General features: G+C 34.2%; 1 protein-coding gene and 2 long non-coding RNA genes across 3 annotated transcripts; 2 read left to right on the top strand and 1 right to left on the bottom strand.

Moving 5' to 3' along the window:
* The first annotated feature begins 13,504 nt into the window (after window positions 1-13,504).
* On the top strand, window positions 13,505-14,972 carry LOC127547140 (uncharacterized). Its single transcript, XR_007950079.1, has 2 exons — window positions 13,505-13,907; window positions 14,431-14,972. It is a non-coding gene; the product is annotated as an uncharacterized LOC127547140 (long non-coding RNA).
* Window positions 14,973-57,712: 42,740 nt separating this feature from the next.
* SMC3 (structural maintenance of chromosomes 3) lies at window positions 57,713-108,474 on the bottom strand. The gene is made up of 29 exons (XM_051981388.1): window positions 108,274-108,474; window positions 103,006-103,081; window positions 101,904-101,942; window positions 100,586-100,653; window positions 99,962-100,033; window positions 99,291-99,370; window positions 98,896-98,974; window positions 97,689-97,806; window positions 96,068-96,243; window positions 91,207-91,287; window positions 88,183-88,347; window positions 87,775-87,896; window positions 86,025-86,238; window positions 83,596-83,699; window positions 83,334-83,433; window positions 82,839-82,999; window positions 81,443-81,584; window positions 79,068-79,218; window positions 78,305-78,457; window positions 68,150-68,301; window positions 67,770-67,928; window positions 64,527-64,634; window positions 63,890-63,998; window positions 63,114-63,361; window positions 62,804-63,016; window positions 62,244-62,435; window positions 61,857-62,034; window positions 60,852-60,958; window positions 57,713-59,732 (listed from the first exon to the last, which is right to left on the bottom strand). The coding sequence occupies exons 1-29, from the start codon at window positions 108,286-108,288 to the stop codon at window positions 59,661-59,663; spliced, it is 3,654 nt and encodes a 1,217-aa protein (XP_051837348.1). The 5' UTR covers window positions 108,289-108,474; the 3' UTR covers window positions 57,713-59,660.
* Window positions 105,794-110,091, top strand: LOC127551574 (uncharacterized). The gene is made up of 2 exons (XR_007951125.1): window positions 105,794-108,354; window positions 108,648-110,091. It is a non-coding gene; the product is annotated as an uncharacterized LOC127551574 (long non-coding RNA).
* The last annotated feature ends 34,088 nt before the right edge of the window (window positions 110,092-144,179 follow it).

The following is a 144,179-nucleotide window of genomic DNA, read 5'->3' as shown; positions in this document are numbered from 1 at the left end:
TTATTTGTACACAGACAGCACTGCAAAGAAAAATAACTTTGAAGGACTTAAAAACTAAAGAAAGGACCAAACATGTCTTCAGAGGACTTATGAGGAAGCATGTTAAATCCACTTCCTGACAAAGAGAGAGATACAAGGTATAGAAATACATTTTTGGACCTGGGCCCTAAGTGGACTCATTTTGCTTGAAAATATTTAGTTGATATAAGAATTATTTTTTCCCCTTTTAGGTGACTGCAAAAGGTCATTCAAGAAGAAAGAGTGTTTAGCAATATTGAGGTCCCTTTTTCCCAAAAAGAAGGCTATTGTGACTTTTTAAAAACTGGATAGAAGAGAACATAAGGAAACACCAATAAGCAGGACAATTTTGAAAGTAACGTAAAATTTGTCAGTTATTTTTTTGGGAAAAGAGATATGAAATAGAGATTCATTATTTCATATAGAATTCTTTTTGGTATTGTTCAATATGTATGAAAATGCTTTGGTTTTGGCGTTTACGATCAGAACAAAGGCAATTTTTTAAAGAAATTAACAATAAGATTTGGTTCCTGGAGGTAGGGGACTGTCTTTGTTTTTTGTATTTGTATTTCTATACCCAATGCTTAGCGAAATATCTAGTACATAATAAATAATGAATGCTCTCTCTTCTCTCTGTGTCCTGTTCTGTTCTGTTCTTCTCTCTCTCCCTCCCTCTTCTCTCTTTTCCTCTGTTCATCTCTCTCCCCTCCCGTCTCTGTCTCTCTTTCTGACTCTCTCTCTCTCTATCTCTCTCTCTCTCTCTCTTTCACAATCTATCTAATCTATCAGCCTATATGTTTCTTGTTTTAGTGGGAATTTGAAATGGGCAAATTATAAAAAGAGGCAGGTGAACAGCTTTTTAAGGTGACCTAATTCATCTCATACCCCCAGAATGCTTTACAAAACTAAATCAATCTTCCTATTTTTATAAGTCATTTAAAATCTTTCAAAATTTTAAATGATTTTGTTCCTTCATTCCCCTAAGGAATGGGCAGGTAGAGAGTCCTCTCCACTTGCAGCAATGAAAAAGACTGTGAATGTCAGTCTGGCTTTTATAGACCCGAAGGATGAGCCACATAGTTAATTAGAGGAGTGAGAAAAATATTGGGTGACTCATCGGGAGTTGATAGAACTGAGGGCATGGCTGGGAGATGAATGACTGGTAAACATTGCTCTTTTTAGCCACTACATAGAAAGAAGCATGTCCTTCTTGACCCATATGAAAAATGTGGGCAGGTACAGCAGCTGCAAAGCTCGGGATCTCAAGACAGAGAAGTCAACAACCAAAACATCTGTTTTGGTCTGAACATCAGTATCTGACACATGTTCCAAGATTTTCCAGTGAATGAACTACACCATTTTATATTATATATTGTTTCTGGCTCCACTAAAATCCTCTTCCATTATCTGTGTCATCATGACGTGTGCCCAACTCTGGAGTCTCAAACACTATGCTGAAGTAGTGCAAATTCTGGCAAACTCTACTAAGTTGGAAAGGCCTTGAGTACAGGTCCTAGGGATGGACTTCATATCTGTTGTCTAAAGACCAGACTAAATTTGGAGAGCTTATTGTCCATGAATACCATTGAGTGATAAATATTTCTAACCAATAAAACTCCTAGAGTTTGTCTACTAATCAATCAACAAATCACTCAACAAGCACTTTTTTAAAAATATTTTGTCTTCCCAAAAAAGAATTTCACGTAAAAACAATTTTTAATATTTGTTTTTTTTAATTTTGAGTTCTAAATGTTCTTCCTCTCTCCTTCCCTCCCTTTTACCCCTCTCTGAGACAGTAGACAGTACGCAATTTGATACAGATGAACAAGCACTTTTTAAATCACCTGAAAATGTGCCAGTTATTGTGTTAAATGCTAAAGTTCAAAGGTAAAAATAAGACTGTTTTTTTGCATAAGGAATTTCCCTTCTGCCAAGGAGGATGTACCATAAATACCAGTGTCTCCCTGCCACCTCCAGGATTGAATATGAAATCCTCTGTTTGACAATGCCCAAAGGGCTATCAAACTGTGCATTCCCTTTGATCCAGCAGTGTCTATACTGGATCTGTATCCCAAAGAGATCATAAAAAAAGGAAAAGAACACATATGTGCAAACATGTTTGTAGTGGCCCTTTTTTATTGTGGCAAAGAACTGAAAATTGAGTGGATATTCATCAGTTGGGCAACGGCTGAATAAGTTATGGTATATGAATGTGATGGAATATTATTCTATAAGAAACAATCAGCAGAATGATTTCAGAAAGGCCTGGAGAGATTTACATGAATTGCTGCTGAGTGAAGTGAGTAGAACCAAGAGAATAATATGCACAGAAACAACTAGATTATGTGATGATCAAGTCTGATGGATGTAGCTCTTTTCAACGAGGTGACTCGGGCAAGTTCCAATAGACTTGTGATAGAGAGAGCCAGAAGGAAGTCTATGGGGACTAAATATGTATCACAACATAGTACTTTCACATTTGTTGTGGTTGTTTGGGTTTTTTTCTTTCTCATTTTTTTCCTTTTTGATATGATTTTGTTATGCAGCTTGATAAATGTGGACATATGTATAGAAGAATTGCACATGTTTAACCTATATTGGATTCTTTGCTGTCTAGGGGAGGAAGTGAGAGAAAAGAGGGGGAAAAATGGGACACAATATTTTTCAAGAGTGAATATTGAAAGCTATCTTTGCATGTATTTTAAAAATAAAAAGCTATTATGAAAAAATAAAATCTTCATTTGGTGTTCAAAGCTCTTCATAACCCAGGCCCTCACCCTCTTCCCATCCAACCCACCCACACCTTTCCAGCATTCTTACTTTACTTTCCTCCATATACTCTTTGTTCCATTGACACTGGCCTCTTTGCCATTCCTTGAATAAGACACAATGTCTTTCAACTCCATGCATTTTCTCTGGTTGTGATTCCCCCATGCCTGAAATGCTTTTCCCCTTCATCTTTACCTCCTGGTTTCCCAAGCTTCCCATTATTTTTTCCCTCTTTGTTCTATATAGAGCTTGTTTGTACATAGGTGTTTTTATGTTATCTTCCCCATTAAATCATGAATTCCTCAAAAGCAAAAAATCTTTTGCCTTTATATTTTTAGCACCTCAGCCTAGTGCCTTGCACATAGCAGGTGCTTCAATAAATGCTTATTGATTCACTCACTGCTGACTGAGAGCCAGTGAATGAAGGGATAGGATTTATATCGAGCAAGGAACTACCCATATCAATAAATTCAGAAATCTGTGATATGAAAATAAAAATTGTGGCTGAAGTTCATAGTGTCCATGAAGGTCAGTAAATTAATAGACTATGCCTCTGTGGGCATAATTCTTCATATCTCAAATAGCATTTTTTTAATCTCCCTATTATGGCCTATTTTTGGTAATATTTATGTGGCTTGTCTTAAGTTCACTGAGAGAGGAAATATATAGATATAAATAAATAAATACGTATATATGTTTGTATATACCTCTCCCAATCCTAAATAAGATATAATCTATATATAGTAGATGCTTAATAAATATTTGTTGAATTTAGTTGAACCTAATAATTCATTTTTGTATATAGACAACTAAAAGGTATTGTAGTGTGTCTTGGATATGGAGTCAGGAAAACCTGAATTCAAATCTGAAGTCAGACCCCAGTTAATGTGACTCTGGGCAAGTCACTAACCTATTTGCTTCAGGTTTCTCATCTATAAAATCAGGATAACAATAGCACCTACTTTCTAAGCACTTTTCAAACCTCAAAATGTTACATAAATGCTAGCTATTGTTATTAATAATTTTAATTAATAATTTAATAATAACAATAATTTGGGACACATCTAAAGAATGTTAAAATAAAAGTGACAATTTATCTTGGGGACTAAATAGTATTAAATAGCTACAGTTTATCATACAAGTATAGCTTATTTTTGCCAGACTCAAAATGTACTATTGTGATAGCCTAAAAAATTCTTATTAACGTAGCAGTCATCATTTGAATAAATCATTAGTCTGAGAATGGAAATCTTGCCACAGGTACAATCTACCAGTTCTCTAGATTTGAATAGACACAGTCTAATTGTTGATATTAGCCATGATATATGAATGCTTCCTTGATATTTGTGATAGAATTAATATCTATTAGAGCTCTCCTAAAGTTAATGTTGACTACCCTGTATCATTTTTTTCTTTCTAAAATACATACCTTGGTTTGGCACATAAAGTCCTTCAAAATTGGACTCCATTCTATCTTTCTAGATTTATTGTACATTCAAATTGGTCTTCTTGCTGTTTTCCATTCACAGCATTCCATCTTCCACCTTCATCCCTTTACACAAGTTATGCCCCTCATGCCTGAAATGTATTCATTCTATACCTTCCTTCAGGTCTCAATACATGTTACCTCTTAAAGGAAGTTTTTTTTTTGATCCTCCCCACCCAAGTTATCTATGCCCTTCCTGTCCCAAATTGTCATGTTTTACACACACACACACTATATATATATATATATATATATATATATATACACATACACACACACACACATATATATATATATTGTATTTACTTGTGCACCAAGAATAATCAGGGAAACCTGTAATTTATTACCCTGAGGTACCTCCCACAGAAAAGGGCACATACTCTGGCTATTTATTGAGTTGTTGCTTATTATTTTACATGACTGGAATGACATAGGATATTCCTGATTGATCTTCAGACTAGGGATGTGCACCAAAGACAATTGGCAGTTGACAGAAGATTATAATAACAATTATTATAATAGCTAGCATTTATATAGCATTTGCTATGTGCTAGGAACTGTGCTAAATGCTTTACAGATATTTCATTTGATCTTTACAACAACCTTAGGAAGTAGGTGCTATTATTATCCTCATTTTATCCATAAGAAAACGGAAACAAACACAAGGAAAGGGACTTGTTCACTCAGCTACTAAGTAGATAAGGTCAGATTTGAAGTCAAATCTTCCTGACTCCAGACCCTGTGCTCTTTCCATTGTGCCTCTTAGCTGTGTCTTTTTAGAAGGAATTAGAGGAGTGAAAAGAAATGTCTACAAGCTCTTCTTTTTTTCTCCCACTCTGTGAAATACTTTCCCTCTCTTGGATCTCAAGCAAGAGGCCTCACCCCCTCGTCTCTGAACTAGATTCATGAAAATCTCCCTTTGGGACCCCCTGAATTTAGGGATACACTTATTTGTATACATATTATTTCTCCAGAACAAATATAAGTCCAAAGATGGGTTTCATTTTTGTCTTCGTATCCTTGATACTTTATATTATACATGGCCCATTGTAGATGCTCAATAAATGTGTGTGAATTTAATCGATTTGAAAAATCTTTGCCCATGGTTGAAGTATTTTTCTTGGGGATCCACTGTATTTCTTCAAGTACTTAAAATACGAAATTAAATCCTTATGCTGCCTTAATTTGGTTTCCATATCTTGGTCTCTCCCTTTCTCTCTCTCTTCCTCTCTCCTTTTCCCCCACTCTCCTTCCCTCTCGCTCTCCCCCTTCTCCTCCTTCTCTCACTCTCTTCCTCTCCTTCCTTCCCTCTCTCCCTCCCTCCATTCCTCCTTCCTTCCCTTCCCTCTCTCTCTCTCCCCTGCTCCCTCTTCCCACTCTCTTTTCTCTCTGTTTTTGTCTGTCTGTCTCCCCTTCCCTCTGTATATGTGTTTCTCTCTCTCCCTCTTTCTCCCTCTCTTTCCTTCCTCCATCCCTCCTTCCCTCCCTCTCTACCCCCCCCTTCCCTCTCTCTCTCCTTGCTTCTCTCCCTCCCTTCTTCTCTCTTTTCCTCCCTCCCTCTCTCTCTCCTCCCCAGGGGTTAGGGGATGTTATTTAAAAATAATGTACTCATTGAATTTGGATGCTAGTTTGAAGTTCAAACAAGTCAGAGAACCTTAGTGAAACAAAACTGAGGACATGAGTCAGAAGTTTTTCTCTAGTTAAACACATCCTGTGAGCTTCACTTAAGAGGCCTCAGGGAACAAGGCTTATCATTATTTTATTGATTCTATAAGATCTGTACTCTTTGAAAGTCACAGGAGATCATGGGATAGAAAGCAAAGACTACTGTCCTGGGAGCCAGGACACCTGAATTCTAGTCCTGGATCTAACGTCTTTTGAGTTTCATATACTTCTTAAATCACCACTAAGTCTGCTCCTCAATTAAGAGCTACTAAGATCAAAGAACTTTCTGAGAGAAATGGACTAAACAAAGTAGGTTAAAGTATTTCAGGCAGCCCAATCAGTCAGTCAGGTTAATGCTGAAGAAAGAGAGAGAACATTAACTCCAGGAGATATGGCTTTCTACCACCTTCATCTTGTTCATTCAGTCATGTCCCACTCTTTGTGATCCCATAGACCATAGCACAGAGGGTCCTTCAATCCTTTACTATATCTTGAAGTCTGTCCAAACTCATGTTCATGGTTTCTATGATACTGCCTATCCATCTCATTCTCTGTCAAACCCTTCTCTTTTTTGCCTTCAATCTTTTCAAAGAGTCCTGTCTTCTTATTATGTGGCCAAAGCATTTCAATTTCAACTTCAGTATTTGTCCTTCTAATGAGTGGGTTGAATTAATTTAAGTATTGACTGATTTGATCTTCTTGCTATCCAAGGGACTTTCAAAAGTCTTCTCCAGAACCACAATTCAAAAGCATAAATTATGTGGCACTCAGCGATTTTTTTGGTAGCCTAGTTCTCACAACTGTACGTTATTATTGGAAAAACCATAGCTTTGACTATATAGACCTTTATCAACAAGATGATGTCTACTATTTATCACACTCTCTAAATTTGCCAAAGCTTTCTTTTGTTTTTCTTTTTTTTTAATTAAAGCTTTTTATTTACAAAACATATGCATGGATAATTTTTCAACATTGACCCTTGAAAAACCTTCTGTTCCAAATTTTCCTCTCCTTTCCCCCATCCCCTCCTCTAGATGGCAGGTAGTCTAATACATGTTCAATATGTTGAAATATATGTTAAATTCAATATATGTATACACATTTATAGTTATCTTGCTGCACAAGAAAAATCAGATCAAGAAGGAAAAAACTGAGAAAGAAAACAAAATGCAAGCAAACAACAACAGAAAGAGTGAAAATGCTATGTTGTGATCCACATTCAGTTCCCACAGTCCTCTCTCTGGGTGTAGATGGCTCTCTTCATCACTGAACAATTGGAACTGGTTTGAATCATCTCATTGTTGAAGAGAGCCATGTCCATCAGAATTGATCACCATATAGTCTTCTTGTTGCCGTGTATAATGATCTCCTGGTTCTGCTCATTTCACTTAACATCAATTCATGTAAATCTCTCCAAACCTCTCTGAAATCATCCTGCTGGTCATTTCTTACAGAACAATAATATTCCATAACATTCATATACCACAATTTATTCAGCTATTCTCCAATTGATGGGCATCCACCCAGTTTCCAATTTCTTGCCACTACAAAAAGGGCTGCCACAAACATTTTTGCACGTGTGAGTCCCTTTCCCTCCTTCAGGATCTCTTTGAGATATAATCCCAGTAGAAACACTACTGGGTCAAAGGGTATGCACAGTTTGATAACTTTTTGACCATAGTTTCAAATTGCTCTCCAGAATGGTTGGATCCGTTCACAACTCCACCAACAATGTATCAGTGTCCCAGTTTTCCTGCATCCCCTCCAACATTTGTCATTATCTTTTCCTGTCATCTTAACCACTCTGAGAAGTGTGTAGTTTACCATAACTTTCCTTCCAAGGAGCAAGCATCTTTTCATTCCATGACTGCAGTCACCATTTGCAGTAATTTTTGAGCCCAAGAATTTTAAATCTGACACTACTTCCATTTCTTTTCCCTCTATTTGTCAGGAAGTGATAAGACCAGATATCATGGTCTTAGTGTTGTTGTTGTTGTTGTTATTTTTTTTAAATTTTAAGCTTCAAAACAGGTTTTACACCCTCCTCTCTTTTGCCCTCATCAATAGCTTTCTCAATTCTTCTTCACTTTCTGTCACCAGAGTGGTGTCATCTGCATATCTGAGACTGCTGATATTTCTCTCAGCAACCTTAATTGCAATTTTTGATTCATTCAGCTTGGGATTTCCCATTATTTACTTTGCATATAAGTTAAATAAGGTGATAATATACAGCTTTCTTGTACTCCTTTCTGATCTTAAACCAGTTCTATATATGGTTCTGTTGTGTCTTGACCCTCACACAGCTCCCTCTGTAAACAAGTGAAATGATCTGGTACTCCATCTCTTTAAAGAATTGACATATTTTGTTGTGATCCATTACAATGAAAGCTTTTAGTAAAGTCAATAAAGTAGAAGTAGATATTTTTCTGGAACTTCCTTGCTTTCTTCATAATCCAATAAATATTCCTATTTGGTCTCTTTGAAATCAGCTTGCACTTCCGGTCATTGTCCATTTACATATTGCTGAAATCTGATTCGCAGAACCTTAAAGTATGCTGAGTGCTGGCATGTGAAATGAGTATAGTTGCTTGATAATTTGAGCATTGCCTTTTTTCAGGATTGGGACATAAATTGTTACAGGCTGGCTATTGTCTAATACTTTTGTAATGGGGAGACTGATCAATGAGATCCCAATTCTCAAAGCAAGTACAAGATATTTCTCTAATACTAACCCGTATGAAGACTTGGTGAACTTGGTTCCAGGCATTCATATGGGAGAGGATTTTTTGCTTCCCCATTCAGAGTAGCTGTAGATATTCTGTTTTCTATAGACTTACTATGTGATGATGGGAAGCAATTTAACTGGCTGCTAAACTGAAATGACTGTGCACAGAAAAGTTAGGAAGAGATGAAATCACACTCTTTTCCCCAGTGGGGGAAAGCTATAATAACTGGGGAAGCTATAATATGTAAGGGGGAAGAAACAATATTCTGCTTCTGCAAGAGGAGGGAGGAAGTAACAGTTATTAAGCTACTTTATCTCCCTACCTGACTATCATCACAAGACTATGAATTTTTGGTTCCTCTGTTTCTATCTCTTCTCTTTGCATTGTCAGAAGGATAACCAGCGGTCCAGTAGCTGGAAATCATGGCAGATTCTGCTAGCGGCCATGCAAGTGGAAACTGATGAGGATCCAGGCCTGGGGAATGACCTGTTTGGGTCAAGATAATACTCCTAACTACAAGAAGAGCAGTTCATGCATTGGCTATTCTCTACTCATTCTAAATGTGATGGCAAGGAATTTTTTAAATTATCACTTGGTAGTTTTGTAACTGCTTGAGCCAACTTACTTCTGAAAGTGAGATGGTAGAGACACATGTGTTTCTATTTGGGGAGGGTTTAACTGGTTAATTAACTAATTTCTTAGTTATGGTACCTTGTTAGTCATGGTACCATTCTTCAGTTTGTGTGGAGAAACTTTAGAGTAAGGAAGATCCAGGTTGAAGTTCTGCCACAAATACATAATGACTGTATAGCAATGGTCAAGTCATTTAACTCTTTACTGCTGCCACTAGTCCCAGCAGAGATTATCAGTTGCCAAACAGGTATTTATTTCCATTGCTAAGGACAGTTTCCCCAGTCAAACTTGTATCCACAATTGAAATCACAGGTCTGGTCCAAAAAAAAGGAGAAAAATAAATAAAATAATTTTATCAAAGATTTTAGGGATCACTTTGCCTTTTAACTAATTATTTATAATATGCTTATATCTTGGCCAATAATTCTACCTCGTTGGGCTATAATATTAATCCTTCACTTCACCAACATTAAGAATTCTTAATGCTTTTGTGTAGAGGTCTCATCTGGGCATTAGTCTTGTAATTTTGTTTTTAAATGCATAAAAGAAAATACATGAGAAACCAATTATATCAAAATAATACTTTCGTATGTATGTGTATATATACATATATGTATGTTGTTAATGTATATATGTGTATGCATTAGTATATATTTGTGTTTGTATGTATATATGTGTGTTAGTACATATCTGTGTATATATATATATTTATAAATATATATGTATTTTTAATTCACATATTCACAATTAGCACTATCATCATCGCAGTGATTATTGATTAGGCACCCAAATTTAGCTCTCTGCTTTCATTAGAAATCTATCTTTAAATGTTTAGTTAGTTTATTCCCATGTCTAAAAGTGGACATGAGATATTGTTAATGAATAAAAGAGTGTAGACTCAGTTGTGGAGGATATACTGAATTGAAGAGAGTTGGAGTCCAGCAGGGTTATCCAAGGAAAGCTTACTGGAAGGGGTGAGTTTTGATCAGAGATCTGAAGGATCTTGAGAATGAGTCTAATGTTTCCTGTGGACAGTGACATCACTCACTGTCTCTAGAATGGCAGTGTATGGCATAGGGTGATGGAAATGGTTGAGATAATCCCACTGGTGTATTTTCTTTGGGCAAGTGGGGATGGGTAAAGAAGGAAGTTCATATTGGAAAAATGCTGCGTGCTTGGTTAATGACATAATTTTAGTCCCATGCAGCCCATCACCCCCTGTGGGGAGATAGCTTCCAAATGATGCACTTAATCCCTGTAGAATGCCACTGTCATTTAGAGGAATTACTACCTTTGAGACAGCAATGTGCCAGCCAAGCATAACAGCATTTCTCAGAGGCAAATGGGTTCCTTTATTCAATCTCTCCCAACTCTACCTCGACCTTCTCTTCCCTCCTCCTCTTATCACCCAGGCTGTCTGTCAGGCCAGTCAGGGAAATATAATCTCAGGCTAAGTTTGCCCACCGACTCAAGGATCAGGTGACTATTATGGAAGGCAATACCAGAGCCTGTCCTGTCTGTGCCAACATGACACTGGGAACAGTCACAGCCTGTGCTGACCTCATGGGGTGGGCACAAAGCTAGCTATGAACTGGCATTTGTAACATTGGTCATCCTGAGCACGTCACACCCTGGTGCCCTCCTTGACCCCCATCCCTGCAGAAATGGAGTCTTTCCAGGAGTGGGAGGGACACTCTGAGCTCTGATGTCAGTCTCCTGCCACCAAAACCCCATACCTAAAATGGGTTAGATAAGGATTGAACAGCTAAATTGGTGTAATAACTATCCAATAGAAAAATAGAAAATGGGGAGGAAATGACAGCTATCTTCAACCATCTATGATTTTGTTTTTATAGAACAATAAATATTCCCTAACCTCCTCCCCTTTTATTAAGAGTGGCTAATTAGGGAATGTGTCCAGAACAAAAGATTTGGGAATCTTCCCTTTTCATGTGCGAATGTTTGCATAAGGAATTTTAGTTATAATATCTTAAATTAGTTTGGGCACTATCAGATCCTCAGAGAAAAGTCTCCAGTAGGAGTACCATAAACAATATTTCAACACATCTCTGCTTGCTCTCCCTCTGTGAAATTCTGTGTGAAAACCCTTCAGGAGGCCATAAGAAACAGTCAGTGACTCTGTTCTTAAATTTCTTACAGAGCAAAAAGGTTGAGGGGAAAGGAGGAGATGGAGGATTTGGTTTCCTTGATCTGAGAGGGACTGGAGCCAGCCAGACAAAGGAATTTGAGTGAGTGAAGGAAAGCTGGAAGAATCCAAATGCTAAGCCCTGGCCACCTATCAGAAGTAGAGCTATGTTGTTTTAATAGTCCTAGATATGAATGCCTCCTTCTAGACAACACTTTTCCAAGGAATCATTCAATCAACAAATATTGGTAAGCAGAAGCAGATTAAATACCTGGCACAGTTTTAGATGCCAAGGATACAATGGTAAAAATAAAACTGATCTTCTCTGCCCTCAAGGAGTTTACATTATATCAGAGGAAGCAAAATTACATATAAAAGCATAAGTAAAATGAATATAGGGTGATTTTGAGGAGGAAGCACCAACAGTCAGGGAATTAAGAGACCTCATGAAGTTTTGAAGTACACTGAGAATTTTAGGAGGCAGAGGTGAAAAGAAAATACATTCCAAGAAGATGGGATTTTTGAAGCAAAGGAACTAAATGGAACTGGAGAAGAATCACAAGAAGATCAGTTTGGTCAAATTATAGAGTTCATAAGGTTCAATATTCCTGGAAAAGTTGCTTCCAGTCAACTCAGTGAAGGGCTTTAAATGCCAAAAAGAGAAATGTGTATTTAATCCTAAAAGTAAATAAGAAGTCACAGTACTCTATGAAGCAAAGAAGTGATAGGAGCAAAATGTGATTCAGAAAAATCACTTTGAGAGTTGTGCAGGATAGATTGGAAAGGGAAAGGGCTTTAGGCAGGAGAACTGATTAGGAGGCTATAGAAAAGGTTTAGGCAAGAGGGGATGATGGCTTTATAAAGAATAGTAGTCTTGAGAACAAAATGGAGGGAATAGAGCTGAGAGATAATGCAGAAGGAAATTTAATTAGACTTATCAACTGGCTGGATAGAGAGACTGAGAAGTTGAAGGTGAGTCACAGACTTCAATGCTACACTAGGTAGACAACAGTGCCTACATCAGAAATAGAGCACACTCAGTTATTTTGTTTAAGAAGTATTATATAGGGGCAGCTAAGTAGCCCGTCAATACAGTACAGCCCTAAAGGCTTTTATCTATCCTTTTCATCTAGCCCAGTCTTTTCCATCCCATCCTAGAAAGCCCAGTTGAAACCCTACCTCCTAAGCTTCTTGTTACCATTTTAATTTGCAAGTGATCACTACTTCTCATGTTTACCTCTCTGTTCATATCTCATTTTATCACCCTCCTCACAGTAGCACCATTGGGAATCAATAAAATGAAAAAAGGAAGTATTGTTCATTATTGATTATCCTTTTGATCCTATAAAAACTGGATTGAAAAGACAGTTCCACCACAACATAGCATTTCTACTCCTTATGTTATTGTCTGTATTTTTGTTTTCCTTCTTAGGTTATTTTTACCTTATTTCTAAATCTGATTTTTCTTGTGCAGCAAGATAACTGTATAAGTATATATACATATATTGTATTTAATATATATTTTAACATATTTAACATGTATTGGACTACTTGCCATCTAGGGGAGGAGGTGGGGGAAGGAGGGGAAAAGTTGGGACAGAAGGTTTGGCAAGAGTAAATGTTGAAAAATTACCCATGCATATGTTTTGTAAATAAAAAGCTATAATAATTTAAAAAAAAAAAAGAAAGAAAGAAAGAAAAAAAAAAAAAAGACAGTCCCAGAAGGGGAAAAAAAGATAAGAGAAAAATTCCACAGTAGCTCCTTAGATGATTCACTTCAAATGCCACATTTTTCAAAAATTCTTTCCTGAGTTTCCCCACTGTTAACACCCCCATCAAATTGCTTTGTGTTTTTCTTGTATAGATCCTATATTTACTTCTCTCTGGATATTTTATATCTCTGTCCTCTCCCCTCCCTCAGTGTAAGCTCTCTAAAAACAGAGACTGCCTCTCTTTTGTATTTTAATTCCTTATATGTTACTTGGCCCAGAATAGTGTCAATAAATGCTTATGCATTGATTCTCTGAATACTTATTCATGAAAGAAATACAGACAGTAAGTCAGTCATTGAATGAGGTTGGGGATTAAATAAAGCAAGTAACATCTTGTCAACATGATGTACAGGCCATGGTGAGACGGTTATGCCTCTGGTGACATGTCCTGTGCTACAGAGGGGGTTGGAAAAACAGCTGGAGAGCAGCTCCAGGTAAGAAGAGACTCACAAAATAAGGCAGCTTGGAAGGAAGGGGAAGCAGGAGCTAATCCTGGATCAGTCGCCCAAAGTGGCTGAGGAAAATGACATCAAGACCAAGGAATGTAAAAAGATAGGGCAAGGGAGGACTGTCTCAAGCCTTCAGGCCCAGTCTAAGACTTTTCATTCCCACAGAGCTGTCACCAGCAGGGGCTGGGACTTCACAGACTCAAATGCCACAGACAGCCCAGGACCTTGAAAGCAGAATATCATGTAAGTGCTTTGTCCTAAAACATTAGACAAATGAATCCAAAGACTGTATCTTGGGAAATGATAATACTAACCCCAGGAAGGAGCTTTTGTGATTCTTGAGGAATTTGAGTTTAGAAATGTTGCTTCAAGTATGGCAGCAAATCATAGCTATAATGGTTAATCATGCTTTTGGATTCCAAAATATTTTCTTGTTATTTATTTTTTAATTATTTTTTTCAATTAACAAGCATTTATTTTCTTTCCCTCCTACTTCCATCCCCACAGAGGTAAAATACGCTCTCTTAAAATAAATGTATTAATTTATTAATGTCTTTTTTTTTTTTTTTTTTTTTTGCTGAGGCAATTGGGATTAAATGACTTGCCCAAGGTCATATAGCTAGGAATTGTTAAATGTTAGAGTTGTTAAATGTTAAGTGTTAGAGGTCAGATTTGAACTCAGGTCCTCCTGACTTCAGAACTAGTGTTCTATCCACTGTACCACCTAGCTGGCCCCATGTATTAATATCTTTTTAAAAAATTGTAGTCACCAACAGGATGATTTCAGAAAGGCCTGGAGAGACTTACATGAACTGATGCTGAGTGAAATGAGCAAAACCAGGAGATCATTATGTACTTCAACAACAATACCATATGATCACTTCTGATGGACATGACCATCTTCACAATGAGATGAACCAAATCAGTTTCAATAAAGCAGTAATGAATAGAACCAGCTACACCCAGCGAAAGAACTCTGGGAGATGACTATGAACCATTACCTAGAATTCCCAATCCCTCTATTTTTGTCCGCCTGCATTTTTGATTTCCCTTACAGGCTAATTGTACACTATTTCAAAGTCTGATTCTTTTTGTACAGCAAAATAACTGTTTGGACATGTATGCATATATTGTATTTAACATATACTTTAACATATTTAACATATATTGGTCAACCTGCCATTGGTGGGGAGGTTGGGGGGAAGGAGGGGAAAAATCGGAACAAAAGGTTTGGTAATTGTCAATACTGTAAAATTACCCATGCATATAACTTGTAAATAAAAAGCTATAATAAGAAAAAGAAAAAAACTTGTAGTCACTTCTGGATTTCTGTACTCACTTTATACATACACAAACACACACACACACACACACACACACACCCCAAATGAGTCCTTCCTTGTAACAAATAAAAATAGTGATTGGCTATTTTTAATGATAACTTTGCTCTCTTTGAACTCTGGAACTGGTGAATGTTCGCTCTTTTGGGCATGCTTCCTCTCCAACTAGGTGGTACAATGGATAAAGTCCTAGACTTGGAATAAGAAATACCTTAATTGAAATCCTGCCTCAGACGCTTTCTAAAAAATCCTGGACAAGTCACTTAACCTGTATTTGCCATAGGTTCCTCATCTGTAAAATGGAAATAATAATAATAACATATAATAAGGATAATAATAATCCCAGAATATTGTAAAGGTCAAATAAAATAATATTTGTGAAATACATGTAAAATCTAAAGTGCTATTTAAATGATAGCTTTTATTATGAAATCACAGATGGTAGCATTACTGAGATTGAATGTTAATAGTAACATAAATCACAGAAACTAGAATGAGAAGAGATTCAAAAGTCATTGAGTTAATACAACAAATGGTGGTCTAACCCCTTCCCCTAAGACTTCTAGGAATGAGGACCCTTCTGCCTTCTAAGCATCCCATTTTGATTTAGGTCAGTTCTGATGATCACCAAGTTTATCCAAACACCAAACCTTCTCTGCAACTTTCCCCTAAGACTTATAAATCTGCCCACTGGGACTAAATCGGATGAGTGGTTCTTTGTTTTTACAATTCAGTGGCCTCTTTTGCACCTGTTTATTCAGTTTCATTCATGCTGTTCAGCAGAAACAATTTGATGGGTTTCATTTTTCTGTTTATAAGCCTGTGCCATCAGCTCATTTCCACAGAAGAAGCTATGGCCTGCATATTGCTAAATAATATATTTAAAACCCCAAATCATAAACAGTGTGATGAAAAAGACTTGAAGTCAGAAGATCTAGACTATATTCCTGTCTCTCTTTCGGACTCATTGTATGAACTGGAGGATGTCAGAGATTATAGTGTCACAAAGCTGGAGAGATTTTTAAGATATTTATCCCAAACCACCTTACTTTATACATGATCATAGAATATTAGACAACATCTAAGATGATAGGATCATAGGGAGCTAGAAGGGACCTTAGAAGCTATCTCATTTTAGAGATAAGGAAATTGAGGTCCAAGTTCCCAAAGTTATTCAAGTAGCAAGTACAGAGTTGGGATTCCAACCTATCTATTCATCTTCAAATAAGACATTTTTTCCATTGAATGACCCCTCTCCCACTTGGTAATTTTATTTCTTTATTTAAAATAAGCTCATTCAGCCATGAGCAAGGAGGGATTGTGTCTTTCATTTCAAGTCTAGTTGTAATATTGTGTATCTAGTACTAGCATCTATGTTACTCTTTCACCTTAGTCTCTTTCCTTCTTTCTAAAGCAATAGGGCTTTGTCTGCCTGATAGTGACTGAAAGATCACTGGGCAAAAGGAAGTGGTGAGACAGAAGTCTAGTAAGAAAGTCAGGGATTTAGAGGGATTTCACAACTTCTAAGCAGCAGAAACTTGAACTGCAGACTCACACAAGAGAAATATCAGGGCAAAAATGACTTATAGATATTTCTCTTGACTGGGGCCTGCTATTGAGTTCTCTCTCTTTACTCCACAAGCTGAGGTTGGCAAGAAATAAGAGTAATAATCAGAGCTCTCTGTCAGTGACAGGGCACCAAATTTGGAATTCCTCTGTCTGTACTCTGAAGACTATAATCAACAAACATCTTTTAAGTATCTACTATGTATCATGCTGAGGACATAAGAATTCATATAGCTCCTACCATGTACCATGTATCTCATTTGTTTCCCGCAACAACCCTAGAGGCTAAAAGTTATTATCATTCTAATATTGCAACTGAAAAACATAAGGCAGACAGAAAGAAATTTATTCAAGGTCACACATGTAAGTATCTGCAACTGAATTTGAAAATCTTCCTCATTCCAGGCCCTGCTGTCCACTGCTTTGTCCATGAACCCTCTAGCTGCTAGACAAAAATGAAAGTCTTGTTGACTTTTGTACATATGTCAGACAAGTATTATTTAAAGGAACTGAAGATGTTTCATTTAGGAAAAATCTAGCAAATGTGTAACAACTGTCTTTTAGGATTGTTTTATTTTAAAAAATACAAAAGGGTCCTTGGAGGTCATTCAATCCAACCTTTTCATTTTGCCCACAAAGGAACTGTGGCTCAGAAAGGTTAAGGATCTCACCCAGTGTCTCAGAGGCACAATTTGCTCTTTCTGATGATACTACCTGGGTAATTCCAATCCACACTATTGTTTATTTCCACTTCTTTGATTGCAAAATGGGGATAATAATAGCACCGTCCTCCCAGGAGTGATGTGAGGATCAAATGAGATAATATGTGTGAAATGCTTAGTACAGTGTCTGACACGCAGTAGACACTTAATAAATGCTTATTTCCTGTCCCTTTTCTCTTCCACTTTTCTCTCCACAATCACCACCCTGGGCTGTTTGGACAATTTCATTGCCGCCAGTCTTTACTCAGTCAAAACTCTGACTCAACCTCTGATATTTACTATCTGTGTCACCTTGGACAAGTTATTTAAATTTTCTGGATCGTAATTTTATCATTTGTAAAATGAGAGGGTCAAGCTGGGTGACTTCTAAGGTCTCTTTTGGTTCTATAATTATGTCCCCAAATTATAAGATCAGATTCTGTACTGATCTGGTATATCTGAATGGTGGGTAGTCTTCTAAACTCCTTCCCAGGTTTTATTTTGCATGGGGGTGGGATGGGGGTGGAGGACATTGGATGGTGGCAGGATGACCTAGAGCATTGGGCAACTCCACAATTCATTTCTAGTTCAAGCTCAAATTCCATTAGGGTTTTAAGCTCAGGTAACTGCCATTCAACAGTGTCTTGGAAATATTTGGAGAAATTACTATAGCATGGGGAGACTGACAGCCTGAAACACTGCCCTGCAGTGTTACAAGCACAGAGACTTCTAGGAGAGCTAGTCAGGAATAAGAAAAAAATTAACACTTTACAACCAATTAGGGCTTCAAGGACCATGGTTTTGAGAGAGGGCTGTTCAAGGTCACCTGCCTCACTTTTTCCTCTAGAGCCATCAAGGTCTAGTGGCCAGATATATATCAAGATGACTGGTACTGCAACGAGGTGCCATGTTTGATTGACTATATTTGTTGGAATGCCCTAAAGCAAACTTTTAATCTGGGATCTGTGAACTTGAATACAGATATAGATGTAGATTTAGATATTTATTAGACATAGATAGCTCCTTCCATAGAATTGTTTTCTTTTGTAATCCTTTGTATTTAAAAACATTATTCTGAGAAGTTCCTAGCTTTCATTGGACTATCAAAGGGAGTCTGTAATACAAAAAATACTTAAGAACCTCAACCTAGAGGCTGCTATTTAATGAGATAAATTGTCCCAAAGGACATTCATGAAGAAAGGATGCCAAAGAAAATGCTACAAGCATTATCTATTGTCTTTTTAAAATTTATTATATTTATTTTATATTTATTTAGCATGTATTATTTTATGTATATTATTATATACATATTATTTATTATATTTTTCTTCCTGCTTTCTCTTATACAGGAACCACAAAAGGCATCTAGGTGTCACAGTAGTCAGAGTGCTAGGCACTCTTAGACTTAGGCAGTTATATGGTGCAGTGGATAGAGCACCAGGCTTGGAGTTCAAATCTAGCCTCAGATGCTTACTGTGTAACCCCGACCAAGTCATATAAGTTTGTTTTCTTCAATTTTCTCAAGTGTAAAATGATCTGGAGAAAGAAATGGTAAATGACTCCAGTATCTTTGCCAAGAAAATTCCAAATGGGGTCAAGAAGAGTCAGACACAACTGAAAAATGACTGAAAATAGAATTTTATATCAGACATTTCTATGTGATTCTGGGCAAGTCACTTAACTATTCTTAGCCTCAAGTCCTTCATCTGCAAAATGAGGATAATAATAGCCTCAAAGGTTTTTTTTTTTTTTTAAGAGGATCAAATGACATCACATCTGTAAAAAAAACTTTGCAAATCTACATCAGTGCTAAATATTATGAACTGATCTCGTTCTAGTCCCAACCTTACCACTCATTAGCTGTGTAACTTTGGGCATACACATTTTCCTTCTCTGAATCTCTGGTCCTCAATTGAGGTTACTCAATAACTTAACTGTAAAATTCTCAATAACTTAAACTATTATTGGCAATAACTTAAACTTAACTGTAAAATTCAATCCAACAAGCATGTGCTACTATATATGCCAGACAACATGCTAAGCACTAAATTTACAAAGACAAAAATGAAGCAGTTTCTGTCCTAAGGAGAGGGGGAGATCAGGAAAAGATGGTAGAGAGACATATACAAATTGGCACAATAGGTAGCACTAGGGTCAAAATCAGGTATATGGCCCTGAGTGAGTCACTAACCCTATTTGCCTCAGTTTTCTCATATGTAAAATGGGGATAATAATAATCCCTTCTTCCAAGGGTGAGGAAAAAAATGAAATACTAATTGGAAAATGCTTAGCACAATACCCAGCACATAGTAAATATTTTATGAACATTAGCTATTATTAAATAGAAATATATGCATATACATATAATATACATATATTTAGTGAGAGACAAACATAACATAGAAAAATATAATATGTGGAAATATACATAGAAAAACAAACATAAAAATGTATAATATATAGAAATATATAAACACATTATGTATATATATATAATATATGGAAATATATATAGAAACATACATAAAATATGTGGAAACATAATATATCATATATGACTATATGATATATAGAAACATATAGACATTTATATAACATATAAACATATATCATATATGGAAATGTACATATGGAAATCTATAATATATAGAAACATAAATACATATGTAGAAATATATAATATAGAGAAACATAATATAAAGAAATATTTTGTATAGAAATATATAGGAACATATTATGTATAGAATATGTAAAAATATATGTAGATAAATATGTTATGTATAGGAATGTATATTGTGTATAAGCATATAGTTCTATATGTACTTATATAATGTGATATATAATATAGAGGATTATATATAGAATATATAAATACATATGTAGAAATATATAATGTATAGAAACATGTGTAGAAATACACATAAAATTGCAGAAACATATATGAAGAAATATATTATATATGAATATATGATATGTGGAAACATAGAAATGTACATAATATATAGAAATGTGTATTTAGAAATACAATATATAGATATACATATAAATACATATGTAGAAATATATGTATTTTATATTTTTCTATATATTTCTACATAGAAATATATAGAAACATTATGTATAGAATATGTAGAAACATATGTAGATAAATATATTATATATAGAAATGTATATAATATATAGAAACATATATAGAAATACATAGAAACATATGTACAGAATATATAGAAACATATGGAAATGTTATATAGAGAAATATATAGGGAAATATATATAATACATATAAGTACTAAGTAGTTTGGAGATTTTTTTAATGAGTAAATTGAGTTAGATGAGATTTAAAGTCCTTTCTAGCTTTAGCAGTCTAAATAGAAGTTGTAATACTAAGAATCCATTTCTCAAGAGCCAGTTCTTATCTTAGTCACTTGAGTCCTCAGAATCCAGCCATTATTTATCTGTTTCCTGACAAACCAAGACAACAAGACAGAAGAGTAAAGGAAGGCTGAGGAAGATGAAAAGACATAACCAATACAGACCTCTCAATCTACCCATTCTCTGACCTACAACAATTTCCCCAGTGGCCAATAACCTCTGGGATGCAGGGCAGAGCTAATACAAATTTTGCTGCTGATCAGTGAAGATTCTCTAGAGCCTTCCCCAGGCTCAACCAACCCTCAAAAGAGGAATTAGAAGAGTGATGTCTTCAGTCTCTTGCCAAGCAGATGTTTACTTTCTTCCTGACCCCAATAAAAAGTATCAATATAATTCGTTTTGCCTTTGGAAAGAATTTCTGCTTCAAGGTTTGGAAAGAAGGAAGAGATGAGCTAGTCTGGAGCCAATTATTATGCTCCTGGGGTTAAAAGCACTTGGACTTGTGCCTGCCTCGTGCCTCCCCAAATCCCAGAGCCTCTGGACAACTCCTAGCACCTTAAAAGCATATCCACTTTCCTTGCCTTTCATCATCAGAGAACTTTTGAATTTGAAAATCATAGAATTTGGGACTTGAAAGAGACTGTAGGGGTCAACTAATTCAAACTCTCACTCACAGAAGGAATCTCCCCTTCAGCATCTCTGACAGGTGGTCCCCCAGCCTCTGCTCAATGATGAATAACAGCACTCACTTTCAACAGCTTAGGAAACAGATATGGGTTGCATTCCAACCTCCCACAAACATTTGTTAGGGCGAGGGTGGTGTTCCGAGAAAAACTCAAAGAGCCATCAACTTCTTCCTTAATAATGATGATGAAGATAATAGCACCAACTCTAATTTGTATAACACATTATGGCTATGAAATACTTTGTGTACATGATTCCGTTAGAAAGTGGAGGGAGCAACTTGGATCCAACCCTATTGGCCCTTCCAAGTGTAAGAAGCTGACCGGACATCTACCCCCACCCCCATCTCACTTTGAGTGCTTCTATCAGAGGGTAAACAAAAATATTCTAATCTCTCAATAAAGGATTGAGAGTGGGAGAGTGAGTAGCAGACCATGCATAAGGATTCAAGTTCTGTCTGTAACACATATGAGCTGTAATGATAGGCAAATTGCTTACTAATGCCCCCAAACAATGCTTTAAGACCATAAATTATAGATGAACTGTAGATCTTCATTGATAGAAGGAATTTCCACACTGGGAATCTGCCCTTACTGATGAAATTAAACATCTGGACAAAAATAATTATCTCTATTAAAAGTTCCTTGAAAGTAGGGACTATCAAGTTTTTGGTTTTTTGTGGCTCCAACATCTAGCTTAGCATAATTAATACTTAGTAAATGTCTCTTGAACAGAATTTTATGGAATCAAGGAACATATTAGCTGTGTTCTAGTCAGGCTATTTGAAAGTAAGAGGGAACTTTGGTTTGATTTGAGAGAGAAGAATCTTTTAACCACCATCATTCATACAACTCCCAGTAAACAAACATCACACACTTTAAGTGAACTTTTCTGAAAGTCATTCCAGGGGAGCTGTAAGACTTGAATATTTTCTATCTCTTGCCTGGTGGCAAAGGAAAATGGCATCAACTGGGAAATGGTTGAATAAGTTATGATATATGAAAGTAATTTAATATTTTTGTTCAATAAAAATTGATGAACAGACTGATTTTAGAAAAGGATTGGAAAGAATTACATAAACTGATGTGGAGAAAGCAAACAGAACCAGGAAAACTCTGTTTTTTTCTGTCATAGTTTTTCTCTTTTGTTCTTTTTTTTCTCTTCCAACATGACTCATGTGGAAATATGTAAAAAATGTATGTATATGTATAACCTAAGAAGAAAAAATATATATTTAAATGGTATTTCCCTCTCTATAATAAATCCTATTGGATGCTAGAGTTTCTCCAGAATATTTTAATTTGCCTGGTTTCACCTTTTTTTAGTCAATAATAAGGAATTTTAAATTTATTTATTCTTAAAATTATTCTCAACATTGGGGAGAAAAAGGGACTCTAATTCAATGCCATCCTCACTCTAAAGTTACATGTTGTATCCCCATCATATTTGCCCAACATACCTCACCCAAGATCCCCCCATTAAGTATTAAAATGGTCAGTAAATAAGAATGAATCTCATTCTGTCTAGTACAAGAAGAATCCTAAATATTTTGCCCAAATATCATCTTCTCTCTTTAAAAAATGAAGTTAAAATTTGAATAGTGGTATTACTGCTAGAAATAAAGATATTTGAAGTAGGAGCAGATTGGGGGAAAGGAAGATTTTAAGCTTAGATTTGAACATTTTCATTTGAAATGCAAAACTAACAATATGAGACTGGATTTCAGAGGAATGGTAAGAACTAGTGATCTGTATGTAGAAGTCACATGTATAGAGGTGATAGTTGAAGTACTAGAAGGAAATGATATTGCCAAAGGAGAGAGTGAAGGGAGAAAAGAAATTTAGAGAATAGAATCTTGGTAATCACTTAAAATTATCAGGAATAATTAAAGAATCAGGAAGAGGATTAAGAGACAGAAGGAGAGTAGTGGGAGATAGAAATTAAAACAGTATAGACAGTTCTCACTTTTTGTAGATTCTATAATTTTTTATATATTTTTTTAATAATTATAACTTTTTATTGACAGAACCCATGCCTGGATAATTTTTTACAACATTATCCCTTGCACTCACTTCTGTTCCAACTTTCCCCCTCCCTCCATCCACCCCCTGTCCCAGATGGCAAGCAGTCCTATACATGTTAAATATGTCACAGTATATCCTAGATACAATATATGTGTGCAGAATCGAACAGTTTTCTTGTTGCACAGGAAGAATTGGATTCAGAAAATAAAAATAACCCGAGAAGAAAAGCAAAAATGCAAACAGTTTACACTCATTTCATAGTGTTCTTTCTTTGGGTGTAGCTGCTTCTGTCCATCATTGATCAATTGGAACTGAGTTAGATCTTCTCTTTGTTGAAGAAATCCACTTCCATCAGAATACATTCTCATATAGTATCATTGTTGAAGTATATAATGATCTCCTGGTTCTGCTCATTTCACTTAGCATCAGTTCATGTAAGTCTCTCCAAGCCTCTCTTTATTCATCCTGCTGGTCATTTCTTATAGAACAGTAATATTCCATAACATTCATATACCACAATTTACCCAACCATTCTCCAATTGATTGGCATCCATTCATTTTCCAGTTTCTAGCCACTAAAACAGGACTGTCACAAACATTTTGGCACATACAGGTCCCTTTCCCTTCTTTAGTATCTCTTTGGGGTATAAGCCCAGTAGTAGCACTGCTGGATCAAAGGGTATGCACAGTTTGATAACTTTTTGGGCATAATTCCAGATTGCTCTCCAGAATGGTTGGATTTGTTCACAACTCCACCAACAATGCATCAGTGCCCCAGTTTTCCCGCATCCCCTCCAACATTCATCATTATTTTTTCCTGTCATCTTAGCCAATCTGGCAGGTGTGTAGTGATATCTCAGAGTTGTCTTAATTTGCATTTCTCTGAGTGGAAATAGTTTCAATTTCATCTTCTGAAAATTGTCTGTTCATATCCTTTGACCATTTATCAGTTGGAGAATGGTTTGATTTCTTATAAATTAGAGTCAATTGTACAAAGGCTTTTTAATTTGATATAATCAAAATTTTCTATTTTGTGATCAATAATAATCTCTAGTTCATCTTTGGTCACAAATTTCTTCCTCTTCCATAAGTCTGAGAGGTAAACTATCCTATGTTCCTCTAATTTATTTATAATCTCGTTCTTTATGCCTAAATCATGGACCCATTTTGATCTTATCTTGGTGTACGGTGTTAAATGTGGGTCCATACCTAATTTCTGCCATACTAATTTCCAGTTTTCCCAGCAGTTTTTGTCAAATAATGAATTCTTATCCCAAAAGTTAGGATCTTTGGGTTTGTCAAACACTAGATTGCTATAGTTGACTATTTTGTCTTGTGAACCTAACCTATTCCACTGATCAACTAATCTATTTCTTAGCCTTTACCAAATGGTTTTGGTGACTGCTGCTTTATAATATAGTTTTAGATCAGGTACAGCTAGACCACCTTCATTTTTTTTCATTAATTCCCTTGAGATTCTCGACCTTTTCTTCTTTCATATGAATGTTGTTGATATTTTTTCTAGATCATTAAAATATTTTCTTGGGAGTCTGATTGGTATAGCATTAAATAAATAGATTAGTTTAGGGAGTATTGTCATCTTTATTATATTTGCTCTGCTTGTCCAAGAGCACTTAATATTTTTCCAATTATTTAAATCTGACTTTATTTGTGTGGAAAGTGTTTTGTAATTTTGCTCATATAATTCCTGACTTTCCTTTGGTATATAGATTCCCAAATATTTTATGCCATTGACAGTTATTTTGAATGGAATTTCTCTTTGTATCTCTTGCTGTTGGATTTTGTTGGTGATGTATAAAAATGCTGAGCATTTATATGGATTTATTTTGTATCCAGCTACTTTGCTAAAATTATGAATTATTTCTAATAACTTTTTAATAGAATCTCTGGGGTTCTCTAAGTATACCATTATATCATCTGCAAAGAGTGATAGTTTGGTTTCCTCATTGCCTACTCTAATTCCTTTAATCTCTTTCTCGACTCTCACTGCGGAGGCTAGTGTTTCTAATACAATATTGAATAATAATGGTGACAGTGGGCAACCTTGCTCCCTCCTCCCGCCTCCTGCCTCCAGTCTGCTTGGCTGTGAGCTGCCTGCCCTCAGCCTGCGCCTAAAACCGTTCCCGGCCTCAAGCAAAAACAGACCTTTCTTGGCAAATTTCAAGGATGTTGTCTCTTGGTAATTATTTGTGGGGTTTTTTTCAGTGAAGCACTAATTCTGAGGCTTGTCATGAATTAAATTCTGAGAGAAAACATGGAGTTTAAGCAGATGTGTGCCTCCTCTCCACCATCTTGGCCGGAAGTAGATTCTATAAATTTTTATTATGCATGTTTGACTTTAAGAATTCTGAAAGAAATCTGCATTAACGCCCCCCCCCCCCAACACACACCTATATAAACTTTTCTATACAGTATTGCATTTTCCCTCACCACTCCTTCCCTTCAGCTAGATGCTCTTACTTCCCTCCCACTACCCTCCAAAGTGTCTGGCCTTAGTCAATTGTTCCTCTTCTAGTTCTTATTTCTCTAATCCTGGCTCGAAAGTGGCCTGTCACCTCCCTCCATGGTTATACAGTCTCCTTCCTGTCTCCTTCCTTTTCTCTCCCCATGCCCCATTGGGTAGAAAGCCTTTATATAGAGGTCTGCAGAATGGTCCATTTACATAAAACAAGAACTGTATGCAGTATATTTTTTTTTAAAGGAAAGGAAGTTTCAGTGTGATGAAGAAGGTGGCAACAGTATCAAATATTTCAGAGAGGTCAAGGAAAATGTTCTGTTTCTGTTCCTCAGTTTCTTTATCTATTAAATAAGAATATCACTGTGGATTGGGATAAACCACTGCTCCCCTATTAATTAGGCTTTCAAACTAGCCTGAGGTCACAATCCCACTAGATTTGCTCCAATTTAAGATCAGCATGGCAAGTTGGGCACTGAATACTATGTCAAGTCAGATCATCCAACATGATTCTTTTAAGCACCTGACTTCATCTGTAGATCTTTTTGTTATTCTGCCTGGCTAATGATCAGCCTAATTCCACTTCCTTATACTCTTTATTCCTAGGAGAGTCAATTGCTCTGATGAAGAATAAATCTCTTCCTCCCATCCCAAGCTGTCTACTCTTCATTCCCATTTCCCTCAAATCTATCCTATCCCAATATCCCACTAGAGATCTACCTATCCCGCTCTCAAAACCTAGTTCAAAATGGACAAATTTGCGTTCATCTTAAACCTCCTCTTTTTTCCACACCTTTCATCTTCTGACTTTCTCTTAATAACCTACTTCTGACTTACTGGTCACGACGGTGAAATTGGAATACTCCTTGTTGCCTATTGCACCTCTTGCTTTTAGATTCTCCCTCTGCCATCATCACTCGCAACTTCTTCTTGGAGGCTCACTGATCCAAATTTATCACCTGACCTAGATTGTAGCAGCTGTTATCTACCAGCCCTCAAGGACATCTTCCTTCCTTTTTTAATGAATTCCATTCCTATCTCAGAATTACCTCCAATGCTTCCATCCCTTAGTGCTATCCTAGGATATTATTCTTGCTCTGTTTATACCCCTCCTTTTCCAGTATTGATCTCTTGCTGAACCACTTTAATACTATCTTCTATCCTTAAATCCTTGAATCTTTTGGCCTATTATCAACTCAGCCTTGCCAAATCCCAACATTTGATTACCCCTACCATCAATTTCCTTTATTGCTATCAGAGTAGAGATAATCAGGAAAACATGCTGACTAGATCCACTACAAATTTATGCTAGCTAATTTTCCAGAATTCTTTGCATTTCTCCTTAATCCTATCTCTCCCTATACCAATCTTTTCTGCTAAGAAAAGAGGAGGAGGAGGAGGAAGAGGAAGAAGAGAACGAGAAGGAGGAGGAGGGGGAAAAGAAGAAATTGAAGCCATTAGCCAAGACTTTGTTCTTCCTTTCTCAAATTACATCTTTTTGAATTCCTCTCCCCTTGATAGCCTTTTTCTCTTTCTCTCTGGTTTCTGATGAGATGATTCTTCTTATTGCCAATGTCTCTACATGAATCCATGATCCCATCCCCTCCCAAATTCTCCCACAAATTGCTATTTATTATCTGTATTCCCATTCTCACTACAATCTTCAATCTCTCCCTATCTGCTGGCCCTTTTCCAGCTGCCTACAAACATGATCATGTCTCCTTCATTCTTAAAAACAAAACTACTTGATCATATCATGCCTGTCAGCTATCACATTATATATCTCTTCTCCTTCTCAGCTAAACTCTTTTAGAAAAGCCATTCACATTAATTGCCTCCACTTACATTCCTCTTCCTCCTAAACCCTCAGTGATCTAGTTTCTGATTTTTATCATTTAATCAAAATTTCAGTAACCAGTGCTCTCAATTTCCAAAATCAAAGGACTTTTTCTTTTGGACTTTTTTCTCATTTGTTTTTAAATGCACTGCAGCATTTGACATTACAGAGTATCTTCTCCTTCTATATATTCTCTTCTGTATGGATGCGTTTTCGTAAGTTTGTTGGTTCTCCTTCAGTCTGAGTGTTCTCTCAGTCTATGTTGGTGGATTTTGATTCATGTCACACCTATTATTAATTATGCATATCTCATCAGGTTCTATCTTAGGCTCTCCTCTTTTCTTCTTCTATTCTATCTCATTTGGTGATCTTATCAGTTCTCGTGAATTCAGTTATTATCTCTATGCAAATGTTTCTCAGCTCCCTTACTCTGGTTCTAGTCTTTCTCTTGAGTTTTATTCTTTTCATCATCAACAGCCTGCTGAGTATTTCAATCTTGATGTTACATAGGTATCTCAAACTCAACATGTATAAAATAGAACTCATTACCTTTTCTCCTAAACCCTCACCATTTTTAAAATTTCTCTATTTATTTTTAGGATGCCACCATCATTCCAGTCACACAAGTTTGTGTTTTGGGTATCATTTTTGAATCCTGAATATGTGGCTTATCTTTTGTATCCCATCTGTTATCAAATCTTGGAATTTCTTTCTTTACAACATCTCTCACATATATCCACTTCTCTCCTCTTACAAAGCTGCCATCCTAGTTCAGACTCTCATCACCACTCACCTGGAGTATTGCAATAGCCTCCCTTCTTCAAATGTCTTCCTTTCCAATCTATCCTCCACTTAGCTGCAGAGTGATCTTTCTTACTAGCAAATTTAACTGTCACTCACATACCCCTACTCAACAAACTCTAATGGTTTCCTATTAACTTCAGGATCAGATTCTAAATGCTTTTCCTGGATAAAAGCTTTTTATAACCTGGCCTTTCCAGTCTTCTCATATTCTATCGCTCTCCACACATTTTACCTACAATCCAGCCATACTGATCTATAATTGCTGCTCCCCACACATGATACTAGATCTCCCATCTCCATAACTGTACTTCCTGTTTCCCATATTTTGAATATTCTTTCTCTCAACCTCTGACTTTTATAATCCTTAATTTCCTTTAGGTTTCCACTAAAGTACTCCCTCCATTAGGAAACCTTTTCAATTACTACACTACTAAGGTTACCTTCAGTAAATTCTGTAGTCATCTTTTATATTTGATTCATATAAATTATCTTCATTAGAATGTTTCTTCAGGTCAGGAATTGTCTTCATTTTGCATTTCTCCCCCCCCCCCCTTTTTTTTTTTTGCTTTTCCTTTGTATCCTATGGATAATTTTGTATCCCAAGTGTATTATCCCAAATAATTGTTACTGGGGATACTTTGTATTCCAGTATTCATCAGAGTGCCTAGCACATAGTAAGAGTTTAATAAATACTTGTGATTGATTCTCCCAAAAGTATTTAAGCTCCTTGGAGACAAAAACTGTTTCTTTTTCCTTTCTTTTTTCCTTTTCTTTCTTGTTTTGTATCCCCAGCTTGGCCAGTTAGGCACTTCATGAATTCTTATTGATTGCTAGCTAGGAACTAAGCTGGGGCTGGGAATAGAAAGACAAGGATGAAAAGCCCTGTTGTTGACAATGTTATTGCAAAACTCAGATGAGACAACTGAAATGAAAATGCTTTGCAACCCTATATCTCTACACACATGAATGGTTTTAGTATAATGATTAATCTTCTGCCCCTCCCTGCACTTGAGTGCAAATTATTTCTGTTGAGTTAGGTCCTTGTCTCCCTATTATTAGAATGTGATCTTCCTTAGGGTAGCACCCAGTTCTATTCTTTAAAACAGATTCTAGGAGCCAAAGCCCACATGATGGAGTTTAGGTTCATTGAAAACCTTAGATCACATTCCTGCAGAGACATTAAAAGTGCAATCAGCCATGGAAGTTACTTGATGCCATCAATTTTTTTTCTTTAATTTTTGCCATTGTATCCTCAGCATCTCCAGTAGCACAGTGCCTAAAAGTAAATCAAACAGCAAACATTTACCAAGTGTCCATTATGTGTGGAACACTATGCAAGGAATATGAACATAAAAAGAATCCAGTCTTCACACTCATGGAATTTATATTTGGGAGAGACAATGGGCACACAAAAAGGAAAATAAATATTTAGAAAACAAATACAAGTTAATTTCAGATACAGGAAAGTATTAATACTTTGGGAGGTCAGGAAAAGCCTCACATAGAAAATGATATTTGAGCTGAGCATTGAGGGGGATGTAAGTATTCTAAGGGGTGGAGAGGGAGCCCATCTCTGGAGGAAAATGCAATGTCATAGGTGAGAAACATCAAATAGTCTAGTTTCCTGGAGTGTAAATTACTATGGGGGAAACATCATATATAAGACTGGAAAGGTATACCAGAGCCAGAATGTGAAGGATTTTAATCTCAGACAGAAGTTTGTATTTGACCCTAGGGACACTGGACAACCTTTGGAGCTCTTTGAGTATGGAAATAGGGGAATGGCTCCCTTAGATGTGCACTTAGGGAAAATCACGTTGGTAGCTGTGTGAAGAATGGTTTGGAGTGCTGAGACTCTTGAGGCAGGAAAGCCAATTAGGAGTTTACTGCAAAGACTCAGGAGAGATATCTTTAAGATGTGAACGAGGCTTGCCATGTGAGTATAGAAAAAGGGATGAATTAAAGAGATTTTAATTTATTGAATTATTGAAAATAGATCTTGGGACAAAAGTTTGACATGCAGGGTATATCTGTCAGTCGATGTCTTTGTGTGACGATCTGAGTGTATCATTGGATATGTGTTTTTTGTGGGTGTCTCATTCTATGTCTGTCTGTGGTAGAGGTTGGAAAGTTGGATACAGATGACCCAGTTTATCATATCCCCAAAATAAAAAAGCTTCTCCAAGCATTTACTGGCCCCAAGATGACTGTAAATTCCACAAACCTGGCCTTAAGCCAGCTCCATTCTCACAAGCTCAATTTGCCTCCATGACTGTCTGGGCCTCAGGGAAGATAAGAAGTCATAGTATTCATTCTTTGGAGTTCAGGGCATCTTTATTGTGCTCAGCTTGTAGGAAGGCAAGCACACCAGTAGAATGTCAGTGGAGCTTTGCATTGGTCCGATCATTCTGAAAAACAAATTGGAGTTATGTGACTAATCCAACACCTTTGGCCTAGAGATTCCACTGCTAGATATATACTCTAGAGATGTCAGAAAGAAAGGGTGTATATATACATATATATGTGTGTGTATATATACACACATATATATACATACATACACACACACACAGAGGCATTATATGTGTGTGTGTGTGTGTGTGTGTGTGTCCCATGAGGCATTTTTTTGTGGTAGCAAAGAACTAGAAATAAAGTAAGAATCTATCAATTGGGAATTTTTTTTGGTCCATGAATGTCAGGAGTTGTTATTGGACCATAAGAAGTGTCAAATGGAAGAAATTCAAACTGAAAATCTTTTAAAAATCAAGGCAGAATGAAGTGGAATCAGGAAAACAATATCTGTACTGTTTACAACAATGTCAATGAAAAGAATAATAAAATAAAACTAAATGCTCTATAATTAAAAGGACCGTGCTTGGCTCTGAGAAGAGATAATAAAAGAGATTTTCTTCTTTGTTTTGTAGTCATGAGTATTGAATTTTGCACATAAAGTCAGACAGGGTTGATTTGTCTATTGGCTCTGCTTAATCATTTTGCTTTTTTTTTTTTTTTTTTAAGAGAAGGCTCATTGAGAAAAAGAAGGGAAATAAAATTGTAAATAACTATAACAAAAGCAAAAGACATCAATAAAATTTAATAATAATAATAATAATAATAGCTGGCATTCAATGCTTTTAGATTTACACAGCATTTTACAATAACTTATTTCATTATCACAACCACTCTGGGAGGTAGGTGCTGATGTTATCCCCATTTTATAGGTGAGGAAGGCAGGCAGAGGTTAATTGTTTTGTCCAAGATCACAGTCAGTATCCACTGATTCAAGCTCAAGACTAAAAAACAAACAAACAAACAAACAAAAAACAACCCAGGACTCCATAATGACTCCAAAGTCAACATTTTCTGCCCCTCTCCACTTACCTGCCCAACACTGCCTAACTTGTATAGTTCAAGTTGCACTCAAAGGTGGTAGTGGGGAACACACAACTAGAGGGACTGCAGGGATCCTGATCTTTAATCCTAGGTCCTGGGGTTCCATGAAGGTCAATCATTTTTTTCAGATGCTTTGCCTTTTTGCTTTAAACAAGAAATTGCTCTATCTACCTTTCCCCAATAATATTCAGCTAAAGCTCTCAGCCCCTTGTGGGTAAGTTAGACTTGACAGTGTCTGTTACACTATGAACCCCACAGAGTGTCTCCTCTGGTTCTGGTCTACCTCCTGTGATTTGCTGACCCTGACTTGGCAGAGCTATACAAAAACGCATATATATGTATGTATGTACGTGTTGCTATTCTGATCCTACAATACAACACAATAAATACTACAAACAATTAAGTGTCTGCTGAATACAGAAAATAACATATTAAGGCTCCAAGGCATATATACATGATTTAGTTAAACCTTATGGTCTAGTCCCTAGCTTCTTCCTCATACGTATCTTGCTCAAGTTCACTTTTCCCTAGAGCTGATAAACCAATTTTCTATGTGACTCAACCTCAGATTCCACCTATCCCACCTATTTATTCCCTAGTTTGTAGAAGCAGCTCAAATGGGCTATGACAAGACATGATTCTTTCTCAGATACGAGACCACAAACCTGCAAAAACTGTCAGGAAAGAGAGGGGATAGTTTCCTTCCTGCCTTTCAAGGCAGTCTTTCAGGTGATGGATGCTAGGTTTTCTTCCCAGAGATCAGCTACTGCAGTCTTAGATACTTAGAGGGATCTGCTAGAGAGTTGTTAGTCAGTCTTCACTTTGTAAAGTAGGCCTTTTCCTTAAAAGCATTCAACAAACTGAATTTAGGACAATAAAATTGTATTGTAAATGGCCCCTGGAAAGATTGTTAATCAAAAGAAATCCCAAGATAGATTCTCCATAGGCAGATTTCCAAAGAGATCCATGATACAGAAAAATATTAAAAATCCTTGACCTAATACAGCCTTTTCATTTTACAAAGAAGCAAAAAGCCAGAGAAGTGTTTTGTTCAATAGTCACAAAGATAATTAAGCAATTTGAACTCAATTTTTCTCATTCTAGAATCATCATTTTCTATGGCACCATGCTGCCGTTTTAGGATGTGTATGGTATAGCACCCAACTTCTTAAATTGTGATTCATGACCCCATATGAGGTCTCATAACTGAATGTAGGAGTTGTGAAATTAGAATTTATTACCAGGAAATATTTGATTTTATATACCTATATACCTGGGGTCACAAAAAATTTTCTCAGGTGAAAAGGAATAGTGAGGGGGAAAAAATTTAAGAAGCCCTGATCTAGCAGGCAAAATGCTGGATTTGAAGTTAGAGGATCTGGGTTCAACTGTTAGTTCTGTCATTCTGATCTACTTTCATCAAATCATTTTATTTTCTTGAGCTGAAATTTCCTCATTTTTGTGATGAGTGAGTTGGTCTAAGTGATATTTAAGGTTTCTTCAAGTCCTAAATTCTATGAGATGCTTATAATGAGTGATCACCCCGCCATACATAAACTCTACACCTTGCTTTATATATGTTAGAATTATAGAATTTTAGGTGTGGAAATGGCCCAAGGAATCATTTAATATCAGCCCCTTGTTTTATGAGGACTTAAACCAGGTCTTCTGAATCCCATGTCAGTATACTTCTCTCTGGATCTGGGGTCTTTGGATGTTCTGCATCTGGGCCCCCCACATTGATTCCCACATTCCTCTCTAGCACAGGGAGCCCCTTAGGACACTCCTTCAGAGCCATATGAATGCAGACAGCAGATTACCACAAAACTCAAGGCTCTGGTCCTCAGCCGCGAGCACCCCCCTCCCCATCCCCACCAGCTGTTGATATCATTGCCATCCTGGCCTAAGAGCTGATAGAGAAAGGCCCCCTATTGTGTTACACACACCCAGGTCCATCTAGTCCTCCCCTTCCCCCCTTCTCTAGACTACATCCCAATAAGCCAGATGTCAGAGTCCTCAGGCTCTTGCCCCTTCAGTTTGGTTACAAACTTGTCAAAGAGGCTGCCAGCTGCAGTCATCCTTACTTCCCTCGTGTCTCTGAGCTCATTCCAGAGACCAGCCTCAGCAACTTAACCCTACTCTAAAAAGGGGCAAGAATGAGAGCAGTCAAGTCGGGATGTGTGGAATCTCCCAGTTGGTATTTGTTTGGATATGGGAGGGGGAGGAGGCTGGCTCTTGGCACCTGCCAGTCCAGGAAGTTACCACACATCAGCCTACACACAGTGACTTATATATCCAAACACAAATCCTCCCAAACTCATACAGTAACTTATAGCCTTAAACTTACATACTCACAGCTACTTGCCTCTGCCCAGACCGTGATATATAACTATAACTATTTCTTTCAACATACTTACGTACACTATTCCTTTCAACATATTTATGTACATTCACAGCTATATATACCCTTGTGCTGAAATAGTCAGTTATTTATTCATATACTCATTTATTTACACATACAGCCCTATAACAATCTGCACATTCACTTATACCTCCCTAACACACACACACACACACACACACACACACACACACCCCGAAAGAGAGACAGAGACAGAGACTCCTTTCATGGAGGTGTCACATCCTATGTTGAGATCCACTTTGCTCTGCCTCCTTGGTCCCAAGGCTTTGTTGTAATACTGACCCAATTTGTACATCCTACCCCAGTGGTTCAGAGGAACCAGTATATCAAAGGAAAAAAGGAGAGATACTGAGTGGGTGAATGGGAGACCACTCCTGAATCATGGAAGGAGTCAACCTCATTTAGACAAAAGTGAACATGAGAAGCTCAGTGTAGTAGGAAGAGCAGAGAATTCCTTCTGCCTTTCGGGAGGAAGATGGAACTTAAGTAAAAGAAAAATTGGCTCCCAAGCATCTTCCTTGAGTTTGCCTTAAAAAGTTGAAAGTGATCAAATAGTGATCAAATGGTCAAGTATTCATTTTTGAAAGCTAGAGAACTCATTAAATGGGGAAAAATGCCCAAATGGCAAAAAACTGGGGCTCCTGACATTCTTCTTTCCAGTCATTCCCCATTAGGTTGCCTCTAATCCAACTGTTACCGTCTTATGCTAACACAGTCTTGGACTATGCTTTTGTGTTGCAGGACTCTGATAGTTAAGTTCCTTTTTCTTTCCTAGAACCAGGCTTTCATCTCATTTCCCTGCTACCTCCACCCATGCTCTCATGTGCATTACTCCTAAACTTTACTCCCTTTTGCTCCTAGTTCCCCTTTAAGTGAAGGTAAATTCCTTTAGAGCTAAGTAAGAGCTTCCTTACATGCGTCTCCCCAGCATGTAGCCCTGTACATGCTTAGTAAATGACTTTTTCTATCTGTTTATTCATCTATCCATATATCTTTATAAGATCATATCATTTTTTCCCCAGTTACCTGTCATTGCATCCCTCTGCTGTACATGCTTTTTTAGAATGACTGTTTAGTTCAAGAGAACAGATAATGAAACATATCTACCAGTTCCTGACACAGATTCATGAAATATGAGACTAGAGTGTTGCATATACTGTCAAATTTGGTCATTGTGTTAGTGTTTAGGTCTTATTTATTTTTCTAAATGAAGCAGGTGTACTTTGGGGCTCCAAGGAAAATAAAGTGGAAAATTATTCAGGTTCTCCCATTCACATTGCTTTCAATGTTGAGACAACTGTTCTCTAAATGAGTGATTTTATGATAAATTGTCATAGCCATGGGAGAAATAAATGGGCCGCACTCATAAAATGTAAAGATCTAAGAGGACTGTTGAAATATATACTCTATAGTTATTAAAGGTCTCAGGATAAGTGGAATTAAGATGGGATGCTCTACATAAGCAGTCTGCAATCTCAGGTCAATAGGAGAAAAAGGGTGAGAAGGAAAAGTTCAATAATTGCCCAAGTAGTTAAGAAGGAAAGAGTATATGGTAATATTCAGGATTCCTGATTGGGGCACAGTTTGAGAAATGGCTTTCTCTTATCTATTGGGGGAAGATAGAAAGAAGAGGAAAATAACTTCACCTTCTGCTCCCACCCCCCCCCCCCAAGCTTCCCCTTGTTAAACAAGAAAGAGTTTGTAACATTAGAGATGTTTTCTTTTTTTTTTTTTTTTTTCTAGTTCCTAGGTATTTTAGGACAGTGATTGATTAAGTAGAATTAAAAGGCTCATCCTTCTTATCTTTATTTTGAATGGGAGAAAATTGTTATCAGTGAGAATGCTACCAAAAAACACTTTGTGGGACTGAGCTGAGCATTATCTCAGTTTTGGAAATAAGGAGAAAAGTCCCCTACAGTTTGAGAATGTAAGACAAAATAGTGAAATCAAATAGATAATTGAGAGAAACATTCAAAGTATCATAAGGAGTTGTTGTGGTTAGTGTTCTGTCAACAATTTGCTTGAGCCTTATTCATCAAAGGAGATGAAGGGAAGCTTTGCTTTGAGGAGTCCACATTTCCCCTTGGATTCTACATATAAATACTGACTTACATTTTGATGGAGGGAGCTTTACTTGGATTCCAAAAGTCAGGAGGAAAAAGGCCTCGATTTGCCATTTAATTTCAGGTGGCAGAAAGTGCTGGGATCAAGATCAAGAAAAATCAATTTCAAATCCACCATCAGACACTTATCTGTATGATCCCAAGCAAGCCACTTAAACTTTCTCAGCTTGTTTCCTCTCCTTTACAATGTGGGGGACTATTATTATAGTACATTACCTCACAGAGTTCTTGAGAATATTCAATGAGATCATGTATATAAATTATTTTGTAAACTTTAACATGCTATCTTATTGTTTTTGTTATTCAATCATGCCCAATTTTTCATGACCTCATTTGGAAATTTTTTTTGGCAAAGATACAGGAGTGGTTTACCATTTTCTTCTTCAGCTCATTTTACAGATGAAAAAACTGAGGCAAACTGAGACCTGCTCAGGTTCACATAGGTGCTAAGTATCTGAGAACAGATTCTATCCATTGTACCACCTACCTGGCACAATCTTATTAGCAGCAATGGAGTTTCACACGCATTGCTCTGGCAAACAATATCAATTCCCTTATGTTGGAACTAGCAATTACAAAAATTCTAATTAAAAACATATTCATATATATGGTACATGATTAAACCAGGCATTATAGAAAACACTGTAGCAGTTAAAGTGTTGTTGGTCCTATCACAATTGCTGTTTGCTTTTGATAGTGAAGACTTCAGCAAATGTTCAGATAATTAAAGCCTCCTATCACTACTATATCATATCTTAATACTAGCTTTATAATCACTTTGTTAAATTCCTCAGCTACTTCCTCCTTCTGTCCAAGTGGTCTCTAGTATATATCAATGACAATATAATTTCAATTTCTATCTCCATCAACATTCACACAAGTGCTGAATGTCATTTGCCCTATCTAATCCCAGGATTTCCTCCTATAAGTATCTTTTCTTTACATAAAATGCTACTTTATTATACTTTGTCTATTCTATGCCTTTTGATTAAGTGTTATAACACTATGAAGCCATATTTCAATATTTGGTCCCATACCGTCCAATAGCTATGTGTTAGTTCTACTCCTTGTTCTAGGATCTCTAGTTTGTTCTGCTTAATACTCATAATTTATGCACTTAGCATAGACATCTATGTTTTTTACTTTTATTTTTTGTTGTTTTTCTGGTTTCCAGTTTTGCTAATTACTATCTCTGTGCCTTTGATTAAATAACTTAATCTCTCTGGGTCTCAGTTTTCTCATCTATAAAATGGTAAGATTGTACTAGATTATCTCCGGGCTGTCTTCCATTTCTAAATCTATGATTTATGATTCTGTGTATATTTCTTGGATTTTTTTTTCCAATTTGTTGCTGGGAATCTCTGCTACTAATCTTGGTCTCATAACCATAAATATTCTATAAGATATCTAGTTTGGCAAATATAGGTAGATGGGGTTTTCTTCTCCTTTCCTTTCTTTGAATTTAATTTTCAATATGGCATTTATATACATACCAGACTTTGTTAGCTGAATCCATCACTGACCAATTTAATTTAATAGATATTTATTAAGTTCCCACTAAGGGATACAAAAGAATAGAAGAAAAACACCTTCCCTTAGAGAACTGTTTGTAATAAATGGTAATAACAATTAAAGAGACTTTTTACATTATGTTAAAGGAAAGAGAAAGGTGATGTAATGAATAAAATGATAGACCTTGAGTCAGGAAGACACAAGTTCAAATTTGGCCTCAGATCTTTGGGACCCTGGGCAAGCTCCTTAATCTCTGCCTCAGTTTCTTTAACTATAAAATGGAGACAATAATAGCACCCACCTCCCAGGGTTGTGGTGAGGATTAAATAAAATACATTTATGAAATCCTAGCATGTTAATAAATATTTGTTTCCTTCCTTCCTATTTAGAAAGATGGCTGGTGAAAGTTAAACAATTACTTATTTTGTTTCTATTCCCTCTATTAAATATAGCATTCTTCAGACAACTAGGATGGTGATATATATATATATATTATAGGACATAAATAATATCACAGGTCCAGTGAAGAATTTATTTTTTTAAAAACCAACTGTGTAAATATCAAATAGGAACATATAGTTACACAGGGATCAGGGGAATTGAGAGATTTAATGAACTGAACACTCAGAATGAGTCCACAATTAGATGTAACAAATCACTGGGAGTTTCTATAGGTTGTTTAAGAAAAGTCATGCTAAAGTAATTTCACTCTTTTTTTTGACAGGGTTATTAGACTGGTATGTCAAGAAGTGTCATGGAAATAGTGTGCCTAAATTTCAGAAACATATTGGCCAAAATGTTTTACAGTGGTGTTTTGGATTTGAAGAAGAATTATTAATTAAATAATAGTACAGTTGGGTTAGGAACTGGTTGATTCTGAATTCCAAAAAGTATGATTAAAAGTCAAACATGATTAAATGTCAACCCACATGGAAATTATTAATGATGCATCTGAGGATCTTCTTAGTGATCTTGTCTTGTTAAGCATTTTTTAATATTGATTTATGTGACATGGATAGCATATTCAGAAAATGTTTAGTGACATGAAGCCATGAAGGAAAAGTAAAATATTCAATGACAGAATAAAGCTCCATAAAGATCTTAACAAACGAAGTACTGGATTCAATTCAAAAATATTTATTCAGCACCTACTACATGCATGGGTAATGAGGGGTAAATGTGAGATCCATTGCAGATTAAATCTCTTAAATAAAATTCACAATTAAATTGAACAAGAGTTCAACCTAACAATATAAATAGAAAAACAAAGTGGATGAAAAATGGCTATTTTTTTTTTTCAGTCTACTAGTATCATACATATTTTGGGGTAGACATCACAGATGGAAAATGAACTGAGCTCAGGATCAAACATGCAAATAAGAGAACAAGACAGATTCTGAAAAGTTACATAACATTTGCAATGACCACTAGCTTTTTGTTGAACAGTCTTTAAAAATCTTCCAGTGGGGGCAGCTAGGTGGCACAGTGGATAGAGCACCAACTCTGAAGTCAGGAGAACCTGAGTTCAAATCTGATCTCATAGTTAACACTTCCTAACTGTGTGACCCTGGGCAAGTCACTTAACCCCAACTGCATCAGCCAAAAAAAAAAAAATCTTCCAGTGATGCTAAATGTCTAGAAATTCTAAAATGCATAATGCCACAAAGAATTGATGTTATGTCACCCAGAATATTAGAAAGATACACGGGGACATAGGCTGCAGCATAATACTAACAAGAAATTGTGCCCCAGAAACAGTGGAAAATATATCAAAGAGACATAGGACCTTGCTAGAAGGAAAGAAACCAGACGTGTAAACCATGTGCTACGCTGGCACATACATCATATTTACAAACCTACTGGAGGACACACAACACATTAAGTGGATATTCACAAGAATTTAAGGGAGGGCAAAAGAATTACATATGATGAGAAAGCAGTGATGGTTTGTAATCTGTACCATTGGAAAGAGTAGCTCTAAGATCACAGGTCCAGTGAAGAATAGTTTTTTAAAAACCAACTGTGTAAATATCAGATAGGAATATATAGTTAGAAGGTAATTCCAATAGGAGGAGAAAGCGGGAGATTTAATGATTTGAAAACTCAGAATGAGTCCACAATTAGATGTGGCAGCCAAAAAAGTTAATGAGAGGTTAGTTGCATTAATAAATGGATGCTATCTAGAATAAAGGAAATTGAAAGTCCTGCTGTAATCTGTCCACATCTGATGCTCTGGGATTTGCTGTTCAGTTTTCATATTTTAGGAAGGAGATGCACAAGCTATACAACCAGTACAAATGTAAAGGTTGAAGAAATAGGGAATGGCCGAAATCCTGAAGATGAGAAGACTGAGGAGGAAAAATGTACAGCTATTTGCAAATTCTAGTAGAGCTGTCAGTTGGAAAAGAATTAGCTTTGCTCTGGTTGGTCCCCGAAGGCACCACTAGAAGCAATGGACAGAATATATAGGGAGATAGATTTTCAGTATAATAGATAATTTACTATCAGAGCTGTACAAATGCCAAAAGAGAGGGTTGGACTGAGTGATCCCTAAGGCCTCTTCCAGCTCTGACATTCTAGAATAAGACATTACTAAGAGACAGTCTCGGTTTAAAAAAAGAAAAAGAAAACGTAATAGTAATACCAAGTTGACACGAGCAATGAGCACCCTCTCGTGGCCACAAAATCTTTGCTCACTCTACTGGAAATGAGAAGTAGAATTTATAGAATACTAACTCTCTAATGATAAAAGCCTCACTTTACAGATAAGGAAACATTTGGTAAAATCAATGAGGCAAGTTTTGAAGCCAGGTTTCTTCACTCCAAAGCCAAGGTCACCCCACTATCTCCCATGTCTTAGTTAGAAAGATTCTTAGATGTCACCTACTCAATCTGCTTATTTTGTTAAGGCCCAGAAAGGGCATTTGACTTCCAAAGTCATACAGTGAGTTAAAGTTAGAATTATTGACTCCTGCCTTTCTACAACACTGAGTTATTTCTTCCTTGTAGTTTAATGCAAAGGGTGCACATTGACTTAAATGCCAGTTTTGACCATTGTTAGCCATGGGCAAATTGTTTGAATTCTCAAAATTTTCATTTCCTTAGTAGTAAAATAAGAATATTTATATAAACCTCAGAGGGTTGTTACATAGTGTTTATAAAGCACTATAAAACATGAGCTATTATCATTATTTATTAATTCAATTATTGTTCAGTTATTTTAGTCATGTCCGACATTGTGACCCCATTTGTTATTTTCTTGCACAGATATTGGAATGGTTTGCCATTTACTTCTTCAGCCCATTTCACAAATGAGGAAAACTGAAGCTGACAGGGTTAAGTGATGGCTCACGGGATGGCAGTGGGAAGCATGGGTAAGGCAAAGCAAATGTTACCAAAAATGTTCAGTATTTGAGTATACTCGTAATCCATTTTTCAGAGAAAAAATTAAATCAAAATCATCTAAAGTGAAATTAACATGGAGAATTTGTTACAATTGTGATAGAATAAATATAATGTAGTATGATATGTAAATAAGATCAAATTTGAAATTGAATACCATCATGGATGTGATCTACTAATATCACTCTATATCAGTTCAGGCTTATCACATGGATGTGTTGCTCTATAATTGATAAATTTGAATGTAACTTTCATGTACAAGTTAAAAATACCACACTACATGTTATATCTCTAAAAATTATTCATTTTTGATAAATAATTACATTGCAATAAGTTGATTTTTTAAAGTTTATTTTTTAAAAACAATGTTCCAAATTATTTGAAAATTTCAAGTTAAATGAAATAATTTAATTTTAATTTTTAAATTTTTTTTCTATTTTAAGTTAAATAATATCTCTTCATAATGGAAAAAATAAGCAAATATCTTGAATCAACTGAGTTTAAGCAGCAGAAATACAAAAACAAAAGTAAAGAGCCTAAACCCAGAAAATACAACCCACCATATTTATCACTGGGGTTTATTGCTGATGAAGAGAAATACTATTTTTGGTTTGGTTTGTAGGAATCCTTTTGTAGCAGATGACAGGAAAACTAACAAACTGAAATATCTTGAAGGTGCATATTTTAAAATTGGGAATTATAAAAAAAGTTTTATAAACTTATAAACTTAAACTATAACCTATTTACAAGTGAAATTATTTTAACTTTCAAGTAGAATTAGCAAAATAAGAGAATTTTTTCCTAGAGAATCTGTTTTCAATAAGAAAAACTAGGCTCTATGGCAAATCAAAAGGACCATTTACATTATGCAGAAAATTGCTTATGAATTGTAAATTGTAAAAGTTATCATTTGATGAAATTATGTCTATAGTTACTGATTACAACTAAAATTGTTTGGAAAATCACAAGAAAAGCAATTTTAAATGATTTCTACTTACAGATTATAAGATATGAAGAAGAATTCTCCACATCTTAAGGTGTTTGAGAAAAATAAATTTAGAAAATAAAATATTCCTATTTTGATTTGTAGGTAGATGAATCAATAAGTGTAACTGACAATGTTGAAACTGAAAATTTGTTACTTTGCAAACCTATTGATGGCAATGTTGCATTTAGAGACATTTTCAATATAACTGGTGGATTTTTTAAAATGAAAATAATGATGAAGAATGACATTGGACCACTGCACTTTATGAGAAGTCCTGGGGTATAAATACTAATTGATAATGTGCAATTTCCTGCAATTTAGATACATCATCTGTTTCAGACCATCCCTTGTGTCAAGAATTATCAATGATGATATACAGGTTTATTTTTTATATATTGTTACCAGAGTAATTCAGCTTTATAAAGAATAACATATTAGAAGAAAAATCCTTTGCAAAAATTATATAACAATATGGAGGTAGAACTTGTGTATATTTGCCAAAGTACTTAGGAGGTATTTGAGCAAAAAAAAGGGAGAAATTGTCATTTTTTAAATTAATGATAAAGCAAAATATAGCAATCCATTTCATTAAAAAAAATTCTTCAAGAAGCATTTAATGAATATTTTTTTAAAAACTGAGTACCTAAATTGGTGTAAAGTGCCCACACTCCTAGAAAATTCTTACTCTTAGAAAGATAACTTCATTTATAAACAAATTATAGCTTTGGTTGATAAATTTACAAAATATTTTTTATGTTTCCCAATTTTAAAATACTTGCTCTTCAAACAAAATATAAGAAAATAAAAACTAGCTAATTTGATATGACTATAAGAACAATGTGCATTTTAAAGAATTTGTTGCTGTTGTTCAGTCACATCCAATACTTTGTATTCCCATTTGGGATCTTTATGGTTAAGATATTGGAATTATTTGTCATTTCTTTTTCCAGCTCATTTTACAAATGGGAAAACTGAGACAAATAGGGTTAAGAGTCACACAATTAGGAAGTGTCTAAGGCTAGATTTGAATTCAGGAAGATTATTCTTTCTGAGTACAGGCCCAGCACTTTATCTACTGTGCCACCTAGCTGCCCTTTTAAAGGCCTGGATATTTTAAAATATGAATGGATACAGATTGCATTTGCTGTGAACAAATAGGATATATTCCATTTCACTCTATCTGAACAAGAACAAATAATAACTCTCCGTAGGTTGAAATGAATTATCTAATTTATAAAACATATAAAAAGTTCTCCAGTTTATAAACTAGAAATAAATTTTATGAACTTTTCTTTGTGTGAAATTGAGTTTGTTTTGAAACTGTTCAAAACCTAAAATCACAAAACTTTATTAGTGGTTGAAAAATTGAGGAATATCACATGATCAACTATATGATGTTTTTAAAACTTTGTTAAAAACAAACAAAAACCCTTTCTCTCACAGGAGGATGTTGCTACATAAAATTTAGAGACTGCTGGCTTAGGATCTCTAAACTAGGCATGAGGTGACATAGTTAGAAGGCTGGAAGAACATACCTTGGCTCTGATTCCTGCCCTATTACTAATTAGTTGTGTCACCTTGGTCAAATTGCAAGACCTTGAATTACCCATAATTGAAGTTTGTGAAAAGTGGTTTTTAAAGTCCCTTACAGGAGGATTCTGGGAAGATGGCAGAGTAAATTGGTAAATATCAAGCTCTCCCAATTTTCCCCCAAAATAGAACAAATTTTCACTTCAGATAGACTGGTGAAAAAAGTGAGAAGATTTGGGGGAGAATAGGGGTCCTCCTGATATAATCAGAGACGATCTGAAGAAAGACCCTGGGCTGGGGATTAACTTCTCTGAAGTGCAAACACCTCTGGTTGCTAGCTCAGAAGAAACACCAAGTGGGGACTCCTTGGAGCTTTAGCAGGAACCACAGAGACTTTCACCTTGTAGAGCCGGGATCTGAATCCAGAAGGACTGAGTGAACTTCGGCTGATTAGGAACGCCAGGCCCAATTGTGCTGCTGAGACGAGGAAAGGAACCAGCACTAGGTGAGTGCAGAAAGCAGTGGGGCAGGCACATTGCTGGCTGTGGGCACTTGCAAGAGGGTGGAGCTCTTGGTTTGGGGTTCCTGGTCAAAAGGAAGAACTAAAGAGAAGCCTGAGGTACCATCCCTGCACCCCACAATTAAAAGTGCTTACACGAATACCTCTTATTAAAACCAGCAAAGAAGACAGAACCCCACCACTGAAACATATTATGAGAACAGGGAAGTTCATCTTCAGAGGAGAACACTTTAATAAAAAAAAAAAAAAAAAAAGCTTCTATCCCAAAGAGTAATGTGAAATGACTCCCACCCAAGAGAATTCATAAGAACTCAAAAAAGAAATTAAAAATCAAATGAGAGACACTGAGGAAAAACTAAAATAATAATAAAAACCATACAAGAAAAACAAGAAAATCATGGGGAAAAAAGTTAACCAACTAGAAAAGGAAGTGGAGTCTCAAAGATGAAAATAATTCTTTGGAAATTAGAATCAAAGAAGGGAAAGCCAGTGAAGCTATAAGAAACCAAGAAATAACAAAATGGATTATAAAGAATGAAAAAAATAGAACAGAATGTGAAACATCCTATGAGAAAAATGACAAATCTGTAGAACAAATCAAGAAGAGAAAAATATAAGAATCATTGGACTGTCAGAAAGTTATAACCAAAAAGAAAACCTTGACACAATAATGCAGGAAATAATCCAAGAAAATTGTTCTGGAATGATAGAACATGAGAGAAAGTAGAAATAGAAAAAGTCTCCTGGTCACCACTCAAAGAGATTCTTTGTGGAAAACACACAGGAATATTATTGCCAAATTTCGAAATCCCCAGAACAAAGAAAATTTCACAAGAAATAAGAAAAAATAAGAAAAAAAATTCAAATACATTGGAGCTACAATTAGAATTGTACAGGACTTAACAACAGCCACAATAAAAGATCTACCAATCATATCTACCAATAATTAAAAGAACTAGGCCTGTAGCCAAAAATATCATGTCCAATAAAATTATCTATAAATTTGAATGAGAAAAAATGGACATTCAGTTAACTTGCAGATTTTCAAGACTTTCTAACAACCAAACATGAACTTAAGAGAAAATTTAACATATAAGAACCAATATATCAAAGATCAATTTTAAAAAACTCAACATGGACAAACTGTTTAAACATGGACATTTTTTTAAACATGGGAAATGTATATTATATGTACAAGATTTACATCAACAATAGGGTAGCTCAAAGATTGGCAAAGTTAAGGTGAAAATAGTAATCATGTTTTACAAATGAAGTGCAGAGGAAGAATAGACACAGAAGCATTAGAGGGGAGAGGAGGGCTTATAGTTCTCAAAACTTACACCAGGCATGGATGGGTTCAATAGGTAGCAATACATAGATACCATGAAGGGTATAGCACCCTCCAAAATCTTAAAAGAAATAAGGGAGAGGGATAGGCAGACGGGGAAGCAAAGGGTAAGGAAAGAAGACAACGGAGGGATCCTTGAGTGGATGGGGAGATTAAGTAATAGCAAAGGCAAGTTATGGAGCAGAATTTAACCAGAGTGAGCAGGGACAGGAAAGACATGTGTGTACGTGTGGGTGGGGGACTATGTGTATGTATATATCTACGTATGTATACATAAATATATCTTTTCTTAACTGTAGCTTTCTGGGGACAGGGGTAGAGATGAAAGGGGAGAAAAGAATAAAGTAAATAAGATGTGCAGCAGAGAACCAAAGAACAATTTACAAGGCAGTAAAGAAAAAATGTATATTTCATGAATATTTCTTCTACATATATATGTATATATATATAAATTTCTTCATATGCCAATTTATTGTTATATATATTTGAATCTTCTCTAATGTCTGCTGGGCACATGACAATGTCCTCTTTTGTTTTGCTTTTTTTTTTTTTTAATTCCTTTTCTGTTTTTTTTTTTCTTATTCTTTTTTAAAATAACATAATTTTTTTTTAAGTCCCTTACAGATCTAAAATTCTACAATGCCATGAAATAAATGGTCAATGACACAGACCTGCAACAAAGGACTAGAATCTCCTTCCGCATGGTGTTGATCAACATTCCACTGATTACTAATCCATTCAACTCTGCTGTCATTCAAACAAAATTTCTTCATGTTGTCTACAAAGATAACATGAAAGTTTTAGCCACATTTTCCTGAAATCCAGAAATCATGTCAATATTATCCTCTTGATTTTGTGTTTTTTCAGTCATTTCAGACTCAGATCTTCATGACTGCATTTAGAATTATCTTGCCAGTAAGGTGTTTTATTATTTCTTTTGCCAGTTTATTTTACAAATGAGACAAACAGGGTTAAATGACTTGCCCAGAGTCATAGAGCTAGCAAGTATGAGGCCAGATTTCAACCCAGGAAAATAAGTCTTCCTAACTTTAGGCTCAGCTTTCTAGCCACTGAGCCACCTAGTTATCATTCTACTAATCTGCCAAAGAAGAAAATGAAATTGTGACTTATTCTTAGTGGATCTATGCAGGCTCTGTCAGCGATGTGTTAATCAATGCTTAACAATCAGATTTCTGGTGGGGCGGAGGGGAGTGGGGGGGAGCGTGAACTGCAACTTTGAGGTTTAATTTGTATTACTTGCATTTTCCTGTGTTACATTCTTAAGTACAGATCTGCAACTATAAAAAAAAAAATGCTTTTTTAGCATTTGCAGATTTTTGAAGTATAAGTATTTACATTAAAAATTTAACCATTAGTAGCTGTCTCCAGCATACTCCTACTCATAGTTAATGCTTATCCCCTATCCCAAGTGGAATAATAACATACATTATTGATTCAAGAATTTTTGTAAGAAACATCCAAATGCTTGAATGAATAAAATATAGTTATCAGATTTGTGAATTACACAAAGCTGGTAGGGAAAGCTAATTCATGACAGAATCATACATCACATAATCCTGTCAATTGAAATGGTATGCTTAATTTAGACATCAAATAAGTAGGGTAAATAATAACTCAAAATTAAACAAAATAAACTCAGAACTACTTTTAGTTTGCTAGTAATTGTCTAGGAAATTAACTAAATCTAGAAAAAATTATAGTGCCCCTGCCAAATAAATGATATTTTTTTCCACAGTAGATGTGACCACGTTATGCTAAATCAATGAGAAAATACTCACCACCAATCAGAAAGCATTTAAGTGACTACTACTGTGCTAAGCACTAGGAAATACAAAAGACAAAAGCAAGAGCTCATGCTCATTATGAACTTACATTCCAAAAGGAGAAAACATGTACATGTATAAGTAGATCCAAGATACATGCTGAGGAGAACAAGACAATAGGAAAAAATGCAACAGGAAGCAGGGTGGGACCAAGAAAGCCCTCCTATAGAAATGGTGTTTGATCTGAGATACCACCTCATACCTGTTAAATTAACTAAGATGACAGGAAATGATGAATATTGGAAGGGATGTGGAAAAATTGGGACACTAATGTATTGTTGGTGGAGTTGTGAACAGAGCCAACAATTCTGGAGAGCAATTTGGAATTGCTATGCCCAAAGTGCTATCAAACTGTATATACTCTGCTCCAGCAGTGCTGGATCTATATCCCTAATGTATCATAAAAGAGGAAAAAGAACCCACATGTGCAAACATTTTGTAGCAGCTCTTTTTTATGGAGAAAAAGAAATGGAAATTGAGTGGATGCCCATCATTTGGGGAATAGCTAAATAAGTTATTATGGAATGTTATGGAATACTATTTATTGTTCTATAAGAAATGATGAGCAGACTGATTTTAGAAAAGCCTGGAAAGGCTTACATGAACTGCTGCTGAGTGAAGTGAGCAGAACCAGAAGAACATTGTACACAGTAACAGCAAGACTGTGTGATCAACTATGGACTTAGCTCTTCTCAGCAATACTATGATCCAAGACAATTCCAATAAACTCATGAAAGAAAATGTCATTCACATTCAGAGAAAGAACTGTAGAGATTGAATCAAAGCAAACCATTTTCACTTTTTTTAGTTATTTTTTCTTTCTTGTGGTTTTTCCCTTTTGTTCTAATTTTTCTTATACAACTTGATTAACATAGAAATATGTTTAAAAGTATTATACACACATAACCTATATCAGATTGCTTGTTGTCTTGGGAAGGAAGGAGAAAAGGGAGATGAAGAGAAATTTACAATTCAAAATCTTATTAAAATAAATGCTAAAAATTATCTTTACAAATAATCAGAAAAAAATGAAATATTATTAAATTTTTTAAAATGATACTTGAGTAAGTTCTAAAGGAAGCTAGGGAATCCAAAAAGTATGTGATCAAGAGCATCCCAAGTATTGTGTATGGAAAATCACCAGTCAGTATGTAGGGCAACCAGATGGCACAGTGACTAGAGCACCTCCTGTAGTCAGGAGGACATGCGTTTGAATTTGACTTCAAACACGTAGGCAATGACTCTAGGCAAGTAATTTAACCTCAGTTGCTACCCTAATAATAATAATAACAACAAATAAATCAGTATAGCTAGAGCACAGTAGAGAGGAGTAAAAAGAGTTGAAAAGATAGGAAAAGGACAGGTTGTGAAGAGCTTTGACAAGTAGAGGAATTTATATTTGATCCTAAAGGTAATAGAGGGCCTCTGGAACTTACTGAATTGAGATAGGGTATGCATGTGGCTAGATCATATTTACATTTTAATGGAATTACTTTGGCAACTATGTTGAAGACGATTCAAACAGGGACAGATCGGAGGCAAGAAAACCAATTAGAGAGATTGTAAAAAGGAGAAAAATGATGGTCTTAATAACAGTAGTGGCTGTGAGAAGAAAATTATAGTTAGATAGCATAATATATTTATGTATACACACATATGTATATACATACAATTATCCTTTTCAGATCATGAATTTCTCCATTACAGTTTTGATATATTGCAGGTCAGTATAAGAAATTAAATGGGAATTTTGGGGGGAGTTTTGCAGAAGCTACAAATGACACGTAAAAATCAGAAAAATCAGAAACACAATAAAGATCACAGAAAAATTTTAGAAATTCAGAAATACATAAAATATGTGTATAATATATCAACATAGTTTATCTTTTAATATCATAATAATTCAAACTTTTCTGTTATGGAGGACTAAAAAATTTTTTGCATTTTCCAAATCTTCCTAACTCCTGCAATATGGAAAGGATAATCGTATGTATATTTACATGTATGTGTGTATACATAAATATCTATATTTACACACATGCTGTGAAGTTATAAATCACAAGATTTGACAAGAGTGGGGGTGAGGCTGAGGAGTTGAGGATGACATTGAAATTATTAACCTAGAAACAAGGATGGTGACATCCAAAAATGAGGCAATATTCGCAGGATTTGGTTAAGTTAATATGTTAATTGGATATCCAATAGAAACTGGGAATGCAGCACTGCATTTCTTAAATAAGAGAGTAGAATTGAATATATAAATCTAGAAATTACTGTTTTGTAATATTTTACATATTTTTAAAAGTTTACATAGAATGCATCTAGTTGGAAGCAAAAACTCTGTTACATATAGCACTTAGTATACTGAAGGTGATCAAAAGCCACCGAATGCCAACCAGCAAAGGAAATAAGAGATAAAATTAGAAGAAAAAAAGCACATTTAAAAACAAATATATCCTGAATTTAGAAATATACTTCAAAATTCAATTTTTCCATGAAATTCTGATTGGTTTCAGAGATAATAAAATGCTTAAAGTTCCCTAACCTCAAACTATTAATTTCTGATGCTGATCAAAAGAAAAAAACTTGAATATCCTCCCAGTATACACTTGTCTGCAAATGGGTGTCTGGAACATTGAAGGGATAATTATTATAAGTCCTTACACTAGAAATGGCAGTCATGGGAACTGTTTCAAATGTATTTGATACTGTATCACAAATATTTTGTCATTTTAAAATGCTTATCATACCAAGATTGATGAGTGATTTGATGGAATCCTATACCACCATGCATAGGAAAGTTCCTGGTAAATCATCTTAGTTCATAAATTTTTTTTGGATACAGTATTAAGGAAAAATGCAAATTTATCTCTATTAGAACACTATGACCTGAAAGTTCTCCGAGGAGAACTAATGGATGTGAAGATAAATCAAAATTTTTTCCTGCACTTACAATGACTAAGGATTGGAGATCTCAAGGATTACGTGTTCATCTTACCTAGGGAATCATAGAAGAGCGCTGGGAAAGAAGAAAAGTTAAATTGTATCTTTATTTACTCATTTTGGCCTGATTGTTCCAGATTCCAGAAGAAAGCCTTCTCTTCCATAACATGGAAGGCAGTGTGGTGCAATGGGAAAAGTTTTAAAAGTTGGAGTCTCAGGACCTTAGTTTGAAACTTGAATTTCACACTTAAACTATCTAATATTGAGTAGATCACTTAACCTTTCCGGATCCAAGATTCCTCATTTGTAAAAGGTAGTTGGACTAGATGCCTGTTTGAACTCCAGGTCATCTGATAAATATGGTTTGGATTACATGAAATAGTAAAAAGCAATTATTAGACAATCTTTCAGAGTACATAACTGTCAATTAAATGTATTTAGGGTAATATCTTTAATAATCTCAGAAATGCTGAAACAAACATATTTTCCAAGGTTTCTGAGCCCAGCAAAGCTTAAGTTCAGAATCACAGGAAAATTGTCTATGAATTTGTATTTAAATCATTTAGGTTCAAATCCTGGCTTCTTACTATCTGTGTAGTACCAGACTAGTTTGCTTCCTCATTATAAAAGAGGATGGACTACCTGATCCCTTCCAGGTCTTACATATGTCTGTAACATATATTAGCCTTTCTCTTTCTCTTTCCTATCCTCCCCTCCCCCTCAAGAATTAAGAAAATAATTAGAGGAATTAGATTGTAAATTTCTTGAAGGCAAGGTCTGCATTTTGCCTTTTGGAGTACGAGGTATCCCTAGGTCTTAGCGCAGTTGCCAGGTGCATAGTAGGCACTTAATATAGATTGGATTGCAATTGGAAAATTGTGAATGCTTTCAACTAATTTTAAAAATGCAAATTTATCTCCATAGCAGAGGAATACTATGGCCTACAAGCTATCTCCTTCCTTCCAAAGCCTGTGACCCATTTTACTGACTCCAGGGAAAACTAATGGATATGAAGATCTGAGTTCAAATATGAAGTCAAACAATAGCTGTGTGACCCTAAGCAAGTTTTTTTCCCCTCACTTTTCTCCTGTAAAATGAGAATTATACCACCTTTTCCATGATTGTTTCAAGAATCATGAGGTAATATTTCCAAAAATACTTTGCAAATCTTAAATGCACCATATAAAGGTAGCTATATTTTTAACATTTGCAAAGATCTTCACAAATGTTAACACATTATGAAGCTGGCTATATTATTATGATTATTAATAACAATACTCCAACCATAGCCTGAATTTGTATATCTTTTATATTTATGTGTGTTCATGTAAACTCCTTGAGAGTAAGGACTATTTGTTTTTTGTCTTTGTACAAATACCTAGAACAGCACCTAATAGTAAAAACCTAATAATCACTAATTGATTAATTGAGGAATAAGTTACACAACTTATTAGCAAGGAAAATCACAAAATAACAAGCAAAATTTTCCTCCAGACTCTGTAGCATTTGCCCAAATTTTCTGTCAGAGTTAGTTTCTAAAATTCTAATGCTATCTTATATCTGCTTGTCTTTTAGCATTTTAATCCCTGAGGACCCATTATGTATACCTGAACAAATTTGTGGGTAACTGACTCCTCAATAAAGGGCTCCTGTTTTCTGTAGATCAGTTTTCTCAATGAAATTGGGCTGAAATGGAAATGTTACATTACTGGCATACAATCACATGACATGTTATGTCATGACATGGTATGATGGCAAATGACATGCCATGTTGTGGTGTTTCATGGCATAGCATGGTGGTTGACAGTCTACTTGACCAAACAAAGCATAGGTGAATGATGGTATGAGAATACAGGGTTTTAGAAAAAGCACTGGACACGGAGTCAGAACGATGTGATACAACATAAATAAATAACATGATGTGGACATGTAAATTCTTTGAAATGTCATGTGACAAATGTCATGCATGTGATGTGTCATGTATAGCAACATGAAAATTAATCAGTGATGTCATTATAGGGCCCAACCTGATTGAAAATACCCATCATCATCAAAATTTACTAAGACTTTAATATAGGGAGAAGTAGGAGGCAGGAAAAAAAATTAAGCAAAATGACCAAAGTCCACAGATATTAAATAGCAATTTGAATTAGGACTCAATCCTTAAGACTCCAAATCCACTCTAAGAAACCGTTCTTGATTTCATGAAGCTAATATAACTCTATGGTGAACAATATTACTTAAATGCACCAGGGAGCTATAAACAAAATTGCTTTGTTGGATCTGAAAGCATCTTGCCTCTAATATAGGCTATCAAGGAACACTTCCTAGAGCAGATGATATTGGAGATGAGTTTTGAAGGATAGGCAGGATTAGAACCCAAACCTAAGTGTTCAATGCACAATTAAAGACAATGAATCAATCATCCTCCTTCTTCCAGGTCCCAAACTTCTATTCATAACCAAATGAAGCTATTGCCTCATCAAAGTCCCTAATTCTTACCAAAGCACTGACATGGCCGATCACCCCTTCCTATCCCATATTCTTTACTCCCTCAGCTTCTATTAACTTAGTTTTTTTGTGGTTTGGTCCAAGAATTCTCCTTCGAATCCCTTAAAGGTCCCCTTCAGTCCTACATCTTGGGCAGGTTTTTCAGCAACTTCATCCGGTCCTCTTTATTCAATAACCACTCGTGTTGATAACTCCAAAATTTCTGTTCTCTCCCCAGAATTTGTATTTACAAATTATCCGGTGGACATTTTTATTTAGCTGATTGATGAACATTTCAAAATCAAGATTTCTATAATACCTAATTCTTTTCTCTAAACCCCGAACCACTCCATTCCCCCAAAGAAAAGTAATAAAATCCTTCTCTTCTTCTAACTTCCCTATTCTCCCATTCTTTGGCTCTTTCCTCTCTCAATGCTCCATATCAATCAATTAGCAACTCCTGTTGATTTTACTTCTGCCTCTCAACTGCCTGTGCCTTGGGTTTGATACAGATTTAGACCTGAAAAGACTCTAGAGATTATCTTGTATGTCTTCATTCCATAACCATCTCTTCCCCTCTTCAATGCCATGCCATTGTTGAAGCAACTTATTTAGGTTTATTTTTGAGGCAATTGGGGTTAAGTGACTTACCCAGGTTCACACAGCAATAAAGTATTAAGTGTCTTGTGGCTGAATTTGAATTCAGGTCCTCCTGACTCCAGGGCTGGTGCTCTATCTGCTGTGCCATCTAGCTGCCCCTCTTATTTATTATTACTAATCAATAGGTCTGATCAAGTAATTTTCCTGCCTCCAAATCCTAAGTAGCACAGCACAACAGAATGCTGATATTTGCAATCAGGACACATTTCACATCTAGATGTTCTCCTAGACTTCATAATCTCCAGAAACTCATCCTGCAACATGAAATCAATTCATTATTTCCTTAAATTATTTCCCACCTTTGCTACAGGATTTTATCATGTTCCTGAGTTAGATATCCTCTTCCTTAGCTCCTCCAACTTTTTATATGAAGTCTTCCTGCCATTAGATTCTGAGGTCCCCAAGGGTAGGAATTGTCTTATGCCTTTTTTGCATGATCAATGCCTAGCATATCTAGCAAATTGTAAACACTAATATTTGTCTATTAGTATGAAGTATGAATCCCAACTCTGTCACTGATTCTCTTTACAACCAAGGGGAAATGTCTCAGATAGTTGTTTCATCCATAAAAAGAGGTCACTATACTAGAGATGACCTTTAAGGTCCCTTCCAGATGACTGACTTCACATCCTTAACCCAGCAGTTCATATTTAAGAGCCTTTAACACGCAAGGACATCAACTTCTTAAAAACTTTGCATGTAAATGAGGGAGGAAAAGAATTAGCATTAGAGAAGCTGAAATCCTCAAGCTTAATTCTTAAGGTCAAGTTGTCTGGACTTAGCACATTTGTTTAAAAAAAAAAAAAAGTCCACATAAGGTATTAAAACCAGAACTGACAGTGAACTGCACAGAATCTATAAAAGACAATTTTCAAATGTTCTCTTTGGAATAGGCATGTGCCCTCCAATGTGATGACTGAAGGGAATAAATTTATCCTTGATCTCTTTGCAAACCTGATCTTGTCTCTGCCCTAATAGTCCTATGCAGTTGCTGGCTGTTACAAGAACTCTTACACCCAGGAGACTCTCTGTCACTAGGAAGGGCAGACTGGATGCCATATGGCAGTAGATTTATGGAACAACACTGGCATCATCTTTAAGATGACTGGCAGCCAGAAGTCATAGAATCCTCCTAGGACATTTTAAGGAAGACAAACTGATGAAAGAGTGCACCTAAAATAAATGCAGGTAGGGATTGGAGAGCAGATACAGAAAAAGAAAACAGGTAGTGTTGACATATATCTAAACCTTTTTATTTTCCATATTCTCAGCTAAAGTGACAAGGCTGCCTTATTTTCTACAGTTGATTAAATTTGGAGATCCAAAGGCAGTTGGTTTAGCAGAAAGGATACTAGACTGAAGTCATGAGACCAAGTTTCTAATAATGACTTTCTGCAAATAACCAGCTGCAGATCTACAAATTATTTTTTTCAGCACTTTATTTCTCATCCTTAGAATGAATGAGATTTTAGACTATGTGATCTCAGTCTCTTTCTAGCTTTAAAAAATTTTAGAATATAAATAATTAACTTGACAATCTTGATAATTTAGAGAAGTTAGATAATTAAATCTAATTCAAATCTGGCTTCAGATGCCAACTGTGTGATCCTGGGTAAGTCATTTAAGCTGTGTACCTCAGTTTCCTGGAAGCGCAGGAATAACTGCACTTACCAGAGTTGTTATGAAAATATAATTGGACATTTGTAAAGTGTTTTTTTGCAAACCATAAAGTACCACATAAATGGTGTCTATCTTAAGTAGTAAAAAAAAAACTGAAGAAAAATGGACAAAAACAAATTGACCTTTTTGTTCAAATTAATATCCTTCTTATGAAATTAGTGGATCCTACCCATTAAGGAACCTCTTAGCATAAGATCATTAAAGAACCTCTTAGCATAAGATCATAAATTCAGAGCTAACAGGAACTTAAAGATCATCTTGTTCATTTTGAAAGTTAGGAAATTGAAGCTTAAAAGGAATAAATGATTGCAAAAAGCACACAGAACTGATAAATAAAGCAAAATTAATTTTTTTGGGGGGGGATTATGTTAGTCAAAAAGGAAAGCAAAATTGTTCATATAAAAAGTGAAAAAGTTCACACCTTAGGATGAAATATCATCTTAAGCATATCAGGAATAATTTTGCCCAATTATGTGTCAAAAAATAGCAGTTTACATAAAATAGATATTTACAAAAATATAAAATGCCCAATTTTACAGAAGCACTAAAACAAACAACCCTATATTAATAAAAGAAACTGAACAAATCACAAATGAACTTCCAAAGGAAAAAAAAAATTCACCTAGGGAATTCTATCAAACATCAAAGATTAAATACAAATTCTTTCAAAAGAAAAAAAAGGCATCTTTCCAAACTGATATGAATAGGATCTTGACATGTAAAGCTGGGAGAAACAAAGCAGAGAAAAAACTACAGAGCAATATTCCTAATGAATGGCAAAAAACCTAAAATAGTAGCAAAGAGGCTACAACATATAAAGAACATTATATACTACAACTATGTTGTATTTACACTAGGAATGCAAAACTAGTTAAACATAAGGAAAACTATACATAATAGGACTTGAAAAAGCTTTTCACAAAAAACCAATATTTATCTCTGTTTACAACACTAGGATGCATAGTAATAATGATAATTAATAAATATGTTAAGTAATATCTTCCTAAAACTAAGAACCAACATTTTATGAAATGGAGAAAGGGTATACAGATCTTTCCAATTAGACTAAAGACAAAGCAAGGCTTTTCATTATCAGGTATTTAAGATGATTGTGCACATTATACATAATTTAACATAGTTCTACCAAATCCTGCTAAGATCAAAAAAAAAAAAAGAGAGAGAGAGAGAGAGAGAGAGAGAGAGAGAGAGAGAGAAAATTAACAGACAAGAAAACAAAAACTATTGCTTTTTGTTGCTATGATGGTCTATTCAGTGAATCCCAAAGGGTTGAATGTTTCAGTATCTCAATTATCTTTTTTGGATTCCTGTCACCTGACACATAATTTTATCCTGAAATTAGGTATCCATGCCTTTATCCAAATCACTGATCATGTTAAACAGAAGGTCAATGATAGTTGTTGAGATCATTCCACCATAAATCTCCAATGAAGACACAAAAAGAATTAATGATTATTCTTTGAGTCCCAAATTTATCTTACTATGTACTATCATCTAATATATAATTCTCCATTTTGTTTGCAAGAATAGCAAGACTTTTTTCAAATACGTTAATAAAATATAAGTACATTTTATCTACAACATTCTAATCTTCTAGCCCAGTAACTTGTCAAAAAAAAAAAAAAAAAAAAAAAGGAAAAAGATTAAAATATTTTTCACAACCAGTTATTGAAGCTCTTAATCATCTCGTTAGAAAGTTTTAGAATTCTGTAAAAAATCAGGGTCAAAGCACATTAGCTAATTTTTGGGGGTTTGGGGGGAGGGAAGAAGGGGGTGCTCAGGGAGGAAATCTTTAATCCTATAATATTTCTCATATTCTGGGCAGCTAGGTGATAGAGCACCAGCCCTGAAGTCAGGAGGACCCGAGTTCAAATCTAGCCTCAGATACTTAACACTTCCTAGCTGCGTGACCCTGGGCAAGTCACTTAACCACAATTGCAAAAAAAAAAAAAAAAAACCAACTATGTATTTTTCCCTAGCCCATCTAGTTGTGAATTGACAAATAATCTTCATAAATAAGCATCCCTGGGGCAGCTAGATAGTAGAGTGGATAGAGCACCAGTCCTGGTGTCAGAAGAACCTGAGTTCAAATCCAGCCTCAGATACTTACCATTTTCTATCTGTGTTGATCCTGGGCAAGTTATTTAACCCCAACTGCCTCACTAAAAAAATAAATCAATGAATAAAACCCCCTTGAAATGAAGAGGTTCCAAGTGGACTTCTTAATACTACATTTTACATTAAGGAGGGCTATATATAGAAAAGCTCCAACATATAAGCATATATATATAATATATACATACACACACACACACAGGCTATTATTGTGGAAACTGAGCAAATCTAAAATTAGGAAATATTCATATCCCACTAGGATGGAATTTTGGCATTTTATTGAAACTTCCCTCGAACAGGCTTCATTCAAATCTGTCCATTAAATAAAAGCTTGCTATATTAATGTCAAGGGGCAAAAAGCCAAAATTTTACAACATTTATTAACAACTTTTAAAGTTCGATATCATATTACATTTGTCTTTAAAATGTGAAGAGCTCAAAGACAAAGGGAAAGAACTCATATGTACAATATTTATAGAAGCACATTTTTGTTATCAGCAAAGAACTAAAAAACAAAGACGCATATATTAATAAGGGAATAGTTGTACAAATTATGGTAAATGAATGTTGTAATTGAGAATTACTGCAAACTAAAAAGAAATCACAAAAGGGAACACTGGGAAGACCTGTATAAACTGATGCAGAATGAAATAAGCAGAACTAGTTAACTAATTTTATAATGACTACAACAGTGTAAAAAAAAAAATTTTTTTGGAAAACAAGAATTTTGATGAAATGAATAACCACGTGACTATTGACTAGATCATACCCACAATTTCTAACAAATTAGGTGAGCCTGAGATGCAGAACAGGAATACATTTCAGACATGTCCAATGTATGAATTTATTTTCTTTAGCTATGGTTATTAGTCACAAAAGTGTTATGTTTTTTGTTGTCTTTAATTTAGGAGCAATGGGGGAAGAGGAATAATAGTGAGATAAAAAGAAGAAAAAGAAAAGTGGCTCACTGGAACATTTAAAAAAAATGATATTTGAAAGAAGACAAATAAGGACAATTTGAAAATTAACACATTGAAAACTAACATATTTTTAAAAGAAAGCTATTTATAAAGACTGGTGATCCTGTTCTTGTCTATGAAATAATGAAAAACAAAAATTGTAAGGAGTTTTTTAAAAACTATCATTTTATCTTCATGGCAATCATCTGAAGAAAGTAGGACAAGTTTCATTATCTCCATATAATACAAAAAGAAAATAGTTTTATGATACATGAGATTCATTTATTTGCCCAAGAACACCAAATCAATTTTGATAATAGACAGAGGAATATACTCCTAGTCTCTTGATTCACTAGTTTGTTTCTTTTATTTGTTTGTTTGTGGGTTATTGTTTTTTTTTTGGTAACTTACTTATTGGCCCACCAGCTCTTTCCCAACCTAAAGGAAGTTGTTCTAGTACTAAGGAACAATTTCTACTTAATTTAATGAGTTTTAGACAGAGTTCAGGATGACAGGCCAATTTTTTATACTCACTGTTATTTACTGACCTTTAAGATTTATTTAAAGAAAAGTTTCTCTTAAAATACAATTAATTTTTAAAAAATAAACTAAATCTGACCATATCGAAAAATTTAAAGGGTCAAGATATACTGGGCTAAATGAAGAGAACATTGAAGTTTTCCATTTCAGAAATAGTAATATTCCTTTCAATGAAGTCAAATTTCATTTTAAATACTTTACCCTAGAAGGGAAGAAAGCAAAATTAAAGATGTTACATTTTTTTAAAAAATTCAAATTAGCTATTCCAACTGTAAATGAAAACACACACACTTCTACTAAATTGCAGCCATAAAATCAATCATTTAATTGAAGCTATATATATATTTTTTAAAAGGATGAGGCAGTATATTTGATAAAATTATAATTAGGGAAAGCTATCAAGCATGTCTCAAAAAGATTTAAAACAGCAAAGGGACACTTTACAAAAAGATTGGATAGGAAGAGTTCTTAAACTACAAGTATAAAGATACATAAACAGATTATTTTATAAAAGAATACAGCAACAGAAACATAAAATGAATACACAAGGTCATCCAAAACTAAGAATTCTTGGACCTTCTTAATTAAAATATAAGCTCAAAAACTATTTTAACATTGACCAAATATTTAGTTTGAAATGTACACTTCCTTAGTTGAGGTTTCATACTATACACATCTTCCAAACAAGCTGCCAATAGTTTCCAATTAACCATGAGTAGTATCATCTTCCACAAAGTCTTTGGCCATCTCTGCTGTGATCACATCGATGTGACTAACCTAATAAAACAACACACATTGAAGCACAATCTCCCAAAGTTAAGTCATACAACACTAAGCAATTTCAATATTGTACTATGCAATTATAATATCTTATATAAATGAATATAGTTTTTTAAAACTTTGATAATCTGCTGTGGAAAATTCTGGTGAAATTTACATTAACCAGTTACTATTTAACAATGGTTATTTACCTTATATAATGATATGGCAAATTATAATTAAGCTTCTCAAAGGATTAAATAATTTTAAGAGTGGTCCTCTGGTCTAGTCCATCTTAATTTGTTAAAAACACTATTAAATAATCATTTTATATGTTTGATATTTTATATACAAAATCTACACTAACATTTTAATATAGATTTTTACATATGCAAATATGCCAACATCAATCACATGCATGTTTGTTATTAAAAGCAAATTGTAAATTACTTTAGGGCAAAAGTGTATGCCATTCTTTGCTTTTGTGTTCCCAATGCCTTTCATGACTATCATATTGTAGATTTATAATAAATGTTTACTGAATTCAATGTTTGAAAACACACAGAAGAGAACACAGGAGCCTACAAAGGAAGCATAACTGTATTAAAAAAAAAAAAAAAAAAGAAAGCAGAAAAAGGAAAAAAAAAAAAAAAAAAGCTCAAGTTATGGGATGTTTTCCTAATCCCAGTAAGTTTTTATACCAGACACACATATATGTCTGGCACATGACTAGTTATCAGTAAGTAAACGACTGTTGAATGTGGATAAGTGCTATAGAAACTGACAAATTTCTATAGGGATGCCTCAAAGAAAAAACTTACTAACATCACATAACATCATTATCTTAGCATTAAATCAGATATTGTTCTTTTTTTTTTTTTTTTTCATAATTTAAATGGAAAAAAAAAACCAGAAATCAAGACAAATTATCAGGGTTAGTAAAAACCAGTATTTCACGAGGAAGAGCAGAAAGAAAAAACTTACTAACATCACATAACATCATTATCTTAGCATTAAATTAGATATTGTTCTTTTTTTTTTTTCCATAATTTAAATGGGAAAAAAAAACAGAAATCAAGACAAATTATCAGGGTTAGTAAAAACCACTATTTCACGAGGAAGAGCAGAAAGAATTACCTTATTTCTGAACTTTACACCATAAAATTTGTCAGCTGACTCAAGTAGTTCAGGCCTAAATGTAGTTGTAATAAACTGAGCATGTACAGCAAGTTCCATAATCATATCTGCAAAATTAAATTGCAAAATTAAATGTTATTTATAGAAAATTTCTCATCATAAGTGAGAACTTTACTAAGAATATACATATAACTACTTGTTAGTCCTACAAAGAGGACTAATGACTACTCTGAGGACTATTTTCTAAGAAAGAGTCACGTAATTATGAAATTGTTAGTCTTTTTTTTTTTTTTAACATTTTTATCAGCATGAGGTTAATTCAAATACTTTCACTTTTACAAACAAGCATCTCTCAGATTAAAAAAATGAGCTTTTTCTCAAGTATTTGATACTTTATACAATAAAAGAGTCATTATTTTTTCTTTAAAATTTATTTTTATTTATTTTGCTGAGGTAGTTAAGGTTAAGTAACTTGACCAGGGTCACACAGCTAGGAAGTGTTAAGTGTCTGAGACCAGATGTAAATGCAGGTTCTCCTTACTTCAGAGCTGGTGCTCTATCCACTACATCAACTAGCTGCCCCAAGAGTCATAATTCTTTAAAGAAGATGAAGATTACATCTGTGCAGGTCATATTACAGAAACAAAATTAGTTTATATATTATCTAGCATAACATTGGTACATACCTTCTTCTTTCATTACATGGTTATTCATATACAGAGAAGTATCACAGAGCTTTAATATAAAAGGTACCCATAAAACTTAAGGCAGGCATATTATCTAGATCAAAAGACCACACCAAGCCTCAGGAGATCTGCTTTATTTCTAGCTCATGGAACTCAACTATATAAAACCAGGCTACCATACTGATATGGGAAGCATTATTGATTATTAAAAAGAAATTACTGTTACAGAATTATAACTCTGTGATTCTGTAGAGGATTGATATTATATTTCATCAGGTTCTATTACAAAGGAAAAAAAAGCATGAATTAAAAACCTTACCTGACACAGCCTTTCTATGTTGAGCATCCAAAGCCTGGTCAATCTCATCAAACAAGTAAAAAGGAGCTGGATCACATTTCTGAATTGCAAAAATCAGTGCAAGAGCCACTAAAGACTTCTGTCCACCTGAAAGCTGTTGCATTTCCCGCATTTCACCTTGCTTTCCTGTAAATGATACCTATGAAAATATTAAGTAGTAATAATTACTTAATTATTAATTACTATTATATCTAATAGCTATTGAACCAAAAACAATTTTCCTTAAGAAAGTTTTAAAATATTTGCATCTACAAAGACTAATTTAAATTCTTCAGATACTCCTAAAATTTATCAAGTAAGTTTTTCTATAGCATACTTGAGAAAAGTGAACTCAAAAAGGTGTTTTACCCTTATTCCTACTCCAGTGAATTGGTCAACCGATGGGACACTGCTTTGTGAGCCAGAACCTCTGTCACTTTCAGTACTTCCTTCTCCTTCATCTTGAGACTGACTACCTTCCACATCACCTTTCTTCATCACCAATGTAGCTTTGCCACCAGGTACCAATTTCTGAAAAACTTCACTGAAGTTTTTTGATACCTTAGATAAAAAACAAACAAAAAAAAATTGTGATTTATATTTCCTTGTATAAATCTTACTAAAATAGAAATTATTACAGGTGTTACTTAGAGATGTGATTAAAAGTTATTTCCTTTGAATTGCAACATGACAAATGAAGACAGATATGCTTATAAATGATGGCAAACTGAAATATTCATATAAAATTGAAAACAAAATAGTGACTTGAGGATTGGGAAGCATTGTTCTGTCAAAAGGCTTAATGAAATTCTACTACACGTGAGAAAATAATTCATTTCACATCTTTGTTTCACTCTGTAGGATGGAAAAGAAACCATGACAACACAAACAAAATGCATACAATGGGGCTTAACCTGATTAAACCATACCTGTTTGAAAGTTAGTTGAATAGCCTCATATTTTCGAAGTTCAAGGACATTCATCAGCTCCATGATTGATTTGTAGCCCCTATCCAGCTCTTCCTGTCTCTTAATTAATTTCTCTTTTTGTTCCGAAAAATTTACAAATTGATCTAAGGCTTTTTTATTGACATGACTGTATTTCTTTAGTTCTGTGTTGCATTGTTCTAGTTTGCGAAACAGCTAGAAGAGGGAAAAAAGTAACATTACAGCTCAATTCTCAATAAAATTTTGATATATACAGTAAAATCCATGATTAGTTTTCCAACTGGAAACTAACCTGTTTCAAGCTTAAAGTTTGGTATTTTTCAAATGCCTCCTGGGGAAGTGACCCAAGCTCTCGGATTTTCTTCATACACTCTTCTTTTTTCTTCAGAAGCATGCCTTGCCGGTTTGTCATCTTTTCAAGCTCTTTTGTATCATGGTTTATAGCGTCCATGTGCTCTTTTTCCATAGTTTTCCAGCGCTCCATGCTCTTCTGAAGATCTTTAATTGCAACTTCTGTTTTGTCAATGGAATTGTCCAGATCTAGGTAAAAACATGGGGAAAAATCAGAATCTGATGCACAAAGAATAAGGCTTTGGTTTTGGCAACAATTTAGTAAACTGTCAAGGTTTTATTTGTTCAGTGTATGCTGAAAACAAATATGAAAATTTAAGAACAATTTAATGGAATTAATTAAGTAGTACAAAATATTAAAACACTGAAGAATGATCTTGGAATTTACAGATTTCTCTTATACAAATTTTACACTCAAAAATTCAAAAGTATGACAAACGTTTTAGTTAGTCCAATCCATTTCAGGTAAATTAAGCTATTTTCGTTATAGCATTAGTAACAAAATTTTCAAGTAGCTGGGATCTATTGTTTATAATAAAACTAGACTTCCCAACAAATTATTTATATTGACAAAGAATACACAAAAATAATTAGCACACACTTTAACACTTTGGAATCCTAATGACTTGTAGTATTTCTCCTTCAATCAAAATGTTATGAATTATTTTATAAATGTACAAAAATATAATTAATAGTTTTAGGGAATAAGAAACCAACCATCTGATCGTGCCATAGTATCTTTTACACGTTTGTTGATGGCTTCAAGCTCTGATGTTGTAGCAGTGAGAACAGTACCACCTTCAGTCTCTCTCAATTCATTAAGTTCCTGAAATACACAATGTTGCCATGTATTTAAACTCATAAAGCAATAAAGTATAATTCTCATCAGAAGGCTTTAAAACAGATCAAGCTAAGAGACATGCGAATGTAACTTTTTTTAGAGGTGAGGGACCAAGGGCATTGAATACTGAAGCTGATGTGTTGGTTAAGTTTTGCTGAACTGATTTTTTTCCCCATCTTTCTTTTTTATTCTTTGCTATAAGAAATATGTTCTGGGTTGAGGGAAGAAAGGAAGAACATAATATCAATAAAAAAGATATCAATAAATTATATTCTTTTAAAATATTGAGTAGGGGGGGTGAAAGGAGAGAAGCAGCATAATTATATTACAGGAATATGTAATGACCTTAAGAGCAGGAACTATTTTTCAATTTGTCTTTATGTCCTTAATGGAACCTTCTTGGGAAAAATAAAAATAGGTCTACAATCACCCTCTCTCTATTTATAAAATACAACTATTACAAGCAGCAAGAGATTATCATCAAAAGAATCCATAAAAGAAGAACAACTTTACCTGTTCTACTTGGTCTAAGCGTTTTCTCAGATTTTCATTGAGATAGGTCTCTACTCGAGTTATTATGCCTTCCAATTTAATCCTTTCATTTAAGAGCTGTCTGTTTTCCTAGAATTAAGGAAAAAAGAAAAAGGAGTTATAGATATAAGATGAAATTTCACTATGCTAAAGTAAGGTTTTCTAATATTGATCCACAGATTGATATTAGCTACCATAACAGGTCAATGAAGAATTAACAGGAATATTATTTTATAATATTTGTTGAAAAAGATGATTCCACCTTCCATATAATCCCCTTTTTATGCAAGCTGTTCTACGAATGGTTATTATTTCCTACAACACTGATTCAAACCCTTAAAAAACATATATTTGCAGGAGATACAGAAATTCCATTTAAAATAACTGTATATAATATAAAATATTTGGGAGTCTACCTGACAAGACAAAGCCAAGAATTGTGTTAACACAATTACAAAATACTTTTCACACAAATAAAGTCAGATCTAAACATCTGAAAAAATATTAAGTGCTCATGGATAGGCCAAGCTAATATAATAAAAATGATTATTCTACCTAAAATTTATCTACTTATTCAGGGCCACACCAATCAAAGTGCCAAGAAATTGCTTTATAGAGCAAGAAAAAAAATAGCAAAATTCATCTGGAAGGACAAAAGATCAAGAATTTCAAGTGAATTAATTAAGGGAGGGGGAAAAAAAGCAAACAAAGGTGGTCTAACTGTGCCAAACCTAAAATTACATTATAAAGAAGTAGTTGTCGGAACCATTTGTTACTGGCTAAGAAATAAGAGTAGTGGATCAGTGGAACAGGTTAGGTTCACAAGGCACAATAATCAATAACTTTAATAATCTAGTGTTTTGATAAAATCAAAGACCAAAGAAGAACTCACTATTTAACCAAAATTTCTGAGAAAATTAGAAAATAGTATGCTAGAAACTAGGCACTGACCAACATCTAACTCAGGGGTCTGTAAACTTTTTAAATAGGGGGTCAGTTCACTGTCCCTCAGACTGTTGAAGGGCCGGACTATAGTAAAAACAAAAACTTTGTTTTGTGGGCCTTTAAATAAAGAAACTTCATCATAGCCCTGGGTAAAGGGGATAAACGTTCTCAGCTGCTGCATCTGGCCTGCAGGCCGTAGTTTGAGGACCCCTGCCTAACATCCTATACCAAGGTAAAAGTTAAAACGAGTTCATAATTTAGACATAAAGGATGATACTATAAGCAAATTAGGAGAACAAGGAATAGTCTACCTCTCAGATAGAAAGAAGGAATTTATGACCAAAAAAGATCTAAAGAATATTATGAAATGCAAAATAGATAATTCTGATTATATTAAATTTTAAAAGTTTTTGAACAAACAAAACCAATGCAGCCAAAATTAGGAGGGAAACAGAAAACTAGGGGAAAATTTTACATTCAAAGGTTTTGATAAAGGTCTTATTTCTAAAAATATATAGAGAATCGATTCAAATTTGTAAAACAAGCCATTCTCCAACTGATAAATGATCAAAAGATTTTCAGACAAATTTTCAGATGACAACTTTTAGACAAAGAAATTAAAGCCATTTGTAGTCACATGAAAAAAATGCTCTAAATCACAACTGATTAAAGAAATATAAATTAAGACAACTCTGAGGTACTACTTCCCATCCTCAGATTGGCTAAGATGATAGGAAAATATAATGATAAATATTGGAGGGAATTAAGAAAACTGGGACACCATTACATTGTTGGTGGAGCTATGAATTGATTCAACTATTCTGGAGAGCAATTTGGAACTATGCCCAAAGGGCTATCAAACTGTGCATACAACTAGCAATGTCTCTATTGGGCCTGTATCCCAAAGAAATCATAAGAAAGAAAAAAATACCCATATTTACAAAAATATTTGTGGCAGCCCTTTCTATTGTGGCAAAAAACTGGAAACTGAGTAGACGGCCATCAATTGGGGAATGGTTGAATAAAGTTATGGTATACGAATGTTACGGAATATTATTGTTCTATCAGAAATGATCAGCAGGATGATTTCATTAAGACCTGGAGAGACTTACATGAACTAATGCTAAGTGAAGTGAGTAGAAGAGAACATTGTACACAGCAGCATGATTCTATAATAATCAACTATGATGGACATAGCTCTTTTCAACAGTGTCTCAGGCTAATTCCAATAGACTTGTGATAGAAAGAACCATCTACATCCAGAGAGAGGACTATGGGGATTGAATGAGGATCACAACAAAGTGTTTTCACCTTTTTTGTTGTTTGCTTGCTTGTTTTTTTCTCTCTCATTTCCCCCCCTTTTTGAACTGATTTTTCTTGTGCAGCATGTCAAATGTGTGAATACATTTAAAAGAACTGCACATGTTTAACCTATACTGGTTTACTTGCTGTCGAGGGGAGGAGGTAGAGAGGAAGGAAAGGAAGGAAGGAAAAAAATTGGAACACAAGGTTTTGCAAGGATGAATATTGAAAACTATCTTTGCATGTATTTTGAAATTAAAAAGCTATTCGAGTTTCTAAAAAGACAGAAAAAAAGTTTTTAATAATAAAATCCCCATTATCCATTTTAAAATGCTATCTACTTGTATTTTTCAACTGTTTTTTTCCCTTAAGCATTATATCATCTTTGCCTTCATACCAAATGCCATCAAAATATACTTAATCAAAATGGTGCTGCTACTACCATACACATGATTGTGTGTGTGTAGATATAGCAGAAAATACATCTAAAAATCAGTCAAAATACCTTTTAGATTTCTTGTGCCAATCCTAACTGGAATCAAATTATTTGCATTTATAAAGCAATTATATTACTTTTTGATATTGACAGGTTTCCCAAACAGAAACTAAATATATTCGTATTCACTATAAATAAATAAATGAATGAATGAATGAATGCCTTTAACTTTTAAGATTATTTTTTCCTGCATGATGTTGGCAAGTAGCAGAGTAGAAAGCTGGATTTGGAATCATGAGAATCTAAGTCCAAATACAGCCTCAGATCCATATTTCCTATGTGATCTTAGGTAAGTCACTTAACCTCTGCCTCAGTTTCTCCATCTGTAAAAATGGGGATAATAATAACACCTACCATCCAGGGTTGTTTTATGTTAGCACAGTCCCTTGCACATAATAATTATTTTATAAATGTTAATTATTATTGTTGTTATTAAAAATCACAATAGTAATTACTAAGATTATTTAGCAAACTATACTTACTTGCTGTAGCAGGCGAATTTCATCATTCAAATCATCTACTCGTCTCTGATCTTCCAGGCTGAGCTGAGAGAGTAAATCTGTTCCCAGTTCTGCTTTCAGTGATTCTCTTGTCGATTCCATGGCATGTAAACTTGCTTCTAAACTTTGCAAGCTACGTTGCTATGTGATAGATTGAGTCATTAATATAAATATTCCTCAAGTCAGTAAATAAAGCCAGAAGAAATAAAATATTAAATATATTTAAAATGCCAAATTCTAGATTGTCATTGTTGACATTATTAAAATTAAGTTAGCATAAAATTATCCCTAATTTCAGAGTATTAATAAAAATCTCTAGCAGTTAATCAAGAGAAAGAAATTAAGAATATCTATGTATGTACCTTTGGCATAAAAGTTTTTTCAGACTGCTGTCTCTTTTCTTTCAGCATCTTCATCTCTGATAAAATACTGTCTCGAGATGCTTTGAATTTTCTCTGTTGGGTTTCAATTTGTTGCATTTGATTCATCAGTTGATCAATTTCATTATTAATCCATACAATGTGCTAAGGAAAATTCTGTACAATTTTACATACAATATTATTTTTCCATCTCCTACCATATCCTCTCCATGTACTTTTTACTATTAAGTATCATGTTATCAGAGCAATCTTCCAAAACTCTATGTAACCTAGAGTTACATATTAATGCTTACAGCTACAGACATGTTGTGTATTGATTTGTTTTACTCAATTTCATTCTTTTGTTATAATAATAGGGTAGTTTTATGGAGAATGGCAAGATTCACTGTGAAAAGGCAATAATGTTTAAAAACCATATAAATTTTTTTTTTAAAAACCACCATTTAAATCATGCTATGCTATTATAACCTAATAAAAGCACAAAAAATTATTTCAGAAATGTTATGGGGGGAAAAAAAACAAGAAAACTACTTGTACCTCTTCTAATAAATAAAATCAGATTGATGGTACTATGTATCAACAATTTTTATTCTGTCAATCCTTTGTTTTCTCATTTACTTCATCTTTTATTTATTTATTTTTAATTTTCTCAAATGTAATCTGAGTCCAACACAATCTGGCAATTTTTAATTTGCATTCAGTAGTACTTAATAGAATCAAAACACATTCAACTTCATTAAATGTTTTACCTTTTAAATAGAAGTCAATTCAAAAATTAAACAACACAAACTCACTTATATACACATATATAAAAGATCAGACTCTAATACAAATCACTGCCTGTACCTGGTTCATGTTAAAAAGCTTTTCTCTTTATACAATTGATTCTCCTGACATGACTGCTATTTTCTCATACAAAATCCCAAAACAGAATAATTCATCCTCTTAATAGTCACTCATTCCTTCTGAAATCTTTGTCAATACTGCAACAGCATCTAAAACATCAGTCACAGAATCTGCATCACAGTTCAATATGTACTGTGACAATTTAGAAATAACATTTTACTTTCTACATTATTCATATCTGTTAAATCTATAATTTGCTCACTTAGCAAAATATGATATGACAAGTTGGGGGGGGGAAACTAATGATCTAAACAGTAGTACCATCAACATAAGCTAGTTTGAAATCTCCTACATTTTGAGGTAGGTACTAAGGTGAAGAGAATAGCGATTCACTGCTTTGGAAATGATTGATGCACTTATGTGATAACAAAAAGCATAACAATGCAATTCCTAGTCTATTTCTATCTATGTTAAGGAGAATTAGCTTCTGACTGAAAACAATAACAACCAAAATGGTTCAAAGATAAGGAAATCAGAACATAAATGAGAAACTCTCTAAAAAATTCCTCATACATGCATGGCCTTTCTTTTCCTGTCTCCAACCCCTTGGGGTGGCTGTCCCCTCTCCCTAGAACATATTTCCTCCTAACTCTGGTCTCAGAATGCTTAGTTTTCTTCAAGATTCAACTGGCATGTCACCTCCTCCACAAAGTTTTTCTGGATGCCCTTCTCTCTTAGTACCTCCCCATCCCAAAGTCCTTCCCCCACTCATTTGAACATTGATAACTAGCTGAACTGTAAGTTTACTGAGCGCAAAGACTGTCTTATCTCTGCATGCCCAGTACCTAGAACAGAATTCGCCACATTCCAGGTGCTTCATAAATGTTTGTGAATTGGTTGCTATAAATGAGTTCAAAACATCTGATTCCCAAACAGATTATATTCCAGGGTATTGATGTTCCAGAGTACTGAAAGAAATTTTCACTGAAGTACTATCAGTAATCTTTGAAGCTGTGAAATTGCAGAGATGTCAAAATAGTGAGAACCAAATGTTCCAATTTTCAAATAAACTAAATATAACTTCATATGACTAAAAATCAATACCCACATTGATTTTCTACTCCATATAAAATCATAAACTATTATAATTTTGTTTATACCTTTAAAGTAAATTACTACATTTAAGTAAAAATTAAAGCTGATACATTAAAAAAGCAACTGGCATTTTTTAAGAATTTGAAATATACTAGAACTTCCAGCCAAGATGGTGGAGGGGATGCACACATCTACTTAAACTCTTGTCTTTTCTCTCAGAATAATTTATTTCATGACAAGCCTCGGAATTAGTGTTTGACTGAAAAAACCCACAATTACCAAGAGAAGATATCCCCAAAATTCGCCAGCAAAGGTCTGTTTTTGCTTGAGAATGGGGATGATTAGATCAAGCTCAACTTGAAGGCAGGCAGCAGCAGCACAGCAGACAGAGTAAGACAGACAGCTCACACTAAGCAGACCAGAGGGGGATGGGGTGTGATCTCAGCAGGTTCTGCAGGAAGAGCTTTACTACAGGATTGGCTACTTTGCCCTGGCAGCAAGCCAATAGACAAGCAGAGAAGCTAAAAACACAGGAGGTGAAGACTATAACCCTGAGAAGCTAGCATCTCTTGGGACCTGGCCACACCTACCTGCAGTGTTTTAGCACAAGTCTCAGAGTGCAGGCACAGCACAGCCATTGCTATCCTGCTAGTGCCTCGCTGCTGCCCTCTGCAGTCTGTAGAGGAAGCTAGGTAATACCATCCAGCTCCCCCCATTTCCTCCCCCACCCCCCCAAAAAAAAAACAGACTACATTTGTTTTTCTTGTTAGTTTGTTTTCTTTGATTCTTCTTTGACAAAATGAGCAAAAAATTTAAACAGACCTTAACCACTGATAGCTTCTATATGAATGGATAGAGAGCAGACTTTAAACCCTGAGGAAACTAAAAACAGACTGTCTCCAGATGAATTGCCAAAGGAGGATATAATCTGGTCCTCAACACACAAGACTCTCATAGAAGAAATTAAAAAGGCTCTCACAAGAGACCTAGAAGAAAAATGGGAAAAGGAAAGGGAAGCTTGGACAGAGAGTCTGGATAAGTCATCCCACTCATTTAAAGATAGAGTGGATAAAAAATCAAATCCTTGAAGAACAGAATTAGCGAGTTGGAAAAAGAAAATGTCTCTTTAAAAAATAAAATTGACGAAATGGAAAAAAATTACATAGAATAAAACAACTCACTTAAAAATTCAATTGGACAATTAGAAAGAGATATTTTAAAAGTGAGTGAAGAAAATAACTCATTAAAAATCATAATCGAACAAATGGAAATGAATGACTCGAGGAGACACCAAGAATCAGTCAAACAAAACCAAAAAAAGGGAACAATGGAAAAAAATGTCAAATACCTTCTTGGGAAAACAACAGACCTGGAAAATAGATGTAGGAGAGACTCTGAGAATTACTGGACTTCCTGAAAAATATGATGAAAAAAGAATCTGGACACTATTTTCCAGGAAATTATCAAAGAGAACAGCCCAGAAATCACAGAAACAGAGGGTAAGATAGACATTGAAAGAATTCATCGACCACCTACTGAAAGGGACCCTAAAATCAAAACCCCAAGAAATATAGTGGCCAAATTCCAGAACTATTAAACAAAGGAAAAAATATTGCAAGCTACTAGAAAAAAATCAATTCAAATATAGAGGAATCACAATAAAGATTACTCAAGGTCTAGCAGCGTCCACATTAAAGGATCGAAGGGCCTGGAATATGATATTCCAAAAGGCTAAGAAACTTGGTATGCAGCCAAAAATAACTTACCCAGCCAAAATAAGCATCTTTTTCCAAGGGAAGAAGATGGACCTTCAACAAAATAAGTGAATTTCATCTATTTTTGATGAAAAAACCGGCACTAAACAAAAAGTTTGGTCTACAAATACAGAACTCAAGAGAAATCTAAAAAGGTAAAAAGAAATCTTGGGAATTATATTGCTGCTATAAAGATATACAAAGAACACATGCATACTTTGTTCTAGAAACTAAAGGTGGAAAGGAAATTGTACCGGGAAAAGAGTAAAGTGGGGGTATATCTCATGAAGAGGCAAAGGAAACCTATTATATTTGAGATAAAGAATGGAGGGGAATAAACATAGTGTGTAGCTTTACTGGTATCAGAATTGGCATAAAGAGAAAAATATTAGACATTCGATTTATGGTGAAACTTCTCCAATCTCATTGAAAAGAGGGAGGGGAAAAGTGAAAAGGGAAGGAGTAAGCTAAGCAGAAGGGAATACAGAAGATAGAGGAATGAACTCTAATGTGGGAGGAGGAATACTAAAAAGGAAGGCTGTGAGAAGCAAGTGATGCTCACAAGTTTAATACTGGGGAGGAGGGTAAGGGGAAAGGAAAGTAAAAAAGTAACCCCTAAGCAGGGGTTAAGAAGATGGTAACACAGAATTGGTAATTTTAACCATAAATGTGAATGAGGTAAACTCCCCCATAAAGAGGAAGTGGTTAGCTGAATGGATTAAAAGCCAGAATCCTACCATATGTTGTTTACAGGAAACAAACTTGAAGCAGGGAGATACATACAGAGTAAAAGTAAAAGGCTAGAGCAGAACCTAGTATGCTTCAGGTGAAGTCAAAAAAGCAGGGACAGACATCCTGATTTCCGATCAAGCAAAAGTAAAAATTGAATGAAAAGAGATAAGGAAAGGCACTATATCTTGCTAAAGGGTAGCATAGACAATGAAGCAATATCAATATAAAACATATATGCATCAAGTGGTGTAGCATCTCAATTCTTAAAAGAGAAATTAAGAGAGCTGCAAGAAGAAATAATCAGCAAAACTATAATAGTGGGAGATCTCAACCTTGCACTCTCAGAATTAGATAAATCAAACCACAAAATAAATAAGAAAGAAGTCAAAGAGGTAAATAGATTACTAGAAAAGATATGATAGATCTTTGGCGAAAACTAAATGGAAACAGAAAGGAGCACACTTTCTTCTCAGCAGTTCATGGAACCTATTGACCACATATTAGAACACAAAAATCTCAAGCTCAAATGCAGTAAGTCAGAAATAGTAAATGCATTCTTTTCAGACCATGATGCAATGAAAATTACATTCAATAAAAAGCCAGAGGAAAACAGACCAAGAAATAATTGGAAACTAAATAATCTCATACTAAAGAATGACTGGGTGAAACAGCAAATCATAGACATAATAACGTCACCCAAGAAAATGAAAATAATGAGACGTCATACCAAAATGTGTGGGATGCAGCCAAAACCGTAATAAAGGGAAATTTCATATCTCTAGAGGCCTACTTGCATAAAATAGAGAAAGAGAAGGTCAATGAATTGGGTTTGCAACTAAAAATGCTAGAAAACTTCCAGTCAAACACTAAACTTGAAATTCTAAAAATAAAAGGAGAGATCAATAAAATTGAAAGTAAAAAAACTATTGAATTAATTAATAAAACTAAGAGTTGGTTGTATGAAAAAATCAACAAAATAGACAAACCCTTAGTAAATATGATTTAAAAAAGGAAAGAGAGGGGGCAGTTAGGTGGTGCAGTGGATAGAGCACCAGCCCTGAAGTCAGGAGGACCTGAGTTGAAATCTGATCTCAGACACTTAACACTTCCTAGCTGTATGACCTGGGGTAAATCACTTAACCTCAATTGCTCAAGCCAAAAAAAAAAAAAAAAGTTAAGAGGAAAATCAAATTGTTAGTCTTAAAAATGAAAAGGCAGAACTCACCACTAACGAAGAGGAAATTAGAGCAATAATTAGGAGTTATTTTGCCCAACCTTATGCCAATAAATTCGACAACTTAAATGAAATGAAAGGATACCTTCAAAAAAGCTTGCCCAGATTAACAGAGGAAGAAGTGAATAGACTAAACAGTGCCATTTTAGAAAAAGAAATAGAACAAGCTATTAACCAACTTCCTAAGAAAAAATCACCAGGACCAGATGGATTTACATGTGAATTCTACCAAACATTTAAAGAACAATTAACTCCAATGCTATATAAACTTTTTGAAAAAATAGGGATTGAAAGAGTCCTATAAAATTTCTTTTATGACACAGACATGGTATTGATAACTAAACTAGATAGGTTGAAAACAGAGAAAAAAAATTATAGACCAATCTTCCTAATGAATATTGATACTAAAATCCTAAATAAAATATTAGCAAAAAGAATTCAGAAAATCATTCCCAGGAATTAACACGTAGAATTTATACCAGGAAAGCAGGGCTGGTTCAATATTAGGAAAACTATTAGCATAATTGACTATATCAATAACCAAATTAGCAAAAACCATATGATCATCTCAACAGATACAGAAAAAGCATTTCATAAAATCCAACATCTATTCCTAATAAAAACACTTGAGAGGATAGGAATAAATGGACTTTTTCTTAAAATAGTCAGGGGCATATATTTAAAACGTCAGTAAGCATCATATGCAATGGGGAAAAACTGGAACCTTTCCCAGTAAGATCAGGAGTGAAGCAAGGTTGCCTACTGTCACCATTATTATTTAATATTGTATTAGAAATGCTAGCCTCGGCAATAAGAGTCAAGAAAGAGATTAAAGGAATTAGAGTAGGTAATGAGGAAACCAAACTATCACTTTTTGCAGATGATATGATGCTATACTTAGAGAACCGCAGAGATTCTACTAAAAAGCTATTCGAAATAATTCATAACTTTAACAAAGTTGCAGGATACAAAATAAATCCCCATAAATCCTCAGCATTTTTATACATCACCAATAAAATCCAACAGTAAGAGATACAAAGAGAAATTCCATTCAAAATAACTGTCAATGGCATAAAATATTTGATCTACCAAAGGAAAGTCAGGAATTATATGAACAAAATTACAAAATACTTTCCACACAAATAAAGTCAGATTTAAATAATTGGAAAAATATTAAGTACTCTTGGACAAGCCGAGCAAATATAATAAAGATGACAATACTCCCTAATCTATTTATTTAATGCTATACCAGACTCCCAAGAAAATATTTTAATGATCTAGAAAAAATAACAACAAAATTCATATGGAAGAATAAAAGGTCGAGAATCTCAAGGGAATTAATAAAAAAAAAAAAGAAACATATGAAGGTGGCCTAGATATACCCTGATCTAAAACTATATTATAAAGCAGCAGTCACCAAAACCATTTGGTAGTGGCTAAGAAATAGATTAGTTGATCAGTAGAATAGGTTAGATTCACAGGACAAAATAGTCAATAACTATAGCAATCTAGTGTTTGACAAACCCAACGATCCCAACTTTTGGGATAAGAATTCATAATTTGACAAAAACTGCTAGGAAAACTGGAAAGTAGTACGGCAGAAATTAGGCATGGACCCACATTTAACATTGTACACCAAGATAAGATCAAAATGGGTCCATGATTTAGGCATAAAGAACAAGATTATAAATAGAGGAACATAGGATAGTTTACCTCTCAGACTTATGGAGGAGGAAGAAATTTGTGACCAAAGATGAACTAGAAATTATTATTGATCACAATATAGAAAATTTTGATTATGTCAAATTAAAAAGCCTTTGTACAAACAAAACTAATGCAAACAAGATTAGAAGGGAAGCAACAAACTGGGAAAACAATTTCACAGTTAAAGGTTCTGATAAAGGCCTCATTTCCAAAATATATAGAGAATTGACTCCAATTTATAAGAAATCAAGCCATTCTCCAATTGATAAATGGTCAAAGGATATGAACAGACAATTTTCAGATGACGAAATTGAAACTATTTCCACTCATATGAAAGAGTGTTCCAAATCACTATTGATCAGAGAAATGCAAATTAAGACAACTCTGAGATACCACTACACACCTGTCAGATTGGCTAAGAAGACAGGAAAAAATAATGATGAATGTTGGAGGGGATGAGGGAAAACTGGGACACTGATGCATTATTGGTGGAGTTGTGAACGAATCCAACCATTCTGGAGAGCAATCTGGAATTATGCCCAAAAAGTTATCAAACTGTGTATACCCTTTGATCCAGCAGTGCTACTACTGGGCTTATACCCCAAAGAGATACTAAAGAAGGGAAAGGGACCTGCATGTGCCAAAATGTTTGTGGCAGCCCTGTTTGCAATGGCTAGAAACTGGAAAATGAATGGATGCCCATCAATTGGAGAATGGTTGGGTAAATTGTGGTATATGAATGTCATGGAATATTATTGTTCTGTAAGAAATGACCAGCAGGATGAATACAGAGAGGCTTGGAGAGACTTACATGAACTGATGCTAAGTGAAATGAGCAGAACCAAGAGATCATTATATACTTCAACAACGATACTGTATGAGGATGTATTCTGATGGAAGTGGATAGCTTCAACAAAGCGAAGATCTACTTTAGCTCCAATTGATCAATGATGGACAGAATCAGCTACACCCAGAGAAGGAACACTAGAGGAAACGAGTGTGAACTGTTTGCATTTTTGTTTTTCTTCTCAGGTTATTTTTACCTTCTGAATCCAATTCTTCCTGTGCAACAAGAGAACTGTTAGGTTCTACACACATATGTATCTAGGATATATTATAACATATTAAACAGTATAAGACTGCTTGCCATCTAGGGAAGGGGGTGGAGATGGGGAAGGGAAAAGTTGGAACAGAAGTGAGTGTAAGGGATAATGTTGTAAAAAAAAACATTACCCATGCATATGTACTGTCAATAAAAAGTTATTAAATAAAAACACAAACAAAAAAAATTGAGTGTTTTTTTTTAAATTTAGTACAGTCAGAGGGTAAAACAAACTCTACTAGAACTTAATGAAAAATTACGATTTTAGTCCAGTAATGCTCATCAGCATAGAGAGCCATTTTAATATAGACAGTATTAATTTAAAGAAACTACCTCAAATCCTCTCTACTTCACTTTACTAGAAATTCAACTGTTAATTCTATTACTGCAGTGGAGTAAAAGATTATGGGCTGCAGGCTAGACAAGTGGGATCCCACAGAACAGTACCAGTATGGTCAGAAGTGAGTATCTGAAACACAGGAAAAAGTTAAATGGAACTTTCTTAAAATGTTTAGGTGATACTAGACCCTGACTCTAACTAAATTAAGATAAATCCCTAAATTGGGACAATACATAATACATCACAGGATTCCTTCACAACTACCAAGTTTCTACATTCTAATGAGAGCATTATAGCAATTTTAAAAAAGATAGTCAATAATTACAAACCAGTTAACTTTAGGCATTTTGTATAGTATTTATATAGTGTTTAGCTCAATTATTACAAAAAAAATTGCTTTGGTAGATTTTTTAAAATAACATTCATAAGATTGCATATGTCTAGTTGGGCTTTTTTAGTTTATAACTGATTGTAAACTCTGCTGATATTAACAATATTTGTTTTTGTCAACTTAAAAAAAAAAGTATCATCTCTTAAAGTTTTAATATTCTCATCCTACTAGCCTACATGTTCTCTGAAAGTTAAAATTCACTGCTGCTGAAAACTAACAACTAGGAAGCAGTAATGAAGGGAGAGGCTAACAGAAAAACCTGGGAAAACACGTATGAATTAATGTAGAACAAGTTAGCAAGAGTCTCTTATACAATTTACATTGTAATAACAAGGTAAAAATAAAACTTTTAGAAATCTAGTGGCTAAACAAAATGACCACAATTCCAAAGGGTACATGATAAAGCATGCTATCTACCTTCAGAAGAAAACTGATGGAACTCAGTGAAGACTAAAACATATTTCTTTTTTGGGGGGGGGAGGGAAGGAGAAGTGTAAGAGGCAAAGAACATAGCTAATATGGAAATCTAACTATATTTATAATATTTATTTTATTTATAATAATATTTTCTTCCCTTCCTTTTTATTGAGTTGTGAGGTAAAAGAATTTGGAATTTTAAAAAATAATAATTTTAAAAGTCTCTGTGCTTTAAATAACTTTTTTAAAAAAGATTGAGGAAAATAATTGTTTCCAACCAATGAATGTTGGCATTAGACAGAAAAAAAAACAACTAATTAACCATAAAAACTGCATGGAAGCAATTTTTTACTACCTCAAATTATACGTTGATGCTAACAAAATAAGCTTATGAGGTATGATAAAAGTATATACATTTAAGTAAACAAGTAAAATCTTAATCTACCAATTGAGAAAAAAAGCTACACATTATAATAAAACAGATGCAAAAGTTCCAATATATTCCATTCTCTAAAAGGATATTTTCAATATTTCTACGAAGATTTTCATTGAGCTTGGCTTCAAGTTCACCTAGTTCTTCTTCAGCCTTTCTAACATCTTTCTGCAATTCAAGCCGAGACTTTCTGGTATCATAATATCCTCCAGTTAGAGCACCTCGATGACTTACTTGATCCCCTAAGAAGAAAATAGAAAAATATTGATTTTGTACAGTATATATTTTTGTATAGTATTTACCAAAGCAATTCTTTTTTTGTAATAATTGAGTTAGATTTTAAAATAACATTCATAAGTATGTGACTTTGGGGGCTAAAATAAGAGATTTTAATCTTTATTATACGTTCTAGAGGGATCCCCTATTTACAGACGAGAAAACACAAGCTTGGAAAGGTAAACTGATTTGCCTATGGTGAGAGCTGGAAAGACATAACCATGTTTTCAATACTCTTTCCACTGTACTACAGTACCAATATCAATTAAACTAGAATTAGGGAGATGGAGACATGGGGAAATTTAGAAGTAACAACCAAAACATTTCAATAAATTTTTTTTTAAATGCATATTTTCTTTTCTTACCAAAAGAGAATAGAAAGCATAACATAGTCCTTTTAAAATTAATGTGCAGTATTTTATAAATAACAAACTTGTAAATACTCTTGAAATTCATGACTAACTTTAACAAATTATAAGTGACATTCTAATATTAGCATATATGCTAAAAATATAGTAAGCTTGTAATTCAGAACAATTAAGAAGCATTACTGAATGTAAACTATTGATTACAAACCTTCCAAAGTAATACAGTCCATAGTAAAGGCACGGGCCAATTGTGTAGAAACTTCCATGCTCCGACAAATCAGGGTCTTTCCAAATACATGTTTAAAAGCTTTGTCAAATCTTGGATTGTATCTTAGTTTACTTATCATTGGAATAGCATCCTGAAAAGGAAACAGCCATGTTACTATGTAGCAAGACAGTTACAGCATACATCAAATCAAAGTAAACCAATGAATGCTGGTAGAAATACAAATCTCAGTTTTTTAGGTATTCTTGCAACATTAAGAAACAGCATAAAAAATTTAACATTTTGAAAGATTTTTAAGGCCATCTAATTAAACTCCTTCATTTCAATGAAATGAGGAAACTGAATGCCACAGGGTTTAAGTACCCAAAAATACAGTTTAGTTGTGAACTCTGGTCCTCTGACAGGCACAATTACTATGAAGTAGACAATGTGCTGAATTAGGGATACTAGAAAGGCAAAAGAATTGTTCCTGGTTTCAAGATAACATCCTTTTGGGGAAAAAACAAACAAACAAACAAAATATATATATATACAGACAAGAGAAACATAATACACAAAGGAAGGTAATTTCAGTGCTTCATTAGAAGCAAGGGAAATCAGAAAAGGCAGCTTGTAAAACATGAGATATGAATTGAGTTTTGAAAAAAAAAAAAACCCAAGAAAGACAAGAGCTAGAGGGAGATCATTTCAGGAACAAGGATCAGATCAGGAGATGGAATGTTACATGAAAGGAAAAACAAGGTAGCAGAGTTGGATCTGGAAGATGGGAAAATAAGTATATTAACATACTGTTGATGGAGATGTAAAATGGTTTAGCCATTCTAAAAAAAACTTGGAATCATACTAAGTTACTAATGAATACATATGCAATTGCTGGGGATATTAATTTACTGATACTACTACTAAGCTTATGCCTCAATGAAATAAAAAAGCAAAATATGCTCTATGTACAAAATATCTATAGCAGCTATTTTTGTGATAGCAAAAAGCTATAAATTAAGGGAGTTTCTATCATTTAGGGAAGAAACCATGGCATACGAAGTGAAATGGGCTATACACAGTAACAAAAGGAACAGTTTCAGAGAATCTAGTAAAGAACTATAAGAACTGACACAGTAAAGTGAACAAAATCAAAGTACTAATTCAGAAAATTAAAAACAATATTGTAAAAATGAATGATAAAAGGATGCTAAGAACTCTAATTTCTATCTGCAATGACAAACCAGAGAATGCATGAAGAATACTATGTGATAAGACTCAAAATACAGAATGAAACCTATTTCTGGACACAGTCCATGCAGCAATTTGTTTTCCTTGATTATATTTATTATGAGGATTTGATTATTCTTTTTTTCCCTTCTTGAGGAAATGGGAAGGTGAAGAGAGAAAATAAGTCCTTAATTGAAACAAAATTTTTATTTAAAAATGAGTGCCTTGTGGCAGTGAGGAACCAATTGAGATCATGTGATGCGAGTGTACAGTGAACCCAATCCACATAGCTCTGTGATTTGAATTCCATTCAATAGCATGTAGAGTGAAAATGGAAGAGCTAATTAAATTCAACTTTGTACTATATATGTGTAGTGTCTGACGAACACGCACATATACACGCACACACATATATACATAGAAAATTACATTGTAGATATTTAAAAAGATTTCTGATTTGTAAAAGAATGTTGTGTGAAAAGAATGATGTTACGCTGCTTAAATAAACCTTACCTCAAAGTAAATTTAAAAATTTTGATAGTAGACTTCAAATTTTAGAATACTAGCTCTTAAATAAATTAGAACCTCATTTATTTTTTCTAGGTAGAATATTTCATTTCTACCTACCAAAAATGTTAAAGAAAATACTGGGTTTTTTTCTTCCAAACACACAAAGTATTTGATTAGTGGAAATAGGAGGAAAAGAAAAAATAAGGGAGAATTTATAAAATTCTTACTATTTTAAATTAGACATTTCACAAAGGCTATATGTTATGACTATTCAGTAACAGTTGCCAATGCACTATTAAATAAAATGCAATAAAGAAATACAATGGAGTTCAAGGAAATAATTACATTATCTATATATCCCTTTATAAATAATAGAGAGTAGCATTGGAGTAATTTTAAATTACTGTTAATTTAATGGCTGTCAATAAGATCATACTTTTTTAAAGATTATACTTTTTCTTTTATACTGTACTATCTTTCAGGTAATGATAGCTACAAAATATTTTCTACTTCATTTATAAGAAGCTAGAATGCTTAAAAACTTAAGAGAAATATATAAAAGCAAATATATACACATTCATTATTGCCCCTCATCCCCACATCAACTCACATTCACATACCCCAAAATAATAACTTACATTGGTTTCTGGATAGGCTGTATCTCTGACATCCAACTTATTGAGAGGCAGAAAGGTTACTTCTCCTGGAAGGTTCATTTTATTAAACTCCATTAAAATTTTGGTACTGACTTCATCTGAATCCACAATATGATAAAACAACCTAAATGTAAATGATACAATATTTATGGGTTTTGTCCTTAAATGTCAAGTGATAATGTAATTTTTAATCAGTAGATATACATTTATATATATTACTTCAAGGTTTACAAAGAACTCTGCCTAAAGACAATCCTGACCAAGTTTTATTTCTCTTATTTCATAGATAATTAAATTGAAGCATAGAGAGGCAAAGTGATTCATGCTGATCACATAGCAGTTAAGTAACAGAGCTGGGACAAACACTGATTTTTTAATTCCAAATCCAATGCTTTGTTTTTTCTCTAATTCTATAAGCCACCTCAAAGACACACACATACAAATGACCTGGCTATTTATATTAAACAATTTACTAAAATATTTTAAAAATTGATTCTCCTTCAAGAGAAGGAGCTTTTCATAACTATAGTCAGGATCAAAGTAGAGCAATTAAAATACCTTCAAAAAAAATTCAAATGACTTCGAAAGTGAAGACATGTTAAGGATCTTAATAGCAAATAGTTTTTTTTATTTTGCTATGAGAAATTTGGTATTGATTTACAGCATAGACTTCCATTTCGTTATTTAAAATTTACAACTGTAAACACACTTTTCCTCCCAAACATAATCCTATGTTGTTACAAAAGTTTTGCAGGTTTTAGAAAGGTTACAAGATTTAAAGTGATCATGTATATATTAATTATGTACTATAAATTTATGAACAGAATTGTTAAAAAAATTTAAATCTGTGATTCTGGAAAATCATCTCTGAAAGTGAAATCAAATTTCATGAAAAAATTCAGGTAGTATTTTTCTTATTATAGAACTTGGTTTTAAATATGAAAAAGGTCTGGTTTTCTGATTTTTTTTGGTTGAATATCTGATTTTCTTAATAGTTTTATTAGGTTCTCAAATTTTTATATTACTTGTATTGAGGATGATTAGAAATAAAGAATTTAATTCTATTGTAATCAATTAATAAATATTTTTCATTTTAAACTTGAAGAAAAAAAGAAAAAAATTCAAATGACAAAGAAATAGAACTGCATCAACACAAGCTTAGGAAGAAATGTCCTTGACAGCAAGACTAAACAAGATGAGAACCCTGGCTTTTAGAATTAGAAATTGTTTTCGGCCTTTTTCCATATGAAAGTTGAATAAAAAGCTGAAGAGAGAGAAGAGTAACTTCAAATGCTTATATTATTCTCAAAACCCAAAAAACTTTTTTTTTTGCTCTTGCTCTTATTCTGAACCCTGAATGCCAATGATTCTACTTCACCTGTTGCCAGCAGTGACTTCAACACATGTATAGAAAGCTGGTTCACACTCAAAGTTATTCATCACAATACCATGATAGCCATTTTGAACATGCTGATTTATGCCTTTTCGACGAAAATGTTCCAAAACTTTGTTTATGCTGTCTATGCCATTTAAAATAGCCTGTTTGACAAAAGAAAAACATGTAGAAAGTTTAAAACATTATCTCCAATGGTATTTCTGCCAAACATAAAACAAAATTAAATAGACTTTTATAGTACTAAAATATTAAATTAGTAATAGTTCCTACAGATGATAGTTATTTTACTGACAATCATAAAATACCTGTCACCCAATGTTATTAAGTGATTTGTCATCTGTGCTATTTACTACTTGACAGCAATGATCCCTCAGCATGACTGACAAATTCTTTTTGTGGCATTATAGAATCAGTAAGATATTTGTAGTAACAATTATGGCGTCTTTCTGTTGAGTTTACTGAAAGAACACTGCCCACCTTTCCTGTTGCTGCTCTAAGAAGTTGCTGCTTTTTTTCAAGATCTTCTCGTTTGGCAGCAAGTGCTTGTTGTTCTGCATTTTCCTCTCTCCATAAATAACTATAAATAAAAATTAGATTTTTTAAATTAAGTAATTGAAGACATTAAATAGAAACCTTTTAAAAGAAAATAAATTTATATCTGAAAGGTAATGTTCACAAATGTTACAATGCTTTAAGAAAGCAATAAATTCACACGTGAAAATTAAAACATATTACTAACTTTCTTTCACTCTGTAATTCATCTTTCTTGTTCTTCACTTCATAGTATTTTCTATCCAGTTCCTCCACTCGAGCCTTTACCTCATTAAGATCCTGATCCAGTTTCTACAGGAAACAAAAATCATTTAACATTGTTATTCTAAATAAAGCCTCTATTTTCATATGTTGTATATTAAGGCACTATTTTCAGAGGCACAGTGTCACTATAAACTTTATAATTAAGCAATTTATTATGAATTACATTATTTCTTTAAAAAAAATCCACAAAGATGAAATACTCAGCCCTGAAGAACAATGTCATGTAAATGAAATTAAAATCATTAAAAGATCCAATTCTTATTACTTCTTTAAATCTTATTCTAAGAATTGTTAATTTTATTTTTATTTTCAGTTTCAAATGCTATCCCTCTTTCCTCTACCACCAATGGAGAAGGCAAGAAAAATAAAACATATGAAGTCATATAAAACATCGCTGCAAAATAAATAAATGAAGCAAAAAAATGTAAAGGAAAAAAATAACCTTCAGTCTCTATTTTAAGTCCACCAGTTCTTTACCTGAAAGTGGATAGCTTTTATATCATGAGTCCTTTGGATTACTAAGTCTTTCATAATTGTTTATCATTATAATATTGCTGTTACCATATAGATTCTTCTTCTAGTTCTGCTCAGTTCATTTTGCAATGTCTTTCCTAACCCCCAGATGTTTCTGAAATCATCCCCTTCATTTCTTATAGCACAATAGTAATCTGTCATATTTACATACCATTATTCGTTCAGCTATTTCCCAACTGAAAAGCATCCTCTCAGTTTCTAATTTTTTTGTTACCACAAAAAGAATTGATAGGGACAGCTACCTGGTGCAGTGGATAAGAGCACTGACCCTGAAATCAGGAAGACCCAAGGTCAAATCTGGCCTCAGACCCTTAAACATTTCCCAGCTGGGAAACAATTTAACCCAAATGACTTGACTCTGGGCAAGTAATTTAACCCAATTGCCTCACAAAAGAAATATAAGATTAAAAAGAAAAAGAACTGATATAAATAATCTTTAATAATGCCAATAGGTTCCTTTGGGCAATATTATTTTTGCCCCACCAATCATCAAATGGAGGTCACAGTCATATGCTTTGACAGGCATGTCTTAATAGAGAGAATTCTCTATTACTATTAACAAGTTTACAATAAGCTGTCTCACCACCCTTTTACAGGAAATCACTGATAATTTTTTTTGTTTTTATTGGATAATCTTTCACCTAACATACACACCATTTTTACTGGATAATTTTTCATCTAACATATATACCTAAAAGCATCATTCTTTTCAGAGTTCAGACTTCTGCTCTAAAGGGAGCTTCAGAGAAGTTAGTTGGCCTCAAGGCTCCCTTTCTTCATTTTTTCCTTTATAACATTGTTCTACTCTCCTGACAGAGACCAGGATTTCTTTCTTCCTATCAATATCCTTTTCCATTTGTTTTTACTTTTAAGGTCTTCTTTCATCTTTTAGAAAAGAATACTTCCTACAACCTGATAACATGCAAACTGAAAAGATGTTCACGTCCCTCTACTTTCTCCTAAGAAGGATATCCATCATAGATTATACTTTAAGGATAAACAACCATCACTTGGACATGAAGAAATACAAAAATTGTACATTCTATAAAAGTCAATGAAAAATTATCCCTGGCCATCATCCCCAACTCTTAGCTCATCAGAATTTGGATTGTGGCATTTGTATGGCTTCAGTACAGTGAGGAAGCAATTGAAACTGTGTAACATAGATTTATAGAGGATCTGGTCAGCACACTTGGTGATTTTCTATACTTTGTTTGTCTACACAGAGAATGGAAGTAATCCAAATTTGAGGGCGTGGTAAAGCAAAACAAGCAAAAAGAAGGGGATATTGTAGAGCTGAACTAGTTCATCAAGAGATAAAGTGGGGAAAAGAGAATGTAGTCAATGAAGGAATAGTCTGGGAAAAAATTGAATTATGGTGAGATGGAAATCATGATGAGGATGAGGAACAGGGTTTGGGGTTGTAAAGCAGAGGAAGATGTAGAATGTCAAAAAACTAATCAAATCAGGTAATTTCAGGGTCTATAAAAATGTATATGTGCAAACAGTATTTTTATCATTTTATGATTTCATGAGTTTTTTTGTTGTTTTTATTAATTGAGATTTTATTTTATGTAATTACATTCTTAGGGTTTCCCATGGAAACAGAAATAAAAATGATATATTATCCAAACCACACATTAAGAAAATATTCACAATTTTCTACTATATGACAATTATTTATTCTATGTCATAGGACTAGACTATTTAGATTAATGTTTAAAAATAAAACTTCAAAACAATGAACATCTTATATTTCATTTTTGTTAAATATAACTATTCCCCAGGACTAAAGTAAAAATATTCAAAACTTCTTACATTGTACTGCTCCAAATTTTTTTCCTTATTAGCTTCAGTATCTTCCAAGTCCTTGTGTATAGCAGCAATTTGTCGTTTTTTGTCATTAATGGCTTGATCTAAAGACTTTAGCTCCTTTTTAATCCATTTGTCTCTTTCTTCTTTGGATGTAAACTGACTTCCTCGACCTTGCTTTGCATAAAGATCTGTTCTTTCTTGGGTAGCCTGTGCCAATCTATTCATGATTGGTAAATGTTAAAATAGGTCAAAAAAAAAAAAAAAGAAAAAAGAAAAAAATTAATACCAAAACTGGGAATTAAATACTATGTAGAGGACTTTAAGAATGTGAATGAATAAATAAAATTTAACATCAAAAACAAAGAATACAAATGAAGAGTTCCAAAACAATAAAAACTGAATGCTACTAAGTTTTAACAGCCAACTATAGTTTCAAAGAAGAGATACAAGAAGATACTTCCCTCTGCTACATTGTGCAGATGGAAGATTGCATAAAGCATTGCATGTAATCAGACTATTTTGATACACTGACTGACTTTGTTGAACTTTTTTCCTTCAGGCATAAATAAAAATAGTATTTACTGTACTCAGCAACACTCATCTAGAAAATTTTACAGCCAAGATGATATAAAGGGAATATGTAGGCTTACTGAAAACAGAAAAATAAAAGAGTAGAATGTTTTTTATGACATTTTCATTTATTCATTGAACATTCATCAGGCATTTATGTATATCACACTAAAGATATAAATATAAACTGTGGTCCCTGCCTTCAATGATTCTAGTAAACTGCACAGAACAGAATTCAGGTTGCAATCATAACAGCAGCAAAGAGGACACTCCAGATTTGGACTAATCCAAAAATGTCTGGAGGACCATGAGGGACAAAGGAGATAAGAGAGAAGGAGAAAATAGGGGAATAAATCAGTTCTAGAGAATTCTTACTACAGAGGTTGTTAACTTTTTGTGTCACAAACTCTTTTGGCATCATTATCAAAATGTTATCAACACATACAATAAAATACTTAGAATTACAAAGAAAACCAATTTTACTGAATTATGAATATATGTACATATATATGGATACATGGATGTATACAATTGTATAAAGTACTTTGCTTAATTCTATGGTCTACAAATTTACCACCGTGAGGTCAAATCTGATGATCAGCCTCTCTTTAAAACAGGCTTTTCTTCAAATGAAAGCACAATAAATTTTCAGAGAATCATACTAATTGATAGATTATCTAAGACAGCCAACTCATTTTGGATATGGCTCAAGAAGGCTAAAAATGAACTGTCCAATGTTATTCAGGAGATTCAAATTTATAAGTTATACAAATTTGCACAAAAACATAAGAGCTTTTAAAGTTAGAAGGACCCTTAGAGGTTCAATCCAACTTTCTAACTTTATAAAAAGAAACATCTAGTTCCAAATTGCTTTTTGTGCAATACTGCTTTTTTAACAATATATTTAAAACATATTGTAATTATGAACTAAATATATAGCTCACAATTATGTGGCACTTTGACATTTTAAAATTTCTTTGTATACATGTTTCAATGGCCTTATTATTTCATAAGTATACCAATGATATTTGGAAAGGTAACTAAAAATACAAACTAATACTATTAGTTTCTAAAGGGATTAATTAAAAATTTTGGCCTTTAACTTTTCAGTGTCCAGCCTCTGAACTTAACATTTGTATAAGAAAAAAAAAAACAAAAAACAAAATAAAAAAAACCACCAGACCTAGCAATTCCTCGCTCTTCCTTTTCTTTTACACTGTTGAATTTGGGCTCAGTTTCTGCAAGTTCTTTTTGCTTTTCCTCTATTTTCTCAAGAAGCTTCTGCCTCTCTTTTAACAGGCGTTTCTGAAAATGAAGAAAAAAGATATGAGAGTTCTTTCAGCTAATTTTATCATACTAGCACAAAAGTGAAATATACTCAAAAAAATATAATAAAATTATTCAAGAAACAATGAAAACAAAAAAAAATCTTATTCATTCACTGAGTCAACAAACAATAAGCATCTATTGGAACTGAGTTCATTATGATATAGCTTACTGAAAAATGACAGCTACGAAGTTTTTGTGGCAAGAATTTGCCATAAAATTTTATTTATTTTTTTAAATTACATATTTTTTCATTTCATCTTACCCTCTGTTCACTGTTGCCTGCCAATTCATCTTGCAAATCCTTAGCTTTAAGTTCTAATTTAGTCCTCTGCTTAATTTGTTCTTGTCTTTCAGCACTAAGCTGCTCCTTTTCTTCTTTCATAGCTGAAATTTTTGTTTTCAATTCTCGAACCTGTCGTTCAATATCCTATATATACAAAAATTATGGGGGAAAAAAGGATTTAACATAAATTAGTTCAATGTCATAGGACCACAAATTTAAAGAAATCATATAGCATACATCCCTAATTGATATATAAAGAAATTAAGTCTATAAAAATTAAATGACTTGGCCTTCATGTATTCACTATAAAACTTAGAGGAATAAGTTAAAAGTTAATACCTAATTCCAAATCTACTTCCCTTTCTAAAAGTAATAGAGCCAAGATTTGTATGTAGATCAACTGACTTTAAAATCAAGTCCTCTTTTCTACCTCATTATGTTCATAACAATTAGAAAGCAAAGCCTATGTCAACTATGGTATATCAAATCTTTTCCCTATCCCATCTCCTTCCTTCTATCTTTTATACATCTCCCAACTCTAAAATTCCTTAAAACTTTTATCAAAGTGGAGTAGAGTAAAAGTCATAAACAAAATATTACTATTCCCTCATTTTATATTCAAAATATAACTCCTACTTGCTCTCACTTTTTTCTCTCTAACAACGTTTCATCTGTGCTAGTTACAGTATACACTGCCTCTTTCTCTTCCCTTCTCTTAGCCTTGTAGCTCCATTTTTGCTCTGCTCTGCTTCTTGGCCTTGGATGCCTGCCATCTATTGCCCCCACCCCTACTCGTGTATAGCTAAATAAATCAATTTATACTGATGGGATCCACTAAAAATTTGTAATACTCAATCTCAACTCCTTCTATGCTTCTCTATTAGTCAATTATACAGTGGCTTTTTCAAAACTTTTTTTTGTCCATTAAACCACTCACAGTTCCCTTCCCTCTTCCTTATAAGCATCTCCCTCTGTATTTTACTTAAACAAACAAACAACAACAAAAAAAAAAAAACTAAGGCCATTCACTAAGAATTCCCTCTTCTCGCTTCCTCCTCACTGCAAAGCTCTCAGATGTTTTCTGTAACTCTTTCTTCATCTGTCTCACATGAAGAGAAGGCCATTTCCTGGCCAAAATACACCCTCTACATGAACAAGTGTTCCCAATCCATCCTTATCTTCTCCAGCAGGTTGTCCCTTCTGTCATGTCTATTCTCTCAACTTATCTTCAATCTCTCTCTGTCTAGTGGCTACTTTCCTAATGTCAATGAAAATGCTAAAATCTTCCCCATCCTTTAAGTTTCACTAGATTCATCCATCCCCACTAGCTTTTCTCCTTTATCTCTCCTCCCCTTCTATGGCTAAAATCCTTTCAGTCTCCACTTGAGAGTCAGGTTTTCAACTTCACCATTTGACTGAAATTGTTTTCCACAAAGACATTAATGATTTCTTAACTGTCAAATGTATTGGCCCTTGCTCAATCTTCATATTTCTTGACCTCTCTGTGAACATCTTCTTAACATTCTTTTGTTTCTAGCATTTTATCACATTAATACATCCTGATTCTCCTACCAACTCCCTGTGTTTTCAGTTTCCTTTCCTGAATCTACAGTTAAGTCTTGCTCCACTAAACATGGATGACCCACAACATTCTGCCCTGGACTCTCTTCTATACTAAAGGCTTTCCTTCTGTACTAAGGAAATTTTATCCCTGTTCTTTATTATTTCACTTGGCAATCTCATCAACTCCCAGAGATTCAATGATCATTTCTAAGCTAATGATCTATTTTGTCCAGCCCTAACATCTCTGCAGAACTCCAGGCTCCTATCTTCAGTTACCTATTATACATCTCAAACTAGATATCCTGTAAACATCTTAAATTTACCATGTCCAAAACCTAACTCGTAATCTTTCCCCTTAAACTCTCTCCTTTTCCTAATTTCCGTATTACTGACCAAGGTTCCACCATCCTCCCAATCATCCAGGCTCTAAACTGAGGTATCATCGATGACTCAACTCCCTCGCACCCCTCCCCTCCCCCCCACTGTACAATCAGTAGCCAAGACCAGCAAATTTTACCTTCATAACATTCCTCATTTATACCACCCACTTCTTTCTTGACACTGCCACTATGCTGGTAAAGGACCTGATCACCTCATACTTAAGACTACTAAAATAACCTACTGCTTGGTCTCCCTGACTCAAGTCTCTTCCACTTGGGTTATTCTCCACTAGGGTCAAATTGATTTTTCTTCAGTATAGGTCTAACCATGTCTTCTTTCCCTATTTCCACTCAATGAACTCAAACAGCACTCAATTTCCAAGATCAAATATAAAATCCTTTGAAAGCCATTTCCTAACTTTCTTACATTATATTTCTACCTATGTATTCTGGGATCCAAGGACTCTGACCTCCTTGCTGTTCCTGATACAAGACATCTCATGTCCCTATCCCATACATTTTTATTGGCTGATCCCCAGGACTAAAATGTTCTCCCCTCCAGGATTCCCCAATGTAATGTGTTATCATTAGGATACACTTTTTTCTTCTTAATGACTTTTGCTTCACTTCAGGTTGTCCCCCTGGAATTCTCTTTTTCATCTCTATCTTTTGGCTTTCTTGACTTCTTTCAAGTCCCAGCTAATCCACTTTCTGGAAGAACATTTTATAATTTCCCCCAATACTAGTGCCTTTCCTCTAAGATTCCCTGAAATTTTCCCTGTATGTATCATTTGTACATAGTTGTTTTCAAGATGTCTTCCCCATTAGAATGTAAAATTATCTGGGGGCAGAGAAAGGTTTTGCCCTTCTTTGCATCCTTAGTGCTGAACATTATGCTTGGTACATAGTAGGTCCTCCCTAAATGTGTTCAGACTTAACTCCCTGCAGCTACATTCATAAGCATAGAGCCTGCTAGTCAGTAAGGATATAGTGATTCTCTTTCCCCACTCAAATACAAAGGGCTCTTATTGACAAAAAGACCAATTTACTATAATCTTACCTCCATCTTATCTCGGGCATCCTGTTGAGCATCTCTCAATTGTCTGGATTTCTCTCCACTTGTCTCTCTTTTAGCAGACAGCTGTAAATAAAAGATCCTACCAAATTAATTATAAGACATGTGAAGAAAGACGCTATTTGCATCCAGAGCAAGAATTGATATATAGGAGAACTTTACAAAAATAAATCCAAAAATTATCAGCATTTATATATGTTACTAACAAAGCCCAGCAGAAAAAGGCAGAAAGAGAAATTCCATTTAAAACAATTGTACATAAAATAAAATATTTGGGTGTCTACCTGCCGAAACAAACTCAGGAACTATATGAATACAATTACAAAACATTTTTCACACAAATAAAGTCAGATCTAAACAACTGGAAAAACATCATTTGCTCAAAGGTAGGCCAAGCCAATATAATAAAAATGACCTTTCTACCTAAATTAATCCACTGATTCAGTATCATACCAATCAAGCTGACAAAAAATTATTTTATAGAACTAAAAAAAAATAACAAAATTCACCTCGAAAAATAAAAGATCAAGAATATCAAGGGAATTAATGGAGGAAAAAATGCTAAGGACGATAGCCTGAACAATACCTTAAAACTCTATTATAAAGCAGCAGTCTTCTAAACCTTTTCATGCAGGCTGAGAGTGGTAGATCAGATACACAAGATACAACAATCAACGATAATAGTAACCTACTATTTGATAAACTCAAAAACTACAGATAAGAACTCACAATTTGACTAAAATTGCTTGGAAAACTGGAAAATAACATTTCAGAAACTCGGCATAGACTAAATCTCATACCCCCTATCAAAATAAGGTTAAAAAATAGGTACATAATTTAAGCAGAGTGCAAAGGATAGTTTATCAGATCTTTAGAAAAGAAAAATTTATGACCAAAGTACTGAAGAACTTTATAAGATGCAAAATGAGTAATTCTGATTACATTATTATTTTGCACAAATAAAACCAAACCAATGCAGGCAAGATTCCCCAGCTGTCTGCTTGGGGGAAAAAAATTTTTTTTAATAGCCAGTAACTATGATAAAGGTCTCATACATACAGAACTGAGTCAAATGTATAAAAATATATATCATTTCCCAATTGATAAATGGTCAATGGATATGAACAATATTTTGATGAAGAAATTAAAGCCATCCATAGTCATATGAAAAAATAGTGACTAGAGAAACACATATTAAAACAAATCTGAGGTACTATCTCATACCTGTCAGATCGGCTAAGATGACAGGAAAATAAGATAAATATTGGAGGGAATGTGGGGAAAATTGGTCCACTACTGCATTGTTGGTGGAATTGTGAAATGATCCAACAGTTCTGGAGTGCAATTTGGAACTACACCCAAATTTGATCCAGCAGCACCACTACTGGGATATGCATCCCAAAGAAATCATAGAAGAAGGAAAAGAACCCACCATGTGCAAAAAATGTTTGTAGCAGCTTTTTTGTGGTGACAAAAAAATTGGAAAATGAGTAGATACCTATTAATTGGGGAATGGCTAAATAAGAATATAAAAGTTATGGAACATTTTCATCCTATTTTTTAAAAAATGATGAACAGGTTGATTTTAGAAAGGTCTAGAAAGATTTACATGAACTGATGCTGAGCAAAACATGAGAACCAGGAATACATTATAGACAGCAACAGCAGGATCGTGTAATGATCAACTATAAAAGACATGGTTCTTCTCAGTGGGTCAGTGATCCAGTAAACATTGGAAAGAAAACACCATTCACATCCACAGAGAAAAAACTGTGAATATAAATCAAAACATGCTAATATTCACTTTTTTTTTCTGTCATTTTTTTTCTCATGGTTTTTCCCTTTTGTTCTGATTTTTCTCTTCCAATAGAATTCATAAGGACATACATTAAAAAATGAATGTACATATAACAAAAACATAAAACCCAATTCAGGGAATAAAAAAGAGAATAATTTAACATCACACATACACCTCATTCGGGTTTAATAATAGTCATTTCTGAGAAGGGTTGGGGAGAGGCTACAAAAAGAAAAAAAAAAATTACACAATAATTTTGTTGTATATTGAAAGGTATGCATAGCGGATTTGCAATTTCATGCACAAATTTTTTTTATTGTACTATATTATGGGAATGCCTATTCCATAAAATGTACTAATATATTTTTTGAAAGGGAAAAAAATTTAAATGAGAAAAAAAAAACAACATTCTGGATATGAAGACACAGTTCTTGCAAAGCCACAGAGAAATGGTAACTATTAGAATTAGAAAGTCACTTAATATGACTTTTAGGATAGAAATTGGATAGGATAGTTTCTTAGCTACCTTCTAAATCTGAATGCTTGTGATTTCAGAACATCCAGAAAAAATTCTAGGAAATTAAGAAAAAATCAATTTTTTTTCACTAGTTAGAGCAATATTTATTGAGGACCACCTTTTTTTTTTTTCAATGTCACTTAATTTTGATCAACAAGAATAAAACTGACAGGAATACTGGTGAATCCCAAACAAATTATTGTTTAGTGTTCATGTCAAAAAAAGAGAGAGAGAGAGAGAGAGAGAGAGAGAGAGAGAAAGTCTACCACAGTTCAGGCATTAAATACTTGTCTATTATTTCCCAATATTATCCAAATATTTGTATACATTGCTTTAAGCAAAGCTTAAGTAAGAAAATGTGTATTTATATTGGCACATTGGGGTAAAGTAGGGGAAACAGGATGAATAATTATTTGACTTAGAAAGGTTTTTCCTTTTTTAAAAAAAAAAGTTTTCTCCAAAGGCAAAGTTAAGCAAGACAGCTAGTATCTGAAGCCAGATTTGAACTCGGATGCTCCTAATTCCACTCACTGTGCCATCTACCTGTCCCTAAAAGAGGCTTTTAAATAGCAAAATCTCTCATCTATATTTTAAATTATTTAGTTATGACATTCTGCATATAACTTTTCTTTTCTTTTTTGTTTTGTTTTTTTATTATTATTTATAAGATTTTTTTAAAATAACTTTTTATTGATAGAACTCATGCCAGGGTAATTTTTTACAACATTATCCCTTGCGTTCACTTCTGTTCCGATTTTTCCCCTCCCTCCCTCCACCCCCTCTCCCAGATGGCAAGCAATCCTTTACATATTGAATAGGTTACAGTATATTCTGGATACAATATACATGTGCAGAACCGAACAGTTTTCTTGTTGCACAGGGAGAATTGAATTCAGAAGGTATAAAAAATCCGGGAAGAAAAACAAAAATGCAAGCAGTTTATATTCATCTCCCAGTGTTCTTTCTTTGGGTGTAGCTGCTTCTGCCCATCTTTGATCAATTGAAACTGAATTAGCTCTCTTTATCGAAGAGATCCACTTCCATCAGAATACATCCTCAAAACAGTATCATTGTTGAGGTATATAATGATCTCCTGGTTCTGCTCATTTCACTTAGCATCAGTTCCTGTAAGTCTCGCCAGTCCTCTCTGTATTCATCCTGCTGGTCGTTCCTTACAGAACAATAATATTCCATAACGTTCATATACCACAATTTACTCAACCATTCTCCAATTGATGGACATCCTTTCATTTTCCAGCTTCTAGCCACTACAAACAGAGCTGCCACAAACATTTTGGCACATACAGGTCCCTTTCCCTTTTTTAGTATCTCTTTGGGGTATAAGCCCAGTAGAAACACTGCTGGATCAAAGGGTATGCACACTTTGATCACTTTTTGAGCATAGTTCCAAATTGCTCTCCAGAATGGCTGGATGTGTTCACAATTCCACCAACAATGTATCAGTGTCCCTGTTTTCCCACATCCCCTCCAACATTCCATATTATCTTTCCCTGTCACTCTAGCCAATCTGACAGGTGTGTAGTGGTATCTCAAAGTTGTCTTAATTTGCATTTCTCTGATTAATAATGATTTGGAGCATATTTTCATATGTCTATAAATAGTTTCAATTTCTTCATCTGAGAATTGTCTGTTCATATCCTTTGACCATTTATCAATTGGAGAATGGTTTGATTTCTTATAAATTAGAGTCAATTCTTTGTATATTTTGAAAATGAGGCCTTTATCAGAACCTTTGACTGTAAAAATGTTTTCCCGGTTTATTGCTTCCCTTCTAATCTTGTCTGCATTTGTTTTGTTTATACAAAAACTTTTCAATTTGATATAATCAAAATTTTCTATTTTGTGGTCAATAGTGATCTCTAGTTCTTCTTCGGTCATAAATTCCTCTCCCTTCCACAGTTCTGAGAGGTAAACTATCCTATGCTCTTCCAATTTATTTATAATCTCATTCTTTTGCATATAACTTTTCAAGAACATCTCCATAATATCAAGTTCGTTATTTAATATCTTATATCAGAATCTCACAAGAATTTCAATACTTTCATAGTTGCCACTGGCTATATTATTCATGGAAGGAAAATGTGGTTAAATATAATAATTTTTTTTTTAATTTCTAAGTTAAGTGATCTAGATTTGTGGATGAATTTTTTTAAAAAATATTATATTCTAAATAATTCAGTATCAGAGCTAACCAAAAAGTTTCTAGAATGGGAGCAAAAATGCACCATTAATTTTTTTTTTAAACTATTCTGCTTTTTTAGAGGATGCTACCACCAACTACTGAAACAGTTCCTTAACCTACTCAAAGAGGCAAAGCAATTTCATAACCACATATATATGGGATTCATTTTAATTTGGATTTCAAAATACCTGATATTTACTTTTAATTAAATGAAAAATATTTTCTGATGAACTCATTCAAAATTAGAAAAGCTTATAAAGGTACACATTCATCTAAAAATGAAAAGAATTGCATCTTAAGTGCAAAAGATAAGACAACTTTTTTTTACCTCATCAAGTTTGGCACGGGTTTCATTAAGTTCTTGATTATAAATGGTATATTCCAGCGCTCGTCTCATTTTATCCCATTTTTGATATTGTGCAAGTTCTTCTTTTTCCTCCTCTAACGTATGTAATCTCTCTTCAATATATTTTAACAATTCATTGATTTTTTCCCGTTTGCCCTCTTAAAAAAAAAAATTTTTTTTTACATGATAAAATGTACTTTTCAAAAATGCCATGAATTGAGTTTAATTTTAAGAGTAAGGAACATTCATCTGACATTAAGTATCAAAAAAATTTAAGACTATTCTGCTTTAATAAACCACATTAGATAGAACCACTATTTTAAAAGAGACCAAAAAACATTCCCATATCTAAAAATATTGATGCTGGAACCTTTAATAACCAAAAGTGGTGAATAACTGAACTGTAAACTCCACGTTAAGAAACAATGTTTCTTCTCATATGAAAACACCAATATACTATAATGGAATACTAGTGCTAAATTATTATTGCTAATTAGTATTAATTATAGAAGTGTGTCACAACTAACTTTACAATTTGCATACAACACAGATGTCACAATCCAGTTCTTTTCAATTTTGTTAGAGTTGACACGATCATAACCTAAGATGTTTATATTAACAAAAACACAACTAAGAAATAAAAATATCATGTCTATGGGAAATGTATTTAATGTTGAATATAATGATTTAATTTATTGGATTTAATTACTGGACATTCTAAATATCCCTAAAACTATGATTGCACTTTTTTTTTTTTTTTTTTTTGAGGCAACTGGGGTTAAGTGACTTGCTCAGGGTAACACAGCTAGGAAGTGCTAAGTGTGTGAGGGCAGATTTGAACTCATGTCCTCCTGACTTCAGGACTGGTACTCTATCCACTGTGCCACCTAGCTGCCCCTAAATAGCCCTAAAACTAAACCCTAAAAATGGCATTAAAACATTATTTTTCAAGTCGTTTTCTGGCTCAGTTCAATTGTGGCCAAAACATCCACTAAGCTAAAGGGCATTATTATGCTTTGAACATTCAACAATAAGTTGTTTTAGAGACTTTTTGTCTTTAAGAAGATTTTCATTTCTGATAGCAATAAATGCATTTTTCAGATTTGTAAGTACAGTACAACACAGTATCCTTAAGTAAAAATGTAGCTATTCAATGTATCAAATAATTTATCAATATTCATTTATTACATAACAATGCACTGTATGTTAGAAGGGACTCTGAATCCAAAGTCTTTAAAAAGATCTTTGGTTTTCACAGTAGAGTTTTTCAAAAATCAAGCTGTTGCTGAAATTGTAACTAGAAGTCCCCTTTCTATTTTTATTTTTGTTGATTGAATTTTTTCCCCTTTAACAATAATGTAATGGGTTGGCTTATGTCAAATATGTCATCTGGCTAAAAACAGAACTAAAATCTGAAATATCCTGACATACTATGGAGATAGGGTTAATGTACACTATGTTGTATACAATGTCTTTTAGACATTCAAATTGATTATTTCTCCACAAAATTATAGATATTTTTATCAAACAGTATATATCTTTAGGGTTAGAAATTACTCTTCACAACTAAAAAGAAAAAGCTAAAAATCCAGAGTTATTTTACCTGTTTCTTTCATTAAAGAAATGCTTTCCTCTTTACGTTCATCATAGACTCGAGTACCAGCCACTTCTCTCAATAGCTTCAGTCTCTGAGAGTCAGGTGCTGTGGCCATCTGGTTAATCTAAAAAAAAAAAAAAAAAGTTAAAGAAATAGTTAAATGACTATATATCGTTCTTTCACAAAGTTTATTGAGGAACAAAAGGGAAACAAAGTTTTACCTTGATTAAACAATTTTCTTGCTAGATTTATGGTACTAGAATTTATTTTCCCTTTTATCACTTTAATTTTGTGGTACTCTGACAGCAATATTTTTAATTTATTAGATTAGTTTTCCCCTAATTACAAATATAAAGAGTTGTTGCTTTATTTTGGTAATATGATTATATTGCCTTACAACAGTCATATTTTTTCCAGGTAGAAAGTTTCTCAAATTTTACAAAAGTCTTATTGGTGATAAAACAGATTTTGCTGAAAAACACTTTTCTACCAAGAAACCCGCTTAATATTTACAATACCCCTGCCTTATTATTGAAGCAAACAATTTCTCATCATAATAAAAAGTAGTCAAAACTGAACCAACAAGTTCTTTCTAAATCTAAGAAGAAAATGAGATTTTTTTTTTTTACATTAAGACTTAAAGCAAAAGGATCAGAAGTTCTTTCACAGCAGCCAAACATAAATAATAAGCAAATTAGATACCCAATGATTAGGAAATGGCTAACTAGTGGAATAAAAATGTGATGAAATATTATTCTGCTGTAAGAAATGGCAAATGTGAGGAATTTTTTTTTTTTAAATTGGAAATCTGGTATGAACTGAAAAAAATAAAGAAAATAAACCCAGAACAATGTATACAATTACTACAATAATGAAAATGAAGTAATGTAAGAAAACAAAAAATACTAAAATGAAACTAGCCCCAGAAGAACTATGACACATTCCTCTTTGCAGTAGAGGAGTAGGAGGTGATTATGAATATGGAATTGGTATATATTTTCAGTCACAAATATGTGTGTCTTGGTTTTGCTTCACTATCTATTTTTATTTTAAAAAGAGGGCTATTTGGTGAGGAAGTAAAAGGGATATCCAGAAGGGATGATCATGTAAAAAAACAATAATCATCAATAAAATTTATTTGATTTTGAGAAAAGTACAAGTCTCAATAAAGTCAATAAATGTATTTAAGTATCAGCATACAACTATTCTTTACCTTTCCTTGTTTGACAATGTAATAAGGATTACTTCGAGAAAATCCAGCACTCTCAAGTAGATTCATCACATCGTTTTTCCTGGCAATAAACATGAAGCAGATATATTTTCATACAAATAATCCTAAAATTTTCACCTCTAAGTATAAACTACTGACTATCCCAGTTCTTAAGTAACTTAAAGAAAGTTAATCAAAAAAAATTGATTGTTCAATACAAATTAAGTATTATCACTATATTTTAAGGACATTTAAAAACTTTTTGTACCTTTAGAAAATAAGTACAATTAAATAAATACAAATTAAGAAAAAATTATGTAGGCATACTACCAGATGTGTGTGGGGAAAACTTTTTTCTTTGTTTTTATTGGCTAAAGAAGAAAAAGGAAACTACTTACGTTACCATTTTCTTATCTAAAAAATACTGATCTTTTTTGGCACCAATGACTCTACGAAGTGAAACTTCCTCTTTATCAATCTAATAAAACCAAAAACAACATGTAAGCATTTAAGTTTGGCTCATTGCATTCATTTTAAAATACCCAAGTGGACTTAACATATTTACTTTGTATTTGATATATGTGAGGCTACTTTATGATAATACATATGCTTTATCAAACATTTCATTTTTCAGCTGGTTGTATTACTTTGGGACTTCCCTAAATGACAATTCCACCTTCTTTCACCACCCCCAAGCTCCTTTTTTTTTTCAATTTCCTTTGGGGAATTGTTTTTCCCTCCCTTAGGCGGTAAGTTAATTTCTTTTTTCATTTGTAACCCCAGTACTTAGCAGAGCTTGGAACATAGGCACTTAATAAATTTTATTAGTTATTGACTATTATCCTTGTGGTCCTATTTTTTTTAACACATTTCTTCATATATAATATAAATCATTTGAACTTTAACACTTAATTTTATCTAGGTACTTTTGAAAGACAAAAATTGGAACTTGAAAAGAAACAGTTCCATTGAATATGTTTTTCTGAAAAAGTTAGTGTTTAACTTACAGACATTTTAAAAGTATGAAATCTTGGTATAATTATTGAAAAAATTTTAACAGGCAACTTACTGGTAATCTGTTGTCTGAATTATCAAAAATGATTTCAACAAAAGCCGATATGACTCGAGGTCCAGTGCCTTCCTAAGATGAAGGAAAACAATAAATGTAATGTTTTCTTGTAGATTTTTTTGTTATTTTCCAACATATACTTTTTATAAAAGGTATTTAATAATACCTTTTTCAGACTGAAATAACTTTTTAGAAGTTCCATCAAATTACTCTAATATTCCTACAATCATGGTAATAGGACTTTAGCTTAGAATACATAAAGCTCTCAAATAATTTATTATCTATCTTATCATTTTATTTATTTATTTATTATGTCTGGGGGAACAAGGTTGCCAGAATCCAGACTGAACATGGAGCATATTTTTAGCCTCTTGTTGGGCCTTCTTAACATAAAAAATAAGAAACTTTCTCTTATAAAAATCATTTAGGAGCTATACCCCAATTTCTTCCAAACGTTATATTCAAATGAGTCCTATTGCTTCCACAAAATAAACTAAACTGCATAGTAACATAATATAGCAATATTAACTGAAAGAACTATGGTAATCTTACAAAAGATTTTATGCACCAGGAATAGGTGATTATATAAAACACATATAAATATAATTAAATAATCTCACTTACGTGTAACAAAGCCAATCTCTGTTCTGGACGAAGATGACTAAATTCATCACTGAGTACAAACTGAATAGCTATAATAAGCACATAAATAAGACCATCAGCACAGTAATTTCAAAAGAGAGGGTTGTGTCTTGCATGGTTTTTTGAAAAATAATTGTTCAAAGGATCACAAATTTAGAACTAGAAGGGTTCTTAAAGTCACCTAATTCAATCCTTTCATTTTTATGGAAACAGGGGCCAAAGGAGGTAAGGGGACTTGTCCCAGATCACAAAGGCAGTAAATAACAATTAGAATTTGAACTAGATCTTTCGACTCCAGATTAAAATTCTTTTCGACATCCCCTGCTACTTCTCATTATTTCAAGATATAGAAACTGGAAATAACAGGAATCATATATTTGCATAATATGAAAATGTTTCCTTTATTATTAGATCCACCAATTATAAAAAACAATTATATCAGAAAAAATACTCCTAGAAGAATGTTTATTAGAATAATAAATTTAATATTTAAAAATAAATTCAATTCTACAGTATAGAAATAGGTTATCAAAAGAATATAGAACTATTTCTTGATCAGTGATACCAGTTAGCTTTCAACCTCACATTTAAAGTACATTTGTATTAAATATGATATTAAAGTTTATATAAAGTTATAAATATAATTGTACTGTATCAAATGATATTTTCCCAAATTATTTTTAACCTATTTTCTAGAAATAACTAATAATTGGTTTCCTAAAGCATTTTAAACTCGTAAAATGCTTTACACACATTAGTTCATATGAATTCTAGAAATTGGCAAGAAGAGTATAATAGATATTATCTCCATTTTCACAGATGAGCAAGCAGGCTCAGAGGGGTTTCTGTGATCAAGCAAATTGGTAAATTTGGGGTGTAGATTTAGTCTCAGACATTTTAACTACAGGATCAACATTCTCTCTATACAGCATTAGACATTTAATCCAAAAAAGGTCCTATTGATGAATCTAACACAAGCAGTTCTTAGGCTTTTTTGTATCATGGATGCCTTTGACAGAGACAGGTAAAATGCATAGGCCCGTTCTCAGAATAATATTTTTCAAAGTATAAAATATATAAGATTACAAAATTAACCAATTATAATGAAATATAGTTATCAAAATATTAAAAAATACAGACTCCAGGATAAGAACTTAGCAAGAAATTCCCAAATGAAGATACTATTATTTAACTATAGAAAGCATTTTCAGCTAGCTTATAAACACAAAGCCTAACAACTACATTACATTTGACTGAAAGACATCTAGACCAAAAAAAAAAAAAAAAAGTCAATACTTACCATAAAAAAAATTACTTTTCCCGGATCCATTTCTGCCCACTATAGTTTTTAAAAATAAAAATTTACAAATGAGTAAGTCTAAAGCAAATACAATTCTGCTTAAAATATTTAAAGACTTTTAAATAAATTTTCTAATTTTTATTCAAAAGAAATTTTTTTAAAGTACACAAATAACATTAAAATCAACAAATAAAACAAAAAGATTTGTCTGTCACCTGTCACAAATAATATTTCAATCTCAATTTAAAAGATAAATTTGCTTCAATATTGATCTGTGTTCTTACCTTAATCCAGGAAAAACTTAAAATTATTTGTTGGCATTCAAAATGAATTGCTTCATAAAAATTCAGCTCTCTAATACATATATGCCACCTAATTGCTGAAAATATTTACGAAGGTACTTGATTTAAGTTTTAATTCATAATACTAATGCTAATTAAAAGGCTAACTATAACCAAAGCTATAGCTACCCAGAAGACTTTATCACTGATTAGTGTTACCTTTTCATATCAACACTGATATAAGTCAAAAAAATCTCAAAACTGACGTTCATTAAAATGCAATGAAATAAGACTATAAACTTTGATCATTTTTTTTAAAAATCTGGCCAAATTATCACAACATAAACCAAAAAAAAATCTATAGCTTTAGCCTTAGAGAATATTTTTTTTAATTGCACGATAACTACAAATAGCCAAAACTATAATGCATTCATTATTTACAAATGGATAGTATTACTGCATAGAAAAGTTTACTATGTGAGACTGATTAGTTCAATTCCAGCAGTAACAAAGTTTCTTGTTAGCTGGCAAAAAATTGATATTGTTTTGGACACCCACACATTTTTTAGCAACATAAATGAATACTCAGAATATTTTATTCTTAAAAGAATACTTGTCAAATATACTTTTAAAACAACCAAAATTCAATCACTACAATCATATATAACATTGAAGACAATCAAGTAACACAGAAGATGTCTATAAGGATTTTTTTTCCCCTTTCCTTTATAATTTCTCATCTAACAAGGTGAAAAAAAACTTTTAATTTATAAATTGAATATAATATACACACAAGCTTCACTCAAACAACAGGCACTTACCTATAACATTGTGTTTTGAACTGAACGGATCTACAATTGTCTGATCTCTATAACTTCGAAAACCCTGGATGATAACCTAATAGAAAAAAAAAGTTATATTTAAAATATAATATAGACATCCATTTTTAAGATTTAATTTTTTCCCCTTGTTTCCTAGTTTCCATCTACATAAAAGTTGGAATATGGGTGCCCTTTTATGCATACTCCCTCAGCATATGCATTCTTCTTACCAATTATATGTGTAATTTGGAGAATGTTTTCATAAGCCCAGTGAACTTTCTATATAGTTTCTTATCTTACTGTGCTATTTTGTTAAATGCCTTCCTTAGCTTGAGGGGAGGGGAGAAAAGAACTTTCAATTTTAAAATAACTTTTAGAAAGCAATGGTTTAAAAGTATCATTTACTAAAAAGTCCTTATCTCAATCACTGATAGTTTAAATTTTTGATAATCACAAATGGAAGCTTAAAGCAGTTAAAGTGCTTTGCACTACAGGACACTTGCACTTTTCATAGACTTAATGAACTACTTTAACTAAATAGTGAAGTAATCAACAAAACAAATGAACTGAATCTCCAACAGGGAGTATCCCACTTTTTAAAAAATGCTTAATTTTAAGGAATGAGTGAGGCATCAAGGCCAGAATATTTATGACAACACAAGTCACAACCTCTTAGAACCTTCAGGTACCTCATGAAGACTAGAAATCACCACATGAAATCATAGCTCCAGGCCAAAAAAAAAGAAAAGTTATTAGTTATTAGAAAAGAAAGGACAGTTTCTTTAAAAAAAAAAAAAAAAAGAAAGAAAGAAAAAAGAAAGAAAAAAAAGAAAAAAGTAAAGAAAAAAGAAATCATCATTTAGAAAGGCCCAGAAAAGCATAACATTTTAGTTTTTGTTTTTATTGGTATCCTTAAGAACCAATAAAAATAATCTTTTCTTTCTAAACCCAAGTGTCAATTAAGAGGATTTTTTTTTTTTTTTTTTTTTTTTTTGCTGAGAAGATTAGAGTTAAGTGACTTGATCAAGGTCACATAGCTAGTAAGTGTTAAGTGTCTGAGGCCACATTTGAACTTGGGTCCTCCTGACTTCAGAGTGGATGCTGTCCCACCTAGGTGCCCCAGATCTATTTTTTTAAAGCAAGAAAAAGCACCATTTTATATCTTTTAAATTGATTAACAATAGTGATATTAAATTCAAATAAAAACAAGAAGGATCCCTAAGATATTGACTTTGAATTTTAAAATGTAATGTTATCTATGCTGTACTATTTTTATTTATTTCCCTAAAAAAATTCTCATTAGATTTTATTCTGGTTCAAGCCACGTTCTGGACTATAGGGGAAGAGTGGTGCAGATCCTATTTTTGACACCTCTGGACTACAGGATCTAGTTACTGCAGGTAAATCTCTGGCTTATAGAACCAAAGGGAAAAAAATAAGAAAAGCTGCCCTTTATCTTTGCTCAGGAGCTTTTTCCTTTTTTGTGTGGAGATTTTCTTCTTGGAATAATGTTTTTGAATGCATAAAATTAAATATACAATATTTAAAAGGAAATCAATTGTGCTGAAATAGTTATTAAAATATACTTTTAAAAAGTTCAAAATCTCAGGTAAAGAAGAAACCCTATCCTAGTTCATTATGCAAATGATACTAACTTCCCCCCCACCCCCATTCATAGAAAAAAATTCCTTAGCTGAACAACTAAATTTAGAAATTGTTACACTTTCCTCAACTCTCTTAAAAAGACATCTTAGTGACAATTTGGTACCTATTTTCATTGAATTATATTTTTGTACTGAAGTATGATGGTAACATTTTATTAGCCATACTTAAATTCCTCCATGATCTACCATTGATCAGTGTGGGACTTAATGCACAGAGAAAGCTCTCACCCCTGCCTCACAAACTGAAAAATAATAATGTGCCTCTCCCAATGCTAGGTTATGGTGAATGATAGGGCTCTTCTCAAAAAAAAAAAAAAAAATCTTATCAGTTTGGGAAACCTGTCAAGGTTCATGTTTCACTAGCAAGACATGAGTATCTGAAAACTCAGGATCAATTCTATTTCATAGTGAAGAAGCTTCAGTTCAAGACTTTACTAAAATATGAGACCACATTTAATAGAATAGATTCTGGAGATAATGAAGAAATTCTATAGCTTAAAATCCATTACAGAAACTCATCATAGTAAATTTCTACTACTGCTCTAATTTTCTAATAACTAATTTCTAATTAAAATTTTTAAAATAGTAATTCCATAGTATTACTATTATTTCAAAGTAATTATGTACATTGGAATAGCATCCGGAAACACCTTTATTCGTTTTTTCCAAGACAATTTTAAGCCTATTATGTACTCTTGGACAATACTATAAAATTATCTATAATTCTCACTACAACCAAGGTACCTCTTGCATTAAAATCAAAGACAATTCTGCTTTTCAGCCCCTGATTCCCAGATGTTGCCACACTAGCTGAGAAATGACAATGCTTACTTTCCCATCTTAGTTTATCAGGCTATAAAATTTAAACAATTTAGCTTTAAAAACCTAACAAGACTCTCCTAAGACATTCCCACCCCCAAAGACTTTTAAGGAAGACATAACAGTCAATAAACATGAAACACCTATTATGTCAATTACTGTGCTGTCTGAGGACAAAAGACAAAAACTAGTGCCTGCCCCCAGGAAGCTCACAAACTAAAGGGGGAAGACAACAGGCAAACAAATACGTACAAGGAAGCTACATGATGGATAAATAGGAAATAACTAAAAGGTGCTAACATTAAAAGGTGTTGGAAGTTTTCCTATAGAAAATGGGGCCCTGAAAAAAGCTAGTAGGTAGAGGTGAGATGGGAAAATATTCCAGGAATGGAAGACAACCAGAAAAAAGTGACTAGAGCAGAGAGATGGAGTGTCTTGTTTGTGGGACCAGTGTCACTGGATCAAAGAGTTCATGGCTAGAAGGTACAAGACTGGAAAGGCGGGAGATTGGAATGTGCTTGCTTGGTTATTAAGGACTCTTAACAGCAGAATATTTTGTATTTGATATTGAGGGAGCCACTGGAGTTTACTCCAGGGGAAATGATACGAACTTTAGGAAAATCACTAGCAGGCTATTGCAATAGCCCAATTTCAAGGCAATAAGGACTTGTAACAGGATGGTGGTACTATCAGAGGAGATGGGGGGACATATGAGATATGTTACAAAGGTGAAATTGATAGGCTTTGGCAACAAACTCACTGGCAAGCTGTTGCAATAGACCAGGCATGAGGTGATGGGGGCTGGTACCTGGGTGGTGGCAATTATCAAAGGAGAGTAGGGGACACAGTAAAGATATGATGCAAAGATGAAATCAACAGGTCTTGGCCACAGATAGGATTCAGGAAGTGAGAGATTGTGAAAAGTGGAGGAAGTCACCTAGGATGTGAGCCTGGGGGGCTAAAAGGATGATGGTGTCCTAGGCAGTAATGCGAAAATGTGTATGTGTGTTGGGGGAGGGGGAAACAGAATGGGTTCAATTTTGGACAGACTGAGTTTAAGATATCTAATGAACATCCAGTTCCAGATTTCAGCAGAGATAGAGGGAAGGATAGATAGATTTAAGAATCATTTGCATTGATAACTAAATCTATGGGAGCATAGATCACCCAGTGAAGATAGAGGAGAAAGCCCAGGACAAGGCCTGATGGAACATCTAAAATTGTGCTTTAAAAAATGACTAAAGACATATTTTCAGACTATGCTGTAAAGACTTGGATGAACTAATGAAAGTAATGTCAGGGAGAAACATGTATAGTTAACAACGATGTAAAGGCAAATTCTGATCAACAAGGACCAACAATGATTCCACAATATTCATAATAAAAAAAATGCTACCCATCTTCTGAAGGAGATGGACTCAAAACGAACATTGAAACATACTTTTTGGACATGGTCAATTTGAGATTTTTTTTTTTTTTTGCTCGACTATGCAAATCTGTCACACAAAGGTATTGTTTTTCTTTTTCGATGGGGGGAAGGTATTTTTGTCCGTTAAAAAAAAAAAAAGTTGTGATAAAATGTAAAATTACTTCCTAATAGAAATATTAAAATACATAAAAATAAAGTTCTTAAAAAGGAAAACTTAACACAGTAATTCACATGTCATTATCCTCCTCCCAATCTCATAATCTGATTTGTCCAGAATCCCGTATGGGAGTGGGAATAAATACGGAAGTATGTCACAGTGTTTTCGCTATCCAGAATGTCTTTCTTAACTAGAGCTCTGGCTAAGTCAATCAACTAGGACTTATTTAAGTATCTACTAAGTGACAGGTTAAGTGCTGGGGATAAGAACAAAAGCAAAAGGTAGCTCAGTCTCTTAAAGACCACCCAAGGATGGATGGCTATGTAAAAATATGAAAACAATGCAATAACAAGGCACAAATGAGATAAATTGGATATAATCAACAAAGGTAAGGCACCAAAATTTAGGGGAATAGGGAAAAGCTCCCTCTGGGATCTTAGCTGTAAGTTTAAGAAGACTAAAAATGCTAGGAGAAAGAGCCAAAGAAAATAACAGAAAAAAAAGGGGGGGAAAACTTGTTTAAACTTTATCAAGGATTCCAGCACTCCAATGGGCCCACCAGCTGGAGATCAGTAACACCCACGGGACAGGCCTGGAGTTCAATTCAGAAAACATTAATTAGGTTCCTACCACATTTAGAGGCAAAAAAAGGCGAAGGGGAGGGGAGCGGCGCGCATCAGCTGAAAGGAGGGGATGGGGAAGAAGCAGCACATCATTGTGGGTGTTTATTATTATGGTTAGGAAAGGGCAAAGTCAAGTGCGGCCTGCAAGGCAGACACCCCCACACACGCACGCCCGCGGCCCCCCAGGGCAGGGCAGCGTCGGAAAGAATGGCCCGCTTCCTCCCTTCCCTGCCTCGCCCCCACTTAACCCTCTCCCTCCCCCGGCCCCACGCGGCCCGTCTCTCCCAGGTCCCCCCACCCACTCTCGGAGCCAGAATGCCGCTTCCCGCTAGCAATTTTCCTGACCCACCCCGCAGACCCGTTCGGTGGTCTAGGACCCAGAGAAAGGTACTCTCCGAAGCCCGAGGCAATAGAGTGCGGAAGGTGCAGGAGACTAGAGGGGGCGACGCCTCCCTTCTCCCGCCGCTGCCACAAGGGAGATAGGAGCGGGCCCCATAGGACTGGGGAGAAGGTAGGGGGGAGGCGTGAAGCGGAGGCGGTTTTGATTCCTCCGGGACTGCACGGCACCGGGCTCACCTGTTTTATATACATGATTCCTCGCTCCCGGCCCGGGAGAAAGACCCTCCCGGGACCCGCAGCTGCTTCTCCGCCAGTCAGGTGAGCTCAGTATACGACCCCTCCCCCACGACCCCGATCCTTTCCCCAGCCAAATAAAATGGCGGCCTCCAAGGAGGCGGTGTCCCGGTCTGGATCAAACCATCTTCGCCACCCTTGCAGGGAGAACAAGATACACCGGAAGACTTCTCCGCCATTCCCCACCCAGGCCTAGCTCCCATCAGACTCTACGTGGAAAACTTATATTATGTTTTGCTTATACTTTCCATTCCTTTGAAAATTCACTTTCGACTTTATTTATGAGAATGCTTGGTCTTGTCCGTTTCCCCCTCTAGGGCGGAAGCCAGTGGTAGCGACTACGAGAGGGGAAAGGTTCGGCGCCAAAGGCAAGCGTTCACAAACCGCGAGGGGAGGGGACCGCGAAGATGAGCCAGGCTGAACCACGTGGTTGGAGGGGATTAAAAAAACACGAAGGTTGAACTTGGACGCTGAGCTCTAAATTGGTGCGCGGCTGTTTTTTTGTTTTGTTTTGTTTTGTTTTTTTTGGGGGGGATGCAGAGCGCTTCGGGTCTACGGGCCTCTTCCTCAGTGCTCTAGAAATGATGTCAACTCACGTTTGTTATCGTACTTGACTGATTTCTTTTTTATAATGGATGTTGCGCTTTCACTATTGTGTCGGAGGATTTTACTGAGAAGCAAATGCAAATTGACCGGGGGAAGGAAGGAGCACAAAACGCCTGAGGCTGTGCCAGGTTTTCTGTTGCTGCTTAAACTGGAGGATGAGAAACTGGATAATCTGGGCTGGTAAAGTGATCTTCCCCACCATTCTAATCTGCCTTGTATAGTCTTTGTAAGTAGGTATCTTAATAATCATTAATAATCATTTAGCTCCTACTCTGCAGGCGCTAGGCTAAGGGCGCGAGATACTAAAAGGCGCAAAGATAGCTTCTGTTTTCTGGAAGCTTAATCCGTAGAATCTAAATAATGTTACAACTGGAAGGAACTTTAGAAATCCAGATTTCCCATTATTTGTTATTTTTATCATTATTTTGGAATGAACTTCAGCGAACCGCTGAATCATCCTTTATTTTTTTCTGAGCGTTTGGTAATTTACAAAAACACCTTTGCTTCTATCTCATGGTTCACTTGTTCTGTCACTCAGTCGTGTCCTATTCCTATGACTTCATTGTGCCCGTGAGGTTTTCTTGACAAAGAAAACCCCCCTTAATTTATTTGGACATTACTTTCTAGCCCTATCCTTGAGCTATAGAATTAACACATCTGTGATTGAAAGCCAATAAGTGTTATTTCCTTGGTACTTTTTCTTTGCTGTATTCTTAGAATTCAGTCTGCTCAGTATTGGCGTCACTTTGCTTTTAATAAAATCTCTGCCCCTTGACTAGGAGATGAATTCATGCCTGCAAATTCTTTTGAGATACTTCGCTACACCGGTCTGGGACTTTTGGGGTCCCCCTTCTCAACCTCAACATTGCCCCCCCCCTCTCTTTTACTTAGTTCAATTAATAAATAAAGTTCACCGGATGGCACAAGCAGCATCTTACTTGTCTTTGTAAATTTCAGAACAGATAAGACACTTATTAAGCTTTTTATGTGCTAAGTGCTGGATATACAAATACAAGGCAAAGAAAAAAAAAAAAAAAAAAAGACAGCCCCTGCTTTTAAGATGCTTACATTCTAGTGGGAAAAACAAAACATAGAGGGGACCAGGAAGAGGGGGGAAAGGGCACTCTGATGAGATGGAGCTGTCCAGCGATTGAATTCTTCTAGGAGGGGAGTGAGCAGCACAGCTGAAGTTTGATCCCAGATGTATCAGGGCATCTGGGGGGCAGCAGATGGAGCATGATTTGAGATGGGTAACCCCCAGCAAAGGCTCATGAAGGCATTACTGGGAGTATTTGTCAAGATGATTGAAAGAGGACTAAAATAATTAGTATTTTATAGTTTTGTCTTCCCATTTAATTTGTGAACTTTATAAGGACAAGAAAAAAGTGTGTCTCTACAAAGGAAATAGGATACCAACCTTAGAGAGTAGCAAGTGTAACAGAAGAGAACTTTTGAAGAAACCAGTACCCTGCAATGAATACGACATACTTACATGTGATGGTGGAAGCAAAATCGCAAAACACTCCATTTAAATTAGGCTATTTTTACTTACTAGGTACTGATTGTCTCTCTAAAACTTGACTTAAATATATCAGGACAAGAAATACAACTCAAAGGCACAGTAACCAAATTGAGGCGTTTTCAATGTATATTATTTATTGAAGATCCTTTTCCTGCTAGTGGGCTAAAGAAATCTTTTTATTAAGTTTTATTACTTATTACTTATTAAGTTAAATAACCTACATTTCAACATAAAACCTAAATTTATTTTTTTGGGGGAAGGGCAAGGCAGTTGGGAGTAAATGACTTCCTTAAGGTCACACAGTCAGTAAGTGTTAAGTATCTGACTGAATTTGAATTCAGGGCTAGTGTTCTATCCACTTCGCCATCTAGTAGCCCATAAACCTAAACTTTGTGGCCTGGGTCAGGTCTAGCCTGGAATAGAGGCCTTCTAAGAAAAGAACAGAGTTTGAAAAAATTCTGCCTTTATTCTGCTTGAATCCTTCAATTCTCAATTTCTTATAGCAAAATATTATTCCATTAATACATGTGGTTTTTCCACTTCTTAATAATTGGACATCCATCAGCTATAATAAACTAGTCTAGAGTTAGGATCTAGGTTCAAATTCTATCTCTTTTATTAAAGGCGAGTTACTAAACTACCACCTTAGGATTCATTTTCCAGATGTGGAAAATGGAGGTGGGGGCAGGGGGGGGGGGGCGGAGTGGTGTTAGTTTCACAGCTAGGGCTCGAGTGTGCATTCTTAACTAAACAAGAACTAGATGAAATTACAAAACATAAAACAGATCATTTCAATTACATTAAGTTGGAAGGGTTTTGCATGAACAAAATTAATGTAACTAGGAGAAAATAGAAAATAGTCAACTTGGGGAAAATCTTTATATCGAATATCTTTGGTAATGGCTGATATCCAAGATAAATAAACAACTAAATGGAAATAGATTAGTCCAGAAACCATTCCCCAATAGATAAGTGCTTCTACTCTGGGACTGCTTAATAGTGCTATCATACAACCTCCCCATTGGGTCCATTACATATTTGCATTATGTATTCCCAACTGAACCCTCAATGTCTCAACCTCTCTGAAGAGTATAATAATAGTTATAAGTGGAGTTGCTGAATTCTGTCAATACACACTTGTAAGCGTTTTCTGTTTAGCTCTCATTACCTCTTCTCTAAATGGTCTCCTAACTGGTCTCTCAGCCTCAAGTTTTCTCCTCCAATTCATCCAGCCACCTTGATGCCCAGTTGGTTTACTGCTATGACTAGGATGACAACCCTTTTAGCATTAGAACTCAGAGGACTTCACATATAACCCACTATATCAGACTACCTTTGGCCATGCATGCTTTATTTTATCCTTTGGCCAACTTCTGTCTAGACACCTCGCCCCCAGACTCTGCTATCAGTTTTAGAGCCATAATCAAATCAATGTTGCTTTTAATAAGGGTAAATTAATCTATTACCTTATAATTCTATTCACCATCTCTGTAATTCAAATGCAAAATATCTCTCTTTCTGACCACTATTCCCTAATTAGAATGTAGGCTCCTTAAAGGTAAGGACTGCCTTCACTTTTGTATTTGTTTCCCTAGGGCTTGGCACATAAGTACTCATTTTTTTTATTCATTTAATTTATGTCTTTTCCACATCATTTCCAAATTAATATTCCTAAAGCAGAAGTCTGACCCTACTATTCTCTAGAATCTTCAATGACTTCCAATTATTCGGGGGGAAAATATACAAACTCCTATTAGGCATTGAAAGCCTTTCAAAAACTGGTTCCAACATATCTATCTGAACTGATTTCACCTTACATTTTACTTCATGTGCTCTGTACCAACTAAATGAGCCCATTTGCCATTTCTAGTGCAAGCTGTTTTCCATGCCCCACCTCTCTTTGGAAAGGCTGTGAGTCTCCTGACCGCAATTTATTTCCTTCTCATCTCTGTTTCTAGGAATCTTTATTTCCCTTCAATCCTCCGTTCTTCCCTCTTTCACAAGACCTTTACTGATCTTTTCCATCCCCCCAAATTAGTTCATATTCCCCTTCTATAAAGTCGGTATTTACTTACATGTTGCCTCCCTATACTATGTAAGTTTCTTAAGATCAAGAACTGTTCTTGTTTTGTCTTTGTCTCCCCAGCCTCCCATACTGTACTTGGCACATAGATCCTTTTTAAATGCTTTTGAATGAATTGAATCAAATCATATTATTTCATGTGATCCCCTCAATAACCCCATAAAGTAGACAAAAATGATATTATTATTGTCATTTGAGTAAACTGAGGCTTAGGTAAATTAGGCAGTTTGCCCTAGTTTACCTAATAAGCAGAATCCTTGCCCTCACTGCTTTGCCTACATATAATTTTTCTTTAAGCATTTAAGATTTTATCATCCAAAGCCTTTTGCATTAGTTTTTCATTTTTTAAATCACATTATTTTCCTTATCACTGAAGCAATCACAAATTGAAAAACTGTTTTTGAAATACACAAACTTTTTATCTAAATATATTAGCTCAGAATTTTTTTCTCCATAGCATTTTATTTTTCCAAAAACATGTAAAGATAGTTTTCACTATGTATTTTTGTAAGATTTTTTTGTTCCAAATTTTTTCTCCCTCCTTCCTTACCTCCCTCTTTCCCAAGACAGCAAGCAAAATGATATAGATTATATATGTATAATACTTTAAACACGTGACTATTTGTCATGTTGTGCAAAAAAATCAGAAAAAAGGGGGAAAAGTGAGAAAAAAAAGCAAAAAATAAAAATATGTTTCTGATAAATGTGAAAATATGTGTAAAAGAGCTGCACATGTTTAACATATATTGAATTACTTGCTGTCTAGTGAGAGGAAAGAAGGGAGAAAAATTTGGAACACAAAGTTTTGCAAGTTTGAATATTGAAAACTATCTTTGCATGTATTTTGAAAATAAAAATCTATTATGATAAATAAAAATAAAATAAATGTTCCAAGAGGGAAAAAAATTCAATTGGCCAAATGCATTTTTTAAAATCCACTGAAGAAAATATTACCTTTAAAGGATATAATTAAAAGGAAAAGGAAGTACAAAAGCTATCTGAAGAAGATCCCACATTTAAAAAGTAGAACTGGGCAAATGGAAGCTAATGACTCTGAGACATCAAAAATCAATCAAATTAAAAAGAATGAAAAAAATGGAAGAAATATCTGGTGATTCATGGTACTCCCAAAAAATTGACCTTGTATGTAGATGCATAATCAAATGTAGAAAGGCAGAAATAGTAAATGTATCCTTTTTAGATCATGATGAATAAAAATTACATTTAGTAAAAGACCAGGGTATGAGAGACTAAAAACCAAATGGAAATTAAATAATCCTAAAGAATGAGTGAGTCAAACAACAAATCATAGAAACAATCAATAATTTTATCCAATTTATTCATGACAATAAAATGAAACAATATTACCAAAACTTAGGGGATTCCGCCAAAGGAGTTCTTAGGGGAAAATTTATATTTCTAAATAGTTACATGAATAAAATAGAGAAAGAGGAAATCAATGAATTGGGCATGCAACTAAAAAAGCTAGAAAAAGAAGAGGTTAAAAACTCCCAATTAAATACCAAATTAGAAATTCTGAAAATCAAAGGAAACATTTGTAATGGGCTGAGGCTTGAGTTGATGCACTGAGGTCCCAAGCACATGAGGCTAAATAGTAATTGGACCATACTCTATTAATATATAAGCTTGGAGAAAGAATGGCCCCCACCCACTCTTTGTGCAAGTCCTGATGTGTTGTATAGGAAATGACGATTTTGGTGGGTGGAGGCAGGGGAGACTTTTGGGACTGCCATTGCCACGGTTGGTTCGGCTCGTGTCGCTCTCTCTTAGCTGGCTTCCTGTCGCAACTGCCTATATTTGCTATCGCAATCTTTCTTGCCTATATTTGCTATTGCAATCTTTATTCACCTCTTCACTTCAATAAATATTGAAGATTTTCCCCTTAAAAAAAAAAAAAAAAAGAAGGGGAGGAGAGCTCAGACCTCTCTCTCTGCTAGCTCTTTTTGTCATTGCAACGACTTTTCTGTTTGTTTTCTCTTCTTCTTTTTGCTTTTTTGCTTTGGCAGTGGCAGTTGGGGTTAAGTGACTTGCCCATGGTCACACAGCCAGGAATTGTTAAGTGTCTGAGGCTGGATTTGAACTCAGGTCCTCCTGGCTTCAGGGCTGGTGCCCTACCCACTGAGCCATCTCCTCCCCTTCCTTTTCCACTCCCCTGCCTCCACCCACCAAAATCGTCATTTCCTATACAACACATCAGGACTTGCACAAAGAGTGGGTGGGGGCCATTCTTTCTCCAAGCTTATATATTAATAGAGTATGGTCCAATTACTATTTAGCCTCATGTGCTTGGGACCTCAGTGCATCAACTCAAGCCTCAGCCCATTATAAACATTAATAAAATTGAAAGTAAAACTATTGAATTAATTAGTAAAACTAAGGTGGTTTTAGAAACCATCAAAACAAATAAACTTTCGGTTAATGTGGTTAGGAAAAGAAAACATATAACCAGCATCAAAAATGAAAAGGGAGAACTTAACATGAATGAAGAAAAAATTAAAGCAATAATTAGGAACTATGTTGCCAAATTGTATGCCAACAAACCTGACAATCTAATTGAAATGGATGAATATTTACAGAAATATAAATTGCCCAGATGAACAGAAGAGGAAATAATATATTTAATCCCATTTTAGAAAAATAAGTTGACCAAACCATCAATGAATTTCCTAAGAAAAAATCTCCAGGGTCAGATGGATTTACAAACGAATTCTACCAAACATGTTAAGAACAATTCATTCTAATACTATATAAACTATTTGGGAAAAAAAGACAAACAAGGAACCCTGCCAAATTCCTTCTGATACAAATATAGTTTTGAAAGCTAAACCAGGAAGAACCAAAACAGAAAAAGAGAATTATGGCCAATCTCCTTAGTGAATATTGGTGCAAAAATTTTAAGTAAAATTTTGCAAAGAGTACAACTTACCAGAAGGATGATACACTATGACCAAGTGGAATTTATACCAGGAATGAAAGATTGATTAAATGAAAATGAAAGCTATTGGCATAATTGACCATATCAAAAACAAAAATAATAGAAATCTATGATCTCAAAAGACACAGAAAAACCTTTTTGATAAAATACAGCACCCATTCCCATTAAAAAACACTAAAAAACAAAGAAATAAACAGAGTTTTCCTTAATATGAAAAGCAGCATCTATCTACAACCATCAAAAAGTATTATATATAATTGGAAGAAGCTAGAAGCATTTCCAGTAAATCAGTGGTCAAACAAGGATACCCACTATCACCAATATTATTCAATATTGTACTAGAAATATTGGCTCTAGCAAAAAAAAAAAAAAGATTATACTAGGCAATGAGAAACTAAAATTACTCTTTGCAGATGATATGATGTTATACTTAGAGAACCCTAGAGAATCAACTAAAAAACTACTATAAACAATTCACAACTTTAGCAAAGTTGCGCAGGATACAAAATAAATCCATATAAATCATCGGCATTTTTATATATTACCAACCAAGTCCGGCAGCAAGAGATACAAAGAGAAAATTCCATTCAAAATAATTGTCGATAGTATAAAATATTTGGGAATCTATCTACCAAGGCAAAGTCAGGAATTATATGAACACAACTACAAAACACTTTCCATAGAAATAACATCAGATCTAATCAGTTGGAAAAATATCAAGTGCTCATGGGTAGACTGAGCGAATATAATAAAAATGACAATACTACCTAAATTTATCTACTTATTTAGTGCCATACTAATCAAACTCCCAAGAAATTATTTTTACAGACCTAGAAAAAATAATAACAAAGTTCATCTGAAAGAACAAAAGATCAAGAACTTCAAGGGAATTAATGAAAAAAAAAATGCCAATGAAGGTGGCCTAGCTGTGCCAGACCAAAAACTAAAAAAGCAACAGTTATCAAAACCATATGGTACTGGCTAAGAAATAAGAGTATTCAATCAATGGAATAGGTTAGGTTCACAGGACAGAATAGTTAATAACTATCGAAATCTAGTGTTTGACATACTCAAAGACCCCAGCTTTTGGGATAAGAACTCACTATTTGACAAAAACTGCTGGGAAATTGGAAACTAGTATGGCAGAAACTAGACATTGACCCACATCTACCACCATAAAGGCCTCATTTCTAAAAGAAAATTGACTCAAATTTTATAAGAATTCAAGCCATTCTCCAATTGATAAATGGTCAAATGATATGAACAGACAATTGTCAGATGAAGAAATTAAAACCATTTCTAGTCATGTGAAAAGATGCTCCAAATCACTATTGATCAGAGAAATGCAAATTAAGAAGCTTTGAGATATCACCTCTCAAATTGGCTAAAATGATAGTAAAAGATAATGACAAATGTTGGAGGAGATGTAGGAAAACTGGGACACATACATTGTTGGTGGAATTCTGAACGGATAGACAGAATAGTCAATTACTATAGCAATCTAGTGTTTGACAAACCCAAAGATTCCAGCTTCTGGGATAAGAACTCACTATTTGACAAAAATTGCTGGGAACACTGGAAAATATTATGTCAGAAACTCAGCATAGAGATATATCTCACACCTCATATTTAAATAAGGTTGAAAGGTGTGAAGGGTAATAATATGAGCAAATTAGGAAAGCAAGGCTTAGTTTGCTTTTTAGAAAGGAGAAGAAGGGAGAAATTTATGGCCAGAGAAGAATTAGAGAACATTATAAAATGTAAAATGGATAATTTTAAATTAAAAGGTTTGGGACCATAAAAATGTGTGCAACAGCCCTTTTTGTAGTGGCAAAGAATTGGAAATTGAGCAGATGCCCATCAGTTGAAAAATGGCCAAATAAATTATGGTAGAGGAATATAATGGAATGTTATTGTTCTATAAGAAATAATGAGCAGGCTGAATTCAGAAAAGCCTAGAAAGACTTACATGAACTGATGCTTAGTGAAGCAAGCAGAACCAAGATAATAGCAGATTTGTACAATTATTAACTGATAGATTTGGTTCTTCTTAGTGGTTCAGTGATCCAAAAAAAAATCCCAATAAACTTTAGCTGGAAAACACCTTCTACATCCAAAGAGACATTGAATATAGATCAACACATACTATTTTCATCTTCTTTTTTTTTCTGTTTTTTTTTTTTCCTCACAGCTTTCCCCTTTTGCTCTGATTTTTCTGTCCCAACATGACTCCTAGGAAAATATGTAAAAAATGAATGTAGATCTATAACCTAAAAAGAAATAAGGAAGAAAAGAACATTAATAAAAATTAAAGAATAATTTTTATTCTGGGATATTATATGCCAAAATAAAGCTATTTGATTCCTAGTTTCTTGTGTTCATATCTTGGATTTCCTACCATCTTTAAGATGGTCCTTCCATTTGTTGTCACTTTCCCCTACCCAGAAATGACTTTGCATTTATAATATATATTGTGTATATACACATATATGTATACACACACACACACACACACACACTGTGAACATGCTATTTTCTTCCAGTAAAATGTAAAGTTCTTGAGGACAGAAGCTGTCTTTATTTTGTTTTTGTATCTCTAGCATCTAGCAGTGTTTGCCAAAAATAAATAAATGAATGAATGAATAAAAAAAAGAATGCTAAAAATTGGCTTTGCATGTAATTGAAAAAAATGGCTATTTAAAAGAAAAAAAGATAATGACAGCAATGAGAAAACATACCAAACTTTTTTGGGAATCAGCCAAGAAAGTGCTTCAGGGAAAATATTTCTCTCTAAAAATTTTCATTATTAAAAGAAAGAAAGAACAAGTCAACAAATTGAGCATGCAACAACAAAAAAAAAATTTTTTTTTGGTTTAAAAATTAAAATAGACCATTAGCAAGGAAGAAATTGTCTTTCAGATGGTGGATAAGAGAAGAGTTCAAGGCTAAACAAGAGATAGAGAAGATCAAAAAGTAAAATGGATTATTTATATTACATAAAATTATAAGAACAAAACTAATGCAGTTAAAAGGGAAGCAAATAAATGGGAAAATACCTTTGTATCAAGTTCCTCTGATACAAGTCTCATTTCTAAGACGCAAAGGGAACTGATTTAAATTTATAATAAGAAGAATCATTTCCCTATGGATGTGTGATCAAAGACTATGAATAGGCCATTTTCAGAGTAAGAAATGCAAACTGTCAGTGGCAAACATCATAAACCATTATTAAAATGCTATAAAATTAGCATTTAGAGAAATTAAAACAACTCTCAGATTCTACCTCACACCCATCAGAAGATCAAGATTGACAAAAAAAAAAAAAAAAACGCTAGAAGGACTATGGGAAACAGGTACATTAATACATTGTTCATCTAGCTATGAACTGCTCCAGCTTTTTTGGAACGCAATTTGAAACTGCACTCAGTTCTGCTATAACATTTATTTTGAAAATGCAAATTTGTTCCAACCTGAGTGAAATATTAGAGAATAATTGTAGCATAATGTGAATTTCAAATTTGCTTATTGGGAAATTGTGAGAATGCATAAAATTATACCCATGTAAGAAATCCACATACCTCAAACCAGGTACCCCAACTCACTATGTGTTATCCTCCACGATTGTTTTGCTATTCTTCTGCATTTATGAACTTTTCTACATTTAAAAAAATGCTCATTCAATATTTTATACATGTTTGAATGCCATGTTTATTGTATATCTTCTGGTGTAGTAAGAGTTGTAGGCAGAAGAGGTTACTGGTCTATATCTACTACACATAAACCCTTTCTATCATTACAGCCTGCCATGTTCTCTCTAGCTGAAATCAACTTTACCATTCTGGGCCCTTTAGAAACTGAGGAGCAGCCAAGTAACAACATGAAATTCTAGCACTATTTATTATATTAATTTCTTAACCATATAATAGATAAAATTTTGCTACCATTCATTATATTTTAATCTTTATTTTTTCAATGTATCACTGATGAAGTTTTTTAGTATTATATTAAATCCATTCTTCCCATAAGCCCTGTAGTTTATACTGCATAATTTTATACAGCAAGGTGCTTTTAGGAACATCTATGTCATAGCAGAATTGACTACATCCTCTAAAAGGTACAAAACTGCACATACTATGTGACCCACTGATATCTCTAGAAAGCCTGCTATACCTCAAAGAGATCAAATAAAAAAGAAAAAGATACCTCTATACCAAAATATAGCAGCTTTTTTGCAAAAAAAAAAAATAATAAGATTGGAAACTGATATTGCAATACCAATCATTTGAGGAATGATTGAACAAGTTAAGATAGATACAGAGGTATGATAAAATACTATTTTGCTGTAAGAAGTGATGAAGCAAATGGTTTCAGAAAAACCTGGGAAGATATGTATGAACAGATGCTGATTGAAAATGAACAGAATCCAAATCACTATTGATCAGAGAAATGCAAATTAAGACAACCCTGAGATACCACTCAGATACTGTCAGATTGGCTAAGATGACAGGAAAAAATAATGATGAATGTTGGAGGGGATGCGGGAAAACCGGGACACTGATGCATTGTTGGTGGAGTTGTGAATGAATCCAACCATTCTGGAGAGCAATCTGGAATTATGCCCAAAAAGTTACCAAACTGTGCATACCCTTTGATCCGGCAGTTTTACTTCTGGGCTTATATCCCAAAGAAATACTAAAGAAGGGAAAGGGACCTGTATGTGCCAAAATGTTTGTGGCAGCCCTGTTTGTAGTGGCTAGAAACTGGAAATTGAATGGATGCCCATCAATTGGAGAATGGCTGGGTAAATTGTGGTATATGAATGTTATGGAATATTATTGTTCTATAAGAAATGACCAGCAGGATGAATACAGAGAGGACTGGGGAGACTTACATGAACTGATGCTAAATGAAATGAGCAGAACCAGGAGAACATTATATACCTCAACAACGATACTCTATGAGGATGTATTCTGATGGAAGTGGATCTCTTCAATAAAGAGATCTAATTCAGTTTCAGTTGATCAAGGATGGACAGAAGCAGCTACACCCAAAGAAAGAACACTGGGAAATGAATGTAAACTATTTGCATTTTTGTTTTTCTTCCCGGGTTATTTTTACCTTCTGAATCCAATTCTCCCTGTGCAACAAGAGAACTGCTTGGTTCTGCAAACATATATTGTATCTAGGATATACCGCAACAGATTTAACATATACAGGACTGCTTGCCATCTTGGGGAGGGGGTGGAGGGAGGGAGGGGAAAAATCGGAACAGAAACGAGTGCAAGGGATAATGTTGTAAAAAAAAAAAAATTACCCTGGCATGGATTGTCAATAAAAAGTTATTATAAAATAAAATTTAAAAAGAAAAAAAAAGAAAATGAACAGAATCATAAAAACAATTTATACAATAACCCCAGTATTATAAAGACAATGACTTTGAAAGACTTAGGAATTCTGATCATCACAATGATCAGCCACAAGTCTGTAAGACTCAGGATGAAACCTGTTATCCACTTCTTGAGAGAGAGGTAGATGATGGATTCGGTGTACTGACAGTTTTGGGGAGGGGTTTGTTTTGGGTATTTTTTTGGACATGACCAATATGAAAATTTGTTTTGCTTGACTATACATATCTGTGACAGCAGTTTTGTTTTTCTTGCTTTCTCAAATTTTGAAAGAATGACAGAAGTGCAAGGAGGAGATTGTGAATTTGAAAAAAAAATCTAATTTTTTAAAAAGAAAAGGTTGCATAAAACTGAACTAAGATTGTAAAACCAGAGCAAGAGTAATTCCCTCAGAAAGAACTTGGGAATGGAGGGATTCGAGGTCATATTAAGGAAAAGATACGAAAACAAGGAATAGTTATAGTCTCCTTGACCCTTTTAGGGCAGAACTAGGAACAAAGCATGGAATTTATAAGCAGATTTTAGATCAATTTAAGGAATAATTTTCTAATTTTATTAGAGTTATTTTTTAAAATGGAATAGAAGTACAGTTTAAAAAGTAGAAAAGTAAATAAGTAGAAAAATAGATCAGTGATAGCCCAATATTTGATAAGCTCCTCAAAATAAATGATTAGTTGAAGGACATTCTCAGAGAAGTTCCTTTTTACCTTCTGGGAAAACAAGCAATATGGCAGAAATTATATCTAGAGTATTATGTACAATATATCACAACAAACTCAAAACATAGGAATCTGAATATAAAGGGGCATCTCATTTTTTTAAATAATGAAAGAAAATTTTTTTCTTAGCAAATAAGATGGCAGAAAAGGAAAATGACAAATATTGGATGATGTGGGAAAATTGGAACACTAATGCATTGTTGGTGGAGTTGTGATCTGTAAAAAAAACCATTCTGGAGGGCAATTCTGAAGAACAATTTGTAATTATGCCCAAGGGATTATAAAATTGTGCATACCTTTTGATTCAGCAATACCACTATAGGTCTGTGAGATTAAAAGAAAAGGAAAAGGATATATATATTCAAAAATACTTGTAGCAGCTAATTTTATTGTGGCAAAGAATTAGAAATTGAGGGAATTTTCATTTATTGGGGAATGGCTAAATAAGTTGTAGTATATAATTATGATAGAAAACTGTTGTGCAGTGGTGATCAGGAAACTTAGAAAAACCTGGAAAGATTCAGATGAACTGATACAAACTGAAGTGAGTAGAACCAAAAGAATATTGTACATTGTAACAGCAATATTATATAATGATCAACTGTGCATGACTTAGCTATTTTCAGCAATACAATGAGACAGTTCTGAAGGATTTGTGGTAAGAATTCTATCCACTGAATACAGAGAGGATTGGTGAAACTTACATGAACTGATGCTAAGTGAAATGAGCAGAACCAGGAGATCATTATATACCTCAACAACGATACTGTTTGAGGATGTATTCTGATGGAAGTAGATTTCTTCAACAAAGAGATCTAACTCAGTTTCAAATGATCAAGGATGGACAGAAGCAGCTACACCCAAAGAAAGAACACTGGGAAATGAATATAAACTGCTTGCATTTTTGTTTTTCTTCGGAGGTTATTTTTACCTTCTGAATCCAATAATTCTTGTGCAACAAGAGAACTGTTCGGTTCTTCACACATATATTGTATCTAGGATACACTGTGACATATTTAACTTGTATAGGACTGCTTGTCATCTGGGGGAGTGGGTGAAGGGAGGGAGGGGAAAAGTCGGAACAGAAGTGAGTGCAAGGGATAATGTTGTAAAAAAAAATTACCCTGGCATGGGCTCTGTCAATAAAAAATTATAATAAAAAATACATGGCAAAAAAAAAAAAAAAAAAAAGAATTCTATCCACCTCTAGAGGAAGATATGGGAGTACCAGATCATCTTATTTGTGTCTTAAAGAATCTGTATGCAGGCCAAGAAGCAAGTTAGAACTGAACATGGAATAGATGATTAGTTTAAGACTGGGGGGAGGAGGGAGAAATACAATGAGGCTGTATATTTTCATCCTATTTACATAACTTATAAACAGAGTGTATGTGAAATGGCAGGCTAGTGGATGCCCATCAATTGGAGAATGGCTGGGTAAATTGTGGTATATGAATGTTATGGAATATTATTGTTCTGTAAGAAATGACCAGCAGGACGAATACAGAGAGGACTGGCGAGACTTACATGAACTGATGCTAAGTGAAATGAGCAGAACCAGGAGATCATTATATACTTCGACAACAATATTGTATGAGGACATATTTTGATGGAAGTGGATTTCTTTGACAAAGAGACCTAACTGAGTTTCAATTGATCAATGATGGACAGAAGCAGCTACACCCAAAGAAAGAACACTGGGAAATGAATGTGAACTATCTGCATCTTTGTTTTTCTTCCCGGGTTATTTTTACCTTCTGAATCCAATTCTCCCTATGCAACAAGAGAACTGTTCAGTTCTACAAACATATATTGTATCTAGGATATACTGCAACATATCTAACATATATAGGACTGCTTGCCATCTAGGGGAGGAGGTGGAGGGAGGGAGGGGAAAAATCGGAACAGAAACGAGTGCAAGGGATAATGTAAAAAAATTACCCTGGCATGGATTCTGTCAATATAAAGTTATTATTAAATTTTTAAAAATAAAATAAAAAAAATAAAAATTAACCTTGTGCATATTTAAAAAAAAAAAAAGAAAGAAAAGAAAAGAAATGGCAGACTAGATGAATGAAAAGATAGAATTAAGGTTGCCAAAAGAAATTATCAACAGTCTTAGGTATTCAGATAATTGCATTTTGATGGTAGAAAGTTAAAAGGAGTTAAGAAACCTCTTGAGGATGAAAGAGGAGCATGTAGAAGTTGACTTGAAGCTTGACATTAAAAAAGAAAGAAAGAAAGAAAAGAAAACAACTAAGCTCTTAACAACTGTTTTCATTACTTCTTGGCAAATAGAGGAGAAAAAATGGAAACAGTGTTAGGTTTTAAATTCTTGGGCTCAAAGATTACTGCAGATAGTGACTGCAACCATAAAATCAAAAGACACTTGCTCCTTGGAAAGAAAACCATGGCAAATATGGACAATATACTAAAAAGCAGAGCTATCACCTTATCCCTAGAGGTCCATGTAGTCAAAGCTATGGCTTTTCCAGTAATAATGTATAACTGTGAGAACTGAATTATCAGGAAAGCTGAGTGTCATAGAACTGATGCTTTTTAATTGTGTTGAAGAAGACTTCTGAAAGCCCCTTGAAGAGAAAAGAGGTCAAATCAGCAAACTTAAATTAATTAAGGTTATTCACTAGAAGGTCAAATTCTGAAGCTTAAGACACTTTGCTCACATAATGAGAAGATGGAACTCAGTGGAGAAAAAGGAAACTCTGAAGTTGAGAAAGATTGAAGGAAAAGAAGAATGGGGACTGGAGAAGATTAGATAGAAACAAAAAAACAGGTTGAGATGAATTGACATTATCGTGGAAACAACAAACATGAACTTGGACAGAACCTGAGAGAGAGTGGAGGATAGAAGGGCCTGACAAGCTATGATCTACAGGATCATGAAGAATTGGACATGACAATTACTTATTAAACAACAAAAAATATGGACCAAAACATACTTTTTAATTTTATTTTTATATTTTTTTCTTTCACAATATAATTTATATAGAGATATATTTTTTCTTTCACAACTTAACTTATATAGAAATATGTTTTACATGACTGCACATGTATATCAAATTGCCTGCCTTCTCAATGAGCGAGGGAGAGATAAGGAGTGAAGAAGGAAATTTAGAACTCAAAATTTTAAAAAGCAAATGTTAAAAATTGTTTTTACATGTAATCTAAAGAAAATAAAATATTTTTAAAAGAAAAAAAAACTTCTTAGCCAAAGAAGAATAGAGGATATCACAAAAGATAAAACAATTTCAATTACACAAAATTTAAAAGCATTTACATGAAGAGAACAAATGGAGATAGAATATAAGATGATAAACTATATAGTAGGGAAAATATCAGATATTACTAATAAACCTGATATCTATGATACATAGGGAAATAACATACAAATGACACCATAAGCCATTTTCAAATAGATAATGGTCAAAAGATATGAATATTCTTTAAGAAGAGAATTTCTAATTGTAAGTGATTGTATGAAAAAAATGTTCCATAGTAAAGAAAATATAAATTAAAACAACTCTAAGGTTATAACTTACCTATTCCTTGAAAATTATCAAAGTTGCCAAAAAGCTAGAATAATTGCTGTTAAAAGGATTGTAGGAAAATAGGTGATTCTTCGACTATTAATAAACTACATTTGTGGAATTCTTCTTGGCATCAATTCTTATTGAACTACATCCCAAGAAAACCAAAGGTAAAAATCAAGGTCCATCATATAGAGTGTTCCACTGCACAGAGTTTTGTTACACACTGTATACCAAAATATTCATAAAGACAGCACTTTTTGTGATAGCAAAGAAGAGAAACAAAATCAATGCTCATTGAATAAAGAGTAGCTGAGGAAACTACATGCATATAGATGTAATTGCATATTATTTTGCAATAAGAAATGATAAATAAAAGTAATTCAGAGAAATATGGGAAGATTTGTATGAACTAACAGAGTGAAATGAGTATTAAAAAGTAAGAGGACAAAATTGACCCTAACACTATCCAGATTGGGCAGTGTCTAGACTACTGGATTTGGAGTCAGGAGAACCTCAGTTCAAGCCTAACTTTAATACTAAGCAGGAGTCCCATGCAATCTCTCAGGATCAGCTTTCTTTACTGTAAGATGGAGATATTATTAGTACATCTCTCAGGCTTATTAAGGGATAACATGTTAAGTGCTCTATAAACTTTGAAGTTTTTTACAATATATATTATATAACCTATGATATAATGTGCTATAATAATATACAAATATTTAAAGTCTTTTTTAAATTTCAAAATGCTTTATAATATGTAATATAAATTATGACATGATGTAATATAAGATATAAATGTGTATAGTGCTTTCCAAGCTTTAAGGTGCCTTATAAGATACCGTATAAAATATGATATAATGTGTTAAGGACCATGCCTAGGTGAAGGTCAGTTCTCGGAGAGCCTCCACAGCTGAGAATCATAATATCTGAAGGAGTTGCAAAGCAGCCTTTGCTGACACAGGTGTTGCTTGTGGACTGGGAATAAAATAAATTGGAGGCAAGAGGGAAGAGAGAGGAGAGAGGTTAGACAATGCAACTGCTTCTCAATGGAGAGATCAGAGAATAGCAACTTCCTCTCAGTTTCCTTGTATCATCATCATCCTTTCACATGAAAAGATCCATTCTACAGGTCTGAGTTAGACCTCCAGCAGCCACTGGCAAGTGGCTCCCGAATCAGGATAATGGGAGCAGCTAAGTGGCACAGTAGATAAAGTACCAGCCCTGAAGTCAGGAAGACCTGAGTTCAAATGTGACCTCAGACACTTAACACTTCCTAGCTGTTTGAATCTAGACAAGTCACTTAACCCTAATAACCTCTGGAAAAAAGAAAAAAAAAAGATATAATGTGATATAATACACACACACACACACACACACACACACACACTCTAAGTGCTTTGCAAACTTTAAAGTGCTTTACAATATATTATATAAAGTATTATATACTGCAATATAATATATAAATAGTCTTTTTCAAACTTTAAAGTGCTTTAAAATATGTAGCATAAAATGATATAATATAATATTTATATATATATGGAAAGTGCTTTTCAAATTTTAAAATGCTTTATAACATTGTAAAAAATATGGTATAATGTAATTCAATATATAAAATATTATGTAACCTTAAAGTGCTAGTAATTATTGTTATTGCAACAATATATATTAAAATATTGCTAAAATGAAGCAAAATTATAAGTAACTAAAAAATCCTGAAGAAGAGTCTGGAAAAGAGATAATTAAATATATCTCACTCCTCAAAGCAAAGTTTAGGGAACTAGCAGGATACTTGTTTTCCTGTGTCTTGTCCAAATCTGAATGAGGGAAGAGGAATTTCCTTCAGAAATGACTGGTATGAAGACAAAAGGCATCAATTAAAACAAATTCTTTAAAATAGAGTGGAATTCTTCAACTGGTAGTGAACTCCATATTTTTGCAGATGTTCAAACAAAATCTAGGTATGCTTGTTAAGGATGTGGGAAAGGGTCTTATTGCATGGAAAAGGAAAATAGATCGGATAGTCTCTGAGGTCCCTTCCAATAGCGAGTTTCTGAGAGTTCTGTTTCAGGTAATATAATTTGATCCAAACTCTATCCAAAGCTATGTAATGATGAGTCATCCAATTTAGGTTTTACTACATTTGGAATGGACTGAGTCATTGAATTTATTCAATTTATTCTATAAACAGTTCCTCAATATAAAGGAAACAATATTTTCATTTTAAATATTTTATTCAGTTAATTTTTTTCGATCAAGTTAATCTGTGGACTTCCAGAATTTCATGCAAGAATTTGATGATAATAAGAAAATCTTACATTAACATAATGTTTTCTTAATAGCTCTAAAGGTCAGACAGAACAGGTATTTTTGTCATTATTTTACAGAGAAAGAAACTGAAGATCCGTCTTTGAGGTAAGATGATTTTGCCCAAGGTCACATAGCTAGTAAGACTCTCAAAACCATATCATGTGGAAATAAGAATACTTGTACAGCGTAGCTTGTAATAAAAGCTCTTTGTAAACCTCAATGTGATAAATTATGGCAGATGATTTTTTTTTTTTCCTCTCTTCTCTCCTTAGGCAGAGGGTGGCCTGAAAGAGCAAAGTTCTGACCAGCAGGTGGTGGAATTGTTCCAAGGAGGCCCAGAGTCCAGGGTTTTGTTGTTTTTGCTTTTTTTTAACGTACCTTTATTTTGTTTTCATTAGATCCCACCCCTAACCCTGAAAAGACACTAGTTTTTTTGTTGTTTGTTTTCTTTTAGCAATTTTAACTGTGAATGTTTTTTTTGTTGTTTGTTTGTTTGTTTCATTTTTTTTCATAGCTTTTTAATTACAAGTTATATGTATGGGTAATTTTACAACATTGATAATTGCCAAACCTTTTGTTCCAATTTTTCCCCTCCTTACCCCCACCCCTCCCCTAGATGGCAGGATGACCAGTAGATGTTAAATATATTAGAGTATAAATTAGATACACAATTAGTATACATGACCAAACTGTTATTTTACTGTACAAAAAGAATTGGACTCTGAAATATTATACAATTAGCCTGTGAAGGAAATCCAAAATGCAGGCAGTCAAAAATATAAGGATTGGGAATTCAATGTAATGATTCTTAGTCATCTCTCAGAGTTCTTTCGCTGAGCATAGCTGGTTCAGTTCATTACTGCTCCATTGGAACTGATTTGGTTCATCTCATTGCTGAAGATGGCCAGGTCCATCAGAATTGATCATCATATAGTATTGTTGTTGAAGTATATAAGGATCTCCTGGCCCTGCTCGTTTCACTCAGCATCAGTTCGTGTAAGTCTCTCCAGGCCTTTCTAAAATCATCCTGTTGGTCATTTCTTACCGAACAATAATATTCCATAATATTCATATACCATAATTTATTCAGCCATTCTCCAATTGATGGGCATCTACTCAGTTTCCAGTTTCTGGCCACTACAAACAGGGCTGCCACAAACATTTTGGCACATACAGGTCCTTTTCCCTTCTTTAAAATCTCTTTGGGGTATAAGCCCAGTAGTAATACTGCTGGATCAAAGGGTATGCACAGTTTGATAAACTTTTTGAGCATAGTCCCAAATTGCTCTCCAGAATGGCTGGATGTATTCACAATTCCACTAACAATGGATTAGAGACACTATTTTCTAACTCCCTCCAGGTTTCAAGCAAATTCCTGCCTTTTTTTTTTTTTTTTTTTTTAAACTGAGCTGATACACTCCTGATATACTCTTGTATAGGGCAGTCTTGGGAGAGTGAAACAAGCACTGGGATCACATCTTGCCTTTCCTATTTAATAGCCACGTGATCTCAGACAAATCATTTTACTTTTTTGTTCCTTAATTTCCTCACCTGGAAAATGGGGGTAATGATAACCAATATTTTCTACACCTTTGGGTTGTCATATCAGTTTCACATAAGTTTAGGCTGTTATTATTATGTTTGATCAGAAGGCAGAGCTAGAATCCATAGGTTGTTGTTACAGAAAGATAATTTTCATCTTGGTATAAAGGAAAGCTTTCTAACTTGGAAGTTTTATATATTTTTCGAGTTTCAAACATTTAAGAAACCCCAAAGAGGGTAAAAAAGCTTAGTCAGGGATGCTAACCCCATGTAGTGACATTTGCGGGTAGAGGGTAGGCCTTGAGTCCACTTTGGGGCTTAAATCCATCCTCCAATGTCAACTAATTATATAACTTTGGACACATAATTTAACTTATCCCTTCAACAGTGAAAGAAGGATAATGATGCCTGTAGCACCAACCTCACAGGATTGTTGTGAGCCTCAAAGAATATATAAGGCACATAAAATAATTTATCTATTTTAATGTCCTGAAAAATATTATTGTAATTAGTCTCATTTGGCTTCTGATGCTTCCTTTTTTGTTTCAAACAATAAAGAAGATGTTGTAAACATTTTCCCCAGTGAACAAACACACTAGGGCAGTGGCTTTGGCCCTTCCTAGTTGGTCTATCCCAACTCCATTTTTATTCAGCTACTGCAATCCCCCAGTCACCAACTCTGGTTTACAGATGACATTGGTGATGAATAACTGGAAGTAATTAAGCCAATCCTCAATTCACATCGAGATAACTAATTATGGGTTGGCAAAGGCAGACACCAGACAGTTATCTTGCAAACATTTTGTTATTAAGGGAGGGGATGGTCAGTCATAGAAAGCTTCATTATATAAATAATAAAACTAAGCCCATTTGATCAACAGCATACTTGAAGAAGGAAAGGCAGGAAACTGACTGGTGGCTGTCTACAACAAAATGACAGGAGTTACCTGTGTCCCCTCCAATAAATCCTGATAAATCATTTTCTTTTTTTTTTTTTTTTTTTATAATAAATTTTATTTTATTTAATAATAACTTCGCATTGACAGAATCCATGCCAGGATAATTTCTACACGACATTATCCCTTGCAATCACTTATGTTTCGTTTTTTCCCCTCCCTCCCTCCTCCCCCCCCCCCCAGGATGGCAAGCAGTCCTATATATGCTAAACATGTTGCAGTATATCCTAGATACAATACATATTTGCAGAACCAAACAGTTCTCTTGTTGCACAGGGAGAATTGGATTCAGAAGGTAAAAATAACTCGGGAAGAAAATCAAAAATGCAAATAGTTCACATTCGTTTCCCAGTATTCCTTCTTTGGGTGTAGCTGTTTCTGTCCATCATTTCTCCAATGAAACTCAGTTAAGTCTCTTTGTCAGAGAAATCCACTTCCATCAGAATACATCCTCATACAATATCGTTGTCGAAGTGTATAATGATCTCCTGGTTCTGCTCATCTCACTTAGCATCAGTCCATGTAGGTCTCTCCAAGCCTCTCTGTATTCATCCTGCTGGTCATTCCTTACAGAGCAATAATATTCCATAACATTCATATACCACAATTTACCCAGCCATTCTCCAATTGATGGGCATCCATTCATTTTCCAGTTTCTAGCCACTACAAACAGGGCTGCTACAAACATTTTGGCACATACAGGTCCCCTTCCCTTTTTTAGTATCTCTTTGGGGTATAAGCCCAATAGAAACACTGCTGGATCAAAGGGTATGCACAGTTTGATAACTTTTTGGGCATAATTCCAGATCGCTCTCCAGAATGGCTGGATTCATTCACAACTCCACCAAGAATGCATTAATGTCCCCGTTTTCCCGCATCCCCTCCAACATTCATCATTGTTTTTTCCTGTCATCTTAGCCAATCTGACAGGAGTGTAGTGATATCTCAGAGTTGTCTTAATTTGCATTTCTCTGATCAATAGTGATTTGGAACACTCTTTCATGTGAGTGGTAATAGTTTCAATTTCTTCATCTGAAAATTGTCTGTTCATATCCTTTGACCATTTATCAATTGGAGAATGGCTTGATTTTTTATAAATTTGAGTCAGTTCTCTATATATTTTGGAAATGAGGCCTTTATCAGAACCTTTAATTGTAAAGATGTTTTCCCAGTTTGTTACTTCCCTACTAATCTTGTTTGCATTCGTTCTGTTTGTACAAAGGCTTTTTAATTTGATATAATCTGATAAATCATTTTCAATCATTCTGCCAGACAGCCAAAACCTGACCCCATCAAGTTTGCTAACAGCTCTAGTTGTCAGTATCCCATTTCCCCTATTAGATTTTATCACTGAATGAAGGTCATAGGTCATTAGAGCCCATTGATTGTGATAGAATCCAGAAATAGAGGGGAAGAAAGAAGAGAGGAAGAAAGAGAAAGGGAAGGGAGAGTAATAGCTTAGCCTTTGTAAAGGAAGGGAAAATAGGGGGAGGAAATGGTAAAGGAAGGAAAGGGAAGAGGAAGAGAAAATTAACAGGAAGGGTGTGGAGACAGGAGGAGAAAGCAGAAGTAGGGGAAAGAAAGATGAAAAGAAATAGATGAGGAGCAGGGTATGTTTCACCAGCTGGGAATGGAGCTGAAGCTGGGGCATTCGAAAGCAAGCTCCAAACTTGGGGCTCCCTTAAACATCTCTTGAGCACTGACCATAGCAGAGTACAATCAAATTCTCAATTGGTGTCATCTTTAACATTTTCTATCTTTTGGAGGACACAAAGTTCTTGACACAGCACTTGTTATATAGCACGACCTTCTCTGTAGAATGAATGGAGTAATAGGGGAAGACTAGTAGGAGAATTGGGTAAGTGGAGAGAAGGATGGTAGCAAGAGATGCTGTGGAGGGAGATCCAGAAGGCTTGGTGGCTGATTGTGTGTGTTAAGGTGAAGGGAGGTTGTGAATCTGATTCACTGAATGCTTTCATCAAAATGCAGAAGTTTGGGGGGATAATTTTTAAAGTGGTAGATAATAAATCCTATTTTTGCCATGTTGAGTTTGAAATGCCAAAGGATATCCAACAGTCATCCAATAGTCATCTCAACAAGATGAGAAATAGATTTCAAGAAGAAGAGCCAATTTGAAAATTCTGCAAACAGATGTAAGGCACTTTCTATGTACAAGGCATTGGGGTAAAGAGAAAAGGGTATAAAAACAAGAAGTAAAACAATCCCAACTTTCAAGAAGCTTACATTTTTGGGAAGGGGTGTCAAATGTAGGTTTTAATAAACATCTGTTATATGTTAGGTGGAAAGTCATAATGTATATTTACTGAGAAATTATACTAGATCAAAAAGGGAATTCACTCAAATATTAAATACTAAACTAGATGTTTTAAAAAGCAACAGATCTCATTGAAAGCAAACAAATCCTAATGAGAAAAATGAAACCAAATACCCTGAATTCTTGAAGATGAATAATGAGGAAGTATAGCTGGTGAATCAGCCAAAAAGAATATATTGCTGGTGGCTAGAAGCTGGAAAATGAATGGATGCCCATCAACTGGAGAATGGTTGAGTAAATTGTGGTATATGAACGTTATGGAATATTATTGTTCTGTAAGAAATGACCAGCAGGATGAATACAGAGAGGACTGGGGAGACTTACATGAACTGATGCTAAATGAAATGAGCAGAACCAGGAGAACATTATATACCTCAACAACGATACTGTATGAGGATGTATTCTGATGGAAGTGGATCTCTTCGATAAAGAGATCTAATTCAGTTTCAATTGATCAATGATGGACAGAAGCAGCTACACCCAAAGAAAGAACACTGGGAAATGAATATAAACTGCTTGCATTTTTGTTTTTCTTCCCGGGTTATTTGTACCTTCTGAATCCAATTCTCCTTGTGCAACAAGAGAACTGTTCGGTTCTGCACACATATATTGTAATCTAGGATATACTGTAACCTATTTAACATATATAGGACTGCTTGCCATCTGGGAGAGGGGGAGGAAGGAGGGAGGGGAAAAATCGAAACAGAAGTGAGTGAAAGGGATAATGTTATAAAAAATTACCCTGGCATGGGTTCTGTCAATAAAAAGTTATTTAAAAATAAAAATAAAAAATAAATAAAGATTAATTAATTAATTAGTTTTAAAAAAAAACCAACTCAACAACAATAACAACAACAAAAAAGAACATATTGCTGGCAAAAACCTTTGAAACCCAAGCAGAAAGAAGAAAACACAAAGAACTATCTAGTTCAGCCCCAAATAGGAATCCGTAAATATAGATTAATCCTATGTTGTGAGCTTTTGGAGCATTTGAGGAAGGGGTATTAAATAATTAAAATTCTCAAATAATCAAAAAGCCTTTCAACCATTAAACCAGAGTGACTCTTCCTCACCACTAGAGGGAAGTCAACAAACACTTTTTATGGGTTCCTGAACCAGAGGTGCTGAGTGAAGAATTAAAGATTAAGAATCAAGAAAGCAGAACATACCCCAAATGGAGAGAGAATGTCTATTATACACTCCCCAAACCCCCTTTCTTCCCCCTGCCCTGGTCATTTAATGAGAAGGAAACAGCTCTAGTACTTGCTCAAAATCACACAGCTAATTAAGGGGAAAACTGGCTCTAGAACTCTGTAACAAGTATTAATACAAACACTGCCCAAGCTTCCTTGTGAAATTTTCAGTACCTTGAAAACTGGAAATTGGATGGACAGCATACCCACCTTTAGTAGGAAATTATCTGTTCCTATTAACTTTTGTATATCCTATCCCAGAGCAGCAAACACTTTCTAAAAGCTGATGGACAAAGTCCTTTATTTCTCTTTTTAGAGAGCTGTGTGAGCAAGTCCCTTACCCTCTCTGGACTTCACTGTACTTATGTGTGAAATGAAGGAATTGGACTAAAGTTGTTCCCAAAACCCTTATCTCTAAGCCCTCGATTTTTGAAATCTGTGAAGCTACAACACAAACATTGTAATTATAAGAATTGACTTTTATGTAGCTCTTTAAGTGTGCAAAGTACTTTTATATGTGTTGTGATTCTTACAACTCCATGAGGTAAGTATTACCTCTGTATTACAGATGAAGGAACTGAGGCCAATGGAGTAAACATTTTAGCTAAGGCCAAGCACAGGGTATGATGGAGCCAGCTCAAACCACCTCAAGAGAACAGATTTTTAAATTTTCATAAGGATCATTTACACCCCATAAAATTGACAAAGGCTAGTTTGTTTTGGTCATTAAATTTTTCCAGAGGGTTGCTTATTAAAACATTTTCCAGTACCTTTCTAATACAACTAGTGAACATTTGAGGGAGAATTTGAATTCAGGTCTTTCTCATTCTAAGACCAGCATTCTAAGATCACTATGCCATCTAATGACTTGATAATATGCTTCTGATGCATGCTACATTAATAGAACACTTGATATACCTTAGATTAATCTCCACATTGGGCATAAATAAAAACTGCCAATAAAATGCCACATGTGGCAAGCTATTCCTTGCTTTACTCCATCCTTTCCCCAGGCTAGCACAAAAATAGTTGTCATAAACAAGGGAAGCCGTGACATAGAAAGATGGAGTAAATTTGTACTAAATTTGGAGTCAGAAAATTTGGGTCCCTGCCCCTGCCAAGGACATATGTCCTTGGCAAATAACTTCCTTGAACAGGGCAGTGATGCTTAACCTGAATAGAGAAACAAAAATATAACCATAGGGGAAACCCTAAATTGCTACTCATGCAGTGGGAAGATTGATTGTGACCCCCCAACTAAAGTGAGAGCATCAAGGTCCTTGGGTTCAAATTCTAGTCAGGTCACTAACTCCCTAAGTGAACTTAGGTAAGTCACTCAAGATCGCTAAGTCTCAGTTTTCTCATCTGGAAGTTGAACTAGACAACTTCTAACCCCCCTTCTCAATCTCAATCTAGAACCCTATGGTTTAACTCTTTCTAGTCTCCAATTTTTACTAATAAAATGTTAGGGATGAAAGGAATCTTGGTGATCACATAATCCAACCTCCTCCTTGTAGAGATAAGGGAATCAAGGCCCAAAGAAGGAAAGTGGCTTGCGCAAAGTCATACTTATCCAACTCTACATCATCCTTTTAAATAGAACCAGGTCACAGAGCTGAGTGATCTAAATCAGGGTTTCTTAAATGTCTTCCACTTATGATCCCTTTTTTCTAGAAAATTTTTTACATGATTCCAGGTACATAGTAAAATATCTACACAAACCAAACATTTACTGATCACAAATCATAATTTCATGATCCCCATATTCAGTTATATGACCCCAAATGGGGTTAAAACCCATAGTTTAAGAAGCTGGAATATAGATGACCCAAATAAAGTATAGCTCCAGAACTTAGAGACAAACTCAGAAAATAACATCCTTTGTGATCCAAGTTAATAAGATTTCACCCCCCCAAAAAAATTGATGAATCATAAAACCACAGACTTTTAAAACTGGAAGGAACTTTAATGATCATCTTTTTCCAACTCTTTCACTTTACATCAGATGAGAAATCTGAGGCCATTGAAGAAGAACCAAGTTGCCTGGCATCCAGCTAGCAGCAGAGCTAGGGCTAAAAATCCAGGACATACTTATTCTTCTAAATTATGAGGTTATTCAACAGTGGAAATATCCTCAAGAATTGACTTACCTTAAGGGATGCTTTATAAATATGGTTGATATGACTAGAATACCTCCCATTTATTATCTAGAAATAATATCTATAAATTATCTATAAATAAATATATATAAATTACCTTTAAATCTGTTATTATATAAAATATTATATAACTCATGTTGGATAGACTACAATCTACTCTTCATGAATTAGTGATAAGTAATATTGACAAAGGAGAATTGAATAAGAAAGAATGTGTGGTAGGATTTCTTGATCTAATCTAAAGAGAACTTTGATTAATCCCACCTTTTGAGACAGAAATATTGCTAGAAATAAGAAAAACAATGTCAGGCTGTCTACAAGGCCTTAAATATCCATCTACTTCTCTTGCTCTAATCCCTTGCTAACCAAGCACCTTCTGGTGTATAAATTGATGAACTGAAGGAAATTATCCTCAGGAAGAGGGAGTGCAACTAAGAATACTTTCCATCAATACAAATTAAAGAGTAAATATCCTGGTTTAAAACTCAGTCTCTTTTAAGTCTGCTGATTATGGATTAGTTTCCCACAGCTCTGTTGTTCCTTTATGAATTGATAAATTAGTGTTCTTATGAAACTAAGACCCAGTAAGGACCCCCAACCAAAGTACAAACTATGACCCATTATGCCAGTGGTTTCCTAGCAGCCTAAAGGATAACATTAAGTAATTTTAAATAAGGCACCCATGACAGTACAGGTGGATACTGTGAGGTTCCCTCTGATATCCCTAGTTTATTAATAGAATAAGAGAAAAATCTTTTATATGTTGGGTTTTCCTCTGTGGAGAAATGATGGGAAAGCATGGACAAGAGCTACATAGGAAGACAAGATATCAAAGAAGTTTTGATCTGCACTGCCAAGTGGGTGAGGTGTCTCTAAAACAATTTAGGTCATTGATCCAGGAAGTCAGAAAGCAGGACTTGTTTCTAAACCCCAACTTGACTAGTTCCTGAAAAGGTTCCTATTGTCATGAATCCTGTTCCTTCTTAACATCAAAACTCCCAATGTAGTGAAAAGAGTTCTGAACTTGAATTCTTAGAGCCCAAGTTTGTGTCCCAGCTCCAACACTTATTATATATTTGTGTGACCTTGGACAAACCACTTGATTTCAGTTTTTTCATCTGTAAAATGAGAAGGTTGGACTAAGAAGAAGGTCCCTTCTAGCTTCAAATCTATGATTCTAAATGGATTTTTCCTCAAAATGATCAATATCATCTATTTAAAACTATCAGTAAGTGTCATATGTAATGGGGATAAACTGGAACCATTCCCAATAAGATCAGGGGTGAAACAAGGTTGCCCATTATCACCATATTATTCAATATTGTTTTAAAAATGTTAGCTTTGGCAATGAGAAAAAAAGAGATTAAAGGAATTAATGAAGAAACCAAATTATCATTCTTTGCAGATGATATGATGGTATACTTAGAGAATCAACTAAAAAACTACTAGAAACAGTTCACAACTTTAGCAGTTTCAGCATACAAAATAAATCCACATAAATCATCAGCATTTGTATGTTACCAAAAAAGTTTAGCAACAAGAGATATAAAGAGAAATTCCATTTAAAATAACTGTCAATAATATAAAATATTTGGGAGTCTATCTGCCAAGGCAAAGTCAGGAACTATATGAATACAATTATAAAACACTTTCCACATAAATAAAGTCAGATCTATTCAATTAAAAAAATATCAAGTGCTCATGGGTGGGCCCTTTTTTGTAGTGACAAGAAACTGGAAAGTGAGTGAATACCCACCAGTTGGAGAATGGCTGAATAAGTTATGGCTTATGAATATTATGGAATATTATTATTCTATAAGAAACGATCAGCAGGATGATTTCAGAGAAAGAGACTTACATGAACTGATGCTAAGTGAAGTGAGCAGAACCAGGAGATCCTTGTACATGGTAACAAGATTATACGATGATCAATTCTGATGAAAGAGGCTCTTTTCAACAATGAAATGATTCAAGCTTGTTCCAATGATCTTGTAATGGAGAGATCCATCTACACCCAGAGAGAGGACTGTGGGAACTTAAGGTACATTACAACATAGCATTTCATTCTTTTTGTTGTGGTTTGCTTGAATTTTATTTTCTTTCTCATTTTTTTTTAACTTTTGGATCAGATTTTTCTTATGCAGCAAGATAATTATATGAATATGTATGTCTATTTTGGATTTAACATATTTTTTACCATGTTTAACATATATTGAATTACGTGCTATTTAGGGGAAGGAGTGGGAGGAAAAAGAGGAAAAATTGGAACGCAAGTTTTTTCAAGGGTTAATGTTGAAAAAAAATTATCTTTGCATATGTTTTGAAAAAAAAACTTCAATATTCAATGATTCTATGGTTATTATACTAGGGTATATTATACACATACTAAAATAGAGCTGGCCCTGTGTACACTTATACTTTCTGTTTATTTTCATTAAGATGGCAAAGATTTTCTTGGAATTGTCTGTTTTTTCTTCAGCAGTATTGTAGTCTTCCTGTAGGGTCAGTTGGATGGCATCCTACTTTTTGAGGAAGTAGAGGAAAATGATCTACAGCCACAGCAAGCCTCTAGCTGCCTCTTCTTTCTCCTTGTCCCCTGGATAATAGACATCATCTAAGTGATCCTCATATAGATCAGTCAGTCAATATTTATTAAAGGGTTACTATGAGCCTAGCACTGTGCTGAGAAACCTTGGTAATAATAGATACACATAGGTTATCGTTGGACCAAAGATATATTTTCAAGCTAAAAGAGACTTCAGAGATAATCTTATGAGTAAAGAAAGTGATTTTTAAAAGTACCTTTACAGAGGAGAAGAACAAGGTAAATGCTTTGTCCAAAATGACACAGTAAAGAATAGACAAAATTTAAATTCTGATCCTCTGATGCCAAATTTAGTGCTCTTTCCATTATAATATGTTACTAAAGTTTATGAGTACCAAAGGTAAAGGACCCTTTCTTTAAAATCTTTGCTTGGGGACCCAAAATTCTCAGTGTGACCACTAAAAATAGTGCTTACATTATAGGGAAGAGACATATGAAAGGGAATGAAAAAGTTATTATTTACCTGGCAATTGACACTTCCCTGGAGTTAGTTACCTATTCCTGGTTATTAGAGTCTAATTAAAGCTGCAAAACACCATCTCTGTGCCTGGCCTGTGGGCTTAGAATGACATTTGAAACCATTTACTTAGATGAGAAAGCTAAGACCAAATTAGAATGGCATTCTTTTGCTTTTGTTAAAATCTAATTGGGGATTCCTTCATTCACTCAACAAACATTTCATTAAGTGCTCATCATTGATAATAGCAAATCTGAAGCTGGGGCAGAGCCAGTTTAAGAAGAGACTGCCCATGCATTAAGCCATAGAAGATTCCTTCTATTCCACAGAACTATGATTGATAAGTTTAAGGTCTCAACAAGTGGGGAATTTTTCCTTTCTGTTCAGCATAGGCCCAGCCACTTAAATCATAAAGTAAATCACTGTAGACCCAGACCTTACATTAGGTAATAATTCACTTTGTTATAGTGAAATTTTGTTATAAGCACACACAAATGATACTGCTAGCCTGTAGGAACCAAAAAAATCATTCTTTCAACATTGACTCACTAAGTATTTACTAAGCCAAACTCTGGATCTGCTCTGGGCTAAAGTTGAAATAGCTGACCTTCAAGACAACATGACATAGTGGGAAGAGCATTAGACTTGGGGTCACAAGGTCTAGACAAAGTCCCAGATTGTCCAAATATCAGCTCTATGAGCTTGAGCAACAAATCACTTAATTGCCTGAATCTCTATTTTCTATCTGCATCAATTTCACAAACATTCATCAAATGCCTGCTATGTATAATGCTAGTCAATATTCATCCAAAAAAGAAAAAAGTGCTTGCCCTCAAAGAGTTAGATGCCAAATTTAATGTTCTTTCCATTATAATATGTTACTAAAGTTTGTGATTAACAAAGCGTAAAGAAATTCTTTCTTAAAAATCTTTACTTAGGGACCCAAAATTCTCAGTGTGACCACTAAAAATAGTGCTCACATTATAGGGAAGAGACATATGAAAGGGAATAAGAAAAATTCTATTTACCTGGAATTGACATTTCCCTGGAGTGTGGATTAGAGAGAAATACTAAAGTAAATACCAAGCATATACAAATAATATTCAAGAGAGAAAGGTTGCTAATAATTGAGGGGACCACACTCAAGAAAGCCCTTTCTCCTCTCTACTCCTTAGGAGGTGGTCCATTGTGCTTTATAGGAAGCTAGGAATTCTGAGGAGTAGAAGAAAAAAAAGGAATGTATTCTAATGAAGAAGAGAAAGGACATAGCAGAACTTTTTTTTATTATTATAATATTTTATTTATAAGATATATGCATGGGTAATTTTTCAGCAGTGACAATTGCAAAATCTTTTGTTCCAATTTTTCTCCTCCTTCCCCCCACTCCCTCCCTCAGATGACAGGTTGGCCAAGACATGTTAAATCTGTTGAAGTATGTGTTAAATACAATATATGTATATATGACCATATAGTTATTTTGCTGTACAAAAAGAATCAGATTTTGAAATAGTGTACAATTAACCTGTAAAGAAAATAAAAAATGCAGGCGGACATAAATAGAGGGATTGCGAATTCTATGTAGTAGTTCATACTCATCTCCCAGAGTTGTTTTGCTGGGTGTAGCTGGTTCAATTCATTACTGCTCCATTGGAACTGATTTGGTTCATCTTATTGCTGAAGATGGCCAGGTCCATCAGAATTGATCATCATATAGTATTGTTGTTGAAGTATATAAGGATCTCCTGGTTCTGCTCATTTCACTCAGCATCAGTTCGTGTAAGTCTCTCCAAGCCTCTCTGTATTCATCCTGCTGGTCATTTCTTATAGAACAATAATATTCCATAACATTCATATACCACAACTTATTCAGCCATTCTCCAATTAATGGGCATCCACTCAGTTCCCAGTTTCTGGCCACTACAAAGAGGGCTGCCACAAACATTCTTGCACATACAGATCCTTTTCTTTTCTTTAAGATCTCTTTGGGATATAAGCCCAGTAGAAACACTGCTGGATCAAAGGGTATGCACAGTTTGATAACTTTTTAAGCATAGTTCCAAATCGCTCTCCAGAATGGCTGGGTATATTCACAATTCCACCAACAATGTATTAGTGTCCCAGTTTTCCCACATCCCCTCCAACTTTCCCATAGTGGAACTTTTATATAAAGATACAGATCTTATACTGAAATGAATGTGTTTGAGGAACAGCTAGATCAATTGCTTTGGAGTTGGCTGGAAGGGAAAGAGTACAGTATTGACCTGAGGATCAAAAGTACAGTGTACTGTGAATTATTGTTAGGAGACAGACTGGTGTTGGAAATAGTGTCTTTAGAGTCAGGAAAATCTGAGTTCAAATCTCTAGGCCAGTGATTTCAAACTCAAATAGAAACAGAGGCTACTAAATAGAGAACATAAGGATTCCTGTAGCCATGTTGACTTAGAAAAATATTAATTAACATTATATGTATTCTATTCTGTTTATATTTCACTTTTAATTATTATTTTATTCTATGATATGTCTTACTTTATTTTTACTTATTTTGTTAAATATTTCCCAATTGCATTTTAATTTTGTTTATGCTATCCTCAGTCAGTTGATTGACACCTCTGCTCTAGATAACTCTCTAAGGCTGTAAATTGATATCACTCAGTGATTTTAGTCATGTCCAACTCTTCATGACTCCACTTGAAGTTTTCTAGGCAAAGATATTGGTGTGGTTTGCAATTTCCTTCCCCAGTTCATCTTACAGATGAGGAAACTGAGATAGAATAAAATGATTTGCCCAAGGTCACATATCTAATTAGGTCTGTAGTCAAATTTGAACTCGGGAAAAGGAGTCCTCTTCACTCTTCGCCCAGCATGCTATCTCCTGCATCATCTAGGTGATCTAAACACTATAAATGGCAGAACTGAATTGATAAAGAATGGTTTTTTTTCAAGTATTCCCCATACCTATATAATTGCAGGTTTGGGCTTGTCTTTCAGTTATTTGTCTTAACCATCTCTATGTCATTCTATAAACTATCCTCCTTGTTCAGTTCACTTCATACAAGTCTTTTTAGGTTTCTCTGAAACTCTGCCCTTCATCATTTCTTATATCACAATACTATTGTCTTGTTATTAATATGTGAAAAGAAATTAATATGTGGAAGGAATGAGGCTTAATCAATAATGTATTCTCATAAGAAGTCAAAGAGTTTGCACACACACACACACACACACACACACACACAGAGTGTTGGGTACAGAAATATTCCTACAGCAGGGAAATGGGAGGGAAAGGGGAAAAGAGAAAAGGTGGAATTTGTAGAAGGATAAATTAAGAAAAGAATAATTTTTAAGCACAAAACAACTCTAAGAATGTTCAAAAATATTTATAGCTCTTTTTGAGGCAGCAAAGAATGGGATCTGAGAGAATGCCCATCAATTAGGGAATGGCTGGGCAAGTTGTAGTATATAAATGTGATAGAATACTATTTTGCTGTAAGAAATGATGAAGGGTATGGTTTCAAAGAAACTTAGAAAGATTTGTATGAAGAAGAGCCAAGAGAACAATTTATATAGTGACAACAATATGATAAAGACAAACAACTTTTAAAAAATTAAAAATTCTAATCAGTATTATGACAAACCACAATTATAGAGGACTAATAATGAAAAGTGTTACCCACAAAGAGGTAAAGGACTCAAAGTAAAAAATGAGGCATATTTTTTTTCAGACATGGCCAATGTGGAAATTTGTTTTGCTTTGTCTATAAATGTTTGTAACAGGGGTTTTCTTTTTCTTTCTCTTTTTTCCCCCAATTTTAAGAGAAGGGAAAGCATTTTAAATGGAGGTAAAGAGGGATGGGAGAATTCTTATGAAAAGTATAGACTTGAGAGATGAAATATTGTGTATGAGAGACACTTAGGAACCCATTTGTATTGGAAATTGGTATTCAATATGGGGTGAGGGGAACCAAGGAAGGCAGATTTTTGTTGACTGAAAACTAATAAAATATGATTTAAAAATCCTAACCCCACCTTTTTCCTTTTTCAAAATCCACCTTTGGCAAAAAGCCTCTTCCATCCCCCTTCATGTCAGTGCTTTCCCCCTAAAATTACCTCTAATTTATTTTATGTATATCTTGTTTGAGCATTGTTGGCTACATGTCATCTCTGAGTTAGACTGAAAACTCCTTGAGTGCAAAGACTATTTTTGCCTTCCTTTAGAGCTTTAGAAATGCTTAACACATTGCCTGGTATATGGGAAGTGCTTAATAAATACTGGTTGACTTAGTTAATTAAACAGGTGATAGAGGATCCCTGAAAATAAGATGTACAACTTTGATTATATGAAATTGAAAAGTTTTTGCACAAATAAATCTAATGTAGTTAAAAGGTAATTAGGGGAAAAACTTTTGCAAAGTTTTCTCTGATAAAACTGAATGGATTAAAATTTATAAGACTAAGAGTCATTTCCCAAAAGATAAATGATCAAGTATATGAATAAGCAGTTTTCAAAAAAAGAAATCTAAGCTATCAATAACCATGTAAAAATGTACTAAGTCACTGATAATTAAAGAAATTGAAACAACTCTGAGAATCTACCTCACAACCTTTAGATAACCAAAGATGGTAAAACAGGAAAATGACAAATAGGGACTATGGAGAAACAAACATACCAATGCATTGGTAGTGGAACTATGAATTGGTCCATCATTCTGAAAAGCAATTTGGAATTATACTTAAAATTTTATTAACCTGTGAAAACTCTTTGATCTAATAATACCATTATTAGGGACTATATTCCAAAGAGATCAGAAGAAGGGGGAAAAAGGACCTTTATATACAAATATATTTGTAAAAGCTCTTTTCATTGTAGTAAAAACAACAACAACAACAACAACAACAACAACAATAAAAAACTAGAAACTAGAGACATCTCCACCTATTAGAGAATGGCTAAACAAATTGGCATATGTTTTCAATGGAATATTATTGTGCCATTAGAAATAACAAAATGAACTTTTCAGATGAAACTAAGACCTCTGTGATCTGATTCAGAGTGAAGCGAGTAGAACTAAAAGATCAACTTATGCATCAACAATACAGAGAAAAACAACTTTGAAAGACTTTAGAACTATGATTAATGCAGTGATAAATGATGAATCCAGAAGACCAAAAATGACTCACACTCTCCACCTCCAGTCAATGAGACATGCATATTTGGACATGACCTATGTGGGAATTTGTTTTGCCAGGCTATGCATATTTATGGTGAATTTTTTTTAATTGTTCTTTTGAGGGGGACAGTGAGAGGGAGAAATAACACTTAGAAAAACAAATTTTCTAATTAAAAATAGAATCAACTGAATCTTGAATACTTCAATACTTGAATAAGTATTCTGAAAGATGAAAAAAAAAGATAGTTTAGGCATGGGAAAAGTCTAAAACAGAACTCTTCTCTC

The sequence above is a fragment of the Antechinus flavipes genome, chromosome 2, assembly GCF_016432865.1.
Source record: "Antechinus flavipes isolate AdamAnt ecotype Samford, QLD, Australia chromosome 2, AdamAnt_v2, whole genome shotgun sequence".
In the NCBI taxonomy this organism is placed as follows: domain Eukaryota; kingdom Metazoa; phylum Chordata; class Mammalia; order Dasyuromorphia; family Dasyuridae; genus Antechinus; species Antechinus flavipes.
This window is presented reverse-complemented; position numbering and strand designations above follow the sequence as displayed.

What these genes read in the sequence shown, in the direction of transcription:
- SMC3 (XM_051981388.1), bottom strand. An exon ending in GAAAAGTAATTTTTTTTATG is followed by an intron (nt 100,654 to 101,903) that starts GTAAGTATTGAC and finishes TGCTTATTATAG; the next exon opens with CTATTCAGTTTGTACTCAGT. An exon ending in GGACTGTATTACTTTGGAAG is followed by an intron (nt 78,458 to 79,067) that starts GTTTGTAATCAA and finishes TTTTCTTCTTAG; the next exon opens with GGGATCAAGTAAGTCATCGA.